Source organism: Sceloporus occidentalis, unplaced genomic scaffold, assembly GCF_023333645.1.
Source record: "Sceloporus occidentalis isolate IW3139 unplaced genomic scaffold, rSceOcc1.0.p SCAF_166, whole genome shotgun sequence".
In the NCBI taxonomy this organism is placed as follows: Eukaryota; Metazoa; Chordata; class Lepidosauria; order Squamata; family Phrynosomatidae; genus Sceloporus; species Sceloporus occidentalis.
The window spans coordinates 1,747,052-1,891,230 of NW_028317146.1; the positions used below are offsets into that span (position 1 = coordinate 1,747,052).

The 144,179-nt window shown below is 38.3% G+C and overlaps 3 protein-coding genes across 6 annotated transcripts; 2 read left to right on the forward strand and 1 right to left on the reverse strand.

The window, feature by feature from the left end:
* Nucleotides 1–17,611: 17,611 nt before the first annotated feature.
* On the reverse strand, nt 17,612–31,214 carry LOC149279447 (cell division cycle 7-related protein kinase-like). The gene is made up of 11 exons (XM_089501218.1): nt 31,145–31,214; nt 29,480–29,554; nt 28,604–28,739; nt 26,956–27,049; nt 26,589–26,731; nt 25,894–26,113; nt 25,282–25,377; nt 22,725–22,897; nt 21,755–21,837; nt 19,695–19,844; nt 17,612–18,012 (listed from the first exon to the last, which is right to left on the reverse strand). The coding sequence occupies exons 1-11, from the start codon at nt 31,212–31,214 to the stop codon at nt 17,612–17,614; spliced, it is 1,641 nt and encodes a 546-aa protein (XP_089357344.1).
* An 8,471-nt stretch (nt 31,215–39,685) lies between these two features.
* On the forward strand, nt 39,686–80,013 carry LOC149279448 (putative ATP-dependent DNA helicase HFM1). Its single transcript, XM_089501219.1, has 36 exons — nt 39,686–39,756; nt 39,929–40,038; nt 41,056–41,317; nt 43,198–43,442; nt 43,898–43,939; nt 45,018–45,088; nt 45,513–45,645; nt 46,395–46,546; nt 47,139–47,216; nt 47,864–48,025; nt 49,071–49,271; nt 49,355–49,443; nt 50,382–50,425; nt 50,512–50,613; nt 50,921–51,066; nt 51,301–51,395; nt 52,699–52,832; nt 54,060–54,107; nt 54,527–54,607; nt 54,706–54,797; nt 56,112–56,218; nt 56,554–56,601; nt 58,741–58,838; nt 61,386–61,517; nt 64,219–64,304; nt 64,569–64,652; nt 65,934–66,091; nt 66,630–66,733; nt 67,150–67,275; nt 70,771–70,860; nt 71,712–71,830; nt 72,532–72,614; nt 73,279–73,382; nt 75,465–75,635; nt 78,751–78,853; nt 79,956–80,013. Exons 1-36 carry the CDS (start codon nt 39,686–39,688, stop codon nt 80,011–80,013), a joined length of 4,029 nt encoding a protein of 1,342 aa, XP_089357345.1.
* Nucleotides 80,014–125,915: 45,902 nt separating this feature from the next.
* Nucleotides 125,916–133,244, forward strand: LOC149279449 (zinc finger protein 644-like). 4 transcript variants are annotated; one of them, XM_089501193.1, is made up of 5 exons: nt 125,916–128,838; nt 129,217–129,818; nt 130,908–131,016; nt 131,791–131,893; nt 133,052–133,244. In XM_089501193.1, exons 1-5 carry the CDS (start codon nt 125,916–125,918, stop codon nt 133,242–133,244), a joined length of 3,930 nt encoding a protein of 1,309 aa, XP_089357319.1. The 4 variants fall into 4 exon arrangements, with proteins under 4 accessions (XP_089357319.1, XP_089357321.1, XP_089357322.1 ...); XM_089501195.1 differs by lacking the exon at nt 130,908–131,016 and having other exon boundaries at nt 125,916–128,090; nt 128,172–128,838; nt 129,217–129,804; XM_089501196.1 differs by lacking the exon at nt 130,908–131,016 and having other exon boundaries at nt 129,217–129,804.
* The last annotated feature ends 10,935 nt before the right edge of the window (nt 133,245–144,179 follow it).

Sequence of the window (144,179 nt, forward strand, 5' to 3'; positions counted from 1 at the left end):
ACCTGAGGTCCCTGGTCGGTCCGTCACAGTAAGAGTGACACATGGGGGGGGCTTTAAAGGGCTTTCTGTAGGCAGAGTAGCATATAGGGTTTAAAAAAAATATCAGGGAGGCCGTGTCATATAAGGGGTTAAAAGGAATATCAGAGAGGTAGAGTGACATATAGGTGGTAAAAAGGAATATCAGGGAGGCAGAGTGGCAAATAGAGGGTTAAGAGGAATATCAGGGAGGCAGAGTGGCATATAGGGGGTTGAAATGAATATCAGGGAGGCAGAGTGGTATATAGGGGGTATAAGGCATTTCTGGGGGGCAGAGTGGCATATAGGAGGGTTAAAAGGCATATCTGGGAGGCAGAGTGCCATATAGGGGTATAAGGCATTTCTGGGGGGACGAGTGGCATATAAGGGGGTATAAGGCATATCTGGGGGCAGATGTGCATAACTGGGGGGCAGGTTGGCAAATAAAAGCAAATGAAAACAGAAAATGCATTTTTCTCAATCATAGTTTTTATTAAATATGAAATAGTTTACATGTGAATTAATATTTACTGGTAAAACTTTTTTCTTATAGGGTAGTCTTATATTCAGGCTTTTTCTTTTTTTCCGAAATTAATATTCAAATTTTGGGGGGTCGTCTTATAATCGAGCAAATATTGTAATCCTGTGTCCTGCAGTCATCTCCCTTCTATTCTTCCTCCACCCTCACAAAGGAAATCAGAACCAATGAACTGCCACCATACAGGTAGATCAATTTAGAAAAGGACAGCAATAATAAAATAGGAATAATTATATAGAATCTGAGAACAAGCAGGATACCTTTCCCTTTCCAAATAGATTATATGAGGAGAGGAGAGAGTGAGAGAGAGTGAGTGAAAGAGCGACAGAGATCATATATAGAGAGAGCATCTAGTCTGATTCAATTTGCTCTTCAATTTATCTCAAGGTACCAAATTTAACAACAGATCATTATGTGCTTTGGGAAATCATCATGGAATTCAACAGCTGTGAAACTTATTCTTGGGAAATCCTGTGATTTTCTGTGAATCTAGATAAAGCATTTTTCCTGTTGCCCTGGCATACAAAATCTGATTCCTTAGCAGAAAAAAAGAGAATGCTGATTTTTTTAATTTTTTTTTTTTTATTGAATAAATGTTGAAACCCTATGAGAGGAGCAGATGAAATGTGAGTTGGAAAACAGCTTAACTGAGAAGCATCTCAAGATTTGGGAGCATCAGAGTTGTTCTTGCTCGTGCCATTATAATCCTCAACATCAATGCTAATAAAGTGCCTTGCCCTATACATTTTTATATACATCACCCATTTAATGGTGATATAGTCCTAGACGAAGAGTTGACCTAATAATAAATGAAACAGGGCGTAGGCGCTAATCATTCTGCTCTGCCAAGACTTTATTCCTAGTCTTTATACAGTTTAGGGAAAAGGCATTTTTGAATCATAGCATGAATACTCCTTCATGTGTTATGTCAAAAGTGGAATCCAGTCACAGTACTATACTGTATGTAATGCAGACAAACTAATAACAAGCACATTATTCATTCTTTATTCAATCAGTGTCTTTGTTTTTATATTCCACACCCAAACCGACACATTGTTCAGATATGATCTTAAAAAGGAAATCACGCATGAAACTAATAAAGCATAACATAAAAATGAAGTTATCTGTAGTGGTAAAAGTGAGGGCCCAGTCCTACGACACTGATTTTTTCGACACATGACATTTTTTATAGAGTACTATCAGATTCTGGAACTATATTACAATAATGGAGAAAGAAAATTAACAATAACATATACAAAAAATTATAAGACAATAACATTATCACACTTAAGTATTACAGAATGAGAAGAGGGCTCTGATCTTGCAAGATTACAATCTATTAAACACGGCTAGAGAGAAAGTGGGTCAACCTGGAAGTTAATCTAAAACTTTATTGCGCTCTAGTTTTATTCTCTATCATGTCGCCTGTTTTCAGAACAACAAGTTTAACTGGATATTTTTTATTTTTCTGTTCTATGTTTTCCAATAATCCTAATTTATATACAGGTAATAGTTTCCAGTTTTACCTAAACCGGTCAACAAATTACTGATTCTCAACTTTTTGATGTGTGTATTTGAGTTTTCACAAAACATACATGACAGTATACAAAAAAAGACTCAGCAAGTTGTATCCACAAGAGGAGGCACACATAAAAGTGTGTGATAAACTGTAGCAGCTGACGTTCATGTGTACATGTTGGTTATTTCCATGAAATATAGAAGTTTTATTTTTGCCCTTCACTTCATAGACTATTGTAAGTATGACTATCGCCTAGCCCGACAAAGGTCCCCAAACCCTCGCAACTGGTACGGGGTAGTGATGCCAAATCCTTTGAACTTGCTCTATGTGAGAGCTCTAAATTCTAATATTAGAAAACAAATAGGAAAAGGAGGAGTAAGAAAGAATAGCAGAAAGATAGAGAAAGGAAAGGACTGTTAAAACAACTGAACTTCTACAGGTTAGTGATAGCTGGATGAGCTTCCTGTTCCTCAAACGCTGTCATCCATGGCTCCCATATGGCTTGAAATGTAAGCATCCTGTCCTTTTTTTTTAATAACAAATAGGTTCCAGATGTTGACATGCACCTCAGCCTTAGATGGTGCAGCCCCTTTCCACCTCCTGGCTATAGCTTGCATGGTAGCTGAACAAAATGTATGAGCTGGCTGATTTTGGGTTTAGCTAAAGTTGGACTAGCAACATTTAATAATAATAATAATGCTACTTTAGGTGAGGGTTCCACTCGAACATTCAGTGCTCTCAAAAGTAATTTGAATGTGTACTGCCACAAGGTAGTAACCTCCCAGAATGTCCACCAGGCATGTACAGTGCCCTCCACTCCAACTTGATCTGTATGCAATAGATTGGGTAACATGGGAATGAGCCTATTTGCCCAAACTTCTGCATACATTTTTATATTGCAATTTAGTAAAGAGAGTGGCCTTAAATTAGGACAGCAATTCGGACTTCAGTAGGGTAATTAAATTTGCCCTAAATTTTCTATCTGTGCCTCACCCTACTGCATTACCATAATTACTTTTTATACATAACTTCCATCATGATCAATTCAGTGACCCATCTAAAATCCAGACTAGTGAAAAGCAAAAAGAAAGAACGCTAAAGGCATACTCACTACTAAGTGATTTAACTCCCACAGCACAGAGAGAACAGTAAATTCAACCTCATTTACATGTTTAGCTCAATTTCATCACAGCCAGTGGAGGATTATGCATTAGGTACACTAGGCATATGCCTAGGAGCTCCCAAGCTCTTAAAAAATATATCAAAAGTCATTTTTAAGCAAAACAGAATGGAAATACACAAGAGAAAAGCACCTCAATGAATTTTCAAGAGCAGTGTCTCTCATGTTACAGTTATTTTAAATGGAAAACCAGACCAACATATCTATGGCAAATGTAGATGTGAACAGGTTTATGACTGAATAATGCATTTTTTAAGTACAACTTTGCCACACACGTATTTTTTTATGGTGTAGATTAAAAAATCTCTTATAGAAGTCATAACCAAAAATAAAAAAAAAATAGAACATTTTGTTCCAATTCTAAATTACGTAATTATTTCTCCTCTGTTCCATAATTTCTCAATTAAATCACTTAATTTAGAATTGCGCAAGTAAATACTGACACACTATAATGCCATGAAACCATTTTTTTTAAAGTAAAAAACACCTTTTTTAATAGATAGTTATAGGCTTATATTTTAGCGATGCATCATGCTACCTCAAAAGCCGTTTAAGCAGCTGTTAATAGTGCTTATTGATTTATGGATCCAAGAGAAGACAAAGGGTAGAGAGCAATGTAAAACTTTTACTATAATGTTAGAATAATAATATATGACCAAACTTTCTTTTATACTCAGCTAAATCTGTTGTGTGCAAAGATACATCCCTTCACCAAATATTTTACCTTTGGTCTCTATAGGCCTAGATAAGTAATTGTCAACATTTTTGTGCCATGAACAGAAAGAGTTTCAGTTATTTTGTAGTCCGCAGGAGAAGTCTGCGTCTTATACAACATGTGTGATGGCATCTAGTCTTGGCCTCCTGAGCTTTGAAGGTAAGTAAAGCCACGATCATTTAAGTCGTCCTCTATGTGAAGATGGAAGGACATCTTTTTTTTTTTTACTTTTCCTAATGCCTTCCACAGATTCACCACAAATGAATTTCTAGACATGAATGATTTATTTCTCTCTTGAGCTAAACCTGTTTTGACAGAATACCGGTTATAAACTGTATTTCTTTTTGGTGCAGTATTTTCTTGGATGGATTTCCTAATAAAAGCCAGAAGATCACAGATGTGCTCTAGAAAGCAAAACGTATCAGAAGCTACTGTGTGTCTTATAAGAAGTGGTTACTTAACGTAACCTAATGCATTTTTCTTTTAAATGGATGCATAAAGACATGGGTATTGGCATTACCTAAATTGCAGCTGGTGTCCTGCTCATGCTAGAATAATTATGTTCTGTTCCTTTGTAAACATTCTAGTGGGTTACTCGGAACATTATATGTGGATCTAGCAAAAGGTATATTTATCTTAAAGCAGTCGTTTTTTATGAGAAAGAGGATCCAATAATCTATAATCTGCAACAGCAACAAATTGTCATTAAACTCCATCTCAATCCTTTTTTATGCCCTAGAGATGGACAGATAAACTCATCAGAGTTAAACGACCTACAGGCTGTTTTATTGAACCTTCTATTTAAGTATTTTAAAATCTTTGCAAGATTTAATTCATTCATAGCATATAATTCATTTACATAACGCTTTTGTTTAGTTACTTTAAATTATTTCACCATACCAAATAAAGCTTAACTCTGAACAGTTAACCCTTCATTGCACATAAGTTCCAGGGGTCTAAGTGATAATAATTAAAATGCTACTGATTGACTGCTTCAAGCTGCTTTGTAGTTGCAATTCTCCTATATGTACTTTATTTTATATTACTTTTATTATAGTAAGATAACAAATCCATATAAAGGGCCTTTCAAAGTACTTTAATATGCATTTCCTTTGGTGGAGCTCTATGGAGAAACTAGGCTGTCCCTTTAAATTTCCCTTGAAATTCCTTTATCATATTTATCACATGAGAGAAATGGCAAAGATCTTATATGAAACTTTTGTGGCAGCTACATTTTTTATATTTTTACTTTTTTTTTTAAAGTGAACTTTGTGGGGGAGCTATATTTTGATTAGGAAGGGGGCCAAAAAATATGCAGCGATGTTAACAGATTTCCTGGTAGCGTCTGTTGATCAAATGTAAAAACAACCCAATACAAGGAAGTATCAGGGCAGCTGGTTTATATTGAAGGCTTGTGACCCTAAAAGCCATTTCCAGGATTGTGCATTGACTCGGATTGCTATAACTCAGAAATGAGTGTGGTCGAACAGCTCACAGTCTATTTGCAATCACTTTAGATTTAATCACAGAACGTTTTCAAATTGCGTACAGAAAATGTATCCTGACATTTAAAAAACTGAACAAACCTCATCAGCATTATTTAAAATTCCTGTGAGAACCAGCCTGCCCCTACATCCCAGGAAATAAAGCCCCTTCCTTATCATTAAACTTTAAGAATGAAAATCCATCAAAATGCTGACAGATGCATGCAATAGAAGCCCATTGCCCATTGCAGATTTTGTGCTGTGTATTATACATAATTCTCAATCAGTTGTTGAATTTTGTTGTTCCTTTGGCATAAATTAATAAACAAACAGGGTTATTTACTTAGATGTTACAAGACTGAATACTGAGTTAAAGTTCCCTGGTATAAAGGGAGAATAGACTTACAAAGAGGGAGGCTGAACGCTAAAAGAACGAAGATATGATAAGGGCTGCCATTATACCCCATCACCCCTGCTGTACATTTATGCACTCCGATAAACCAAGGATTTGCTTGCACTTAAATAAATCATTTGGTCTGAAAATAAAACTTTGGAATTTTAATAATATCAAATATTTTAATGCAGCTTACACAATTTACTGGATTTGTTGGATGAAATGTATATATCATAAAAAATATTGTTTCATATTGTATGATTAATATGTTTTATCTGAGCACCAAGAATTTTCAAACTGCTTTACACAAGGATTAACATTTACAAATTGATAAATACTGATATATTGATATAATGTGAAGAGGAACTTGCTTGTTAGCAGACCCACTGGTAGTACTGAAGGGGAAGGATCATACCTGGATCAAGGTGGCACCGAAGAGCTTCTCGGCTGCTTTAATAAGGGCAAGTTGTCATGAGGCCCGACTGCATTATTAAACCTAATGTTTGATGTGTGTTGGTGTTTTTGTTTTGGGACAATTTTATTTTGGGGGGGGGAGTAATTTTATTTTATTATTATCTTTTATTTATATAGCGCCAACAATCTAATTATGAATTTAGAAATATTTACATTTATCCTTTAACATACATTTTATCCTTTTACATTTATCCTGAAACATCGAATCATGCTTAGGGGTTGGTAGATGTTGAGTTGTATTGTTTTTCCCTTCATTTTTTATTGTTTACATAAAAAAAAAATCTTGTATATTTTAGCAAGTCTGTATTTGCCATCATTATGAATCCTCTGATTCAGAGCTGAATAAATTAAGGTAGGTTTGCAATTTTTGGAAAGTTGATGGAGTAGGCTGTATATTTTATAAAAAAAACAGTTTTTGTGTGTTCTTTTAAGAAGGGGGTACTATTCTAGCCCAGATAGTACGGTGGTATCATTTATCACATATCCTAGACTGTTACTATAATCCACAAATCAACTTTTTTTGAAGGGACAATACCACTTAAGGATACAAATTCCGGTGTCCCTCTTTCCTCCCCTGATGTCCTTGAAAGTCAAGAAATCAGTTGTAACAGCGTGCAGTCTCCAATATAAAAAAATAGAGATTTCTCATAATTAATATGTTTGCCTGACAAGGGATAATAATATTGCCAATCTTTTTTAATCATTACATTGGTGGTAAAATACCAAGCCAGCTCTAGGCAGTATGACTGCAAAAATCTGCCCATTCTCATGGATCCTGACATTGTTGTAAAAACTTAACAGACTTCGGGGAACGTCTTGAAAGTTAATAGGCATGCACATGCTATACAAAGTTATGTGACATTATGGTGAAAGATTCTTTGAACATTTATTGTTTGAGAACTTAATGTAAACCTTTATGTAAAAATGCAAATCCACAAATTAAGATTTGACTTAAAGCTTGTTTGCCAGATAAAATACATGTATTAAAACAATTGAGCTGCTTGTGCTAAGCAATTAACAATCCTCAAAAAAAACCAAAAAACTTGACATGATAGTGGATGTAATATCTGTGCAAAGGTTAATGATCATGTCTGGGGTTTCTCGTCTCAATAGCGACTCAGAGGAGCAACATATGTTATTTATTGGAGAATGGAAAAGTTACGCAACTTGGAATGGAGTGAATCGTTCAGTACATTTTGCCCTAAAGTAAGAGAGATAAGTTAAGCCTGTACAAATGATGGGGTGATAATGGACAGTGAGCACATTTTAGTATTTAGATGAGTAATACAGTAAAAGGAATGAGGTAAAAAAAAAGGTTCATCTCAAGTGAATCCATAACTTTCCTCAGTTTAAAGGATTCAGATCTTAACTCCATGTGAGCATTTTAAGGAGGTGGAACAAATTTTAGCACAGAGCTATTGATTTAGTAACTTGCTTTCCATTTCATCACTCTAGATAAAAAAAATTAAAGAAAGATGTAATAACCAGTTTCCTCCCATTGCTGAAATACATTCTACAAGGCATCATAAGCCTATTTTGCTGTAGTAGGTGTTACTCATCATAGTGATGAAGCATCACGTGTAGAAAATGTATACATTATGATGAACTTATCAGTGCAAATACCTTGTATAGGTAATTTCACCACACTTTTTTTACAGTTTAATTTTTTAAATATATGTATAGTTTATTTTACTTGCAATGTGGTACACAACAGAGGAGATAAACATTACAAAAGTATGAACCATATCGCACACGTAATTATGTTCTGTTAGGCACCAAGCCCTGTTAGATTGTATTTACATAACAGTGTAGCTTAAATCAGCTGTCCCCAACCTTTTTGGCACCAGGGACCGGTTTTGTGGAAGACAATTTTGGGTTTGGTTCAAGTGCATTACATTTATTGTGCATTTTACTTCTATTATTATTACATTTAAAATATAATGAAATATATTTGCAACTTCCCTGGTTGTCTTTCCATCCAAAAAAAGCACATAAAATGGTGCCACTCTGCCCTCCAGATATGCTTTATGCCACCCCCCAGATATGACACTCTGCCTCCTGATATACTTTATGCCCCCCCAGATATGCCACTCTGTCCCCCAGATATGCTTTATGCCCCCCTAATATGCCACTCTGCCACCCTGATATGCCAGTCTGCCTCCCTGATATGCTTTATGCCCCCTAGATATGCCACTCTGCTCCCCTGATATGCTCTATGCCCCACTAGATATGCCACTCTGACCCCCCAACTTACCAATGCACCCCCAGACTCCTCACCCTGCTGTTTGCCCGCATCGGGGCTAAATGAAAAAAAGATAACGCCTGGTGCCCGGAACTGCCATGCGGCCCGGTTGCTTATAGGACACGGACCGGTGTTTGGAGACCCCTGGCTTAAATGATGATGATGTAAACTGTAAACTGATGTAAACAGCATAATAAAAGAAAGGAAAGATAAACAGAAATGGTATAGAGAGAAGCACACACGCTGCACCACCTCCATGGTGCGATGGTTTGACCACACTCTAGAGCTGCAATTAGTTTGAGAATTCTAGAACAACGTGAAATTCCTCTTTATTACTACATGCAATGACACAATTTACAACTGTTGGAGACAAAAAACCTTTATTGAATAAAAATAATAAGTGCAAGCTCCCAGTTCCTAAGGATTCTTGGAAGGGAAGACCCCAGAGAAATGGTTTCACAGACTACATGTGTCCTGGCAATGTTAGCAACAGTTATTTAATGGGAATTTTTGATTAGGGAGCATGTGAATCACAACAGAAACAATACTTTTCTTTTAAGGTCCACAGGGAAAAATCTTAACTGAAATCATAATGTATTTATACACCAAGATAATCTGTCTACAAGTACTTCAGTCGGTGCTAAATACTCTAACAAAGATATAAAGTTCCCAGACAGTGTCAACACTGCTGTACTTGTCTATATAAGCATCTTAATTATCATATGAGTAAAATCTACAAATGTGCTCCCTAGACAGAATTTTTTCAAAAGAACTGCTATAGCTTTTGTTAACTTGATACAAGCACATCAGCTCATTTAATGCCAGCAGATGGCATAAGGAGCAAAGTTATGACTGCAACATTGTGGAGAGAGCATTATAACTTTGTATGTAAATTAAACGCATAGGATGTCCATGACACAATAAGATGTAAACATGTATGGGATAGGCATAAAGATATGCTAAACATACATTAAAACAAAGGACCAAGAAAAGTTTACAGTGTTACACATAGTGCCACATTGTTGCTTATAGCACTAGGTCCAGGCTGGGGGACCATCTGGGCAATTTACGCAGGACCAAATGCCCTATTGGCAATCGGTCTCCTTAATGTTCTGTAGCTCTAATTAAATGGTTGTAGTCTCAATGTGCTGTAGCTCTTATTAGATGGTTGTGGTCTGTGAGTATGCTAATATACGAAGTATATATACGAAATGTAATACATTTAACAGACCTTGTCACCCATAAGTTTGTCTGTGATGTGCATTGCAAAACCCAAACCCTTAGCAAACTAAAAAGAATATATAATAAAACTCATATTTTGAAAACCATACATTTTTTAAAATATATTAATTTAAAATTTTATAATAATCTAAAAATCCCAAACCTGATGCTATCCTCAGGGGCAATATGGACATACCTTTTTTTTGTTTTTTTTGTTGAAGCCCTAATGTCTGTGCTTCGATGTGAAGAAGAAAAGGTGAACCATGCCAACGTGTTCATTTAGGGCTACGAGTCATCTGAGGAAGGGGATTCTCCGCACGGGGGGGTACCATGCCTGCCACACCAAAAATGCAACAGTACTTGTAAAAAATGGCATCATATAATGGTACATTTTTTATGGTATGACCACTCTTTACCTTCAAAACAGCATCAATTCTGTAGGTACACTTGCACAGTTTTTTTGGGAACACGACAGGAACTAACCACAGTTCATCTGTGTATTTAGGCAGCTTCATTTGCTTCTCTTTTTCTTAATGTAATTCCAGACAGACTTGGTTATGTTGAGCTCTGTGGGGGCTATACCATCACTTCCAGGAATCCTTGTTCTTCTTTACGCTGAAAATAGTTCCTAATGACTTTGGCGGAATGTTTGTGTTTATTGGCATGCTGCAGAATAAATTTGGGGCTAATCAGATGCCTGCCTGATGGTATTGCATGATGGATAAGTATCTGCCTGTACTTCTCAGCATTAAGGAGACCATTAATTCTGACCAAATCCCCAACTCCATTTGCAGGAATACAGACCCAAACTTGCAAGGAACCTCCACCATGCTTCACCGTTGCCTGCGAACACTCATCTCTTTTACCGCTTTCCAGCCCTTCAGCGAACAATCTGCCTTCTAGTACAGCAAAATATATCAAATTTTGACTCATCCATTCAGAGCACCTGCTGTACCCCAGTTCTTGTGTTTTGTGAATAGTTGAGTTGCTTGGTCAGATTTCTCCAGATAGTAGATGGGTGCACCTGGGTCCCACTGTTTTCTGTCAAATCTGGACAAATGGCACTGCTGGCCATCTTTCGAATGCAAAGGGAAATAAGCATGATACGTCCTTCTTTTGCTGCAATCTAAGTTTTCTTGGCCGACCACTACGTCTACGTCCTCAACATTTCTCTTTTCTCTGTGCTTCTTCAAAAGATCTATAAGGCCTTCAAAACCGCTGACCTTTTGTAAGTGTACGTAGAAGAATCGATGCTGTTTTGAAGGCAAAGGGTGGTCACATCATATACTGATTTAATTTAGATTTTCTTCTGTTCACACATCTTGCATTTTGTTAAATCATGAAAATAAACTATTTACAATGAATAGAATGCTATTTTTGGAAGCATTCTTACTTTACAGCATTTTTCACACCTACATAAAACTCATATATATATTTTTATTTAATTTGTTATGCGGTTTACTTAGAAGATCAAGGAACAATAAGAGAACCTCAAGCCATTACTAAGAGGACATCAGAATGACTAATCATCGATGCAAAGTTCTTCATACGTTTTAATAGTTGGGCTTTGATACCCCGTGGCCAAACATTGCATACACTCATTTCACTCATTCTGTGAAAGTGACAGTGGTAAAGTCAGTGTAATAATACACTTGCTTATGTGACAACCCTAGATTGCCATTTCAGAAAAAAAAACCACAAAAACAAAACATTAACATATTAATAAAAAGAGAATTAAAAAACTGAAACAGGTAGTAATTCTTGAAAGAGAAAGTGTCGTAAGATGTGATTGAAGTTTTGCAAAACCACAGGCAGCACGAGCGAGTGTAGGAGGACACAATACATCTGCAGGCACTGGCAGATGCTGATGCCTGCCAAATTTGGCCACAGTTCCTTTAGATAAATAACATTTCAGTGACGTGCTGTGCTGAAATTACATAAACAGCAGAAATTACCAAGATCTGGGCCCCAGGGCTTTGTGGGTTTCAACATTTTATGCAATCAATATTCTGACATCTGCAAGCATTTTCCTCTATCATTGCATGCCAGAAAAAGTACACGCTTAACATCATTTAGCAACTTTTGCAAAGAATTCAAGCTGTATAAGTCTGATTATACAAAAATAATCATTCTTTATCCACAGCCTTGATAAAGCCATTTTTTCAATATCACCACCTTATATGGATGGGTTTTAAACCGGGCCCTGTAAACATATTTTATATTGTGAATTTGAATAAACTGTTTACATATGGACTTTGTCTGAACTTGTTTATTAAGAGTTTCCAGTACCTCAGCAGATAACAGAAGAAACATGACTACAGAGTAGAATGCTTGGCTTTCTGTAAGATGATATTGATGTTGGCTTTTCTAATCTCTTCATTAATTTAGTTTTCTTCTTTTTGCAATTATACTTTCGGTGCTGAAGGGCAGCAGAGTCCATCATAGTTATCTATACACATTTTACATATTAAATTCTACATACTAGGGAACACCAGTGTCCACTAGGTAAGGCTATATGAAATTTAATACGCTATATCACATTAAGTAACCCATCTGGCCTACTCGTGCTTATAGTATTGTGAGCTATACTAAGATGTGAGCCCGGTCAGACACTGGTCCAGCTAAAGGAGGTGGCATGTGAGCAAACTCCCTAGTTAAGATACAAGTGACAGTTAATGGTAAAGGAGAGGGTGCTTTAATCTAGTCCGGGCTCAAATTCTTCCCCTTGATGTATTATAGCACACGTATACTATTTCTTTTGAGCTGAAATAATTAATGTGACAAGCACTAAGAGTAAGCTCTGTTAAATTTCAAAGAGTTCTGGCAGAAAAAGAGGTAGTTTCTTAAATCCCTGATCATGTCTCTCTACCTAGTGATCATTCTCGGTGAGTAAGAGGGAAGACGGGTCTCCCCAGATCTGCTTCTTAATCCGTGTGATCAGCTGGCAGGAGCCATCGCTATAGCTTCTTGTCTGGCCCTTACAGAGTAGTGCAGGTTATATAGTTGAAAAAGCGTAAGCTTCACCAGTCGAGTGACTGAAGAATAAACTTTGTATAATTGTGTTGTAGTAATTTCTGGTAGTGCTTGATTCTTTTGTATATCAATTTGGCAACTGGGCACCTGGTAGCCACTGAAGAAATTCATTACGTCTTTAATGTTACTCCGTGCAATGCAAACTAAAAGTTACATTATCATAACAAAAGGTGGCATCATAAATCTAACTCTTTATTGGGAGTCTGGAAATGCTATAAAAAATATCCAGTGGGTCCAAAGAGAACTCCTGTTGAGTCTGGAATATCTGTGTTTTAGGGAAGGTTTTTTTCTGGGTTTCATCCAGCTTTAATATTCCATTTCTGCTCTTTATCTCCCAAACAATTGTATACAACTTTTCGTAGCCCAAGTCTGTTGTCCAGGACACCAGTCCTCACACTCTCCTGTCTGTATAGTTCCTGCAGCCATCTATAAACCTTTGTTTCGAAAATCTGATGTAAATATTCAGAACATCATTTTATCTTTGTATATATGCCTCTTATGATGCTGACTGCAACCTGGAAACAGATACAGAGATAATTCAAGGTTTTCTTGAAGCGGTTGCCTCAGGACTAGTTCAACCATTCACCAACAGGGAATTTAATCACAGGTAAATAGAAACAACAACTTTTTTTCTGGAGTCTATTTGAATTGTACATAGTCTACCCCATGGCTGAAAAGAAAGTCTTTTTTTGTCACTATAGTATTTCCATTAGGTTTGGATGACTCGGATGTTTACAAGTGAAACTCTAGCACCTATGTCCTTTACACAATTCATACTGCCTTGATATACTATAGGTTCATTTCAAGCTCTGTGTACAAAGTAAAACAGCTTTTATCTCTTATGAGAGATGCAGATGAGCTATGGAAAAATCCAGCCATCTGCATGCTGACCACTAACTAGTCCCAAAGGGAAATTGTTAGCAACAGTGAGGTTTAATCAATCTTCCTTTAAGAGAGACAGTAAAGCCTAAAATAAATTTGGTTCGCATAAATAAGAATATTTATAGAAGATTAAGAAGTACACTAACTTGCCTATTTTCAATTAAATATTGTTGCATGTGGTCTGCATTTTAAAGCTAGCTGGAAATGGCAACTTATTCCCATCCATGGAATGGTCAAATTTTAAGACGCTAAATCAGAACAGAGCTGTCAATTTCTCTTTCTGTATCACTCTATGCAGACCAACAAAAGGCAAAACTGGCAAAATGCATAATTTTCACAGATTATTTAGAATGTCCCACCTTGTGCTACTCTGCAAGAATATGATTATTAAGACAACACTGCACTTGTTTTTGAGGGATAAAACACGACATCTGACATTTAGTACTGTATTAGACACTCATTATTATTTACAAAAAACAAACTGCATGGTGGGATTCTGCACAATCCAGTCTGCTCCAGAGCTGCTGAACACCGCTTTGAGGAGTCTGTAAAGACCCCTGTGCATATGTGTCTTCCCATTGATTTCAAGCAGCCAATCAGAGGCAAGAAATGTCAGATGATTGAGGAATAATGGAGGTTTCGCAAGAAGGTTGCAAATTCTGTGTCATGTTCGTTTTTTTATTTTATTCTTAATTTTCATTTTGAAAAAATTCACATTAAGTACCCACAGACAACTATAATATACACTCACTGGCCACTTTATTAGGTACACCTTGCTAGTTTGTACCCACTTTTTGTACCTAATAAAGTGGCCAGTGAGCGTACACATTCTTCTATAGTAGGGGTGTACTTTTAACAATGCTAAACTCATTAACTAATACACCTGTCCCACCTATTGCTTTAAATGTAACTAACAGACAGGTTGTATACACAAAGTAAATAAGCTTTTAAAACATTTGTGTTTTCAAGTAATTATACCTGCAGACAAAAAAAGTCAGATGTGGTAAGGTTTATATCTATGTCTCATTCTTCCCAGGTTTAAGCTTTTCAGTTCAGTACAACAATAATTCTATGTAATTCCGTTACAGATGACTAGAAACCCTTCCGTATCATGGATCTGGGGGTGTTTATGTCCTAGTAACACTGGTATTTCCCTGCTATTGCTTTGTGTACCTTAACTTAATTACACAAAAAAAAATATTACCACACATTACCACAAAGACTGGTGATAGAATGAGTGTATGGAAAGTGTAAAAATTACAGTATTTTAAATACCCTGGGACATCAAGTTTTAAAAAACTTGAATTGGCTGGCTTCAAATAGGACCATGGGCGTTGAGTAAAGAAACCAATCTTTGATTGCTTTCTAAGCTCATTTAACCCCTTCGAGACAAAGGCTGATTTTACTTTTTGTACCCTTTGTGACAATGGCCTTTTTAACATTTCTGCGCTGCTTGTGTTTAGCTGTAATTTTCTTCTTTCCCGTTTACTGAACCCACACACATTAGATATTGTTTTTTTCAGGACAAGAAGGGCTTTCTTTAGATGACATTGTTTTGATTGTATCATATTATTTACTATTAAAAAAATTATAAAATATGGTGAAAAATTTAGAAAAAAATGACTGTTTCTAACTTTTAGTTGAAAAATCTTTTACTCATCTATAAAAGGTAATGAAAAAACCTGCTAAATAGATTCTACTATTTGTCCTGAGTTTAGAAATACCCAATGTTTTTATGTTTTTTTGCTTTTTTCTACCCATTATGGGGCAATAAGTACAGGTAGCGTTTTGCTATTTCAAAGCCATTTTTTCCAAATCTGGTAATTCTTCCCCCCATGGGCCATTTCGGGTATCTTTGAACCCGGCCAATGCAATTTACCCCATCAAATCATATATTTTTGAAAACTAGACAGCCCAGGGTATTCCAAATGCTAGTATTTTAACTCTTTCCATGCACCATATCTACCACCAGTCTTTGTCAAACTTTATGGTAGTCATTTTTTTGCATTTGGTTTTCCACACACATTTTAATTCAGGTATGAATTAAAATGTTCTCGTATATGTCACTATCACAAAACACCCCAATATGTGTTCAGCAACATCTCCTGAGTACAGCGATACCTCACATGAATGATTTTGCCTGGCTGTTTTGGGGCAAAAGGGCCACATTTGGGGCATGCGCTTTTTTCAATGTTGAACTTTGGCATTTGGGATCCACTGCCCATGCCCTATTTGGTACATCTTTGAGCCAGGCCATTTCAGTGTGCCCAACAAAACCATATATTTTTCAAAACTAGACACCACAGGGTATTTTAAATGCTGGTATTTTAACTCTTTGCATGCACATATTTTACCACCAGCATTTTTTCAAAGTTTGCAGTAATATTTTTGTGTGTGTATTTTTCCCACACACACCTACTTTATGTATGAATTTACAGCTCCTGGTATATGCCGCTGTCACACGACACCCCATAATGTGTTCAGCAACATCTCCTGAGTGCAGTGATACCCCACATGCATGGGTGTGTCATTTTTTGGGGGAACTAAAAGGCCACATTTGGTACGTGTGCATTTTTCTAATTGGAAATTAGATGTGTGGCCATCCTTCCCCCCGTGTTAATTGGGACATTGTTGAACCTGGCCCATTCAATTTACCCCATCAAATCATACATTTTTTAAAAGTAGACACCCCACGGGCATTTAATATGCCAGTATTTTAACTCTTTCCATGCGAGAATTGTTTTACGCTAATATGCTAATTTTAGGACTTGCTCACAAAAATATATTTTTTATATATATATATATATATTTTTTTTATTATTTTTTTTTAAAAAAAAATTTAACATTTTTTTTTCAACTTGGAGGTTCCCCTGATAGTGACATCAGTGGGAAATGATTTTTACATTTTACTGTTTTTTTACTATTTTTTTCTAATTATTATTAATTTTATTTTATTTTTTTATTTATTTTTACTAATCACACTGTGATTAGAAAGCTGGGCTCCATTGACTTGCATGGTGAATGCAGTACCTGTATTCAACCTGCAAGTGGAGCCAAAGTTCTCTAGATGGTCTGGACCATCTAGCAAACTTTTAAAATTTGTGGTTCCTGTTACAGGACGGCGGCCATCTTCCTTGATGGCGAAGATTGCCGGCAGCTGCGGCTGTGACCGCTCTCCGGAGCGGTCACAGCCCATCAAAAGGTTAGTGTTTGGTGTCGCTGGATGCCTCCTGATCGAGGCATTCCAGCGACACCATTTAAGTTTAGGAGGCGATCGTCGATCGCCTCCTAAACGCTTTTAAAACGGGCGTCCGCCGCCATACAAAGTATGGCGGATGTTGACGCCCCGTGGAGGGGCCAGAGATGGCCCCTTCGTGCCGATCGCGGCGTTGCTGAATGCCTCGAGGTCGAGGCATTCAGCAACGCTTTTTGGGTGCAGAAAGCGATAGTAGATCGCTTTCTGCACCCGTTTAAAGACGTGCCGGTCCTGGCACGTCAATTGTCGTAAAGCACATGCTTTTCCGTGCCGTGCCAGGACCGGCAATTGTCATTAAGGGGTTAAACACCAGGCATGTCAGTGGTCCTAAACGGTTTGCTTTTAGAGATACTTAGCATGTGAATGGTTGTTAAGGGGTCAAATGTTTCATTTTAACTGCAGTTCAGTTTAGTGAATCATTTTCTAAATTCTGTCTGAAACCCAGTATCTGACATACGGCAGTGGCTGATATTAAAAAGCAAATTAGACGGTAACAAAGTTTCTTTATGCTCTTTACTTTTGAATATCTCAGAATGTAAAAAGTAACATGTAAAAAGAAAATTACAATTAAACATATATCCTTTATTAAAATAATTTAGAAAAATTTACAATACTTATAATGTACAAGAAATGTACAGGGAGTAAATAAGGTGTACACTCAACTATTCTCAGTGGTGTTAAAAAGTGGATGCAACATTGCTTCTGCAGCTGTAATCCTTGTAGATGGATTCATATCAAGGAGTCTATCTAACAGATGATATGCATCATCTGGGACTCTGTCCCAGCCATTCATATTAGATTGTTCAGTGTCCATCTTCTCAGCTAGAGACTCAAGATCATCCCTACTGCCAGTGGGATCTACTAGAGATTCTGTACATGTGTTGTGTACAAACCAGCCATCCTGACTCTCCATCATTTTAATTTGTAAAGCAGATCGTTTCTTTTGCATTTCCGATTGTTCTGCAGACTCAATGAAGACTGTATTCACAGTTCTCAAGCCTTCACACAAACTTCTTAAATTCTTTGCTGGGAGCTCTTTGCTGCATGTAATAGTCTTACCTAAGAAACAAAAAAGAAAAAAAAATTTCAAACAGCACAGAAATTAAAAAAAAGACAAGTTCATATGACAACTAATGTTTGTTGATGATCCCATTAAAGCACTTTGCTACAAGGGGGGGGGGGCATTACTACTCCAAATGTATCACTCACTTGAATTTCTAACTTTAATTCAATGATTTTCTATGATGTACTTTTTGAAAGTTAGTGATTGCAAATGAACTATATTAATTTTCATTTTGGAGTGTTATCACAAAAAACATGCTGCAATATAGGTTAAGGAGATCACTTACAAAACTGTTGATAGGTCTCTAATGCACCCCCTATACAGGTAGTGTTAAGCACCCTATTAAACCATTAAAATAAAAAAGCCTTCTACCAATAAACATACCAAAAGTATACGGACACCTAACCATCACACCTATATGAGCTTGTTGGGACATCCTACTCCAAAACTATAGGCATGAACATGAAGTTGGCCCATTTTGCGACTAACAGCTCTTATGAGAAGGTTTCCACAAGATTTTGGGAAGTTTGTGAGGGAATTTGTGCCAATTCAGCCAAAAGAGTATTTGCGATTTCAGGCACGGATGTTGGATGAGAATACCTGTCTTGCACTCTGTGTTTAAATTCATCCCAACATTGTTTAATGGGGTTAAGACCAGGGCTCTGTGCATGCTACTTTAGTTCCACACAAACCATGTTTATGGACTTTGTTTTGTGCACACGGGCAGCCATGCTGGAACAGGAAACAGCCTTCTTCAAACTTGCGCCTTTTGGAAGTATACGGTTGTCTAAAATGTCTTCCACTAGATAGTGTTCTCCTAGCATCCACCAAATCTAGATTTGTCCATCAGATTTCTAGATAGTGAGGCGTGACTCGTCGCTCAAGACAACGTGTTTCAACTGCCGAGTCCAGTGGCGTTGTTCTGTACATCACTCCAGCAGGTGCTCGGCACTGTGCATAGTGATCTTCAGATTGTGTAGCCGCCCGGCCATGGAAACCCATTTCATGAAGCTCCTGACGCACAGTATCTGTCCCGATATTGCTCCCAGAGGCAGTGTGGAGCTCCGCAGTGAGCGATGCTATAGAGGACAAGCGAGTTTTGTGCTATGCACTTCAGCAGCGCCGCTCTGGATGTGCCTGATCTTCCACCTGATGGCTGAGCTATTACCTGCAGATGCTTCAGCTACACAATAATGCTGCTTATGGTGGATTGGGGCAGAAATCTCACGAACTAACTTGTGGCAAAGAAAGCATCCTATGGCAGTGCCATGTTTAAAGCCATTGATCTCTTTAGTAAGACCCATTCTACTGCCAATGTTGGTCTGGAGATATCTGCCTATATGCTTGATTTTATACACCTGCTGACAATGGATGTGGCTGAAACACCTTAACTCAATAATTAGGAGAGATGTCCACATATTTCTGGTAATATAGTGTATCCCTAATGTGTTAAGGCTATCGTGAATTTAAAGTTTTTGCTAATTAACCCTATTGTAATCATGTTACAGAATCTATTGCTACATTATAAATAAATAAAAAAGTAATGTAAAATATACATTCCAACCCAGAAAAAAAAACATTCTTCAAACATGCCTCCCAAGACATTTACGACTCAGTAAGAGGGCTTCAAGAGAACAGCTAATTTTAAAGTACCAAATAGGGGTCATATTTTACGTACCAAAGGTTTTTGCAGCTTGAATTGTCTCTTTTGAACCTCGAATAGTCATAATTTGCGCCAAAGCATTCATGTCATCTGCTGCATTGAAAAAGTGGTATCTTCCGCTAAGTAAGGAAAGGAAGATGATGCCTGCAGACCACATGTCAATAGCTGGGGGAAAAAAATCTGTTTATAGTTGACAATAATAAGACACAGAGGATGTTTTTAAATACTTGCATTTAACAGTTCATAAAAATAAAAAAATATAAATAAAAGCTATGATCTTATGTAAGTAGCTTGTGGATAAAAGTAGGGTAGATAAATTACTTTATTTTGCTTTGAGTTGCTTGAAATGTGTGGTTTTATATTATTATTCAACCTAGCGACTGAACCCCTCATAACCCTCCTGAATCTATACTCTAGAAGGCATAGAATGCTGGGTAAACAGGAAATGAGCCATCCACCAATAGATTTCCTCCTTTTCAGGCAAAGATGGGTCTCAGAATACAGTTATACATCCTTAAATCTGCAGCAAATTATAAGCTATTATGCTATGTAAACCAAATTTGATTCACTCTACAGCCCTCACATACACACATAGGCACTGGATTTACAAACACACACCTTGGCACTTAAATTACTGAATGTCACAAAAAAGCTTGCAAAGCTCAGGTATCGACACCCAACAAAACAAATAAAAACAAAGCAAAGAGCTCCGACTTTTCTTTTGCATTTCATTGAACCCCATAAATCGGAATAGCCAAGTCAACTCATGCATGCTATCAGATGTATAACATACACAGCAGCACAAGTCCTTTTCTTCCCCCATTAATTATTCTTACAAAAAAAAGTATTTTGGAATAAGATGAACAGTCTAAACATTCACATAAGGTTTCCAAATAGCAAACTGATTTGTTTTATGAATACAAATCTATTCACTGGTGCTGTTCAGCTGCCTCTAGAGTATAAAACGGCACATCTTGAGGTTTTTTAATATTTGTAAATATTTCATCTGTTTCCAACTGTTAGCAAGTGGCAATGCACAGCCACGTCCTTGGTATACTTTTGGAAATAGTTCAGGTCTTAACTACGCAGTGGCCACTGAAATTTCCTGGCAGAGTCATTATGTCTCTATAGGTGCTCTATGAGATTAGTTTTGCCTAGAATAGGTTGGGTAAACGTTGAGTCTGAGTACTTGCGTAGTTGTAGAGGCAAAAAATATGTCTGAAAAAATCATGTTGTAAACAAGGTTTGCTTATGCAAAAGGCTATAAAGAAGCTGCAAGCAGTGGAAGTGATAGCTGCTAACAAAATACTTGATCTATGTAGTGGTTTGTAAAAGGCTTTTCAGCACCGGAGTCTATGAATTCCACTTGGTTTAACCTGCCGAGTTTGCACATTAATAAAGAGGTTTGGTAAAACATAGCTTTCGTGGAATTATCCCTCTCCTAGGGTTTAACTTCTCTCTACCAACCCTATTCCACACTCCACGTAATAAGTGCTATGAACTGTTTAAAAGAAAATGGATGTTCAAAATATTAGTGTATCTTGCCTCACTTGTTATTTACAAGCAACCTAACACTCCAATTAAAGAGTCAGCTAGCTTTTGTTTTTAGTTTGAACTTTGCTTTGTCTAATCTTATAAATTTATGGCAGTCTCGTGCTGTATTTCACTTTGTGTTTAAAACAAAACAAAAAAACATAAAATATATCAATAGTGACATACTGAACAGTTATCTGGCAACACTATCTACAGTTTCAAGATATTCCAGAAATTACTTCAACCTCTCTAAATGGAAATATCTAAACATGGATAATATATGTGAAAGGTACTGTTTTACCCATATAAAAGATGGTAGAACATTCTGTTTAAGGTTAATCTCAATCAAATAAACTACTCACCAACATCATTTAGATTTTATAATTTAAAAAATACTTTTCTTTGGTTTGTAATGTGACCTACTTGTGCAATAAAAATCAGTTTTCCTTAGGTGGAGGACAACAAAAGTACAATATATTCAAATGCTACTTTTCCAACCAAAACATATTTACAGGTCATTTAGTTTGTTATATATTAGTTACCCGTAGTTTGGTTGGGACACTTTGTCAAGACTTCGGGAGCTCTGAATCCAGGTGTGCCGGCTCTTGGGGCAACTTGTCTGCTCCTGTTGAAAAAAATAAATTACAAAACCTTTTTGTATATTGATATTGACTACAGGAGCTGTATATTGCTAGGTTAAATGTATAGGAGGTAAAATAATCGGACTACTCAAAACAAGCTCAAAACAATGACATTTACAACTTGATATAATAATCACTGCTTGTTTTGTTGTTTATATAAAGGCAAAAAAAACCCAAAGCATCCAGATTTACTAAAAAATAGAAATATTCTTCATAACTGTTCATATAGATCGTGAAGATTTGTGGCTGCTAACACAGAAAACACATATTTACCAAGTTTGGTGACAAACATAACATACCCCTTTAGCCTAAACCATTTGTAGTCAAGGGTATTGTGTATCTTAAAGACCTGTTTTTGCTATTTTGTCTAGGACTTGACCCACAGGATTAGTGACACTGCAAAAAATAAATACACTTATATTCAGCAACGTTTCCTAGGTAGGTTTTTATGAGGCCAAAAAGGTACAAACATCACTATTTTCTTTGTGATACTTTTGAAATGCTGGGCATGAAAATAATGGCTATTTCATATTTCTAATGAGAGGGGTAAAAGGTGTAAGGGGGCTTGGTTTTCTCTCTTTTTCTACTTTTTTGCACTTCTGGGAGCATCTGCTACACTGATTAATTCTACGGTGCCTGTAAAGGACATAGCGGTCACAAGGAATTTGTCAGCTCAGATACAATCTTATCCCACATGTATCTCTGTCAACATGAACAATGCAGGATGTACTTTTATGTCTTATTTTGACCTTTTTTTCTCAAGAGCATAAGACTCATCTCATAAAGGAGTCAAATGGGTTAACCAACTGTGTGAAACAGACATCTAATTCCAATACAATTGTTGTAAATGTGCAGTACTCAAAATAGTTACCGTGCAAGGCAAATTGTGCAGACTTGATCCCGTGCATAACAATCACAGGTCACGCTCGCTGGGCCTGTGCTGGCAGTCTTTCTTGCCACACTGCCACTTGTATTTTTTGTAGGAACCGTCTTTTTTGCTGCCAATTTTCTAGATGAAACATCTATCTTGGGTTGTTTTACTACCTGCAATATACTTTATTAGTATGATCTTTCAGTATGTAGTAACAATCTGATTATTTGAAGAATAATAATAAGAAATTGTTTTGATTGCAAACAGTCCTTGATTCTGTATTTAGAGGGTAATGAACATTTCCATGAGTTCCCCATAACACAAGACCAATAAAATCTTTAAAAAGCATTCCAGAAAACATAGCTGGGACCTTCATAAAGTTTTCAAACATTCTGGTTTAAAATTAAATAAGGAGGGGGAAGGAAAAAAAAAAAGACAAGTGATGGCTTTATAATTGTTAACCTTTTTGTTACCATAGAGGTCAGCTAATGTCAGCTTCATGCTATGTTGGAAAAACTGTGTATTAGCCTCAGCTTGAAGGGTAGTAACAACTGATGTTTGTGACAGATATGATTAAGCCTCTTCAGGCAAAACATGTAAGATGAATACCTTCTGTTTGGTCTAATGAAATATTTCATTACATTTTTTATTGAGATTGACTCAAGATTGGATTTTTATGCATTACATACAATAATTTAATAATTACTGCATACAAATAAGTGTGGTCATCCAGCCATCACATACAGTTTCATGCATATGACAGGTGCGCGGTCTTCTCAAATTTCCACGTGTCTCTTTAGTAAATACCGTATTTGCTCGATTATAAGACGAGGTTTTTTTTCAGAGCAAATGCTCTGAAAAATACCCCTCGTCTTATAATCGGGGTCGTCTTATAATCAGACCTCAAATAGGTCCGACTATGAGACGACTAAGATCCAGATCCCCCGCAGCTGCAGGGGACCTGGATCCTCCTGTCCCCCCCCCACTTACCGGTACTTCTGAGTCCCCGGTGTGTAGCTGGGGCAGCGTGTAGATGTCTACGCGATTTGTGTAGACAACTTCCGCTGCAGCAGGAAGGTGGTGTGGCTAGCAGCGGGGGTTGTCTGCGTCCATCGCGCAGACCTTCCCCGGCTGTCAGAGATCAGAGTTCCCCGCACCGGTGCCGCGTAAGTGCGTGGGATCTACACGCTGCCCCGGCTACATGACAGGGAAGTCAGAAGCACCGGTAAGTTGGGGGGGGGGCGGGGGAGTGTTAAATGGGGGGCATAAGGCATTTCTGGAGGCAGAGTGCTCTGTGAAATGCCTTTTAACCCCATTAATGCCACTCTGCCTCCAGAAATGCCTTTGTAACCCTCTATACGCCAGTGGCATATAGGGGTATAAGGCATATCATGGGGCACAGTGGCATATAGGGTTAAAAGGCATATCATGTGGCACAGTGGCATATAGGGTTAAAAGGCATATCATGGGGCACAGTGGCATATAGGGGGTATAAGGCATTTCTGGGGCAGATGTGCATAACTGGGGGGCAGGTTGGAAAATAGAAGGAAATAAAACCAAAATATTTTTCTCAATCATAGCTTTTATTACAAAAAAATAGTTTAGATGAATTAACATTTACTGGTAAAACTTTTTCCTATAGGGTCGTCTTATATTCAGGCTTTCTTTTTTTTCCTAAATTAATATTCAGATTTGGGGGGTCGTCTTATAATCAGGGTCCTCTTATAATCGGGCAAATACGGTACATAGGGTGATTGTGAGGTGTTTTAATATGCATTCTTCTATAGTAGGGGTGTCAGGGAAATATGTCTCATGTAACATCTCCCCTGTCAGGGCTTTAGTGAAACTTCGGTATGCTTGCTGGTTTCAATAGATGCAACCAAGAGAGGATTTAATAGAGAAAGAAGAATAATTTTTTTTTAATTAACTTCACCAACTAAAGTATGTCTGCACCAACTTGTATGCAGCAAAATTGACTCCATTATACATTTAACATGACAGTGCGGCTGATGCGGTCCTTTAAAGGGAATTGCCAGCCATTATATGCACTTTACTGCATATGAGAGCTGAATGGTCACTTTAAATGATCATGGCATTGCTTTTTGCAAATTCGTCCCTGTTCTACATAATGCATATTTAAAAAATGATTGTTTCCCACACAGATGTTGCATTGATTTTATTAAGGTGTGAAAATTGCATAATAAAGTCCTAACTTATAAGGTTTTTAATGAATATAGAGTTTCACATTTTAAGTTTTTTTTCTTAAGGCTGTCCACCCCCTACATTTTGTTGTTAACAAAAAGCTAAAAATGTATACATTAATGATTAAAAAACAACCTTTTGTGTTTTAACTGTTGATTATTTGGTAGGTGACAAGTACAAACACACTCAACAGGTGTGGTTTGATGTATTGCTAGAGTACAGGGGTTCATCAAGAGGGACAGGAGGCCCTGATGATTTAGCTTATTGCCATCAGTACGCAGGTCACCTCTTCAGGCCCTTTTATTCTTTAACACATTAAACTGGTAAGGAAGCCATGCATGTGCATTTTACTTACTTTTAGAGTTGAATTCTCATTTGAAACAGTACTATGGACATTAAAATTTCTCTCTCCAAATACACACCGTTGAGTAGGCCCGCCTAGCAATCCTTCCTAAATAACCAAACCAAAAAGAGTACCATAAGAATTATGTCTGTGGCACATTACAAGTAAATTGCATATTTAAAGAGTGAAATAAAAACGAGAACAGCTGCGTGCATCTTTTTAGGCACATTAATCCCTTCCATGTGGGAGAAAGAACACAGTCTAGACACAGCAATAAACATTACAATAAGCATCACAACACAAATACTTTTTGGAACACACAGTGCTATGACAAAACCAGGCAGTCCAACCAAGCCCAACAACCAAGTGAGGGGGAAAAATCCTAATTACTAGGAACATGCAACATTTGTTTCCAGAGTAACAAAAAAGGGTTTGATCTTGCAAGTCAGATAATATATGACACGATTCTGCCAAGTTTGTATGTCTTGTTAACGTAACTGCTAAATTAGTATAATAATCAGAGAAGCCGTATCTGTTAGGGAGGAAGGAATGTAAATGTTATTCCAAAAGCCATGCTGAAGTTATGAAGCTTTGTTAGGAAACACAAGTAAAAAGACTCAGAACCTTTCCTCTGTTTCCTTTGTTTATCTGTGTTTCTGAATGTAACCAGTGTCTTTTAACAGACTGTTTTGTTGATGAGGGTTGAACTAGTTCTCTAGGTACTGGTATATTTTGAGGATTACTTTGAGAGCAACTCCCCTGTTTTTTCACTTGAAGAACTTTAAGCTGTTCTATTTTTGTGTCTGGTGTTCCTTGTGCCAATCCAAAATCTACTAAGGCAAACCTAAAAGATACAGAAAGAAAAAAACGTAAGAAAAAGGAATATAGATTTTGTATTTGCTTGGCAAATGGCATGGATTCCCACAGTACGGGTATGAAAAAAAATGAGCAGCAAAAAAATAAAAAAAAACCCAGCTTTGCTCATGTCCATACATTTCATTTAGAAAATTATTTGCATTTAATTCTAAATGCATTTTAATTCTAAGTGTTAGTATTTAATTAGATAAAACTCACATCTTGCAACACTGGCTAGACATAAAGCCATCCTAATCTAAGACAAGGACTATGTCTTGAGTCTTTACATCACGGAAAATTGGGAAAGCTACATGGACCGAATTGTTTTACCTCAAGATAAATACTACGCTTCTATATTAAACTGTGACATTTCTTAGTATTTAGTTAATCATTATTATAAGAACAAGTTTGAGCAAAAAATGAATATTGATCTTTTGCAAAGATTTTAAAATTAACAAACTTACTGTTTAAGATGCCTGTTGTATAGGAAGTTACTTGGTTTAACATCTCTGTGGACAATGCCAAATTGGTGAATACGTTTCAGTGCTTTAAAGAGATTATACATATAATCTTTTGCTTCATCAAAACTGAGAGAATGTAAAATATCCTACACCAATCAGAGAGAAAATTAAGTTAAGAAATATATAAAATTAGCATTTGCAGTATTTTTGGAGAAAAACAAACAGAAAAAAAACACAAATATGGAATTTGTGTCGTTAGAAGCATAAATCATTATTTTCTATGCGGTGGGAGCTGTATTCATGGCCATCAATGATCCAACAATATGAATCAAATAGAATATAGCGGTTGTCTTGGTGTTGGGAATCTTACCGCAAAGCATTCGTGTTCCAAATAAGGCATAACAATGACCACATGGTCATTATTTCTAAAACAATACTTGACTCCCATAACATTGTCTTCACCACTGGAAAAAAAAAAGAAACAAATATCTGATAAGACAAAAAATAAAGACAGACTTATGCGCGTTGATATATACTATAATAGCACGTTTAAAATGAGTGTGTGAGCTGCACAGGAGTAGTTTGCAATGAAGGCGAGAGCCAATATATACATAATTATGGCCACAGATAATATAGTTCATCTATTGTAATGATACCAGTTGTGTGACCAACAGCCAAGCAAGTAACTTCCTTCTCTGCCTCAGGTCAATACTTAAACATTTAAATGAGAATTACTCTACATGACCAATTTTTGTGGACACCAGACCATCACACATGTATGGGATCGTTGGGCATCCCATTTCAAAACCATGGGTATTAATATGCAGTTCTGCCCCCCCACATATTTTTTGGCTAGAACAGCCTCCACTCTTCCGAGAAGGTTTTCCACAAGTTTTTGTAGCGTGTCTGTGGGAATGCGTGCCCATTCATCCAGTAGAGCATTTGTGGTGTCAGACACTGATGTTGGATGAGAAAGCCTGGCTCAAAAATAAGCATCTCAAAGGTGTTTGATGGGGTTAAGGTCAGGGTTCTGTGCAGGCCACTTGGATTCCTTCACACATAACTTGTCAAACCACGTCTTTATAGACCTTGCTTTGTGCACAGGGACATTGTCATGTTGGAACAGGAAAGGGACATCCCCAAACTTATCCCACAGAGTTGGAAGCATAAAATTGTCTAAAATGTATTCGTATTCTGTAGCATTAACACTACCCCTCACTGGAAGCAAAGGAACCAAACCCTGAAAAACAGCCCCAGACAATTATCCCTCTTCCATCGCACTATACAGTAGACACTATGCATTTCAGTAGGTAGCTTTCTCCTGGTATCTGCCAAAGTCAGGTACGTCCATCAGACTTTTAGATAGAGAAGCGCAACTCATCATTTCAGAGAACACATTTCCACTGCACGTTGCGATATTTAGCTTGTGTGGCAGCTGCTTGGCCATGAAAACCCTGAAGCTCCTGATGCACACTTGTGCTGATCTTGCTTCCAAAGGGAGTTTGGAACGCTGTAGTGAGTGATGCTGCAGAGGACGGGCGATTTTTACACGGTACACACTTCAGCAGCCCTGCACTGTAAGTATGCGTAGCCTACTGGTTTATGGCTGAGCTGTTACTCCTAGATGCTTCCACTTCACAATTACAGCACTTACAATGGACCAGGCAAATCTAGCTGGGCAGAAATTTCATAAACTGACATGTCTTATGACAGTACCACGTTTAAAGTCACTGAGCTCTTTAGCATGACCCGTTCCACCACCAGTCTGTCTATGGAGATGGCATGCCTGTGGCTTGGTTTTATACACCTATAAGCCAAGGGTGTAGTTGAAACACCTAAACTCAATAATTAGGGGAGGGTGCACATACATCTGGTCATAAAGTGTATATTATTGATTTTTTTATCCAACATCAGTCAACATCAAACTAAAAGAAGCTCAACTCCCTCAGTGGCCCTAATCTGTTGGCAGGAGGTTGAGCAATTCACATAGCCTCAATCAATCAGATTTAAATATTTACCCAGCTAGCGTAAGGCATTGTAGCTCAGCTGCAATCCGTGCTGGATGACTTGTTGGGATTAAATGCTTCAAAGCAAACTTCTTGTCTTCTCCTGACTTTAATCTAGCAATGGCCAAGTACACTGAACTAAATGTACCTATAAAAAAAAAAAAAAAAAAAAAAATACAAAAAAAAGGTAAAAATTACACAAAAATAGAATGATTAGACAACAAAACATATAATAAATCTTAATACGTTGATCCATATTAAGAGAACACCACATATTATTCTATTACAATTCTGCAGATGGATTTTGGCCCTGGATAGAGGTAACTCTGCTACCAAAAATCCCATGCCCGTTTGTCTAAAGTTTTAAGTATTTTGCACATCTTGGTATGTTCATATGAGAATGTTTTGTATTCGGATATGTTGCTAAAGACAGGACAGGAAGGTTCGACAAATTTACGTGAAAGTCTGTTTTCTTTTTTAAACTCAAAACAGGGTAGTGATATACAATAAATGAGAGCAGCATTCAAATTATATTTTTTACAGAAGTTTAATAGCATATAGGATGATAATGAATCGCCTTAAACACCTGAAATGCTGAGCTGGAAACAGGAGACCATGGAGAAGCATGAACACCAAGTGTAAAAGACCAGTTTTTAAGTGGACCTGTAGTTAACAAATGTTTAGCTGTTATCTATATGTCCTCAGGTACAGATGACACATTGATAAAAACTATAGACAAGGCTATGTGCATGCCAACCCAAACCTACTACATGATGCCCAGGTATCCTAAGCATATGCTTATCACATTTAGACACAGTTATGTCTGAATCTATCTCAAGCTAACATTTTACATTCCAATTCAGAAATAAAATAAAAAATACTGGTTACCCTCTCCAATCTTGCTCATAACATAGAATATATTACGAAGCTGAGGCACAGCAGCATACAATTTTTCGATCTCCCCTGTAATAAAAAACACAACACACACGGTATCAACTTACAAAATAAACAATGCAGATATCTTATGGGGGGCACAAAAAAAAATAACTCCATTGAAATAATAAATACGCAAGAGTTGGAAACACTTAGGAATCTCAGGGCTGTCCACCAGTGATTGTAACGCTATTATCTATACACAACAATCAACCATAACATTATGACCACCCGTCTCATATTGTGTAGGTCCCTCTTTTACCACCAAACCAGCCCTGATCCATCAAGGCATGGACTCCACTAGCCCTCTGAAGGTGTGCTGTGGTATCTGGCACGTTAGCAGCAGATCCTTTAATCTGGTAGGTGGCGCCTCCATGAGTCGGACTTGTTTGTCTAGCACATCCCACCGATTCTTGACTGGACTGAGATCTGGGTAATTTGGAGGCCAAGTCAACACCTTGAACTCGTGTTCCTCAAACCATTTTTGCTTTGGGGCAGGGTGCTTTATCCTGCTGAAAGTGGCCAATGCAGTAAGGGAATACATTGTCCATGAAAGGGTGTCTATGGTCTGCAACAATGCTTAAGTAGGTGGTACATATCAAAAGGAACATCCACATGAATGCCAGGACTTTAGGTTTCCCAGCAGAACATTGCCCAAGTATAACACTGCCTCGGCCGGCTTGCCTTCTTCCCATAGTGCATCCTGGTGCCATGTGTTCTTCCAGGTAAGCGGCGCACCCGTCCACGTGCCCATTGTAGGCGCTTTTGGCATGTGGCAGCATGGGCACCCTTACTGGTCTGTGGCTACACAGCTCCATACACAACAAACTGCGATGCACTGCGTGTTCTGACTCCTTTCTATCAGAACCAGCATTAGCTTTTTCAGCAATCTGAGCTACAGCAGCTCTTCTATTCCTTCCTTCGACCACTTTTGATCAGTACTGACCACCGCAGATCGGGTGGAAAGATCGTGGGAACGGGGTCTGTGTTAGGCCTGGAGGGTAAGATCTGGGGAGATTGTTTAGTTAAATGGCAGTTGTGTGTCATGCATGGTTTACCTGTCTTGTAACCTGTGAATAAATACCCTCAAACATGGAAATGTATGGAATAAAACATACTTCTCAACTGTTTAGCACGCTGAAATAGCGCAGAGACATACCTTAACATACGTTCAATTGCACACTCTCAATTTTAGCATTGTTGTTAAGTGACACTGCCTTGCTATTGTAACAGCGCTATGGAACCCGACAGCGCTATAAACATGTGATTGAATGAATGGAATAGTGCGACTGATGGCATCAAATACTCAGGCAAAAAATTATATATTTTTTAAATAAATTATAAAATGATGGCGCCATGCAAACCTATTAATGATGATAATAATTAATACGGCGATCATTGAACTACCTAGAAGAGATTCAGAGGACCAGAGAATTATGCGAGTTGTAGAACAGCTGGGGATTTACAGCTCGGTTACCCCTAAGGGGAAAGGTCACTTTCGCGAGGGTATTAGGATACCGTAAACCGTGCACGCAGTCACTGCCGTAAATCTTTACTCTGTGACACGACTTCATACTTTATGTGAGAAACAGGATCTGTCTACACTTGGGTTGCAGTTACTGAGTTCTTTAAACCGGCTGCCATTTATTCCTACAACAGCTCGAGCACATTTCATAAAACAATGCTTCATCTAGCAACTAAAAAGTAGATTCGAACGACCGCTTGATCATTGAAATAATAAAGCTCACATGAGCTCCTCATACCCCCGCTACCCATTCAATTAACTACCTGAAACGCTCTCGACGCTCATTCTTCCTGTCAGCAAGAAACCTGTCCCTAGCGAGTGGCGCCAAAACCAGCCCAGGGACACACTGACAAACTTACACGACAGAAACGTCCCGCTCTGAGGGAAGGGGCGGGGTATAGAGCCTCATCGCGGCTCTGATTGAATGCTTGTTAACTGACAGGCAAACAACCCAATAAGAAACGGAAGCGGGATATTGTTTTTGGAGACGATTGGTCTATCTGCAAGAGAGGGCGTAGAAAACGGAGCCGTATCGGGGCACGGTTTTGTTTGAGAAGAGTTTGTAATTATTTATCACGGACTCTGACAGGGTCGACGTTTGCTTTACGCCGTTTCTCTAGCTTTGTGTGAGGTAGTTTTCTATAGTAGCGTTGTTATAAAAGTTATACTAGTTTAAATGATTTATATGCATTCATACATGTACTATTGAGTCCTTTTTAACGTATATACGTATATGCATATTTTTTCTATTTTGTATAATTGTACAATGCTCTTTCGACAAATGTAGATGCGATAACGAAACGGGTAAAAAAAAAAATTCTGTTTCACATGTTTTTATGTTTAAGCCGACCTTGTGTGGTCACCTAACAAATTTAACAAAATGATTGATTTTACTTATAGGGTCAATAAAAATCCTTGGTGAGATAAATGGATGTAGCTGGGATGGTCCAAGAGAAGATTGAGCCTTTAGTAGAAGTTGATAGATTTTATTGAGCCTCCACAAAAAGGATGTAGAAGCTCATTAGCTTCTGAGGCCTCAAGAGTTCATTTTCTTCATATAACAGACCCACAGCTTTGCCCCAGATTACCTTTCCGTTTTCTGATAATTAGTTGTCTTGACGTGACTTGAGGAAAGTGGAAGGGCGAGCCAGAGCTAGGTCAAAGCAGAATGCAGCCAAAAAAATCTATTTTTTACTAAATGTTTTCGTGTGTATGTGTCGGAGGAGTACCAATGTGAATGGACTTTCTTCCCCCGCAGATGTATAAATGTAGTATATTATCCAGCTTTGTGATAAACCAATGAAATGGCTCAGTTCTAGTTACCCAGGCAGACCCCCTGACTAATTAAAGTCTATGGAGGAAAGAGTTTCTTTGGACCAAGAGGCTATCATTAATATTGCCATAAAGTGCTCAGTGGTGGGTTTGAGAAGTGAAAGTGAGTGTAAGATATGGAACAACATTAAATAAAACAGAGTTTTCCCAATGCTCAGCTGTATTACTGTGTACAGTTGAACTGTTTTTATGATATGTTCACCCACCATTCCTCTTTATATGAAATCATACATTTTTTAAAAGTAGACACCCAACGGGCATTTAACATGCCAATATTTTAACGCTTTCCATGTGAGAATTGTTTGAAGATTGATCGCCTCCTAATCGCTTCTAAAACGGGCATCTGCCGACACACACTATATGGCGGATGTTGATGCCCCCCCCGAGGAGGGGCCAGACATAGCCCCTGATGCTGATCTTGGTGTTGCTGAATGCCTCCACATTGCAGCAACACCATTTAAAGTCACGGCAATCGTCATTAACTATTTTTACGTGACGTGTCTGGACCGTCAATTGACGTGAAGGGGTCAAGTGTTTTGGATGTGTATAACTGGATAGAATTGGCAATGCCTAGTTGCAGTGAGTTGATACAATGTTAGCCAACACAACATAATCTCGCTGCTCTGGGCTTTGAACATGCGTTGCGTTATATCTTAAATGCAGGTTTCCATTTAACTTCAGGTTAAAACAAATTCTTTAAACAAAAAAATGTGCTGCAGAATACTAGAATTAACATGAAAACCCCATCATGTACATTAGCAGTCTATCATGCAGCAGTATTTTAATTGCATTATACTTCAAATAAAATGCTAAAACTTAACATTTACCTCATAGCAAATAAAATTGGTACAGTCAAGTGCATGACAGAAAGCAGGTTTTTCATTTTGTCTTTTTTTGTGTATGCTTGTAAAAAATTCCCATTCCGAATCAAGTTGCCTATGGCAATTTTACTCTGCATGGAACATCTGTTTTAAAATAAAGAGGCTTTTAAATTTAAGGTGACAATGCTAATAGAAATATTTTTTCAGGCAATTGCGCCTTCATATTTCTGGCCTCTTCTGACTCACACACCAAAAACACATTAAATATACAACACCACATTAAATATACAGCACACAGACTCTTAACAGCTCCAAGACAGTTTAATTTTTGATTTCCCCCAAGTCCAACACCTGATCTACCATATGCTTTGATTTTTGTAGCTTCAAAAGATTATATGCCAGTCCCTGAGAACGAATAGTTTGGAATGAGGTGACTGATGATTTGCATTACTGGGTTTTAGTTTATAATGCACTATACAACTAGATACTAAATTATATGTGAGCATAGAAAATACGAATACTTCAACAAAACAGATATACTCACTATAATTAAGTGAATGTTACGGTTCTTTCCAAAAAACCCCCCATAGTTTTCTGCTAAAAATAACACAATAATCCTGTGGTATACTAATTTAGATCATGGTAACTAATATACATGTATTAGAAAATCTCTGCCATTTAGATCAACCTTCTGAATTATATATCACAGGATTTGTGGAACTACTGTCACTTCCTTAAGGTATGCCTGATATTTTGTAGAAGCAGGAATCATAAAAAGGAGCAGTAATAAGGATGAGATTGGAAAGTGCTCTATATTGAAGTCACACTCATATGTAGTTTAATGCATATGATACCTACATGGTCCCTTTTAATTTTCAGTTTTCCAAATGCATGGAGGGATTCTACAGAACTCTACAGAAGAGTACTTTAATATGCATTCTTCTTCAGAAGGGCTGTCATGACACTAAACTGTGCCTTTAAGAGATTACAGTTAAAGAGCAATCAATATACTCTAGCAAATATATGGAGTTCCTACGCTCATTTACGAGGGCCCCTCTGTAATTTAACAGAAATAACCACAAGCTACCTAAGTTTATAGTAGGAACATAGAGGATTATTAAAAGTGATTGAAAAGGGGGATACATTTAATATAAGCATAAAACAATTAACTGTCTGAATACTGGGTGGTACTAGAAATAATGCCGTTAGATAATTTGTAAAATAGCGATGGGGACATGGTTTGTCTCAAGGAAGTCAGTTGAAAATCTTATTGTATTCTGAAAATATTAGGAAATCCTTAGTAAATATGTACTTCAGACGAGAAACAAGCAGAAATTGGTTTGTTACTGGACTGTGGTGGACATAACATTTTTTGGCTTTTTAGGTGAAATGGGTTGAATTGGGAGGCATTTGATGGCTAAATGTTTGTCCAATTAATTGCTGCTGTTTGCATCCAAGATCAAAACAGTTTTCAGAGAGTTAATTGTTAATAAAAGAAGATGGAGCATGTACTATACACATAGGATAACAGTATGTAACTAAAAGCATATTTTAATTGTAAACACAATTTGCAGTTCCAGTTTCTGAATTGGTCATCTTATAAACGGTAAGTCGAAAACTCTTTATTACTATGTGTTGAACGTACCACTAGGTGGCCTTCTAATCCAGTGTATTCCTAACTTGGTGTAAACATCCATGCAAAGCAGTGAGTAAAACTACTGAAGGGAACAGTGCAAAGTCCTTTTTTCTAAAAAAACCAAATCTTTATTTTTACATTTTTTATATGTCAAAAAGAGAGAACAATGTTAGTGTTCTAAATGTACAGATACATAAACATATCTCCGTCTGCTGCCATGCTACTATTTTAGTAATAATAGTAAGAACAATAATAAAAATCAAAATAATAACAACTGCTTCCAATATACTGACATGTAGAAAGTACAAGACCACCAATCCCATATGTTTCCTACCAGATTTGTGTGGGTGCATTAGTCAACCAGGGGACCCAAACAGTTTGAAAGGCTTTAGTGGTGGAATGGACCACCTCTGTCACCAAGCCTACATGCAAGTCACCAGACAACAATAAAATTAAATATGATAGAGGTAAATTATGGAACACCAATGTACCCAAACTCCCTCCTGGAATCAAATCTGCTACCATTTCAACCACTGGTCCCAAATTTTATGAAAGGATTGCTAAGTATCATGAACCTGGGCAGTCAGTCTATCCATTTCTATTACCTCCAATATCTTTCTCCTAATTACCGGGATCGAAGGGACATCCGGTGTTTTCTATTTCTCAGCTATTGCTCTCCCGGCTGCTAAAGCAATTCGGGAAACCAGTTTGTTCTCATGGTTCATGAGAGGGGGGGTCGGTCTAGATAAAAGGTATAGCCATGGATCTAATGGGATTCGCTTCTTCAGAACTCTCATGATCAGAGAATTTAACTCTACACACAGATCAAACACTTTTGGACATGACCACCAGACATGTTTATAGGAGCCAGTTTGATTACATTGGTTCCAACACATATCATTAGTCTTTAGCGCCATATGGTATATGGTACAGCCGTACTGGTGGCAAATACCATCTGCGAAGGGTTTTAGATGAAGGTTGCCCGTGGTTGATGCAGATGGAAACACCGGCTGTGGCACACCAGATCTCCTACCACTCCTCTAATTCTAGAGTATCTCCAAGATCCCATTCCCACTTAGACATATAAGGAAGGCGTGAGCCACCCAAGAGGGCTAATTCATTATATAAAATAGAAATTTGTGATTTACCCCCAGGCGGGAATAAGCACGAGCGCTCGATAAGGGTAAGCGGGGCAGTTCCTAATCTAACCTCCCTTTTTGCAAAGTCCTTTCTAAACACCGACTACGTAGAACATTTCTCTACAATAGCCATTGCAAGATGAAGCCTATCTTACCTGGCTTAATTTTGATGATGGCAGTCAGTGTGGTTTCATACAGCATTTTCTTTACAATTTAATATTTAGTACTTTAGTCAAATCCAGCTTTTATTCATGTCTTTCATTTTTTAATATAACATTCTCTATCAACCTACATTAAAACCTACCTGATAATGCATAGGCCCATTGCAGTCACAACATATTTTTCTAAAGTAATGAGATATTTAATAACACGAAATAGATTATTATGGTATTCACTAAAGGGACACATACCAACAATGAACTTTAATTATTTTCTTCCTTCACCTGCAAGTTTGTGGATGGATTCAACAGAACCCTCCTATGCATTTACCGCTTTCCCTGAGCCTCAGCCCATAGGCTAAGAGGGACTGCGTTTGGCTGAGGGGTTAGCCACCGCACATGCAAGCAATGCTCACTGCCAACCAGGCTGTTTAACCCCACATACATACACAGAAAGCGCTTTCATAGATTTCAGTGGAATCCCTTTTCTGTCACTTGCTGTTTAAAGCAGTCAAAAGTGTTGCAAATGGCAGTCCTTGGAGTGGTTGAAGCTGCAGCTTTAGAGCGTGGACATTGATGAGCTCCAGTTTCAGTTCACTTGCTTTGAAAAGCAACGACCATGAAAGACGAACCAGTATTTAAACATAAAAGTGCTGGGGAAAAAACTCAGGGACTGGTTCAAGTGTTGCTGCAATGATCCGCACACGTCTTTTTCACACTGCAAAATCATCTCTTTCACATTGTAAAATATGGAAATGGCTAAAAATTACATATAGAAACTTGGTGCCCTCATATTGTGAAGTCAAGGACATTAAAAAGCAATAAGATACTGAAACTACTAGTTTATAGAAGCCTGAGTGATATCAAGGTGTGTTTACCTTGATATCAGGTGGAAACAAAATATATTTCATGAATACAGTGCGTGTATTAATTGTAGACCCTGCTTAACTTTGTTGAACAATACTAACTATACATATAAACCTAAATAGTGGTGGGAGAAGAGAAATAGCCCACAAATAACACTTATGATTATTATTAGGTTTTATATATATTAAAAAATTGGGGAGATACTAAGTTTAAAGGGACCGTCCAGCGATAATACATATCATAGTGGATTGATCCATTTGAATTTTTGTGATGTCCCCTTTGGGGCTCTGCAGAATCCCCCCATATACATTTGCCCCTTCCTCTGTTATTGATATGCTTATACAACTAACTTTTATGTATCAAAGTAATGATTTATTCCAAATGTATGTTGTCTTAATGACTTTAAGGTGTTACACCATCTGAAAATTAAACGTGTGACAACTTTCTGTAAATTTCAGTTACTTAAAATTTCTGTTGAACTAATAACTGGCATATGATGTGAACGTGATAACCGTGAACACAACAGCCTCCTATTGTGAGCGAGTTTCTGAATGTGTCAAAAAACTTGGAAGAGAGAGATTTTCTGTGAAAGAAAATGACGCATGGTGTGTAGTGAAATTGAAAAAGTATAAAACTTGCCTGAAAACTTGTTTCAAAATTATAATAATGCTTATTTTTTCATGATTGTATTATGCTTAATTAAATGTTGCTTGGTGACATAGTTTGTTGCTCGTTAAAGCTTAATGCTGGAAGCCTTTTTCTCACTGGTTCCCCCTCAATCTGTAATATCTGCAGGCTCTAAGTGAGCCTTCTGTTAATTTCAATTGGAATATCCTGTTCATAAACACTTGGTGTGTAGTAAGAGATGGATCCAAATTCAGTATGCAATAAAAGCTAGCAAGTATCCCTTTTAAATCACATCTGGATTTTATTTACATTGTATAAGAATCTGTAGAATTAAAACCATAATATCATATGGACTAAACACATACGTGTCGAATCACACTGTAGGTATGCATTCTGAAATGGTACCAAGCCTCGGGTTCAAGCAATACAATTTTGGGAGTCAAAAATACCAGGATGTTGAAATTTGTTCACCTGTAATTTAACAGTAATAGGTTTTAGGTGTCACAGAATTCATGCATTACCGACACCTTTCACCTAAACAGAATAAACAAAATGAAGACATTAGGTTGTATATATTTATATAATATATATGTGTCTAAACATGTATTTTGTATGTTTCTGTGGGTTATTAAAGGAATTAAAACAATGTTAAAAACTGTACATTTGGGCTCTTTGTGGCTGGGGCAAAAGGTAAAGACTGGATATAAAACAATTTGGTTACAATACTGGGCTCTTTTTGTTAAAAGTGAGGGTTTGATAAAGTGTATGAACCTGTGTACTCTGCTGTAGCTAGGACTTGTATATAACTGTCCAGATATAGTCCAGGCATGGTACACATTGGGACTACAAGGTATAATGGGATAGACTGGTTGTTATTCACTACTTGGACAACTATATTTGTACTGTCGGCATTTAGCTTTTCACATATATACGAAGGACGTTCAAAATGTTTCCGCACTTTTATATTTTCATTGGAAACGGTGAAGGCGGGAGGAGTAGTAATTGGTCGTGTCTTAGCATGTCATGTGACTAGTTTTGTATGGCAAGCCGGCGGCCCTTGCAGTTTAGTATAAGAGTTTTCACCCTGGGGTGAAGATGGCTGTAAAACTTTTAAATTGCACTATAGAGGAACAGTGTTCTGTCATACGTCTTTTGTGGGCAGAAGGTGTGCCGGGAGCGCACATTCATCTTCGCATGTGTGCTCGGTGTAGGTATAAAGTTCTCTCTCGTAGAGTTATCTATGAGTGGAGTTAAAAGTTGGAAAATGGCCGTACTGGTGTGAAGTATACAGAGCGCTCCAGAGGTCCAGCTACAGCCACAACCACAAGGAATGAAGAAAGAACCCTGGAACTGATTCACAAAAATGACAGTTGAAGAGGTTGCAGGAAAGCTGAGTGTGAGGGTTGGATCTGCCCTGATTCAAGTGGGCGCCTGAGCAGCTGACAGAGGAGCATAAGCGCAAGCGCTTAGACTTTGTAAAGTTGATGTTGACCGTCTTCTGGGAAAATGTTGGTATGACGTTGGGAAAATTGCATCGCATAGGAAGGTGATGTAGGAAAATGATGTCATTTGTTTTGTTTTGAAACTTTTTGAATGTCCCTTGTATAATACAAAAATAAAATAAAACCTTTATAACCAACATAATAAGATGAACACAGGGCTGCTACATAAAGTATGTGATATGAATCACAGTTTAGAAAAGTGAGTCCAACTGAACTAATCACTATGAAGTACGAATGCAAACATGCATAGAACATGCTTAAGCGTTAATATCATATATGGAAATATGATAACAAAGACCTCCCGGTTTAAGCATCATGTTGACACCCTCCTTTGGTGTTGGGATGAATTAAATGTAAGAAGTATTTCACAATCCATGTCATGTACAGTTGTGATACATAGTACCGATGTTATTTTGTCTGAAGCCTAGATTCCCACTCACACATAACACCCACCATGGTAAAAAGCATTTTTAGCAGCAAGTGTTACATGGTACAGCGTACGGTGGTGTCAATAACTCTAATTTCCGTTTTCTTTATATAGTGATTTACTAAATATGGAGGAATCTGATGAATGTGGATTTTCGCTCACGGGTTTGTTCTTTGAAGGACCAACTGCAGATAAAGTGTAAGATAACAGTCTTTACTATTGAATAGACTATGTGATATATATTGTATTATGTTTTTACACACAATACTGGAAATGAATATAAGCTATTTTTAGGCTTCCTGATTATGTAAATATGACAAAGTATGTGTTTTTATCATTTGTAATGCAATATGCTTCGTTTCAATAATAGATCAGGAGATCAGACACTTAAAGGTTGGCTTCATGCGCAAGCTCCTTGCATTGCAGAAATTCCACCTACTCAAGATCTTCAAGATGAACTAAAAAGTGCAAAATCAACAGGTAACTTAAAAATGTGTTTTCAAGAATGTGTTAAGCAATGTATTGTACCTTGGAGGGAGAAAACAGAATTACGAGACGAGCTTGAGTTGAGTTTCCATTATGCATTTTATATCATTTTGTTAATATTTATTTGTAAATAAAAAAAAATAAACATAATTAAACATAAATCTGCTAACGGTATTTGTAGTTCTGCTCATGTGGCGTTTGCTAGAGTTGGGATTCTAATGCTAAATAAGTGAAAGAGCCATTGGTTTTGAGACTTACTAGTTAAATCCAAGGGGAAAAAGTTGTGGTTGTCAAAAGCCCAATCAAGGTGATATCCTAGTCATTTAATTGTCTTTACCCTTCCCCTATACCCAGGCGTGGTCTCCCACCCCTACTATGATCCCCACCTATAACCGCCATCCCCTCATCTCTAATACCGCAGACATAAGCACTATTTCCCTCAAACACAACTCTCCTTTCATCTTCTCCATCACAGACTCAGAAATCCCTTTATTCAGCCCTACTCAAGTGGACGGATCATTATTGCATCATTGTACGTTAAGAGGGTTATTCTTTCATGTGTTCTTCTCTCACCCTTTGTAGAAAAAGGGAAAGCGATATAGGGAGAAACTTTAATGAAAAGACCATACCATCTGTGCTATGCCACTTATTTATCAATAGGATGTCATTGGTCATGCGACAGCTTACATAGATAAAGCTGCTGTCATCATTATGGTATATATGCACAGGCCAGGGATGCTACAGACATATCTTGCATAGCTAAAAATATTTGTATGTTAAATTGCTGTTCGTAATTTCATTGTTTAGAGTGAAACACGGAAATAACATGCTTTAGAGTAATTGTTGATTCTGTGAGATTTTCACCTTCCAGGCAGATGGCACACAAGCCTGCAAATAAAATATGTAGCACTATTCTGATAAACCTGACACCCCACATTTTATTTTGGATACTTTTGTAATTGATTTGAATGTAAGTTAATATTATTTCTTGTTTATCTTTGTTATTTGAAGCAATGCTAATGAAACCAAAAAAGTTTATCCCTCCATTTAAGAAAACAAATGCTGAAAACCAGTCTCCAGTGACATATGCCTCCCAATGTGAAATTAATTTGAGCACAGACACAGGAAATACAAGTTCAGGGAAAGTGTCATTAGCATTTCCCTTGTGTTCACATGTTGATGATGAGGTTCAAAATACGGATTCTCAACAGATTTCGTTACAAAGCAAATTACAGGCAACCAAAAATGACAATACAAGCAAGTTCAGAAAAAGGTAATAGAGCTGTTATAGGATTGATATTATATTTTACTGTTTACTCATATTTACAAACTATATGTTGAAATAAATATCTTGTAAGTTCTTTTTAGTTGTCTAGAATTCAGGTTTCACTCTTTATTGCATATTCATCATAAAATAATGTATGTAATAATCCATTTTGTTATGAAAAATTTGCCAATTAGATATAGTGTCAGGCATACTTATGTTGCAAAAAGCTTACATGCCCCTGCTGTGTTACACTGAACCACTCACATGACAATGGGGGTGCATCTTTGCTAAACAGGAGCAGGGAAATCTGAGCATGCGCTCTCTCTTCCACTCATTGTCGTTTCCTATTCCAATCGTGGATCCACTCAAAGGGCAGAGGCACAGCTCTTATAATTCCACTAGGTCATTATGAATTTTGAATTTCCCCTAGTGCCCCATGTGTAGCCATTTACAGAATATACAGCCAACGCTAATTTGCAGGTCACTGGCTGATTTAAGAACTGGGAAACTTGGAGCATTTATTGTAGCAGGCAAAGGTATTTCTCCAAACATCATGAGCATGTTCTATATTGTTTTTAAAACCTATTATTGCCCACTTGCTATGGTAATTGCAGTTCATATAAAGCACAACATTCCAATATACTCGGAATGTCAATTTCAAAAGAGGAATGAGAACTTCAAATAATTGTACATAGTTAATTCTGTTGAAAAAGACTGAAATCTACCACAACCAATGTTCCATCTAATTTTTCTTAGTTGCCGTGCGCAGAACATTTCTCTTGTGCAAACATTTTCACAGAGCAAAAATTTTGTGCGCACAATATCCGCGCTGCATAAAGTTTAAAAAAAAATAATTTTTTTCTTTTTTGGGGAAAAACTGTTGTGCGCACAATTTTTGGACGTGTGCGCCCTCTTAAAAAGGTGTGTGCGTGCGCACAAGCGCACAGCTTAGAGGGAACACTGACCACAACCCATATTAGTTGATCCAGAATAAGACAAAAAACCCACTGAGACAGTAATGTCATCTCAAAGGAAAAAAAGTCGTTCTTCACTCCAAGGCAGTCAAGCCTGGATCAACATTACTTAATCTACTTTTAATCATGTAACCTAGTATGCGTTTAATGCCTACAAAAACATCCAAAGATTTTTTAATCTATTGATTGAATTGGCAAAAACGACTTCTGATGGCAGTCTATTCTTCCAATCTAAAGGGATGCCCGCATGTTGTCTTCTAAGGTACAATTTATAAAGGGATCCCCAAAAAGATCTTTGTATTGAGTGGCGAATTTATGTTCTGATCTCTGAAACCTTTTCCCCTTTTAAAACATGAAAATATAATTTGCATTTTTATTTTTCTCACCCAAGTGCATAACTTTAACCTTTATCTATTTTAAAACACTTCTCTCAGTTAACTGCCCATTCTCCCATTTTGTCTAAATCCCCTTGCAGAGAAATGACATCCTGCTTAGAGTTTATTACTTAACATCATTTTGTGTCATCTTTAACAATTGCGACGTTGCTTCCAGTGCCTTCTTAGAAGTCATTGGTAAATTAAAAAGAATAGGCCCAAGAACAGAACCCTGAGGCACTCCATTTAAGACCTCTGTCCAGCTGGAAAACACGCCATTAACAATCACCCTCCAATATGCCTTTAATTTACTTTGTAACCTATAGTGTTTGGTATCCAAAGCCTTTGAAAAATCTAGGTACGTTACATTCACTGAATTACCTTTGTCTACGTTTTTTGTAACATTTAGATTGATCTTGGCAGATAAAAGTGGCTTATTCTAAACTGTGAACTTTTTAATGAAACTCAAACAGATGTTCAAAAAAGCTTAAAGTCACAATACAACTATAATACCAATATTAACATATTCTCTTTTTAGCTTGTTTAAAAAATACAATTACGCAAATGAAGATGGACTTGTAGCAACAGAAAACACTATTTCTTCTGTCCCTGGGAAGCACATAGAAACAGATGGAAACTTACTGCAAATAAACCACGACGTGAACTATTCTCAAACTTCTGAGCTCTATATTCAAAAGGATGGTGGTGGTTCTCTTCAGTTTGGTGCTGCAGATAAAGAAACATTTCCCTTTCCCACATCTTTAACAGTTCTTAGTACAAAAGGTGTTTTTTTTAAATAATTGTTTGATGTTGTGATTTACTTAAAATATGTTACTTTGAACCTGATATAGAGATACTCTGAAACTCTATTACCATCATAGTTAAAGGTCAGTCCTAGTGATTAAGAAGCTGTGGTACAGAGATACTGAGCTGCTCACTGGCTTTGTAATGTTCCAGCCGTCAGAAGATGCTGTAAGAGGCCACATTCAAGATTATATGTTTGGAGTTTTTACTGGAGGCCGTAGTTAAAGCTAAACAGTGAACTTTTTGGCTTAGTGGCCCTTGGTGTGGTGAGGAAGAGCTGGAGCTATGTTGATTAGGTAGTCTGTAATACTGTGAAAACTTTCTTTACCTGTATTTGATGTCAGGTATCAACATGACCATTTCGGTATCTGAGTGTGTATACTTTATCATTCCGAACATGAGAAAACATTGAAATATTTTTCTTTTGTCTACAGATGAGCCAAAATATGGAATTTTAAGGCCCGTCACAGAAATTCGTATCCTTTTCTTCCACCCCAATGCAATGGGAATCCTGGCATATTTTTTTTTTTAATACATTCAATGTTTAGTATATTTCAGTATCAAGAATGGACGTCACCTTTAAAAATTAATACCTACCCAAAATTGAGTAAAGTATTTTAAAGAGCAAAACAGCTAATACATATGACAATGTCAATCTGGAAACAGTGTTCTTTCCTGTTTTTTTGCACCCTACATTTTAGCAAATCTAAGGTATTTCAGCTACGCTATCCTATATCTCACATTACAGTTCAGTATATTTAATAAACCTATTTAGTTTAGAGATTAAGCCATTTTATGTGTACAGTGTGAAAGCAGCCATCTTAGTTTCCTGCTTGCGTTTTCCGCATCATTTTCCTCCCCATTAAGTTATCTTAACGGTCTATTGGCCAGTCTATTGGCCAGTCTATTGGCCAGTCTATTGGCCCTATACATGAACCCAATTATCAAAAATAATGGTCCGACTAGAATTCGTCTGGCCCTGGGGCCTTGTCTACCTAATCAGCCAGCGGGGTCTCAGCCATCACAAACGAATAAAAACATTTTTATCTGCATTCTCTCTGTCCTCAGTGACCAAATTTCCCAAAGGACCAACCTTTTCTGCCTTATGAATATGACTAAAAAGCATTTTTAGTCATATGTTACTCGGTTTATTCCTTTGGCTTTCCATTCATGTGTAATCTTGTGCTGCCAGCCCGACCTCTGGATTGTGTTTGAATTTGCATCTTGATACCCTTTTTGATGCCGCACCTTGGACTAGCTCCTGCGTTATGACTGCAGATGTAAATGGCATATGGCATAGGTGGGAATTACCTTTGCATCTAGACTCTAGCCCATTCAGGTAACCTTTTTCTGAGGATGGCATTTATTTGATATGCTATTAGTTTTGCCACGGATCTCGGCTTCCTTGAGTTAACCTTTCAAATTAAGTATCTCCAAAAGTGTTACATTTGACATTAGACACAGTAGCCAACAGTGCACAATATTGGTATGTAAAAACGTCCCTGGTGTTTTTAATGACATTTCATGAGTGATTTCCTTAAATTAAGAAACAAGCTAAACAATTTAGGAATATCTTCAAAGAATTTCCTTATTTTAATTATATACAATCTAAAGCCATAGATGATGTAAGTAATTTCCCACTTGGTAATTTGCGTAACAGATGATGGACATATTGTTTAAATTGCAAATATAGTTTAATTAGGGAGAAGAACGGCCGTGATACATTATAATGATTTTTTTTATAATTGTTCCCTGAATGTATGAGTTTCAAGAATTTAATTATTGCCATAGTCAAAGAGGATAGTTAGGATAACTGCAATGTAAAATTAACACTTGTGTGTACTTGCAGGTAGAGATATAAATCCTGTGTACTTTTTTTTTTTAAATTTCTACTAAAATCTTAAAATTAATGCCAAAACCGTGTAAAGATAGGGAAACTTCATATTTTAGAGACTCACGGATGTGTCAGTCTGTTGAGAAACATCACCAGGTACAAATATTGTTGTAAATATCATCTTGATAACAAATGATTTGAAAAATATGTTATAGCTTCTTTACACAGATAAAAACTTCGTAATTTGTGCTCCAACCGGATCTGGGAAGACAGTGATATTTGAACTAGCAATTACTAGATTATTAATGGAAGCACCAATGCCTTGGATGAATATAAAAATTGTATACAGTAAGTTGCAACGGGGACATGCATATTATGAAAAAGTTATACATGACTATATTACATTAACAACAATTTCTACAAAGTACCTGCGACTCAAGTTCTTTGTCATTCAGTTTGCTATTCCACAGTTTATTTTTACTCCTCCTCTCTCAATGGATACATTTTTAATACACATACTTTTTGTTTATTCGTTGCTACTTGAAGAATTTAGTCTTCCTATGATAAGTCAATATATTTGCAAGGTTATGGAAATGTCGGTCTTTTCTCACTGATTTTGTGAACTTTTACATACCACATCATCATGCTAGCTGTTTAAAGTTTCCTTTGCACTTAGAGTCCAATAGCTTTCAAATGCATCAATCTTCTGCTTGGATATGATAGTTCTTGCATTCTAAAATTCAAACAAAAGCACACACAGGACTTCACCATTTTCATAGCCTTTATGATTTAATTGGAATATTATAGCAAATGTTACTTACTTGCCAAGATTTGTCAAAGTTAGGACACGCCAAGACACTCTGGCTTTTCCTACCTGTTTCAGTGGAAAAGTGCAAAGTTTATATTGACGTTTAACAGGCACTGTACATGCACAGTTTTCCACAACACACAGAATCAGGACATTTCATAGGATAGACAGAAATATCGGTTTGCTTGGGGTGGGGGGCTATTTCTGTTTCTAAACGGAAAATATGACAATATTTGATTGCTTGATAGAAAGAAGTAACAGAAATATGTTTGTCATCCTTATGGCTTAGTGGCACCCATCAAAGCTTTATGCAGTCAACGATTTGATGAATGGAAAGAAAAATTTGGACCTATTGGGCTTACTTGCAAAGAGCTCACTGGAGACACTCAAATGGATGATCTTTTTGAGATTCAGCATGCCCAGATTATCGTAACAACACCTGTAAGTTGGTCACACCACTACAGTAACATACAGAATATTTAACTACATTCTGTAGTTTTAGTATACTGGTATGCAAGGTCCTCTCATCTGAATAAAACTGCTAAATTATGAGTATTACACTTAAGATGTTGACTTTACCAAAATCAAGGAGATCATAGGTCAAATATGAACAACCCACAAAGCAGATAAACATTTGCCAGCCACCTTGCAATATTTATAATTATTACTCAAACTCATTTATGTTTTCTTCCCTGCTGGTTCTGTCAGTTTTTGTGGGATACATAGAAGGGATGTACCTTCAGAACAGCTAATGAATGGCTTATGCTAGTGTTGCCTCCTTTGGCTTCTTATATTAGTTTAATTAAAGTAAATTGTCTCCTTCTTTTAACCCAAGTATCCCCAAAGCAACATTTATGGGGAACAAACAAACAACATATACATTAATGGTTAAATGATACATGAAGACTAAAAGAATTACATTTTCACATTTATAATACCGGTAATTTTAACTGTTGCACATTACTGTGAAAAGTCTGCAAATATGTGTCTGCATTGGACCAATGAATCAATAAAACCCTGGTGTCTTCTCTAGGAAAAATGGGATAGCATGACTAGAAAATGGAGAGATAATTCTTTGGTTCAGCTTGTCCGCCTCTTTCTTATTGATGAGGTAATACAATTATTATTATTATTATTATTTATTGTTTTATATAGCGCCATCAAATTCCGTAGCGCTGTGCAATGGGTAGACAAGACATAACAAGTAGTATGTAACAATTTGACTTACAGAGACAACAGGTGAGGAGGGCCCTGCTACAATGGATATTCAAATGTGTTTCATTTGCATTCTATGTGTTTGTGCGCTTCAAAAGCAGACAGAATAGGGATAGCCAATAAGTAGCTCTTTGGAAATGAGCTAGGTATTGGCAAGCTGTGTGCCAGATTTAATAGCAACGGCTAAAATTTAAATGAAGGTCCATTCTTTCTTATAATACAAAACGCATTTGGACTCCCATCCCGTGGTATATAACTGGTTGTTGAGAAAGTATGGTTCCCCTAGTATGTGGTTGTATAGTGAGTAGTTTCCCTTTCTTCTCCATCAGCTGTTTTAATGGGCTATATTAAATATGTTGGACTTCAGTTGTATTGCAGTCGCAGTTAAAAAAATATGTGGGTACTATTGCATCTGTTTTTTTCAGGTTTTGAAACACTAAAATATAGGAAATAGGATTGAAACTGATGCTGCAAGCTTAGCAGAAATGGAGTATTACATACATCTTAGTGTGTGTTTTACAATATATGTCTGTATGTTCACAGGTGCACACATTAAAGGATGAAAGCAGAGGAGCCACACTTGAAGTTGTAGTCAGTAGAATGAAAACAATGCAGTCTACACTTTCACGCATTACCAGAGAATCAGACATACCAGTGCCTATGCGATTTGTGTCGGTTTCAGCAACAATTCCCAATGCTGAAGATGTATGTGTGTTGTCTATCATAGTTATAATAGATATTGCAATATTTTTCTCACAGCTTAAACCTTTCTACCATTGTTTAGAAATAAAGGGTATAGGGAAGGGGTGTCCAGGTTTTTTCTGCAGTGGGCCACTTTATCAGAAATGTATGCGTGCGTGGGCCGCACTCATTTTTCACTGAGAGAAAATATGGCCATTTAGCTTTATAATGCATATGCATACAGTGTTAATTTGGCGATAATGAAAAAAGCAGTGGACAAACAATTTTTTGATAAACTTTTATATGTCATTCTATCAATACTAAATTACTTAAAAAGTAAAATAAAGTCAGTCCACAAACCATTTAAAACAAGTTTAGCCAAATAAAACTGCACAAGGCTGGATTTAAGATGGCTGACGCATACTGAGTTGATCAGGGCCCGGATTAAGAGCATCATGGGCATGGCACTGAGGATTTTGGTGGCCATTTTATGGAAATAAATAAAATAGACAGAGTCTTAACTCCTCCGCATCCATGTGTACTGGATAAAGATGACATCAGAGCTCGGCAGATAATATAAGATGGAATCTTATTTGATGGGTTTGGGAGTAATCACATAAATCATCACACACATGACTTATTCCTACAGTAAGTGCCTAGAAACAGATGACCAAATACACACCAGGATAGTCTCTGCCACATCGACACACACACACACACACACCAGGACAGGCTCTGCCACCCAGACACACACACCAGGACACACACACACACACACCAGGACAGGCTCTGCCACACCGATACCCGAATCAGGATGGGTTAATCTACACAAATCTTAAAAAATGCTTTCCACACCGCTTTGTTGTTTGTGTGTTAGCCCCCTTGTGTATTGATGCACCAGAAGTGTTCTTCTATGTTGGTTTTAGTACTGAAAACGCACTTTAATTTGCTATGATGCTCTGCAACATGTAAATATGAAAAACAAACAAAAAATGTATTTTATACAATACAGATTGAAAGACTCCTATTAGTGTGGTAGAAATATACTTATATATATGTATTCCCTTAGATTGCAGAATGGCTGTCAGATGGAAAACATCCTGCTGTTTGTATGAAAATGGATGAAACTCACAGACCTGTCAAACTTCGCAAAGTAGTACTGGGCTTTCCTTGTAGCAGTAACCAAACGGAATTCAAATTTGACCTGACTCTTAACTACAAAGTGGCTGGGGTTATACAGACTTACTCAGAACAGAAGCCAACTCTTGTAGTAAATATTTTATTGCCTACTATAGAATTTTAATAATGTAGGTAATTTTAGGTTTTGGAAATAAAATAATTTTTGGTTTTTAGTTCTGTGCCACAAGGAAAGGAGTGCAACAGGGAGCCACTGTCCTTGCAAAAGATGCTAAATTTATCATGAACATCGAACATAAGCAGAGGTTTGTATCATTATCATTATTATTAATGTATTTATTTGAAAAACCTTTTCAGTGCTTTCTTCACTTAACCCTTTTAGAAAATAGCATCTTCCTTCTAAACATCTAAGCCCCAGGTACTTCATTGGTTGATGGCAGACAAGCCCCTTCTGGCGACCAATAAAGTGGCTCGTACAGACTTTTAAAATCCTGGTCCAACAACCTGGCCGGGTGACAGCTGGCCTCCCTGCTCCAACAGTTAAAGGTCCGTACAAGCGACGTACGGACTTTTAACTGTTGTAGCAGGGAGACCAGTAGTCTCTGCCGGCCACGTTGCACCAAGTTAACCCCTGACAATGAACTTACGGATTTCCGCTCCCGTTATCCACACAGCATCGCAGGGTTTAACAGGAGCAGAAATCCGTAGGTTCGCCGTCAGGAGTTAAAAAGGCCATGCGAGTGAGCCTATTGGTCGCCTGCAGGGTCCTCCTCTGGCATCGACCAATAGAGTCGTTCTCACGGCCCCTTAACCCCAGACGGCGAGCCTACAGAGTTCCACTTCTGTCAACCCCTGCAATGCTGCGTAGATAAGGTAGGCTAAATGGGGAAGGGACCAGGTAGATTAGTAGACAAAGACGAACACGAAGATTTTTCGTCTACATTTTGCCGCCGCCACTATTGTTTCTTCGTTTTCGGTTTGAACAACAAAAATGCACTATTCGTGTTCATTTTCATGTTTGCCCGAAAACAAATGCACAAGTCTAATAAACAGTACATGTAGGTTGGTACCAGCAGCGTAGGTCCAGGAGCGGTACACATAGCAGAGATACAAGGCAGGAGAAAATCAGCAATTATTTATGCAGAATTTAGTGGCATTTACTTTAATCAATTCTTGGAATCCGTAGTACCTTTGTTAAGAAAACAAATGATAATCAATGCAATCTTCTTTGTTATTCTTCCAGGCTTCAGAAGTCTGCTAATGCAATAAAAGATGCAAAGCTCAGAGGTATGTATGTTATTTCTAATTTTTCATTCAATACTATGTACTGAATAACGGATACATAGCATGAATGGCTACTGTTTCCATCACAGATCTTATGTTATATGGGATTGGATACCACCATGCTGGAGTTGATGTATCTGACAGAAAAATAATTGAAGCAGCATTCAGAGAAGGAGATCTACCTGTACTTTGTAAGAATAATATTTGTTAGAATATGTTTTAATGCAAATTTCAAAAGTTTTAAATAAAATAAAATAAGTTATTCATTATAATTTGAGCATTCAAATTGCACAGTCTTTGTTAAATAAAACTCAAGTTAGAGTGATTAATCTTAAATATCACTAAACTCGAATCTAGAAAAGCAGATTATCTACAACTTTGTTTTACTTATTACAGCCAAGGGGAATAAGGGAAATTTCCACCAGTGTATGTTTAGTGTTTGATAACAGCCTTATGAAACTATATATACTAAGATTTAAAATTCTTGCTTTTATATAGTCACTACCAGTACTTTGGCTATGGGAGTAAACCTACCAGCTCACTTAGTTGTCATAAAGTCAACAATGCATTATGCTTCAGGAATGTTCCAGGAATATAATGAGACAGATATTCTGCAAATGATAGGGAGAGCAGGAAGACCTCAGGTAAGCATATGCCTTGTAGAAGCATAGTGATATAATTTGACAAACATGTTTTTAAACATTGTTTTCATCTATTGATCTATCAACCTTAGAATTTTTGGATATCTTTTTACGTTTTGACATTTGAGAATTGCACTAGTAAAGGCAAAATAAAACAGTTTTGTTGTTTCTCTCGTTAAATGAGCAAGTGTTTGCCATTCATGTATACCTTACATTTTAATAAATACTTGTTCTTAGTTTGACACCACAGCTACAGCAGTTATCATGACAAGGCTAAACACAAGGGAAAAGTATGTTCACATGCTAGATGGAGCAGACACAATAGAAAGCAGGTCAGCTTTTTTTTTCTATTGCAGATGACTGTGCATGTAATGTAGGAATAAAGCTATAATTACTCAATTATTCTTAGTATATATTTAATATTTTTGTATACAGTAATACTAAAGAAATTATCCATAGAGAAGCAAAAAGTTTCAAGTTTTATCATGTCTACTTAATACAGAGTTAAAAACTGTTATGTATTAACCTCTTAAGGACCAGGCTGCTTTTTATTTTTTGTACCAGGCTGTTTTAACATTTTTGCGGTAGGTCCAGGCAAATGCTAATAACTCTTTCCATGCCACTTGCTCATAAAAATAAACTTTTTTTATATATTGTTGGGACATTTTTTTGAAGCATAGGAGGCTATCATTGTAAAGTTTGGTAGAGGAGGGATAATGGTCTGGGGCTGTTTTTCAGGATTGGGCCACTTAGTTCCAGTGAAGTTCCAGTAAAGGGTAATGTGAATGCTACAGCAAGATATATTAAACAATTGTGTGCTTCCAATTTTGTAACACCATGTTGGGGAAGCCCCTTTCCTGTTGTAGCATGACTGTGTCCCTGTATACAAAGCAAGGTCAATAAAGAAGTGGTTTTCCGTTTAGTGTGGGGGAACTCAAGTGGCCAACACAGAGCCCTGGCCTTAACCCCACTGAACAGCTTTGGGATGAATTGGAACAGTGATTGCAAACAACTCTGTCTCATCCAACATCAGTGCCTGACCACACAAATTCTCTTTTGGTCAAATGGGAACAAATTCCAACAGACAAAATCTTAGAAACCCTTCCCAGGAGAATGGAGGCTGTTATAGCTGCAAAAGGGGGTGTCAACTCCATATAAATGTCCATGGTTTTGGAATGAGATGCCCAACAAGCGCAAAAACATATCATGTCAGATATCCACATACTTTTGGTCATATAGTGTAATTTATCATTGACCCTCTGTTTTCTTTTCTTTTTTTTTTGTTTAATTAGCACACAATTCAAAGTTATTCACTGATTGATATCACCCTGCTTATCTAAGGAAATTCTAAAAAGATCATTCATGATTCTTAAGGGGGTTTATAAACTGTAGATTACCACCCTTTATACTGCAAATTACTCACATTTTGTACTCTTTCTTCTTTCAAGCTGTCCTAGTATTCATTGTAAACAAAAACATTTTTGAAACTACTTTTGAGCACCCTTTTTGAGCTTCACTCTTGTCATGTGGTTTAATTATAGTGATAATAAAATTATCGTATGTGTATTTCTGTGTTGTATCTATACAAGTGTTTATTTTGGTGCAGTTTCTCATATATCATCATTCTATCACCAGTCTGCATAGACATCTAGTGGAGCATCTGAATGCAGAAATAACACTGCATACTGTCACAGATGTTAATATTGCATTGGAGTGGATCCGATCTACTTTTCTGTACATCAGGGCTCTAAAAAACACCACTCATTATGGTATGTTTTTACATCTATGACACTTAAACAGAGAGAATACAAAAACAGCCCAATTTTTCTAAGGAAATAAAACTGTATTCTTAGAGGGACACTCCAGCTATCACAGGCACTTCAATGCATATGATACATGGCCACTTTAATTTTTTTTATTTAATCTTTTGCAAATGTTTGGGGGATTCTGCAGAATTCCCTCTATATGTATTTACGCCTTCCCCTAACCCCAAGCTATTATGCAGAGATCTCCTGACAAGTCATACACTTATCTCTAGTCAGTTCCAGTGTTGGCATGGCAAACGCTGTGCACTCACATTCCAGTCTTCCTTTTGTAATGGTGTCAGGGACGGTACGCTATCCCTTTCATTTTAGTTTTTCGCTCTTTTGTGTTCTGCAATAATTTGTGTACGGGCCCTTTTTAAAGATTTTATTTCCTTATTTTAAAAAATATCATTTATGGGGATAAAAATGCAATACATTAATTGTTGCTTAGTTTATTCACCATATAGAGGGAGAAATCCTCACTTTTAGCTGCTGAGGACTAATAAGATTTTCTATGAGTATCCATTCTTTCCAAATGCAAGAAAAAAAGCACTCTGACCTAGAACTAGCAGCATTTCTTCAGGTTGTGGTCCAACATTTATTGCCCATGATTGGAACCAGTCAGTGGAAGGAACACATTCCCATTAAAATCAGTAGGATCGCTTGCTGTACATACGCATGGTGCCCTAAGTGCATATGATGAGTGGTGTGCCCCTTTAATCCCTGGAAAGTATGTAGAGAAATGCAATCACTACAGTTTTATTGCAGAGTAAAACATTTAGTGCTAATTTTGGTTCAGTTATTGCAAATATTGTATTTGGTTTTTGAAAACTGCCTGTGAACATTCAAAATTGTATCTTACTGCATGCAAATGTATGCATTCTTTAAGTAATGAAACTTGAAAATGAGACTTCCATCTCATTTGAAGGGACGGTTTACTGCACCATGCAGCCTCATCAATGAAGATTGCATATTGAAGTACTTTGTATGTAGTTTTTATATACATTATTTCAAGTGAATGTAAAAGCCTTACCCTTAGGAGACTCTCCAGAGCTGCATCACACTGCCCCCTGCCCGATCCATTTTATGTGAAGCAGCACCATATCACATGTATTCCAGCATAGCATTATCATTCATACATTTATGCTAATGCATCTATAAATTGCTAAAATATTTTCTGTTATTTCTTAGGTTTTCCAGAAGGATTAGATAAAATGGGAATTGAAGCAAAGTTGCAAGGTTTGTAGACAGTTTGCTTCTAATCAGGGGTCTAATATATTTCAACAAAAGCTAACTTCCAAGAAGTTTTTTACTTACATTACTACATATGGCATTATTTTTGGTTAACAGCACAACAAGGAACAACTTACTAAATTCCATCTTCAAAGTAGAATATTAATGGAGTGATAGATTTCTTTTAAATATATGATTTAAATTGAATTTACAACATATGTTGGATACAAATCTGCTATATGAGAAAATCCTGGAAAATCTTATTTAGGGGATTTTAAAAGATTCCTGATTAACAGCTTAAAAACGTTGAATGAATGGTCAATTCTGTTTTCTACGATTTTTCAGTAATAAAAATAAGAATGGGATATATTGCTTGTATTTGTGCTTCCAAATTAACCGGAAAATATATTTTTTATTTGAAACAGAGCTTTGTTTAAAAAATCTAAATGATTTATCTTCCGTGGGTCTGATTAAAATGGATGAAGAAGTCAATTTTAAGCCAACAGGTATTACTTTGGCAATACAGCAGTTATGAAGTTTACCACATTTGATTTGAAATAAAAGGAATTATCAATGTTCTGATGCTCATACTTTCATTTTATAGAAACAGGGAAGCTGATGGCATCATACTACATTGCCTTTGACACAGCAAAATTATTTCATACAATTAGTGGAACTGAGACACTCTCAGAAATGGTGAGGATGTTTATAATGAAATAAAGATTTACCACTTCTTAATAAAATTTTGTCAGTCAATTACTTATGTACATGATAATAACTGCAAGCTGTTCCCTGGACATAGCATAGCCTTGAAATCTACTTAGTGCATCCTGCACCCAGTATGCCATCAGATAATTAATTAGATGAAATGCTCAATGATCAATTGATTAAAAAGTATTATTATAGTATCATTATTTGTTACTGCAAATAAAGAAAGCATAGAGCTATTATTTCAAGAAAAAATTATAATATGATAATATTGCAGGCTGACAGGAAAGGGAGTTTAATGAAAAGTAATTAGGTGTTTAGGAAAAGCTCTCTTCTTGATTCACCTGTGACACTGAACCTGAGCACAATAAGTATGCAATTCAATAAAACATTTCCAGCAGTATTTAACCCCTTAACAACCAGTTATGCATGAGGATACATCACAAAAACCGTGTCCCTGAGTACCAAGGATGTATCCCCGTACATTATGGGGTTTAGGCACCAGCAGAAGTAAATTCTCATTGGTCGCCATTACCTTCTATGGGGATTTACATTCTCAAACAGACATTGGGCATCTCCTGCTAGCAATGTCATCACTGACATCGCCAGGGAATATCCTTGATGCCGCAGGTCTCCTGCCACAGTAATTCACTGACTGATCACACAATGTATGCTGCAGCACTATGGCAGAGATGTCACTGGGCTGCACACCGCGATCAGAGGGCTCCACATTGGACTCCGCTGATTGCTGTAGGGGGGAACCCCACAGGGAATTCAATTGTTGTGCAGGGGGATTAGCCTGTGTCAAAGTGGCGCTAGTAAAATACAATTTACACCTACACCTAGTAAAAAGGTGTCAGTTATATATAGTTTTAAGTGGTGGTTTTAATTTTTGAAAAATGTGATGCACAAATTGTGATATTTGCCCTATAATGGCCAAGATATATGAAAATCTGGGACATACAAAATGCGTTAAAAATATATTCATATATTTTGGGTATTTTTTCAAATTGGCTCTAGCTGTGTACAATTTTTATACATGTAAAACTGTTAAAATGCAAAATAATGTCTTATATATACGATTATGATTTCAAAAGAAAGCCCTATTTTCTGAAAAAATATAATTTGTGCAGGTACACTAATTGAGAAAGACATAGTAAAAACATCAAAATTGCTCCTGTCCTTTAGTTAAAAACACTCTTCCTTAAGGGATTAATAAAGTTAACTTTGTTGTTATTATTGTTGTTATTATACATTTTTTTTTTAAATATTACGTACTTACTATATACAAATTCATTACAGGTTGCAATGTTATCAGCGTGCAAAGAGTTTGCAGATGTACAGCTGAGAACCAATGAAAAAAAAATATTGAACACTTTGAATAAAGACAAAAACAGAGTAACCATTAGGTAAGAAGGGACTTCAAGTGAAAGTCTAAGGGCAGAAATATAAATCATCAATCAGTGTTGGAGGTGTCTTATATATTCACAGAACTTACATGTGCAATAATAGTAAGAATAAAGGGTATGTTTCTGTAATGTCCAAGTGTCCCTGCTTTTGTAGAACAGCCCCTCTAAAGCTCACCTTTTAGTAGGATCACACTACAAGTAACTTTTTAGTAGTAAATGTACTGTTAGTCTGCATAAGTAAGCAGTGATCAACATGTTTCTTTTAATATTGATATAGTTGCATTGTGACAAAAAAAACCAATATTATTTCAATTTTATACATATATAACATTTAGGTACCCGATGGAAGGGAAAATAAAATCAAGAGAAATGAAAGTGAATTGGTAAGTATAATCTACAAATATATTATTAGTTTTATGTGGAGCTCAATCATTAAAAAAACGTTTTTCTCTATTGTCAAGAGGCCATTTGATCACCACATAAATCTTTTTATGGCTGCATTCAAGTATCCGGAATACAATTTGGTAGTTTTTTTTCTTGTAGTCTGAATTGCGGTTATGGGAATATTTCTATTCTTTTACCAGGGATTAGAGTAGTACAAGTATGCAAATCAAGCCATACTGTCAAACTATTTTGAATATGTAGTTAAATGGGAATTTAATTTTGATTTCTAGTATCAGAATAAAAAAAGTTTTAAACATTATTTTGCATAATATAATAACGCTGCATATTAGCCATTTGTATGTGTTCCAGCGCTATTTTCTTTGCTGAATCTACTGGATAAACACCCTGATTATCATACTGTCTTGGAGTAAACAATATAATGGTTCAGACACCAGCCTGATATTTTAACTAATGAAAGTCTATAGAGAAAAGGATTTCATTGTGCAAACATTAGTATTGCCCTAAAGAATCAGCTCAGTGCAGTGATCTACAATGTCACAAGACTGGCAACAATGACAATAAATGTAATAAATTACATTTATTGGGGAAAAATAAATAAAACCAGGTTTTTTCAATGTTAACTTGTTTTACTGTTTGCAGCACTGTAGTTTATGTTCATGGGGATTTTCTTTTCCGTGGAGCTACCCTTTTAAGCAAAATGTAGTTCTTTGAATATGTGACAATCATCCAGGTTTGGCCCGGAGAACTCCAGGAGAAGCGTGCTACTCCGGTTCTCCAGGTAACCCCCCCCCCCCCGAGTCCTCCTAGATCCTTACACTACCCAATCCCTACCCGTTTCCCCTTTAAATGGGGGTGTTTCCACTGACACTGCCAGGAACGCCCACTGACGTGGGCAGTCTTGGCCGCATCTCGCAAGGGTACCCCCCAACTTCCCAGGTATGGTTACTATTACAAGAGACTTACCATGAAAGCAACTTTATTTTTGTATATATTATTTATTATTGTATATAAGACTGTATTTGAAATTGTAGGTTTGGTAAATTCTCCTGTTATTGTCTCATGGGGCCCTTGAACTATTTTAGTAACACACATTAAAATAAATATGTGTTATCGTGGGGTGAAAAGACCTTGAAATATAAGACTTATTAACCCCAAAACGTTTAGGTGTTTGTGTAATGATATTATCGAAGCTTAGTAATCAACATACCTGGGAACTTTACAAAAATTTAGCATGGTTTTAAAAATGTATGAATTGATGGGGTAAATCGAAATGGCTGAGTTCAAATATATCCCAAAAATAGGACATGGGCACAGACTGACCAGATTCCAAGAAAATGCACACCTCGCAAGGTGGCCTTTTACCTCCCAAATAACCCGACAAACCCATGCATGGGGCGGATCACTGTACTCATATTGGGGGGTGTTTAACAGTGACATATACCAGGAGCAGTAAATTCATACCCAAAGTAAAATGTGTGTGAAAAAAGGCTGGGGTAAACTGAATAAGCCAGCTTCAAACATACCCCAAATAACACATGGGGCAGGATGACTAAATGTAAAAATTCCGATTTGAAAAACACACACTTCCCAAATGTGGCCTTTTAGCCCCCAAACAACCCAACAAACCCATGCATGGAGGGTATTGCTGTACTTAGGAGATGTTGTTGAACACATATTGTGGTGTTGTTTTGCTGTGGCATATACCAGGTGCTGTGAATTCATACCTAATGTAGAATGTGTGTAAAAAAAAAATACACAGAAAAAACTACTGCAAAGGTTGATAAAGGCTGTTGGTAAAATGTGTGCATGGAAAGAGTTAAAATACCAGCATTTGAAATACCCTGGGGTATCAAGTTTTCAAAAATATACGGTTCGATGGGGTAAATTGCATTGGCCAGCTTCAAAGATGTCCTAAAAACAACAGCATCTAAAGAAAGCTCTTCTTTGTGTGGGTTCAGTAAATAAGAAAGAAAATTACAGCTAAACACGAGCGCCACAGAAATGTTAAAAAAAAAACAATGTCACAAAGGGTACAAAAAATTTAAAGACATTGTCACAAAGTGGTTAAATAATGTATATGCATACAAAAAGTGTAATCATACGATTGATTCTTATAGCCTCATCCAAGCGCAACTTGGGTGTATTCCTGTTCAAGACTTTTCACTGACGCAAGATATGGCAAAGATTTTCAGGCATGGTGTAAGAGTGACAAAATGTATGTATTTTGGATTTGATCTTTCCTTCTCTTTTTAAAAATGAGCACAATGTGTTTATTCTGTGAATGTTAGCAGCTAGGAAAAAAGGTAATAATTACCCACTGACATGTGGGAGAAAGGGCATTTTGTCATTATCTGCCAAATGTCTTAAACAGATCACAGGCTAGTGGAGAAAAATTTGTATGTTAAATACCACATGGTTCAAAATAAGACTCAGCTAATAAGATCAAAGCTAAATACCGTATTTGCTCGATTATAAGACGACCCTGATTATAAGACGACCCCCCAAATCTGAATATTAATTTAGGAAAAATAGAAAAAGCCTGAATATAAGATGACCCTTTAGGAAAAAAGTTTTACCAGTAAATGTTAATTCATCTAAAACTTTTTTAATAAAAGCTATGATTGAGAAAAATATTTTGGTTTTATTTCCTTCTATTTTCCAACCTGCCCCCCAGTTATGCACATCTTCCCCAGAAACGCCTTATACCCCCTATATGCCACTGTGCCCCATGATATGCCTTTTAACCCTATATGCCACTGTGCCCCATGATATGCCTTTTGACCCCCTATGTGCCACTCTGCCTCCAGAAATGCCTTATACCCCTATATGCCACTCTGGCATTTAGAGGGTTAAAAGGCATATTATGGGGAAGAGTGGCATATGGGGAGGTTTAAGGCATTCAGGAGGCAGAGTGGCGTATAGAGGGTTACAAAGGCATTTCTGGAGGCAGAGTGGCATTAAGGGGGTTAAAAGGCATTTCACAGAGCACTCTGCCTCCAGAAATGCCTTATGCCCCCCATTTAACACTCCCCCGCCCCCCCCAACTTACCGGTGCTTCTGACTTACCTGTCATGTAGCCGGGGCAGCGTGTAGATCCCACGCACTTCCGCTGCAGCCGGAAGAAGGCGTGGCTAGCAGCGGGGGTTGTCTGCGTCCATCGCACAGACCTTCCCCAACTGTCAGAGATCAGAGTTCCCGGAACCCTGATCTCTGACAGCCGGGGAAGGTCTGCACGATGGACGCAGACAACCCCCGCTGCTAGCCACACCTCCTTCCTGCTGCAGCGGAAGTTGTCTACACGCTGCACCAGCTATACACCGGGGACTCAGAAGTACTGGTAAGTGGGGCAGGGGGGGGATCCAGGTCCCCTGCAGCTGCGGGGGATCTGGATCTTAGTTGTCTCATAGTCAGACCTATTTGAGGTCTGATTATAAGAGGACCCCGATTATAAGGGCATTTGCTCTGGAAAAAACCTTGTCTTATAATCGAGCAAATACGGTAACTAATTGCTATTTGCCTATGCCATTTCCCTTGCAAATGCACATTCAGTGTAGTCAGAGCTCTATTTCATGTATGTCTAAAAACAAAATAAAAACCTGCACAGCCATTATACTGTGTATGGACCTTTTTAATATGATGAAACATAGGGGTCAGGGGCAGGAGACAGGGATAACTTAACCCCTCCATCCCATGGGACAGGGATGGCGTGGGGGAACGGTACAGGATCTGTGACCCTCCAAAGGGGATTATTTTTTCACATTTAGCCCTTCTCATCCCAAAGGGAAAGGACAGGAGGCAAGGATGGCCTCCTAAGGGGCATTTTTGAAACTTTAACTCTCCCATCCCACTGGGAACCGGATGAGGGTGAGAGAAAGGCATGGCTTTTAGCAAGGATAAGCGGCAGGGGATTTCAAGGGGTAAATACCCCCAGTGTTATTTAAATTCCATCCTTGGTTAAAACAAGGTCCTACTGACCTCCTTTTATTTGTTTTAATTATTGTTTGTTTCCTTTTTTCTTCTTTCTATAATGTAGCCGGGTGGGGATATTTTGAGAGTTATAGGCAAGAAGATGCAAGTTCAATAGACTTCCTAGCGAATATAAATTTCAGAAGGATACCTGTGCATGTGAACTAACTTTTCCATACATGTAACACTAAAACCACATTATTTCTATCTATACCACACTGAAAATGTAAGATTTTATTTACAGGGAACCAGCATATTCTATAGGGGTATTTTAATGACATTAAAAATTAGGATATACAAAATTTACATTAATACGTGTTAAGATTTACTGGTACAAAAGGACAAGAGGGCCTTGTTCTTGCAAGCTTACAATATATTAAGAAGTTGAACAAGAATAAGACAGTTTAGGTGAGAATGATTTGATTGTAGCAAGGCTCATGCAGAGAAATCAGTGACCTGGTGAAGTTGAAGATGGAGAGAACAGATGGCTTCTGTCAGGATGCAGGTTGTAGGTATTAGAAGATTGTATGTTTCTCTTGACTGGGTTTTTAAGTAGTGTTTAAAGTATAGTGGAAACATGAGTATAATCCTGGAGAAAGTAACAGTTGAAGAGAGATGCAAATTGAGGGCAGAGCAAACGGTGTGATTAGGAGAGTACTAATATATCTAATGTAACCCTCTGCTATTCAAATTGTACATACACACATTTTCTAAATTGCAGCCCAGTGTTTCAAATAAGTTTGTGCATTTTGTGTGATGTAGTTTGATTTTTGCATTCTTCTGATTGCTTTTGCAGGTTTATCTGAGTTTTTAGCATTACAAGAAGGGAAGTTTGTCGCATTTTTGAATGCAACAATCCTTGGAAAGTGCTTCAGATGCAAACTATGGGAAAACTCATCATATGTATCCAAGCAACTTGAAAAAATTGGTGTGTGACATAAACATGATACATTTAAACAACAAGAGGTATAATCGATAGAAACTATAGATGGAGCAGATCAATATACACACATATATATACACATATATTGCAGTAAAAATACTGTAAAATAATCATGCTTTCAACAATAAGTATGCTAATTTATGTTTATTTTATCATTTAACAAAATGCAAAATGTGTGAACAGAAGAAAAATCTAAATCAAATCAATATTTGGTGTGACCACCCTTTGCCTTCAAAACACCAATTCTATGTACACTTACAGTTTTTTATGAACTCAGCAGTTAGGTTTTTATAAACATCTTTTAGAACTAACCACAGATCTGTGAATTTAGGCAGCCTCAGTTGCTTCTCTCTTTCTTTATGAAATCCCAGACAGACGCGGTGATGTTGAGTTCAGGCCTCTGAGTGGGCACTGAAGGTAGTTCTTAAAGACTTTGGTTGTATGTTTAAGGATGCAGAATAATTTGGAGCCAATCAAATGCCTCCCTGATGGTACTGCATGATGGATACATATCTGCCTGTACTTCTCATCATTGAGGAGACAATTAACGCTGACCAAATCCCCAACTCCATTTGCAGAAATGCAGCCCCAGACTTGCAAGAAACCTCCACCATGCTTCACTGTTGCCTGCAAACACTCGTTTTTGTACTGTTTTCCAGCCCTTTGGCAAGCAAACTGCCTTGAGTGAATAACAGCTGCTTGGCCTTGTTTAAAGCCATTCATAAAGACCACTTCTGACAAGACTTCTCCAAACGGATGGGTGTACCAGGTTCCCACTGTTTTCTGGCAATGCTGAGCTGATGGCACTGCTGGACATAGTCCGATTGTGAAGGCAAGTAGGCAAGGGAACCTTGCTGATGCAGTATAACTACCTTGTGTCTTGTTGCTGTGCTCAGTCTTTCTATAGTGTAAAACTTTTGACATTAATCTGTATTCAGCAACCTTACCTTCTTTGGCTGTTCCTCACTGAATTGTAATCCCTTCTACACAGTTTTTGCTTTAGGTAATGATTGTATTTCAACCTACATATCAAATTGGAGATCATTAGCACCTGATTGATATAATTGTTTAGTCTTACACCTAATTATAAGCCTACAAAATGCATGACTTTGTGCAAGTGTACTTTGAAGAATTGATGTTTTGAAGGCAGTCACACCAAATACTGATTTGATTTAGATTTTTCTTCTGTATAACTCACTTTGTATTTTGTTAAATGTTAAAAAATGAACTACTAAAGGTGCTGTTCCACATAACTGTTTTTCCCAGCTTTGTCACATTTTTATATTTATATGAAACAACTATGGTATGCATCTTAAATAAGCCTGTTCCTTTTTTTAAAAAAAAAAACCATACCGTTCTGTTGTATTTTCTTGTTGAAAAGATTTTAGCAGGGCCTCCTGTCTCTATTCATTGCTCAGCCTGCCATTTCTGACATCACATTAGGAGCAGTACCTTTAAGGCCTTCTTATTTAAAGGGATATCATTCCCATTACACCTATCACACAAACACCCCATTCAAATACACTAACTCCCCATTACTGGTTAATGTGGCCTTTACTGTGAATAAGAATCTGTAAAGCTTTGCTGTTTCACATACATGAGCATGATATGGCAGTAGGTGGTCAGACTGCTGTGATCTAATACATAGAAGAGGGCTTTGGATGAATGACGAGACTCTGTTTCTAGGCAACTGTAGTATTTCAAAAAAACTTTTAAACACTGGTTTTAAGTCACATGAAGCAGTAAAGAGAAAAACAAATTGATACCTCTCTGTATGATGCTGAACAGGCATCAGGGGATATTTGTCAGAGGACTCCTAGGTGGAAGCACCTTTAACATGTCTATTTTTTATGGCATTCTTGCTTTACAGCGTTTTTTTCACAACTGCTTAAAACTTTTGCACAGTGCTAAGAAAACTACAATTCTTCTGTACAATTCTGGTACTTTTTTCATTTACCCATAGATACTTACAACATAATTAACCCTGGTTCCAGAAAGTGTCATGCCCATAAATCATATGTAAGGGACAAGAAGGGAGCCACAGGCAATGACAGTGACCATCATACAAAGCAAGTTTTGGTTCCCACAAAAAAGACAACTAAAGGAATGCCCTCACATAACCAAGTACTCATCAAATAATTTACTTTTGTCATGGAAGGTGTTTCTGTGACATAATGCACATGTATGAACATACTCATACGCATCTATGCTTAATAAGCTCAACCAAATGCATTCAGCAATATTCCCACATAAATACAAATACAGCTGCATTTATATACACAGATCCAGGCTTCTACCTATAGAGTAGGATGCTTGCCTTTTGCTTCCAAGCAGAGAGACATGCAGGTTCCAGTCTTACTGAATGTAACATGTTTCTGGTTATGCCTGCACCTGCTCAGTAACCATATAAAGAAAAATTCACCACCTGCTGTGAAGGAACAGACATTTTAGATGTACATGATCAGGTGTTGGTAGAGGTTTTAAAATGTTTGCTTTTGGAAAAAACGTAACTACAAATGTTAGACTTGTAGCCTTGAGAACGCCACAAAGCATCAAGGACGTCTTTAAATTAAAAGCTGGAAATATAATTTCATATAACAAACATGCCATAGTTAACCGTCTGTATGTTACTGTTATTTTGGTGTAAGCTGTTGTGTGACAACTAAAATCTCACTACTACTCACAGGTGTTACATTGTCAAATGCTATGGTAAATGCTGGACTCACAACATTTAAGAAGATTGAAGATACCAATGGAAGAGAACTTGAACTGGTATGTAAAATTGTTTAAAAATATGAAGAAACTCATTACAATTAAATAAAAGACCCAGTACCTTTAACTGTCCAGATTACAGTTTATGTCATTGACCTTATAAGGCGTACAGACACCCAAACAAATTACTAAGATATGTTATATATTTTAATACTTGAGTGGGCAATATTTATTGTTCGTCTCTATCATATTTACATCTTCATTCCACATCATGTTTCTTTATTTTTCCTCATAATTTTAATAGTAATATGCTTTTCTATATAGATTGTTAATAGGCACCCTCCATTTGGAAATCAAATAAAAGAGTCAGTAATGTATCTCCCAAAGTATGAACTTGGATTTGAACAGGTAAAAATAATAATTTTGTGCAGTGCGATTTGTATAAAAGTGTTGTTATACAAAAGTCTGATGGTTTGTTATACTTTACTGGACATTCCTGCACCTGCAATGTGAAGTGTTACAAATGGGTGTATTCACTAAGAAGTTGAGTGGTCAGTCAAGTTAAGGGCTAACTTGATCAGACTTTACTCCAGTTGCATGTCCTTGCACGCTAACACTTGCAAAACAACTGATAGATTCACTAAACTGTTGTTTGTGAGGACATGCGAGGATATTTAAGTTCAAGGTCCTGACCTGTAACTTGCAAAATCAACCCCCCCCAACTACAGTAGTTATATATATATATATATATATATATATATATATATATATATACTGTTGTCTTGTCCATGTATGATGTAGAGGTACCATGACAAGCCAAGACCCTGCATGGGATGTACAAATAGGTGAGGTGGCAGCACAAGAGCAGGCACTAAGCCCCAGATGCATAGAGGCAGGGATCTACCAAAGTGTGGACTATGTAGAGGGGCCTTTGAAATGGCTAAACACATAGTGGCAAGATGCTTACAGGAATATCATACACTGAATGGCACAACCAAGCCTGGCATTGTGTACAGGAACATCTGTACAATGTATGAGCTAAACCCTCCCAAGTCCAATTGTCAGATTACACAGAAGGTTGTGGGGAATAGCAGGGCTAAAATCCCGTGGGAGTTTCAGATCCAGACAGACAAGCAGGTAAGACCAGTCAACAATGTGGTAGTAGACAAGGACCAGAAGACAGCAGTGGTGATAGATGTAGCGGTGCCAAGTGACAGCAACATCAGGAAGCAGTATGAGTTGGAGAATTACCAGGGCCTGAAAGAGGAAAGTAAAGGCTAAAATAGTCCCAGGGGTTATAGAAGCACCCAGGTCTGTGACTTCTAAGCTGGGAGAGTGGTGCCATCAGACTCCAGGAACAACATCAGAAAAGTCTGTCAAGAAGAGTGCAGTGCTAGGAACAGCTAATATACTGTGCAGAACCCCCAGGCTTCTATAGAGAAGGACCTGAGGTTCAGGAAGACAACATTTGTTTTTATACGGTACTATGGGCAAAATACTGTAAAGTAAGAATACTTTCAATTTATTTTTTATTTTTATGATTTAACATAATGCCAACAAAGTACAAAAAAAATCATTTTGGACAAAATTTTCTTACATTTTCGGGCAATGCACTTTTTTTGACTGTTCAGTTGAATTTTGGTTATATGTATTTGTCCTAAATTTGTCAACTTTGCCTTTTGTCTTTAGTTGGCACGGTATGGTCCAACTATGGCAGAAATTGTTATCACCGTTCTATTAAAGAACTTTGAGCAATTACAGAGGAAAAGAACTGCCCCGGATTCACACCATGTAACACTTATTATTGGAGATGCAGATAACAAGGTCATTTTTAAGCAGAAGATTAAGTAAGTCATCTCTCTGTATGATTGTGGACAGTTGTTTAAATTGAACACCCTATAAATATTTTTTTTACTGCTTACTGGTCTAAAAAAATATAAATGAATGACCCTTACACACTTTCAAGTCTGTTGTCAACTTTTCTAGTTTCTGGCAGATTTTAAATCAGTTATTATAAACAGGTCTATATGTTAACATGCAAGCCTCCAAGTTAAATTCTTACATTAGCAAATACATTTCAAACATACATTTATTTCAGTTTTTATATAGTGGCAAATGGAGTTATGGTAGCTAAGCAGGTTTTATGCTGTTGGTGCCTACTCGTAGGCATAACATTATGCCTATTAAACACCACTAATAATGTATTAGGCTGGTGCTACTTTGGTTCACTAATGCAATCTACCACTGATCAACTTTATATCTAGAGAATGAACCTCCGGGACTCTTTTTGTAATCCTTCCTATTTTTTCTACAGCAGTACAGAGAACAGAAAAATGCTGTTTGACATTTCAGTTTAAATTATTAAAGCTATGCTATTTATTGCAGTGATTCTGCTCTTTTAAAAACTGGAACCTGGACAAGAAAAATTGAAATCAAAAGAGCTTCCAAATCAGAGGACCTTAGTGTAAACCTAATCAGCTCAGATTATGGTAAATACATGTTTTATACAAAAATAAAAATATTTTACAAAAATTTCATGAAGAGCATCAAAAAATAATTTTAGTATCCACATAGTTCTGTAGTGTACGTATGGAAAACTATATTATATTTCTTTGTTATTTACTAGCAAGATAGAATTTAAAACACTATGTTTTCACAATATAACACATGAAATTAGAAGATATTGGTAAATTGTATGAAAAATAGATACAGTCATAGAAAAAAACAATAGCAGCTGCAGCAAAGTGAAATATAGTTAAATACTGATTTATTATATTAAGAAGAATATTAAAAACTGTTGCAAAAGCACTTATGCTTTTGTGATTAACATACCTCAGTATTTCTTTAAAAATAGCATACATACTAATAATAATTGTAATGCAGAGTGTGGTTTTGATTCCCAAAGTTGGGCTTGATATTCAACAAAACTTCAACGTTTTTTACCTTGGACCAAGATTTGCTACAGAGATGGAAGATCAACACAAATCTAGAAGTGCACTTTCTGATGCAAGCAGCCAAAACGCTAGAACTGGTAATTCATTAAATGATGTACTTTTTGGGGGTTAAATGGGATTGAATGACAAGCAGTTATGTTATGGCATCAAATTTAAATATTTGGGGGGTTAACATATACATAACAAAGATACACTTACCTATATAGATACAGTGGGAGTTCAATACCCAAAGTTTTTGGTTTTATAAGTGCCACACTCTTGAGCTTACATTTTAAAATAAATTCTATGGGTAATGGGTAACTGAGAAGAAAATAGGGTAAAAAGATATATATATAGGTTATAGGCCCTCATAGCGAAGAGCTGATACATATTTAAAGTAGCTGTGAAGCCTACTTTTTATTCTGAACTTGTCAGGAGTCAGGCTTACCTTGCCGGAGGGTGGCAATGCACTCGCTAGTTCAAGATCTGTAATGCATAGGGCATGCGCATGTAGAACCATCCCCTAAACTGGGTCATATGCAATTTGTATGTCTGCAGAGAATTGTCAGCCTCTTTACCCATGAATTATATTGTTTGGTACCTACAACTGCCCGATAGAACCACTTAAGGATACAGTGAAGACTTTGTAAAGCCCATACACTTAGCACCATTTTTGTAGAACCACTTGCCATATCATACAAATAGACAGCTAATAATTATGTGTGTAAAACTTAGTAAGACCTGCACAAAAGACTTAACACTCTATATCCAACCTGGATAGGTGTACACTGGTTTGCCAACAGTTCTGACGCTTGGCCACACTGTAGCAAACCACACAATATTACCGTATTTGCTCGATTATAAGACGACCCTGATTATAAGACGACCCCCCAAAATCTGAATATTAATTAATGAAAAAAAGAAAAAGCCTGAATATAAGACGACCCTATAGGAAAAAAGTTTTACCAGTAAATGTTAATTCATGTAAACTATGTGAACAATTGTTTGTTAATAAAAGCTATGATTGAGAAAAATATGTTGTTTTTGTTTTTATTTCCTTTTTTTCAACCTGCCCCCCCAGTTATGCACATCTGCCCCCAGGCTTGACACTCTGCCCCAGAAATGCCTTATACCCTCTATATGCCACTGTGCCCCATGATACGCCTTTTAACCCTCTATATGCCACTGTGTCCCATGATATGCCTTTTGACCCCCCATGTGCCACTCTGCCTCCAGAATTGCCTTATACCCCTCTGGCATTTAGGGGGTTAAAAGGCATATTATGGGGCAGAGTGGCATATAGGGAGGTATAAGGCATTTCAGGAGGCAGAGTGGCGCATAGAGGGTTAAAAGGCATTTCTGGAGGCAGAAATGCCTTATGCCCCCCCCATTTAACACTCCCTCCCCCTCCCTCCTCCAAACTTACCGGTGCTTCTGAGTCCCCGGTGCTTAGTCCGGGCAGCATGTAGAGCTCTACGCGCTTGAGCGGAAGTTGTCTACTTGAATCGCGTAGAGCTCTACGCGCTGCCCGGACTAAGCACCGGGGACTCAGAAGCACCGGTAAGTTGGTGGGGGGATAACACAGGAGGATCCAGGTCCCCTGCATCTGGGTCCCCGGTGCTTAGTCCGGGCAGCGTGTAGAGCTCTACGCAATTCGCGTAGAGCTCTACACGCTGCCCGGACTAAGCACCGAGGACTCAGAAGCACCGGTAAGTTGGGGGGGGGCCATAACACAGGAGGAAGATCCAGGTCCCCTGCATCGCTGCGGGGGATCTGGATCTTAGTTTCATAGTCAGACCTATTTCAGGTCTGATTATAAGATATTTCAGGTCTGATTATAAGACGAGGGGTATTTTTCAGAGCATTTGCTCTGGAAAAAACCTCGTCTTATAATCGGGCAAATACGGTAATTCTAGAGCATCATTAATGCATGGCTGTAAATTAAATATATCAATATCTTCAACTCTATGAGACATGGCTTAAAATAAGATTGTGACACACTATGAACTTTTGTAACTACATACTGTTCACACACTTAACCTATATAAGAGTCCACATTTCTCAAAGCTTATCACTTAATGCTAACCCCCTCAACCACTGTCCCATTCTACTCATCTATTTAAGTGCCCTGTTTCTTAGTCTGCTATTCAATCAGAAAATGAGACCTCTGAGGTCCCAAAAGTATGTGACATTTTTTCTGTGTTTGGCCAATTAAAGGAATCAATGGTTACTAAAGACACTTGGACTAATACAGTTATATCACTTTTGCATATTCTGGGGTACTGTATGTGCACAATAGTGCAACCCAACAGATTATATAAGGGTACAAATGTAAAAAACACATAAAAGATTTAAATGTTGCTTTTTTTATGGTCGGGGGAAGAGAGTCTCACGTTTAAGTGTAAACCCAAGGCATCCGTCTGGGATTACAAAAGAATGGTGGTTGGCAACAGATAGGCAGCCGCACTACACTGCAGAAAATATGGTATTACTATTACTATATAGACTCCGCAATATAGCAATAATGAACCAGTTTGTTAAGGACAATAAATCTATAAGAAAAAAAAATATTGATGTTGTTCAGGTGGTGACACTACCATATAATACCAATTCAAAACACATAAGTATTTCTCACTGTAAAAGACTTAACTAATTATGAACCATAAGTGACTCAAAGAGTGAGTGTTCCAACTGTACATTTTCACATTTGACCATTACAAACACCATTAATTGAAAAATCAAGCTTAGTTGCATACCATTAGCATTTTCACTTAATTAGTGCACAGTGTTCTTTAGGACCTACTAGCAGTAGTTATGGTCAGTATAAACAAGTATAATAAAATATACACAGACTAGTCAGTAGGTCCTTCTGTCAGAGGATAATTATTTTAATCTGTCCAACTCATTCATGCTGGTTAAACTAGACTTCAGTTTAGCTCTTGTAATGGTATGGTGAGGTAGGACCCCAGATGGCGGAGGGGGTCAGGCCAAACAGGAACCAGAAAGTCAGAGAACCAACCGGGTCAGACAGGTAATCAGGATAAGCCAAATCAGAATCCAGAGACGAGGTCAACAAGCCGAATCAATACCAGACGAGCAGGAATCAGGAGCCGAATCAGGAGACAGGAACGAGGTCAACAAGCCAAGTCAAACCGGAGCAGTCAGTCACAATCAAATGCACAAGCAAATAGCAAAATACACCAACCAAGGGTGATCCAGAAGAGGAACTCCGGGTTTAAATAGGGAGAGGAGGAGGCGTGTCCTGCATGAAGAGGTCACCCGAGGTTATAAAGGCATGTTACAAATGTAACGTGCAATATTACGGTACCTGTTTGCCGCGTGGTCGGCCATGCGGTGAAGACGCCGACCGGGTGGCGGTGGTACTTGCTGCCCGGGAAGCTGCCTGAGGAGGAAGCGTCGCGGGAGCAGCGATGGAGCGGGACCGGAGAGGCAGGTAAGTCCTTACAGTTCTCTAGTAAAAAAAAAAGTTTGTACAACCAAATAACATAATATAATTAACTTTCATTTCATGAATTTAAATTAGCGACATTTGAAATTCATGCTTTATTTTTTATTTTTTACTAAAAATGTAGGCTCTTGTGGCACCCAAGCAGCAATAAAAAACAGGATGAGAGAATGCAATCATCATTGTCGAAACAAAGATGCCTGTGGACACGATTGCTGTAAGTTGGAAAATCTTAATGCAGCAATAAATATAAAAGCAAAAATGACATTTTGAGCTGAGACTAGAAACATAATTCACGTTATAAATTATGGTTTTCAGAGCAGAAATATGTAGATATGGATATAACAACTTTAATTAGATTGCAGAATATTCTATAGTTTTATTGCAGATGTTGCAATGTATAAATCTGTTGTGATATTTATGACATCCTAGGATACTATTATACAAATGGAGTTTCCTACATACGGTTAAAGATGAGATGACTTATTTGCTTATTGCAGATATTGATCAATGCATTGTAATAGACATTTTCTAGCACTGTATAAATCAAAAAGTTATTAAAATCTAAAATTGTCTCCTGCACCAGTAGCTTGATAGTGATACTTGTTGTTATCCAGTCATCCAATAATGTATGAATACACAGCCCATGAACACCCACGTCCTCTCATCTTTAAAGGTTTAGACCTCTTTCAGATATATATATATATATAATTTGCACGTACACTTCTTGTACAACCTCTGTAGCTCTCCTGTTCTAGTCAATGGGCATTGAGCTCAATCAATTGGATTATTAGCAATCAATCACTTCTGAGCTATCTGAGCACTGGTACTTGCTAGTATATATATAGTTGGCTGCAGTCCATCCAAGAAATGTCCTATGGAGAATGCTCTTTATTTTGTATTGACGAATATGGCCCACACACTAATTATATGGTCCATAAGAACTTTAATGTCTTATTTAGTACTATGGGGTTCTTCAATGTAACTGCATCCTGCTTCAATACCGTAGCATGTATTGAATACTCACATGTATGCATTATAATATAATTTGTTATTTACAAATTATAGGTAAAACTGGAGTCACTCAAAAGGCTGACATTAAGACAAATTCAAACTTTGCTTCATACCTCACTGATCTGAGGATTCGAAATTCAGTTTCATCAGCTCCACCAGTAAAGAGACTAAAGGTAACATGATCAAAAAAGCCAGGATGGCGAAATTCAAAGGGTATCTCGTTATATAAAATGCCTTTTGCAAAATCAGCATATGGATTACATAATGAATCTTACATTAGCCCACATAGTTAAACCAACCTCATGCAGCGAAAGACCAGTTGAAGTAATATGCAAAAGAGCAACCCCCCCACTGTGACATCCACTACATTGCTGCTCAGGTATCTGATGTTTAGGAAACGGGGCATTTGTAAAATTATTTTACCATGTTTGTTATAATTCAGTGCTGTAATAATTAGCTTTAAAGTATTTTTTATATCCAAATGCTTAGTAAACTTTTGTTGTCTTTGGCTAAACATCTAATCAATACAGTAATGAAATGTGATTAAATTTGACAATATTTTAGACTTTTGCTTTATCTAGTTGAAATAGGTCAAATGAATTCCAACTGTTTTTTCGTTACCGTCTAGAAAGATCATTTTTGACAGTGCAGTCTGAAAATTCTTTATTTTACATTACTTATAATTCAGCATTAATTCTTGTTGTGATCTTTATAATGTAAAGAAAATTATCTCAATATGCAGATTTAGAATATATTATTAACCTTTGTGTATATTATTATTTGATTGATTTATATAATGATTTATGTGAATTTGAGAATTTGTTAAAAGCATTGTTTCTTGACATTTAACAAAAAAAATTGATTTTCTAAACAGATGCAAATGGAGAGTGAGAACAATATAATGAATCTACAGACATTTGTCTTCACACCAAAAGCTTCAATCGCAACATCATTATGGTAAATATAAGAATATGTTAATAAATATAATAAAATGTTTTGTTATACCTATGGAAAAGAAAGAACTTTTTGACAATAAATATACTTGTGGATGTCTACCACGGCTGGACAGGTAATTAAACAACAGTGGCCAATATGTGACACATATGCAGGCGCTAGCTGTATATACACAGCCCCACACATTCATGCAGCCGCAAGAAAGTAAGAGTGTGTGGCTGCAGATGTACTGCACTGGGGACATTGAAAGGTCGGATTTGATGGCAGATAAGAACCATTCAGCCCATCTAGTCTGCCCATTTTTCCTGATATAGAGACCTTAATCAGTCCTTGGTTTTGTTTTAGATTCAAGATAGCTTTATGTCTATACCATGCATATTAAAACTGCGCGAGTCTCTATCACTTCTGCTGAGAAGCTGTTCCATTTATCTACCACCTTAAACCCATTAATGCATTGTGAGCCTGTACATGTTCAGGCTTTGCTGTGAAGAGGTTAAACAAGTACCAGTTTTAACTTCCCAGTTAAATCCGCAAAGTCAGATCAAAACCAGTAGTGTGAAGTTGCAGTTTGGATGAATGTTAACATTCTAAACGGTCTTTAAGCTTTTATTCTCTATAGAAAATGTTGTTGTGCAGTGTAAATATTATCCATTTGTTTTTTGTTAAGGTCTCCAGAAGTGAAAAACCTTGCACAATCTTCATTGCACCCAGACAATACTAACAATGTTAATACCATCAACAGTTATCCACATCCACCACAAGATGGTGCAAGTAGGTTGAACGATAACATATACTTCCTTTATTTTAATTAGCCAAATGTTCTTGCATATATTTAACAAAGAGCTAAAATATAACCAAAACATCAGCCCAACAGAAAAACATAAATCTGATTAAACCAATCAACTGAAAAAGATGTTAACCTTTATAGCAGTTAATTAATATTTTTGTTATTGAATATGAACCTGAACAGAGTAAACAGTGGCAAGTCAAAGTAAGTGAACCCTTTGGAAATACCAGTATTTAAAAAAGTATAAACTTGTCTTAAAATATGATATGATCTTCATCTAAGTTACAATAATGAACAAACACAATCTTTTTAACTAACACACAAATTATTGTTTTGTGTCCATTTTGAATAAATCATTCAAACATTTACAGTGTGGATTAGAAAAATGCTAATAACTTCAACAAAAGCTAATTGGAGTCAAGAGTCCAATCAATGAAACAGAATTGGAGCTGTGTTTTTGACGTAAAAAAGCACTCAAACATTTTGAGTTTGCTATTCTCAAGTAGCATCTGCTGTTGTGAACCATGCTTTACAAAAAGGAAAACTCAGAAAACCTACAATCAACAATCATTGCACAAAGAGGAGAGCTACACAGTTATCTCAGTCCACAGTTAGACAAATTGTTTATAAATGGAGACAATTTGGTACTGTGGCTACCCTCCCTAGAATTGGGTGTCCAGCCAAGATGACTCCGAAGACACAACATAGAATGCTCAATGAGGTAAAAAAGAACCCTAGAGTAACAGCTAAAGGCTTAGAGGAATCATTGGAACTGGTTAACATCTCTGTTCATGTGTCTTTTATACGTCAAACATTGAACAGACATGGAGTCCATGGCAGAACACCATGGAGGAAGCCACTGCTCTCAAAAAAAACATTCCTGCTGTCACCTACCCGCTGGCCTGCTGCCAGGATAGGCCTCCAGCCAGCGCTGTGAGGTCTGCTTCTCCACCACCTTTCATGACTAGGGCTTGTCTTAACTATCCTGTGTGTGCATCCTTAAAGTTTGTAACTAGTCTTGGAGGATCATTTTACGAACAATTAATGTACCTTGTACCTTGAAACAGTTACCACAAAATTGGAAGCATAGCATCTATTGCTGGAAGTAAGGGCCCCAAACCCTTAAAAACAGTCCCAGACCATTATCCCTCCTCCACCACTTTACAGGCAGGTAACTTTCTCCTGGCATCTGCCAAACCCAGACTCGCCCATCAGACTCCCAGAGAAGCGTGATTTCTCACACCACACCACAGAGCACGTTTCATCTGTTCTAGCGTCCAGTACCAGCGTGCTTTACACCACTCGATTTGTTGATTGGGATTGTACTTGGTGATACGAGGCTTGCACACAGCTCCTACTGCACAGTTTTTTTGCAGAGATTGATGCCAGTGGATGTTTGGAACTCTTCAGCTGTGGAATCAGCAGAGCTTTGGTGACTTTTATGCGCCATGCGCCTCAGCACTGGTGACCCCACTCTGTGACTTTACGCGGTCTTCCACTTCGTGGCTCAGTTGCTGATGTTCCTAAACGCTTCCACTTTCCAATAATACCACTTACAGCTCACTGTGGAATATCTAGCAGGGCTGAAATTTCACGAACTGACTTATTGCAAAGGTGGCATCCTATCACAGTATAACACGTGAATTCACTGAGCTCTTCAGAACATTCTATTTTTTTTTGCAAATGTTTGTATATGCAGACTGCGGGGCTAGGTGCTTGATTTTATACACCTGTGGCAATGAGTCCGATTGAAACACTTGAATTCAATACTTAAGTGGTGTGTCCCAATACTTTTGTCCGTATAGTGTATATATTTATGGCCCAACTGGTGAACCTGAGCCAATAGATATTATAAAATTTAAACAACATGCTCAGTTTAATTGAGTTAAGGGCCGAAATTAATAGTTTTTACTTTTAATTTTTTTTTAAAGTAATATTTAGTAGTATGTGACATAAACGAATGTTTGAACGTATTATATGTACTTTGTAGTTAAATGTTTAGTTATGCAGGTTGCAGATACTCTAAAATGCAAGATATGAGTAACATCAGATATTACAATTGTCAGGAACTACAATAAACTCTACGATGAGTAACCTCACTGATGCAGACAAAAGGAGCTCTTGGTCTGAAAAGAATTTGAGTGTGACATTTGATTTAGGAAATGAGGTCTGGGATGATTTTGATGATGACAACTTGCTAGATGCTAGCAATGTTTCAAATGAGGCAACTGCTATAGGTAAAATTACAAACTATACTTTATATGTGTATATATGTATGTAACTAGTGGTGCCGATTTCCCAGATTGTATGACGCTATAAAAGATGCTATTGTAAAATTGTTTTCATGAAGCCATTCAAAATGGGTTTACTGTTCCATTAAATAATGGGATGCTTTTATTCATTTGGGTGAACAAATAGTTAATAGTGCCAACAGGATTCATAAATAACTGTTAGGGTCGGTGTTCTACTGAAGGTCTGTGTATCTCCTACATCTTGCAAGAAAATTCCAGTACAAAAATGGTGAAAGGGAAGGGAGATTTTCTACCACTAGAATATTCATAAGGACACCCAGAAAATGAGGCTAAAGTCTTTAAGATCATGATAATAATTTCCAAAGAAGACTATATATATGGCCTCACATAAAATCAAATTGTTATAAGGAAACAGGGAGGTGTGCATGTCCAGAACATTAATTTAGAACCAATGTGTCTTAGAACCCCTAGTTGGGATTTTAAGTATAAAAAGATAGACGCTCTATTTCAAACGCATATCTGTCAAACGATAGATATATATCAAGTGCCTCTGGCAGTATAAAATGAAGATCAGGATTATGTATATGTGGTGATACAGAGATAGGTTAGAATGACAAGACACACTGTTTAGCTAAGAAAGTCTTAAATAATACATTAAAACATTAAAGAGGGTCATCACGTCTAACAACTGATGAAACAGTGAAAGCTTTTCTTTGAAATACAAGCTGAAATGCTTCAATTTGGACAACTAAAATTCATTTGCTTGCCTTTAATAACTGTCATTTATTTTAAAGCATTTCTGTTATATGAAAGACATTGTTACTGTTAATCTGATATTTCTTTTGAGGTTCACTTTGAAAGAAGTGGTAGATAGAAGACAGTATAATTGTGGAAGGTTATTGAAGTCCAATTAAGATGCAAAAAAATGGATGAAGGCTGTGCCACTTTACCCCTCTATAATTACCAAACATCTGTATGTGTTAATCTTGTGAAAGTATGCTGACAGGTTGAGTCTTTTCATCTGTTGGCCTGCTGAGTGTCCATGCATGAATTGCCTGTTATTTATACTTGATGCAGCTAAATACATGTTTAAGATATAAAGCATAACTACCTCTTAGTAGCGGTAGTTGTTAGAGTTTTCATAATATGGTAGCTATGGTAAGTATGACTACATATACAAAGTAAATAATTATTAGGTGTGATAATGTCCCTCAAAACATCCATACAAGATGAGCAAATAACTATTGCTGGACAGCAAGGGGTATGGTGCCCAGGTGCCAACAAAGAACTTGAGGGCTTACCTTGTCTAGTATATAGGGAATTGTGGAATGGAAGATAATACTCCCTCGGAATCTTTATTTGCATACAGTATATTTGCTAAAATCAACTAAAGCAGGGGTGTCCAAGTTTTTTCTGCAGTGGGCCACTTCATCAGAATTGTATACGTGCGCGGGCCGCACTCTTTTTTCACTGTGAGAAAATATGGCCTTTAAAAAAATATGCAGATTAAAATAAAGTAAATGACAGAAAACCTTTACTTTTCCTCTCACTGATTTCTGGGCCTAGAAAGTTTTCTGACTACAAATTCAGGATAATTAAAAACAAAATAGTTCTATTTATTCTAGGGATGCACCAAAATGAAACTTCTGGACCAAAACATTCACTTAGCCAAAACTGAAAATGACCCCCCACCTTTAAAAATAATAATAAAAACTCACATTTTTAATAAAAGTAGGTAACACACCACAATTGGACAAAAAAAATTAGCAAATGACTTGGCATGATAGGAGTGTGATTGTCAACAGCAATCACACTCCTATCATACACAGGCAACGAGTAAATGCTGGTACCTAGGCATAATGGGACTGTGCTTGCTGTGATTGCTGTTAGCAATCACACTCCTATCATGCCAAGTCAGCCAGTACATGCTGGTACAGGGGGGCTGTAAGTGATGTGCAGACTCCATACTGCTGGCAGCAGCAATACACAAGTGGGCAGATAGCTAGGTTTCAGCATGTACTGGCTCACTTGGCATGATAAGAGTGTGATTGCTAACAGCAATCACAGTCCCATCATGCCTAGGTTCCAGCACTTACACATCCAACCAGTAAATGCTAGAACCTAGGCATGATGGGACTGTGATTGCTGTTAGCAATCACACTCCTATCATGCCAAGTCAGCCAGTACATGCTGGTACAGGGTGGCTGTAAGTGATGTGCAGACCCCATATTGCTGGCAGCATCAATACACAAGGGGGGCAGCTAGCTAGGTTTCAGCATGTACTGGCTGACTTGGCATGATAGGAGTGTGATTGCTAACAGCAATCACAGTCCCATCATGCCTAGGTTCCAGCACTTACACATCCATGCTATCACACACACACTCATTTATTCATATACTCATTCATTCACAAATTAATTCCCTCAATACTCATTCAAACACCCTCCCCACCCCCTTACCTGCACTGCAGCTCCTCGATGCCGCTCACAGACTTCGGCAGGGGGCGCGGCCTCTCTCTGCGTTCTCTGGTACTGCACAGAGGAAGCAGGGCTGGAGCAGACTCATGTTATGTCGCGTGAACTCTGCTGGGTTCCACTTCCTCTTTGCAGTACAAAAGACCCTCCCACTGGTAAGTAGCAGGGCTCTTGTTGTAACAGGGGTCGAGGTACGGCCCGCGTAAGAACGGTTGTTTCGCGGGCCGCATGTTGGACGCCCCTGAACTATAGCTATGAAATTCGTTGTCCCACAAAACCTTTTGGTCTATGTGTACAATTGCAGTCTAGACTATTTGAAAGAAACAATATATATGAGTGTGTCATAAGTGATTTAAGGAATTCTTGACACCATCTGGCTTTATCATGTTACTACGTTGGCCCAGGCTTGGCTTGTAGAACTTACTATGGAATAAAACTGAAAAATTTTAACTTTATAAATTTTTAAAGAGCTGTAGATGTATCATCTTGACACAGTTTAAAACAATACATTTGTAGACACCGAGGTTAGAGATAACGAACATTTGAGAACTGTTAGTAAAAATATAACATACCTGTTATTTTCCCTTAAGAAAATCCACAGCAATGCATTTTTGTGCTTTTTGCAGATCCCCAAAATGGTCAATTTAACCAACACATTTCATTACGAAAGGACTCACCATCAACCAAGGAACAAAAAGACTCCAGTATCACTGCCGTCCTTGCAAGCAAGTGAGTATTTACTGAGTTATTAGATAAATAAATGGATCATCTTAGGTAACAATTGACAACACTATTTTTTCCAACTTGTCATGCAGAGCAGATGCATGGCTGATCTGACTGACTCATTTAGCATTGGATACCCTGTAATAGGAGACAGTAAATGGAAAATAAAGCCTCTCCCAATATTTAATAATGTCTCAGATTGTGGTGACATATGTCCTGAACCACAGGACTTAAACCAGCAACCCTGAGTATGGCAGACTATCCACTTACTTGTCTCACCACCAGGAAGCTCTGTAGTCACTGGCATTCCTGTCTCCCATCTGTCCCAGTCCAGTTTGTCACTGGTTCATGACACACCCGAGGCCCGTGAGGCAATTAAGGGCCTTTATATACCAGGGATGCTCCCAGACGTCTTTGCTAGAGAATTGAGCTTTCTGGTCCTGAAGTATTGTTAGTTTTTGCATGATCCGTGTATTCTAGATTTTGACCTCTGGTTCCGGACTCTGTTTACGTTCTTGCCTCCTGATTTAGCACCTTGTTGAGCTTGATGATCATCTGGTTATTGACCTTGGACTGTTCTTAGTATACGCCTATGTCTGATCCTAGTGTACCATGATTATTGACCTTACCATGTATGATCTTGGCTTGCATGACCTCATCTGCCAGTCCTTTTATCAATTTCCTTTTTAGATATTCAGGCTTTAAATCAAATAGAGGACTTTGCACTCAGACAGGCATGAATTCAATGGATGTACAATCATCAAACTTCCAGTACAATAAGAAAAATAGTTTGGTAAATATATAAATCTAATTATCGTGGTGTTTTTTAAAACCGTAACCCTAAGATGTGTGTATATTGTCTATATTCCATGTCACAATAATTCCCTGTTCCCCATACTTTGCTAGGATAGGGCTGATCGGCTTACTTCAAAAGGGCATACAGGGAGCTCCATGTTTCCAAATCCTTACAGGTCTAATATCTCCAGTGATCTATTTTTTAAGACTCCAGAAGAAAATAATGTTGATGGAAGGTAATTTGTCTAACATCAAATTAGATTGAGTCACAAATCCTAAATTTTATAACAATCTGTAATTTATTTTTTTCCAGTGACCAACAGGATGAAGAAACAAATGCTTTCATAGGGATATTTGATGGCATATTTTAAAATAGACCCTTGCGATAAGAAGAGATGCACATTCCACTTTCTGCTCTACTGGATTCGAGTCAAAGAGTAGGTCTTAGGAACTAAGCAAGATCAATTCTGTTCCCCTCTAATAACACAGTTGTCCGAAAATAAAACGAGTGCATTGAGGCTCATTAAAATGTTTTTTTTTCTTTCTTTTATCTAATGTGTGGTGTTTCATCTTACAATAAGGGGGAAAATGCAGTGCTCCATATGTAAATAGAGGATTTGTTGATAAGTAATCCTTGAATTGTGATGCTGGGTATCCTGATTTATGACTAAGATTTTAAGCAAAAACCCAGCAATCTTGTCAAATTCTCAAATATCAATGTGTGATTACTTCTATGCTTTAAATGCATTAATGAGATGGTGTGCACCACTGGGAGTTATGTGAGAAAAAAAGTTATTCTAGAGCAATGTTTGAAAATTAGTCCATAGAAACTAATGGAATGATCCAGATGAGCAGGAACAGTTCCTTGTTTACTGTGGCATTCCACCACACAATGGAAAGAATACACTGTTCTCAGTCCCAGCACCCAGGGTCTTCTCAAAATTAACTTGGGACCCCAAATTATAATTGAAGGAGACATCTTCTTTAACCCCTTAATGACAATTGCCGGTCCTGGCACGGCACGGAAAAGCATGTGCTTTACGACAATTGACGTGCCAGGACCGGCACGTCTTTAAACGGGTGCAGAAAGCGATCTACTATCGCTTTCTGCACCCAAAAAGCGTTGCTGAATGCCTCGACCTCGAGGCATTCAGCAACGCCGCGATCGGCACGAAGGGGCCATCTCTGGCCCCTCCACAGGGCGTCAACATCCGCCATACTTTGTATGGCGGCGGACGCCCGTTTTAAAAGCGTGTCGCTGGAATGCCTCGATCAGGAGGCATCCAGCGACACCAAACACTAACCTTTTGATGGGCTGTGACCGCTCCGGAGAGCGGTCACAGCCGCAGCTGCCGGCAATCTTCGCCATCAAGGAAGATGGCCGCCGTCCTGTAACAGGAACCACAAATTTTAAAAGTTCGCTAGATAGTCCAGACCATCTAGAGAACTTTGGCTCCACTTGCAGGTTGAATACAGGTACTGCATTCACCATGCAAGTCAATGGAGCCCAGCTTTCTAATCACAGTGTGATTAGTAAAAATAAATTAAAAAATAAAATAAAATTAATAATAATTAGAAAAAAATAGTAAAAAAACAGTAAAATGTAAAAATCATTTCCCACTGATGTCACTATCAGGGGAACCTCCAAGTTGAAAAAAAATGTTAATTTAAAAAAAAAAAAAAAAAAAAAAAAAATATATATATATATATAAAAAATATATTTTTGTGAGCAAGTCCTAAAATTAGCATATTAGCTTAAAACAATTCTCGCATGGAAAGAGTTAAAATACTGGCATATTAAATGCCCGTGGGGTGTCTACTTTTAAAAAATGTATGATTTGATGGGGTAAATTGAATGGGCCAGGTTCAACAACGTCCCAATTAACACGGGGGGAAGGATGGCCACACATCTAATTTCCAATTAGAAAAATGCACACGTACCAAATGTGGCCTTTTAGTTCCCCCAAAAAATGACACACCCATGCATGTGGGGTATCACTGCACTCAGGAGATGTTGCTGAACACATTATGGGGTGTCGTGTGACAGCGGCATATACCAGGAGCTGTAAATTCATACATAAAGTAGGTGTGTGTGGGAAAAATACACACACAAAAATATTACTGCAAACTTTGAAAAAATGCTGGTGGTAAAATATGTGCATGCAAAGAGTTAAAATACCAGCATTTAAAATACCCTGTGGTGTCTAGTTTTGAAAAATATATGGTTTTGTTGGGCACACTGAAATGGCCTGGCTCAAAGATGTACCAAATAGGGCATGGGCAGTGGATCCCAAATGCCAAAGTTCAACATTGAAAAAAGCGCATGCCCCAAATGTGGCCCTTTTGCCCCAAAACAGCCAGGCAAAATCATTCATGTGAGGTATCGCTGTACTCAGGAGATGTTTCTGAACACATATTGGGGTGTTTTGTGATAGTGACATATACGAGAACATTTTAATTCATACCTGAATTAAAATGTGAGTGGAAAACCAAATGCAAAAAAATGACTACCACAAAGTTTGACAAAGACTGGTGGTAGATATGGTGCATGGAAAGAGTTAAAATACTAGCATTTGAAATACCCTGGGGTGTCTAGTTTTCAAAAATATATGGGTTTATTGGGCACACTGAAATGGCCCGGCTCAAAGATGTACCAAATAGGGCATGGGCAGTGGATCCCCAAATGCCAAAGTTCAACATTGAAAAATGCGCATGCCCCAAATGTGGCCCTTTTGCCCCCAAACAGCCAGGCAAAATCATTCATGTGGGGTATCGCTGCGCTCAGGAGATGTTGCTGAACACATATTGGGGTGTTTTGTGATAGTGACATAAACTAGAACATTTTAATTCATACCTGAAGTAAAATGTGTATGACAAAACAAATGCAAAAAAATGACTACCATAAAGTTTGACAAAGACTGGTGGTAGATATGGTGCATGGAAAGAGTTAAAATACTAGCATTTGGAATACCCTGGGCTGTCTAGTTTTCAAAAATATATGACTTGATGGGGTAAATTGCATTGGCCGGGTTCAAAGATACCCGAAATGGCACATGGGGGGAAGAATTACCAGATTTGGAAAAAATGGCTTTGAAATAGCAAAACGCTACCTGTACTTATTGCCCCATAATGGGTAGAAAAAAGCAAAAAAACATAAAAACATTGGGTATTTCTAAACTCAGGACAAATAGTAGAATCTATTTAGCAGGTTTTTTCATTACCTTTTATAGATGAGTAAAAGATTTTTCAACTAAAAGTTAGAAACAGTCATTTTTTTCTAAATTTTTCACCATATTTTATAATTTTTTTAATAGTAAATAATATGATACAATCAAAACAATGTCATCTAAAGAAAGCCCTTCTTGTCCTGAAAAAAACAATATCTAATGTGTGTGGGTTCAGTAAACGGGAAAGAAGAAAATTACAGCTAAACACGAGCAGCGCAGAAATGTTAAAAAGGCCATTGTCACAAAGGGTACAAAAAGTAAAATCAGCCTTTGTCTCGAAGGGGTTAAAGCTGTTGCTCCATTCAGTAGTGAATAACAGATACATCCAATACATGCTTTTCTAAGTTCAATTCCCCTTGACATATAAATTCATTTATATCAAGAAATGGAGCTTCTGTTGAGTCACTCCTCCATATTGCTCATCAAGGTACTTAGTAACAAAGATATTCTGTTAATGTCACATTGAGTGATGTATCCACATGTATGTATGTCCCAAATAGATGTCAACATATGGTGATGGTAACATAATGTAAGCCATATTACAGAAAAAAACATGTTTGCAATAATCTAATGTTACAGCTTTAAAACCGCTACATACTTGCATTACCAATATTACTTTGCTTTAAAAGATAACTAAAAACTCAGCTGTAGCCTTGTTGGAACAGACATTTGTCTTTTATGTCTCTTATTAGTGAAATGCACAAACATAAAAGGAAAAAGATTGTGAACAAGTTGCCGACAGTGTAAAATAAACAACATTTTTCTGGGGTTTTTTTTAATTGGCAGCTTTATGAAAATTACCATATAAAAATATAAAACAGCAAAGGAAATCTATTTATTCATGTTTAACTTTCATTACAAACATATATTCTTTTAAATAGTATTTGTAAGGTTTTTATTTTTATTACTAACATTAGCATAGAAACTATTTTCTTCATTTGAGTTTTCAACAGTGCTGAAATAAATTCATGTAGTCTATGTATACAATAAATTATGTTTAAATGTTAATATGTTCCTGTATTTCATTTGAAATGAGTGCATGGAGGGGTGGGGTTTGGAATACTTGAGAACTTACGCAATAAATAAATCCAAATGTTTAATCCACTTAAAAATACTCTAAGGACTAACAGAGACGTGCTTTAAGAAAATATTGTTAATGGGTATATTTAAGGTTGTCTTACAGAACAGCACTGTGTTTTGAATTATGATACATTCTTATCCAATTGGACTCAATGCAATTTTATTTATTTATTTATTACCTAGTAATGTGACATTACCAGAATAGTGCTCCATTTTGCACTGTAAAGTAAACTTTTGCACATGGAGCAAAAACAATTTGGACACAGTTTCATTTTTGGTCCATTTGTTTTTGGACAACAGAATTTTATTTCCTACCCTTTTGGTTCCGACGAAATTCAGAGGGCTTTTTCCTTTCAGAAACAAATTTGGTTGTCACTCACTTTTTCATGCTCTTTCACACTCTTATTCACTCTCTCTAACACTTTAATTCACTCTCATCTCTCTCTCTCAATGTCTCCTTAGCTTCTGTGTCTGTTTTTCCGCGACTTGACTTCTTCTCTTGCCTAGTCTTGCCTAGTCTCTATTTTCTTTTCAGAATTTCCATAAATAATGCTGCCAGGGCACTTACCTCCAGACCCCTACTTTTTGGGATTTAGAATTAATATATTCAGTTTGAACAGCATTACATGCATGCATGATCTTCAAACATGTCACATTCACTCTCAATGTATTCCTCTGTTGGTTGTGTTTCGGATTCAGCCTGTCCAAGGGACAAACCAAGACCCAGTGCCACACATGCCCTGTGTGTCCCTGGAAAGTTGCTTCAAGGACATACAGCAGGAAGAGCAAGGGATAATGCTCTCTCTTTTTTTGCTGTTCTCCATGTCATACGCCTCGGTTCAGACCAAGCTAGACATTCACCTCAATGGCTTACCAACGTGCTCAGTCCTACTTAGATCCCTGTACACAACACTTGAATGTATGGACATGGAAGAAGCCAGTGATCAAATAGCATTTTCTGTGTATATATATATATATATATATATATATATATATATATATATATATATCCTAATCATAAGTAGCAAAATCTTATTTCATATAAGCCTACAATAAATAAATTACATTGCTAAGAAGCTAGAAAAAATGTTTAGAATATTAAGCTTTGTGTGCCATCTGAATCAATTAGTAATGGCTTGGCAAGGGTAAAAATGTTATATATTCCCATGAATAATTCAGTAATTTTTATAAAATGTTATTTTAAAAATATGATTACGAATGAAGATATGATTATACAAAATGCTGAAGTTATTACCTTCTTCTAAAAAATAGACAGTGATTAGTTTATGATTGACTAGTCCTGAAATTGTGCACGTATAATAGGGAAGTTATTTTAATATTTTGCCGCATTGCAATGTTATAGTCAGGAGATGCTTTAAGTTCCTTTTGTGACACCTCTAGGAAGAAATGGATTAGAAATTATTATTGCATCTTTTATTACCCCTGAAAATGTAACACTTTTAATATGAGATTGTTTCCAACAGATTTTGCAAGTGGCATGCCTTAGTTTTAATTTTCAGAATATTAAGATATGATCTCCTACTCCTTTGGGAAGTTAACTTCTTTCTGCGAAAATTGTTGCAGTTTTTTGTTTGGACAGTATTTCCTTTATTTCATTTTATTTCAGTCATTTTACATTCAGTAGCTTTAATTCAAAGTAACCCAGTAAACAGCTATTATATGCATGGTGCTGAAATGGTCATTAAAACTTCTCCAACTGTTACTTGTTTTTAACTGGCATCCTATTGTATCCAGTGCTCTTGAGACTATTTTTGGCTTCTTTTCTATGTTTATTCATCCAACATGAATATTTGGAGCATTGTTTTTATTAAACTCTTCCCTGTATTAATGATGAGGATGGAAATAAACAATGGATTTATTTCCTTTACAGGTTTGCATGCCAAGGGATAAAAAAGTATTTAAAAAATTCTGCCCCTTTGGTCACTAAAGGATTATTGTTCCTAGAACGGCTGAACATCTTTATTATATTGCTCTTTTTATTAGTGGGACAGAGTAAGTTAGCTATATTTATTTAGATGTTTGGGATTTAAAAACACCTGACCCTGTGTGTATGTAAGAGTCCACAGTCCTGTAGTAAGATAGTTTTCTCTGCAGTAAATTGATATGATACCTTTTTGCACATTATGTGTGCAGAATCTGGACCTTTTCAAAAGAACAGAAGTAGTGGTATCTAATAATGCTGAGATGCTGCCTCAGACTACCTGTTTATAGCTGTCCCTATCATCCATCTATAAATGTATGTGATTCTTTTTAGAGACACCAAATGTAAAGTTTATATTTTATTAAATAGTATTGTATCCCTTCTGAGTATATGTTCCCTGAACTATTGTATCATATGTGTCTTCATGTAAGCAGATCCCTTGCCCCTTGTTTATTTTATTGCAGCTCACCATCTGTCTTCTATTTCATTCCTCTCCACCATCAATTCATTTCCTCACTCTCCCTACCTCAAGTTAACGTCTTCTTTTCCCTCTGTTCCAGATATGTTTAAATTTTATGCACCACTTACTATTGCACGACAACCCAAATATCTACTTCTCTTAATACTCATTAAACATATATGGGTATTTTTGCTAGGGAGCAGGGATATTGTTAGCAACTGGTAGTATGCATGCTCTTAGCAGTGCATTGGATTTATTTTGACAAATAAAAGCATTCATGGGCACGTGTTTTCATTTAAATTCTAATTAGTCCACAGATTCATCTGATTACAGAAAGGAGGTGCCCCCCATCATCATTCCCAGAGTCCCTTTGTGCCCTCCTTCATTGTGCCTTACCTCTCTTTTCCTCCCCTATGTAGTTCAAAATAACTAAACAAGAAAACACCGCATTGCATATATAGGTCAATAGGACTTGCCCCAGTATCCAGATTGCATCCATAGGACTTGCCCCAGCACCCTGATTGCATCCACACAAAACACAACCATACTCCCCCTCCCTCTTTTTTCTCATAATTTCTCCCTGTCTCATCTCTTTCTGCCATCTCCTTCCACATTATCTCTCCATGTACTCTTTTTCTCTCTTCCCCTTTATCATTCTCTTCCTTTTCTCCCTGCCTCTCTCTTTTCTCTTTTATCTTTTCTTCATCTTTTCATTTCCTCATAAGCCACCAAAAACATGGCTCCATAAGCACATGGTTTATAGGTAATCGAAGCCATTGTATATTTAATCAAAACCTAATTTGATGAACAGTTAATTTGCAGCAATCACCCTCAAACCAAACATTTCAACAACAAAAAATAGGTAGAAGACTTAAATAAAATTTAGGGCTATATGCTTAAAAATGTTGGTTTGTTTGTGAGACAAAAGTATTTAGGATGACATCTCTTAGACACAGTATGTGTCTGGAGAAAGAAAATATATTTTCTCTCCCTCAGCAATATTGGAGACAAGTTCAGTTTATAGAGTTTTATTACTAACTGCAAATAATTCCCATAGTTGTAACAAACAAGAAAAAGGTGCAGAGTGGCTTCTGATTTGCATTTAAATGAAATCATTTCAGCATAGGACAGAATATTAGAAAATATACATTTCCATGCGGAAACTCCTGATAGAGTCACAAATATTAAGGTTATACATCGCAATTTTGAAAAGCATGTTGCATATCAATGACAATGCCATATAACGGAAATCTAATTATATTTAGTCAGTTTCAGTGTTATCCACTGCAAGATGATACATTTTAATAAAAAAAACACAAGATGAAATATGACTGCTAAATAATTGCATTCACTGAGGTCAACAAGATATATCAAGGTTGACTGATATTTTTTAGACATTTAAAATTAAACTTGCAGAACAATACAATATTATTACTTTTGTTTGAAAGATGCTAAGACAGAGCTGAATATTGTATAATTAGTGAACTAATCTTGCATGATAGGACAGATGACACTTAAATACCTGATTGATGTGCATACTAATAAAAAATGATTTTGAGAGAACTGATTTATTATAAAATGAAAAGCAAAATTCAGACTCCATAAAACCTTTGCCTTACACAAAGTATAGCTTTTCAGCACTTGAGTGTAAACTGCAGTGAAAAATGCCACTTACCCAGTTGAATGCAGTTAGAAAGGCAGGTTCAGGTGTCCATAGAGAGTGATAAATACAAGATCTCAACTGCTAACACTTTATCAATAATAATCTATAGCTTTAAACGCCCACCGAACAGCTGATTGACATTAAACCAACAGGATATATTAAAACCATGTAAGTATTTTTTGTGCCTCATCACCAGATTTCTTGTAGAAACTCTGCATTGCTAGCTAATTGCAGGGTCATTTCACAATAATGGTATAAATGACATCAAGTTCTGTTTTTTTTTTCTTTTATAATAATAATTCCATAATATTTTTCAAGAATTTGCTTAAAATACACATATATATTCACAAAAGATTAATAACAGGGTCTTTTTAAGATGATAACTTAGTAGTTCTGCTATTTTTGGAGATTCTACCTTTGTATCCTGGGTAGTGTAAGATTTAAAATTAGAATGCTAGTAGCCACAAATAATACTTATTTCTCACCTACTTAACAGACAGTCAAAGGCCAAGGGAAGATGTTACCCTTATCAGTGTTGAGACATGACACTTAATAAATGTTTTTTTGTTGGTTCCCTATAAAACATGTTTTTTTAGCTCCAGGACTCAGATTCGTTTATCAGAAGTTCACCTGTCTGGCTCTATACCATTATACATTTGATCTTTTCAACAGCTCTCAAACACAGAATTCTTGCTATTCTGCCAACATTAAGAAGTAATGGAAAATAAGGATTTATTGCAAATGAAAATATTCAACTAGATTATTATGTGGAATACTATGCATTATGATGAGACATGTACATACTCATATAAAATGGAAGTCCATAATATTTTGGCGTTACGTTGCTGAATAAATAAGGCATTTGATATTTTCGGACGTTGTTTTTAAAGACACAAGCAATTAGAAGTGGGCAAATATCTCTGAATGTTTCTTTTTGCAATGCACATTAGTATGATTTCCATGCTTAAGTCCAGCTGGACAGTTTCATTTCCAAAATATGCTTAATAAGTCCTACTATAGCCCAAGGCAGGTTTTTGAAGTGCCCAATTGCCCATCTGTCTTTGTAAATGTTTGTCTCAGACAGGTGTCATGGATCTGACTTCTGCAGAGATTATGCAGACACATCACTGCTCTGATTTTTTGGAAGAAAATTAATGAGTTGGAAAATATGGTACACCAAAAAGAAACATCTAAAGCATAAAAAAAAGGATTTATACACATGGAATAAAAATGTTTCAATTCACAGGGTATTCTTATATTAAATCTGCTATTTTTCTGTTTATTTTAGTCAAATGCATTGTATTGAATATGTTAGTATTACTTTGGTTTGAGGTGTACATGTTTATTAAATGTATTGAAGGTAATTTAAAAAAAATATTTATATAGAATCCAATGCATTGAAACAAATAACATTTCCTTTAAATCGTAAACAAGATTGGGGTTTGGGAAAATCTAATTAGTAGTTCTGTATCATGCAAATTAATGGATTTATATGTATTAAAATTCAACAGTTATGCCTTTAAACATTTTGTGATTCGCTGATTGAATTTCTGTTTGTGGTCATCTTTTTATTTTATATTTAATATATAAAATAAATTATATAGAGTTTTCAAAGGATTCGGGACTTAAATAAGACAGCTTTAACACACCTAAAATGAGTAAAGAATCTGATATTTGAGTCGTTTCTTTTTGAAGTTAAAAAAAAAATAGCATCACATTTTTATGGTACTAACTTAATATTGATACTTTATAAAGTACTAACTTTTCATCATCATCATCCACTCACTGTGCAAAGCATTTTTCATTATGTTACAGTTAGATCTCTTTTTTTTTTTCTGTCTGCACCCTGGCAATATTTCATAAATTGATCTAAACCAAACCATTGATCTAAACCTACAGCTCTATGGTAGGTTCAAAGTGACCAAATGCCTCCTCAGTAAATACATTTATGCCAATACAGACATGTCTAAAAAAAAACAAAACATGTCCACTAAAGGACAACCATGGAAAGGGAATACAATGTTGACGTGCCTTGTGTTTTTATGTGCGTTTCTTGTTCCTAGACATGTTCATATTGACATAAGTATATTTTATTTTGCATAAATTCCTCTAATTAACTGTCTATAAATACCACTAGGGCAATCTTTGGCCTGAAAACATGGCCTCAAAGACTGACCCCATGCATACCTGGAAAGGAGAATACATAACTCTAAAACATTTGGTTCTTATTTTAATTAAAATGGCATTAATGTGGAAAAGGTTACGCTGTCCTTATGTTCTTATATATTCTGTGAGAATATGCCCCTCATCCTTAATAAGACCCCCAAAGACTAATAACTTATGAAGGGCTGACCCGTTAAGGAAATAGAACTGTATAAAGTACATTTTAGACATTTCTATTTTGTTGAATGTTATATTTGTGTAAGCATAAGTATAAAATGAAAATTATAACATTCAGAATAAAACACAAACACTGCATTTATGTACAGCAATCAGAGTTATTTCCCCATAAAACTGATTTATCAAGGGCAGTAAGGCTATTCAAATAATGTGAATGTTTATGCAGACACAAGATTTCTGTCATCTTACAAATAAGCATCTTAATTAGTTGTGTGTCTCTATAAAATGTTCCCTCAGCACATATATAAATATATTAATAGCCACGTGATGCACAGAATTTAATGTATCCTTCTTTAACTTGAACCAGCCACCCCCATAAAAAATAATGATTTTCTTTGTCTAAAAACAGTGTCCTTTATCAATGGTTTCACCCTTGGTAAGTATGAGAAAAGAAGCCTGTGAAAATTGTCTTTATTGTTTAACCTTTCAATATTTTCTTAAAAACATACACAAAAATACTCTGCTCTTATGAAAATGCCTATTTCCACCATCAGGGCAATACATAATTTTCAAGTCAACTGGAAATGTTATGAATCAACCTGGAAGAGGATGAGTGTCTATATTGTCTCAATTCACTGTAAAAGGGATGGTTTGAGTGGGCAAAAAATCTCCAAGGATCACAGCTGGAGAATTGCAGTTGTTTGGAAGCATTTCAAGGAAAAAGCCTCTACTCTCATCCAAAAACAAACTCAACCATCGCCAGTCACTACTGGAACTTCAAATGGGACCGGGTTCTATGATCAGATGAAACCAAAATACAACTTTTTGGCAATAAACACCAGAGGTGGGTTTGGGTACAGAAGGCTAAGAAGCATGACATGCCAGTTGGCTTATAGATAGTGGGCGAGGGTACTTACGAAAAAGATATGGTACGTTTTCCGCTAGGTAAAAGAGCCACTAGACGCCTTTTACTGCCACTCATATGTGGAACAAATTGCATTATAGAACTACCTGTCTGGTATGTTTTATTTTAATTCATACTCACTAACACACACTTACCCCACTTATACATACATGCACACACACACACACACACATTTTCATACACATACACACACATTACAGATCCATGCTCAGACACACAAGTACACATTCATTCTCACACACAATTACACAGCCATACTCACACACACACACACAGGTACACATCCATGTTCACACGAACAATTACACATCCATGCTTATATACACACATATCCAAAAATACATCCACATACATGTGTGTGCTGGTGCCAAGAAAATAGAGGAGCCTTTTTTTTTTTTTTTTTTTTTATATAACTGCCTCGGTCCTCAATAATAATAAATACCACCCTATCCCCTATGACTGCACCTTAAAAGTGTCCCTTTTGGAGGGAGAGTCTATCTTTTGATTCAAATATCTCCATCCTTATTTGGTCTCCTAACATTCCTCTTGTCTTGTAGTTCAGAATATTTGTTACTGTAAATATATGTGTATCACAGTGTTATACAGGTTTGAAGTTGTAATAATATGTAGAGAAACAACATAAAAAATAGTTTAAATAAGTAATTATTTAAATGCATTATTTATGTTTTGATGGCCTTATGTGTTGGTTAGGTATGTGATGAACCAATATAATGATTCCTTACAACTTTCTAGGACTGCCTCTGGGGCCAAGGCCGCACCGAGGCGGGTGCACGGCACCTAGGCAGCAGGGAGCTGAGGAGAGAGAGGGGCCCTGAGTGGTTGCTCATGAAAATGTTTTCAGCAACCGCTCGGTGCCCCTCTGTCTCCTCCACTGTCTGTACCACTCCCCTCGGCGCTGCCCTCATTGTGGTGGTGGGAATGCAAGACCTCCGTCTCCGTCGTAGTGCCAGCGCTTCATGCTGAGCACCTGAATATGCTGCACGCACTGTGCAGGCCTTGTGCTCCCACCACAGGACTTCAGCAAGGTAAGTGAAATACAAATAGTGGGAAGGGAGAGAGAGAGAGATAGATAGTGAGAAAGGTGGGGTAGTAAGAATATTGGAATAAATAAAGAGAAACATATGGGAGAGATAATGAGGAGGAGAAAGAAAGGTAGCAGTTCCTATGTGCTGGGGCATGTCTTCTGAGTGCAACCTGGGTGCTAGGTTAACACTATAAAAATGTGTTGATCCGTGATGAATCAATGTTCATATTCTCAATTGTGCATCCTGATGGGCCAACCTTTCACATTTTTCTTCTAGCTGGTATAATTATTGGAGACGTGTCTACCTACAGCTTATTGGTGTAAAAACCAGGAAAGCTTGCACCAATGGCCCAGCACATATAATTAAAAAGTATAGTTAATATACTGATGTTATATTGGGAGTTATGCTGTACCATTGTCATTGTCTGGCTTGGTATTTAGTGATCAGAGTTAGGGTATATCACTGTCAATATCTGACACAGTATATAGTGTTGGGAGATATGCCATACCACCGTATGTGTCTATCTTGCTGTAATGATAAGAGATACAGTGTACCACCCTCAGTGTTGGGATAACTATATAATGATAGGAGTTATACGGTTGTGTTGATGGAAGTTGGCACTTTCAGGCTCAGTGTATATATTGATGGGAGTTATACTGTACCACTGTCAGGCTCAGTATGTATTAATATGCTGTACCACCCTCAGTGTCAAAATGTAAATAAATCACTGGGTTTAGGGAAATTTGTTTTACTATTATTTTTTTTAACTCTCTGAATTTCTAATATGAATTTCTGTGTTATTTATTTATCTACTTTCCCCAAAATAACCTCTGTATCAATATAATGGGGGCAAAATTTTCTGTTCTTGCCTCAGGCACAAAAAGAGCTAGCTACAGCTTTGTCCCTCTCGCTCAGCTGCTTCTTTAAGGTCAGATGGATGGATATCACTGACACATTTAGTGTAATGATGTTTGGGGGGGCAAAAGTATCACTGACAACCAAAATGGCACTGACAAGCTGTTTGGGGACAAAGCTGGTACTGTGGGAACGGAGTGACATTTTAAGTCTTGGTTTTGAATAGCATAAATGTTAGAGAACCATTTTAACAAAAGTACTCTGCTCATTGGAATATAACCAGGAAACAGAGTTGCCCTTTAAATTATATTGGTTGCAATACCACCTGCATTACCACTTGTAATCCCAAAGCCTGACAGTAAGAAATGAGATCTGAGATCATTCCCTTTAGATTTTCTATAATTTCTACCACACCCCATTAAAATGAATTTTAAAGCAGAGTTGGTTTGACAGAGCTGCTATCTACTGGCTAAGTATGATGACCAAAAAAAACCCAAGCATCTTGTACACTATATGAACAAAACTATTGGGACACCTGACCATTACACCAACAGGGACTTTGATGTAATTTCATTCTAAATATGTAGTTGTTCCCCCATTTTCAGCTATAACAGCTTCCACTGGTCTTGGGAGGCATTCCATGAGATTTTGGAGTGTTTCTGTTGGACTTTTTGCCCATCCATCAAGAAGAGCATTGGTGGGGTCAAACAGTGATGTTGGACGAGAAGGCCTGGCTCACAATTCCCATTCCAGTTCATCCCAAAAGTGTTAGATGGGGATGAGGTCAGGGTTCTGTGTGGGCCAGTCAAGTTCTTCCACACCAAACCCATCCAACCATATCTTCATGGTCCTTGCTTTGTGCACTTTGTGCAATGCTGGAATAGAAAAGGGTCTTTCCCAAACTGTTCCTACAACGTTGGAAGCATTGCATTGTCCAAAGTGTTCTTGGTATGCTGAAGCATTATGATCTCCCTTCACTGGAAGTAAGGGGCCTAGCCCAACCCCTGAAAAACAGCCCCATACTACTATTCCTCCTCCATCAAAGTTTACAGTTGTAACAATGCAGTCAGGCAGGTAACGCTCTCCTGCCATCAGCCAAACCCAGACTCGCCCATCATATTGCCAAACAGAGAAGCGTGATATATAACTTCACAGAACACATTTCCACTGCTCCAGAGTCCAGTGGCAGCGTGCTTTACACCACTCGTCCCGATGCTTGGCATTTTACTAGGTGACGTGAGGCTTGCATGTAGCTGTTCAGTCATGAAAATGCATTCCATGAAGCCCCTGCTGCACAAATGTTATGCTGATATTAATGCCCATGGAAGTTTGGAACTCTTTAGCTATGGAATCAGCAGAGCAGACTGGATTACCTAAAAACATGCAACACTTAATAACTTGTCCTACAGTGCAATTGTACATATTTGCCTAACCTCACTCATAAGGGCAACATAGATCCAAAATGTAATGACACTTTTTCCCATCAACCCCAGTTGTCTGTTTTGTTGTTCACAAGGATGGTCAGTGTGAAATCGTTACCTTCTTACTTAGTAGTGTTGCTTGGATAGTAGGGGACTGGGTGACCCAATAATGTGGGACATGCATCCATCTTTTCACTAAAATGCATGCCCCTAAACAAAACACCACGGGGGATCTGGGGACCTTTACTGGACATGGTTTTTGGCACCAACTAATTTGTTTTTCTTTAAAGTGGAGCACTTGAACCTCAGGGCTTAAATAATACATCTGATAACTGAGTGGTCCCTTTCCATGTGCATGGTGTCCCTCTTACTAACACATGAAAATTCTGCTGAATCACATACAACAAGTATAAAAGCACAAAGAAGTCCCAAGTCATACACATCTCAACTTTTAGCTCTCTATTACCGAGAAATACAAATCTCAACATACTATAATGGCACAAGTGGGCTAAAACATAAGAAACTCTTAAGCAGGGGTACACCATAGGGCTGGCTGTTAAGTTGCTCTCATACCTCTTTCAATGCAATTCTGCAAGATCCCCCCTCATATACATTTTCCCCACCCCCAGCTATTTGTTGTGAAGTAAAGGTGTTTGGCCAAAAATTGCATACTTACTGACAGTCAGCTCTAGGGTTGGCTTGGCAAGCTTTGCGGGCTGCTCCACCAGCCAATCAGTGATGTAAACGGCCGTATCATGTATCAGTTACATAACCATAAATAAAGTTTATTTTTTGGGGTTTTTTTTACATTTTAAGGAATGTATGTAAACCTCTTAAGGACCACTTAACACTATTGCGCTGCTCATGTTTAGCTCTAATTTTCTTCTCACCCATTTAGTGTACCCACACAAGTTATATATTTTTTTTTTCAGGACAAGAAGGCCTTTCTTCAGATACGTTTTTGATCATATCATCTAATTTCCAATAAAATAAAATAAAATATGATGAAAAATCTTTTACTTATCCAAAAGCACTAATACCCAATGTTTTTATGTTTTTGTTTTTTTTCTGCAAGTTATTGAGCAATAAGTAAAAGTAGCGTTTTGATATTTCAAAACCAATTTTTCCAAATCTGGTCATTCTGCCCCATGTGCTATTTCGCGTATCTTTAAAGCCAGCCAATGCAATTTACCCCATCAAAACATATATTTTTGAAAACTAGGCATGTCTTCAACCACTCTCTGCCTTTTTTGTATCTTTGTCTCCAGATCTGTGTACTGTAACTGGCTTGTCTGACTACCTGCTCCGTGTGCTGACCATAGCTTGACTGACTCGCGCTTAGTATACTGAACTCGGCTCTGGATCTGACTTACTCCATGCACCTCTCCTGGTATTTACCCACTGCTTTACATGTACAGGTATCCGTCTATGTACAGGTCCCTTTGTCCCTCGTTCACTAAGCCACACCTCTGTTTTACTTACTCCCTGTAGTTCAGGTATAGATCAAATAAACAACACATGTAAACAGCACGTGCATGTATAGATCAACTGAAACAGAAATACAAACCCTGTATTTGCAGGTATACATAAATAATGTGTGGAAACATAGCATAGTAGATACAGATCAACAGAATAAACACACAAACCCAGCTTTGCAAGTACAGATCAACTGGAAATCACATAACAACTAAGCATTAAAGGTATAGAAAAAAACCCCTAAATTACAGGCATAGATCACAGGATGCACACCCCCAAAGCCAGCCTTGGTGTCCACACTGCCCACATAGAACCCGACCAGCACCAAGATAACATTAACAAATTACAGTCCAGAGTGAGCTAACTTTGTCCCCAAACAGACCAGCGTGAGCCAATTTTGTCCCCAAACAGCCCGCCCTGACACCAGTACAAGCTCTGCCACACCGACACCCAAACAGACACGCCAGGACAGGCTCTGCCACACAGATACCAGGAACAGCTCTGCCACACTGACACCCAAACACACACACCAGGACAGGCTCTGCCACACCAACACCCAAACACACACATACCAGGACAGGCTCTGGCACACTGACACCCAGACACACACACCAGGACAGGCTCTGCCACACCGACACCCAAACACACACACCAGGACAGGCCCTGCCACACAGACAGCCAAACACACACACACCAGAACAGGCCCTCCCACACAGCCAGCCAAACACACAGACACCAGGACAGGCTCTGCCACATCAACACCCAAACACACACCAGAACAGGCTCTGCCACACCGACACACACACACACACACACACACCAGGACAGGCTCTGCCACACCGATATCCAAACACACACACAAAACAGGACAGGCTCTGCCACACCTACACTCAAACACACACATACCAGGACAGGCTCTGCGACACTGACACCCACATCCAAAATGCTTTCCACAATGGTTTGCTGTTTGTTTTTCACCCTTGTGTATTGATGCCCCAGCCAGCCCCCCCTTTGGTTTTAATGTATTGCCCCATATGGATTTGTGCCCCCAGCCAGACCCTTTGTACATTATGCCCCAACACCCTTGTGTATTGATTTATTTGATGTCCCCAGCCAGCCCCCCTCCCTTGTGTATTGATGCCCCCCTTTGCATTGTTAATGGCCCATGTATATTGAACCCAGCCACCCACCCTTGTGTATTGATTTATATGGTGCCCCAACCCCCCTGTTGTGTACTTATACCCCCTAGCCACCCCCATTTTGCATTTAATTGTTGTCCCAATGCAGCCCCCACCTTTGAATATGGCACCCCTTCCGTTTTTGCTGCCATCCTTCACTGCTGCTGTCCTCCAACGTGCTCTTCTAGCTGTCACGAGGAACTGTTCCGTGTGACTCCGCTCCCTTGAGTGGCCCACCACATTGATTGACGTGACGTGCCGCTCAAGGGGGTGGAGTCACACGGAACAGGACACTGGGTGGCACTGTGCAGACACGCTGACCGCTTAATTATTTTTTAGCGCTGCCGGCGTGTCTTACCGCCGCTTTAAGAGTCACAGCCACATCGGCTGCAATGGCATCTCCATGTGCCGGCCACTTCTGCCGGCCCACCGCGGATGCTGCAGCCATTTAATGTAGATCCAGGGCGGCCTGGGGGGCAATTGCCCCCAAGCCCAGCCCGCCCCAGACGCTCAGAGAATATATATCCACCTATACATGAGCCTCCTTTCTGTTGGAATTGTCCAAGTCCCTGTCCGCTTATCTTAAGGCTCAACCCTTTTCTAGTTGTTTCAGAGTGAAGAACTCATGTGGTGAGCACTCCTGGGTCATGGCAGTTGTGAACCTTGATGTTCTATGCGCCAGCTCTGCCACTGGATGTTGTGGGACTGCCAGATGCCAGGTCCAAGGCTCTGGGCTTTGCTGCCTCCCTGCACCCAGCAATAGGGGACATAGGGAACAGTGGGGCCTCAGGGGCTCTGTGGCCTCTAGGTCACTGGAAAATGGTCCTAAAACTGAAGGAGGTAAATGACCGCACCTCAGACCTGGACATAAATACCTTCAGTAAGAAGGTTGTGAAGAGGAAGAAGCCTTCTCTCCTGCAGAGCTCCTGAGCACCCAATCCTTGAAGAGGAGTGCCCTGTCTGTGGATTTGTAAACAGCTGTGTTCCAGAGAGCAGGCCCTGCTGGTCCAGCTACAGCGTCCTAGTACTTGTGCCCGACTGTACATCTGCCTTTGCCCTGTTTGGTCGTGTCTACAGCCTGTACTTACCTGTCTTGCCAGCTTCTTCAATACAGACCATCTCATATTAAGATTCAGCCTGCTTTGTGTTTCATTTTGCCTGTCTGTACCTTCCTTCTGGTAATGATGCATTGTAGGCTGTAATTATATATATATATATATATATATATATATATATAATGATTCAAATACTGTATATACATAGTCACATACAAATAAAATGCCTTTTCTTAAAGTTATTGTAACAAAGCCTTGGGAACCATGTTTATTTCAGATTTAATATATTTATATTATACTATACATACAATCATGAGCAGTTTCAGATAATTAACCCCTTTATAACCAGATATCAGCAGAGTCACAGAATTAACCCTCTATTACCAGACAATCACACAAACACAGTCACATAAACAGGCAGTCACACACACTTACCTGGTGCTGACTGCAGCTTACACAGAGCTTAGTGTGAAGGAGGAACTCAGCCTATAAGGAGAGGCTTCTAAACTCTCAGCCAATCAAGAGAGTTGAAAAGTCTCTCCTGATTGGCTGAGACCTCCTTCACTCAGAATTATTTTTCTGGGACAATGCATTGTCCCAGATTGAGCATGCCCGCAAATTAAAGTCCCATTGCGGGACTGCCCCGGGAAATGGTCGTCAACCTATGTTCGTGACAGCTGATGTGTCTGGCTCGTCATGGGGTTAAACAAGCTTAGAAAGCAATTAATGATCACTTTCTTCATTCAAACAGTGTTGCTGCCTCGACATTGAGGCATTTAGCAAGATGAAAAAAATGTACGGGCCTCGTGTGATCACTCTCAGGAGCAATCACATTCACCCCATGTGTTCAGGAACACACAGCAAAGGCTGGTGATAGAATTAGTGTATGAAAAGTGTTAAAAATCCACCATTCGAAATACCCTGGGGTGTCTAGTTTACAAAAATATATGTTTTGACGGGGTAAATTGAATTGGCTGGCTGGACGCATATTGGGATGTTGTATGGCCGTCTTCAAATATGTCCCAAACAGAACACAGGATGACAAGATGTAAAAACTGAAATGTGCACATGCCAAATGTGGCCTTTTAGTCCTCAAGCAATCCAACAAACCTATGCATGCATGGTATCACTGTATGCAGGAGATATTGCTATATTAGGGTGTTGTTTCTAAGGAACCTCTTACATTTTCAGTAAATATATGTCTGAATTGCAATCTGTGTGAAAAAAAAATCACCAAAAATGTTTACTACTTTGGCAAAGATATGTGGTAAAATGACTGCAATAAAAGAGTCAAAATACCCTTAGTTGAATACCCTGTGTTATCTACCTTTAAAAAAATATGTACAATAACTTGCCAAAGTTACAATGTACAATGTTTGCCAAAAAACATACAAACATTTGGATATTTTTAAACTCAGGACAAAAATATTAGAATATAGCATTTTTTTTTTCATTTCAGCTTTTGTAGATGAGTAAAAGATTTTCTCAAAAAAGTCAGAAATTATTTTTTACCATATATATTTTTTGTAAAATTAAATTAGATGATATGATCAAAATAAAGCACTCCTTTCCTGAAAAAAACAATATATAAATTTGTGTACAGTAAATGAGAAAGAAGAAAATTACAGCCATATACAGATACCGCAGAAATGTTAATACAGCCATTGTCACGAGGGGTACAAAAAATACAAAACAGTCCTGTCACAAACTGGTTTAAGGTGGCACTCACCAATCCTATGCAAGAAGGTGCCACCCCGCCCAATATTTTTTTTAAATAAAGCATTATGTATGTAACTAATTTATACTTATTACACACACTCATACTCGGGCATTTTTTCATGTACCTGCGGGTCCCGGTAATCCTGCGCACTCCAGCAAGGCTGCCTTTGCTTTGCTCTCACACAGCGTCTCTTCTCTTGTTTGGCCCAGGAACCCAGTGGAGTCATGTGAATTTACATCACATGACCCTGCTCTGTTCCTGCTTCCCCTGGGCGTGTCAAGAGACGAGACGCTGTGTGTGAGCAACGCGAAGGCAGCCTTGCAGGAGTGCGCGGGAAATCTGCAGTTCAGGTAAGGGGGTGGAGGAGTTTGTATGAACGAGTATTACATTACATTTATTTATAAAGCGCCGGCAGATTCCGCAGCCAGAAGAACAATTTAGAAACACATACAATAACAAAGTGGTGCAAAGGAGAAGAGGGCCCTTCTCTTGTGAGCTTACAATCTAGTTGGTGGTTGAGGGGGAAGTGAGACAATAGCAAAGGACTGCTTGGATGGGGATGAGTTGATTTGGTTCCGATGATGTGTTGAAGCTGTTGATTATTCAGATGGCTTGATTATGATGCTGGTTGGGAGTACTGGCTACGGTAGTGAAAAGAGGTAACAACAGTAGAAGATAGCCGTAGGCTGTGAGAGGAGCGAAATGGGCGGGTAGGAGTGTATTTGGATAGGAGGATAGAGATGTAAGGTGGCGCAGAGTTGTTGAGGGCTCTATAGGTCAGAAGTTTAAATTTGATTCTGGATGGTATGGGGAGCCAATGAAGTGATTGTCATAGTGGGGCAGTGGATGAGGAACGGCGGCAGAGAAAAATTTATCTGGCTGCACTGTTGAGGATGGATTGAAGCGGTGAAAGGCAGGAGAGGAGGAGACCGGTTAGTAGGGAGCTGCAATAATCCAGGCGGTATATCACAAGGGAGTGGATTAGTAATTTGGTGGTTTCTTGTGTGAGGAAAGGGCGGAGTTGGGAGATGTGTCTCAGGTGGAGGCGGCAGGATTTGGTGAGGGACTGAATGTGAGGGATGAAGGAGAGAGCAGAGTCAAGGGTGACACCAAGGCAGCGAACCTGGTCTGTTTGTTGGATAGTGGAGTTGTCAACAGTAATAGAGATATCTTAGAGATGTTGAGCTTTAGGTAACGGGACGCCATCCATGATGCAATTCCTGATAGACAGTCAGTAAGGCGAGTTAGAAGAGAGGGGGAAAGGTCAGGAGCAGAAATATAGATTAGGGTGTCATCTGCATATAGGTGGTACTGGAAACCAAAGGAAGAAATAAGTTGTCCGAGGGAAGAAGTGTAGACGGAGAATAGCAGAGGCCCAAGAACTGAGCCTTGAGGAGCACCAATAGGTAGCGGTAGGGGAGAGGAGCAAGTTCCAGTAAATGAGACACTAAAAGTACAGTTAGAAAGGTAGGATTTAAGCCATGAAAGAGCAGTGTCATGGATACCATGAGCATGGAGGGTTTGTAGGAGGAGGGGGTGGTCGAATGTGTCAAAGGCTGCTGAGAGGTCTAAGATAATAACCAGTGAGAATTGGCCTTTCGTTTTAGCTGCGAGTATGCGTGATTGAGGGAATGAATGAGTATCTGTGAATGATTAGTATCTATGAATGAGGGAATAAAATTCTTCACTATTTCTAAGAGCTGTGACAGAATGTTTGTGGGAGCGGGCGGGATTGGACACATATGTTGCGGGAGTGGAACACACACGTTGCGGGAACGGGCGGTAATGGTCAGAAATTCAGCAGGACCAGGATTAAAAAAACCAGTCCCGTGCAGGGATCTACACACAAAAGTACAAATCCAGGAGAGAGGCATGGGCCCTGTCACAGCTGCGACCACTGTAATAATGCCAGTGACTTGAAGATTTATATCAAACCCCTATTATTTTTTAATGGGACAGCAAGTCTAGAGTCCCAAACAGCTGCTTCAAGAAATTCATATCAAAGTACTTTATTATGAAGAGATACTGTAGAATCTATCTATACATTTGCAAGGGGGATCAATGTCCATTTAATTATACTTACCTTTAGATTTGACTCAAGTACCGTACTCACACATAAACCTCTTGAACAATGTGATCGTCATGTTGGGTTATGGAACGCGATACATTGCAGCAATTGTGTTTTACACAACATAGACTGCAGCATAACTGTGTAAAACTGGGCACAAGTTACATTCTACGCATGAAACTGTGTATTTCTAAAAAGGGCACAAAATGCTGCTTTTATTTTGTCGGGAATCCGACATCTGCGAGGATGGTACTAGCACTTTGGTAGGTCGTCTGGCTGGGAGTGTTGACACTGGAGAGCTGTGTAAGAGGAAGATACAGCAGTCTGTGCACATGGAGGGGAACCAAGACACCACCACCCATGGAAAACTCCAGAAATGTTTTCCAACACACTGCTTCACCTAACACTCATGGGCAAAGCACACATTACTAGGTATCCTACTGACCACATAACAAAAAAAACCATACATGTGGAAGTTCCCTTTCAAAGTGCATATGATGGCTGGTACTTCCTGTTGTGTTTGTTGAGCACAATAATTTTAAGTTTCCAAATTTATATGAATAACACTATTTACCTACCTATGGAATACAAATAGGTACCTGTCAAATAGTTTGCAATTTCAACCTTGTGTTCACCCAATAATGGCGATAATAAAATGAAAATGCTGTCAAGTATGCAGTGTCAAGTCACCTTCCAACATAACCGAACTGTTTGTGAATTGGACTGGTAAGAACAAAGAATAATAACTGTTCATACCGGCCGTTATGCTCCCATGAACAATGGTATAAGCAGTACTTGCAGAGGCCTGTGTCATTTTTCCTCATTATAAATTATTACTCAATTGTGCTGCTCTATCTATAATATTCACCCTTTATTTACACGAACAACGTACCAGTGCTTTTGCATTTCAAAAGGTTCTGAAAAAAAGACAATGCCTTATACTCTGTCCAGTCCAGTGCCTCTAAAGCAATCTCTCATTGGGGGAATCGTTCCATCCCAAACCTCTGATCACCACCATGCACACATATATTTTCACAAAAAAATGGGTGTCACCCACCCAGGTTTAGCCCCTGACACGTCACTGCATTGAGAGAGGACAATGTGGCCCTGGGAGGGATCGGCTCTCCCACCTTACATTTGAGGTTTGGCCTCAGCGCGCCCCCGTAATCCCCCCTCCCAGCTCACTCCCAGAGCAGCGCGCGCTCCGCATTCTGGCGCCACGGGGAAGACAGGAGGAGGGAGAGAGCGGTAAGTGACTGACTGGGAGTAGTAGCGGGAGGGGTGGGGGGTAAGAACTGAGAAGGTCACGTGAGGGTAACGTCTGACTCCACGTCTCGTCCTCAGTTTTGAACTGAAAAAAGTGCAGCCAGCGGTTGGGCCCTTGCGGAAGCGGGTGGGCAGGTGAGTGAGTCTGGTGGGGAAATAAAATGCGATAATGTAATAAACAGTAGTTTAGAAAGTTAACGCGTTGAATCGCGGCGTCCCAGGTAACGTATGCAGCGTCGCCGGCTTCGCGGTCACTCCGCCGCGAGAACGAGGTGTTAACTCTTTGGTTACGGGGGTAGTCTCAATGCCGGGCGCCATTTTCCAGCATAGTGTAGTCAGCGGTGAGCGGCTGACGCATTCTGCCGCACGGACAAACATGGCGGACAGGAGCTCTTGCACCATAATGGATGATGTGGACCAGGAGTAAGTGCGCTGGGAACCACCTAGTCTTGGCTGCTTCCCGGTATTGAAGGATGCGTATTGCCTACCTCGGGGATGTTGGCCGTAGCCCTGGTGAGCAGTACATTATTATTCTAGTGCTGACTGGAAAATCTACATTGACAGTAGACAAAGGGTTCATTTTAGGTTTGCCGTGACGGTTTTGTTTAGTCACATGACTCGCCGCAGCCAATCCCTGGGCACACAGGGTGAAGAAGGGTATAAATTCCAAGCGGACGGTGAGCCAGGCGGCCGCCATTGCTAAAATATTTGGGGGACGTCTGGGCAAGGAAAGTGAGTGATGCATGTTATGTTTACCTGTATTGTTCACCGTCTTCCATCGTTGTGGTTAAGACCTGCATGCATAGTCAAAAATACAACGCCCCCAGCAGCTTGAGGCCTTGTTGTGCTCTTGTGCCAAATAACTATACAGCATATTGGGTGGTTAATGTGTCTGATTGCAAAATATTTCAGTGAAGGCTAAGCTTGTTTTTAATGTACTTATCCATCTACTCGATGGTATGAAAGATGTTTTTATTCTGTGTGTCTTTCTGATCTACATGGGCCATGGTTTTACCATAATTTTTTTACTTCCCCAAACCTTTCTTGGTACAGTCCAGTCAGCCTCATTGTCTAGACAAACTGGTTTTCTTTGTTTTCTAGAGAACTTCCATCATTCTCCTTTTTTTTTTTTATGCTCCCTTCTAGCCCATGTCAGGTTTCTGTTTTGTCTTGTTAGTGATGCTTACTGTACTGATGTCAACAACTGTTTTTTTTGTTTGTTAATGGTGCCATTTGTGCATCACAGTTTTCACTTGATTGGGGTAACACATCAGTAAAGGGGGCATTTAAAGAAAATTCAAACAATGGTTTTAGCAAACTTACAGACAAAATACTATTACCTTTCCCATTTTGGTGTAGGCCTTGGATCTTCTGTATGCTAAGGGTTATCATGCAGGTATGGTTTAAAGGATAATACAGCCTGAAATTTCCAGCACCCACTTCTGATTACAGTTATTATCTTTTTGTTAATAGATCAGAGGTGGCTGTAGACAACTCAGATTTTTACACCTCCAGGTACCATGCCAACTTACACTACACTAGAAATAGAAATGAATGTCCGTAAAGCGTCTGTCTGCTCCTAGGAACTACAGGGTTATATCTCTTTAAATGTTAACCTATTGCTCCTTACTACTGAATATATTTTGCATGGCTGTCTAGTGACCTCTTAATCCTACAAAAAATACGTCTGGTGGCTTCCAAATCAGTTTATAACATAGTAAGTCCATCCAGTTCAACATCCGCAACTCTTATAGTAACAGTGACATCACGGTTAAGACTTTGCGTCTCCCTTTGTTTTGCGGAATCTGGAGACTTTACCTTTTGGATCAATGTCATGCAGAGGTAGCACTGGGTTTTGGGGTGCTCTAAGCCAAACATTCACCTGGCTCCATAGTTTAAAACAAATAAAACCATGCATAAACAGAGGAACTTTATATTCATTACCACAAACATATTTAAGGAAATATAACTTTGCAAAGAAATGATGTCGAACTTCTGTACATGTCTTCCATTCAATGGAAGAGGCCCCTTACAACATAGAAATAGGGATCCAGACTGTATATCCAAAGTAGTGGAAATAATCAAATGTCACACTCGCCATGCAGGTGCTCAGAGGCAAGAAGAAGGGTCCTCACCCTGGTATACACCTCCAAAACAGACCAGCAACACAACAGGTAGTTGGAGATAACGTTTATTCAGAAATTGGAATGCAAACTTCTGAATGAAGCAATGATCATTGGTAATGCCAACATAAAGGGGGTGATTGGCTGTTTAGAAGTCTATGGTAGAGTTGAATCCCGAATTGTGTACCCTAGGTGACGCTTTATGCCAGTGGTCGGGAGATGCTGGAAGTGATTAAATGGCATTGCAGTGAAACATGGCACATTTACACCAAAGGCATTAGTGAAACACATGTTTGCTCTCCTGACCCTGGGTTAAATTATGGGCATTACATTTGCCTTTCCAGATAACCTTGTACTCTAGTATTTTCTGCCTTGTTTGGGTACACACAGTCTCACCAAATATTTGAACTGTTTTTTATGCTTTTATCTTGTATCTAGTCAATAAACTCATTAATATACAAAAAAAAAATTGACAAATTTTAACACTGGTCAGTTGATGTTTCTGATATTAACAGTATCTGTTTGTGGGTCCCTTTTTAGAGCTTAAAAATTAGATTTCTGACTAACCGCAATTTGCTTTGAGTGACAGATGGCTTGTATTGTTGCCTACCAGTCCTTTAAAATTTTCTGAAGATGTACTAAAAACATCGCCACACAGTCTTGCTCTGGCTCTTTGGATTGTAAACTTTTTGAGGCAGGACTCCCCACTCAAATATGCCACGTGCAATCAAAGCATTCCCTTAAATGGCAGCACTGCTTTAATGGGAAGCACCCTGGACATTTTTTCTCCCTGAACTTAAAGTACATTGCTATATGCAATAATGTTGTAGGGTGGCATTGACAATAACCCAGTTTTATCTTCTTTTGAGCCGATAAGCTTTCTTTATCTGCAGACTTGGTGGCTACCATTGTCAGCTGTGATATTTTGGGTGACTTTCTGCACAAACACCACGCTGAGCAGATTCTTTGACAGTGCTAACAAAACCGTTCCACCATATACTTAGTCAGAGCGTCCTTCTGGATGATCAAGACTGAGCTATTCTTTACCACAAGGCTGAATAAGAAGTCGGGGTGTTTCCTTAGCAGATTACACTAATGTGACTGAGCAAGAGCACAAAAACAGCAAATATGTAGCTACCTGAAAACATAATGCAAAAACTACAAAAGGCAAGGGTTTAGTATTTTTTTTAAAAAAACCTTATTTTTTATCTGTGCCAGTGTTAACAAAAAATAGTGCCCCTTAAAAAAACAAAAAAAACCCCAAAACCTGACACTTTAGAATAATTCTTGGTCCTTTACAGCTTTTTAGAGATTCTTTGTATTTTTAGGGTTCTGGCTTCTGTGTTTGCTAGCTCACAGCCAGCTTCAGGCAGTGTCTCACCAGGTGGATGAACGGCGATCTGGCACAGTTTTAATGCGCTTACAGGAGCAGGCCCTTCTTTTTAACCAGTCAATAATGAAATCTAGTTTAGTACAATTGTTCATTGAGATATAAGAGCATCCCATTGAAGACACACTCAGTCTGTAGCCAATCATATCTATCCCTTGTCTCCTTTCACTTTTTGGCTGAGGGAGCTTTCTAAGGTGTAAAAATGTGTCTATTAAAGAAGAAATTTATAGCTAAAGTTTACTGGTGTAGGTGCGCTATATTCGCATATTTAATTTTAAAGAGTGATTTGGTAAGCTTTTACTCATTCAGTGTAATAGTTAATGACTTTGTATAATAAAGGGAAACTGCAGCCATCGTATGCATTTCAATCCGTATGGTGGCTTCATGACACACTTCCATTTTCGTGAGGGCATGTAAGCATTCTGCAGAATTTTCCATATGTATTTGCCTCTTTCCCCACCACCATGTTACTTATATTCATAACATTGATTCTGTGTGTGTGTGTATGCATGTATGTGTATATGCCGTATTTGCTCGATTATATATTAAAGGCATATCATGGGGCAGAGTGGCATATAGGGGGGTATAAGCTATTTCTGGAGGCAGAGTGGCATAAAGGGGGTTAAAAGGCATATCATGGGGCACTCTGCCTCCAGAAAAACCTTATTCCCCCCATATACCCCCCCCCCCGACTTACCAGTGCTTCTGACCACTTGGTGTCTAGTGGGGGCAACCGGTGGAGGCTGGCATTAGTTACGCTGGGGCTTCTATGACTGAGCACCAGAAGGTCATGTGACACACCGGTGCTCCATCATAGAAGCCCCGGCGGAAGTGCCAGCTATAGCAGGGGTTGTCTGCATCCATCGAGCGGACGTTCGCCGGCTGCCAGAGAAGGAAATTCCCAGCAGCGCTGCAGGGAATTCCCCTGTCTGGCAGCCAGGGAAGGTATGCGCATAGACAACCTTGGCTGCTGCCCGCGCTTTTGTCGGCGCTCGGTGATAGAAGACCCGGTGGAAGTGCAGACAGCAGTGGAGGTTACCAGAAAGGAGGATCCAGGTCTCCTGCAGCGCTGCGGGGGATCTGGATCTTAGTCTTGTAGTCAGACCTCTATTTGAGGTCTGATTAGAAGACGACCTTGATTATAAGACGAGCATTTGCTCTGAGAAACCTTGTCTTATAATCGAGCAAATACGGTATCTTGAGTTTACTTTTTTCCTTCAAAAAAAAAACCAAAACAAAAAACACTTGAAACAGCCTCCCAGCAGAAGTGATGGTTGTTAATACAGGTACGGAATTAAAACATGCTTGGTATAGGACTGATTAAAGATTGAGCCGGTAGGGGATATAGACAGACTTCTATGTTCTGTTTCTTTAATGTGAAAATTTGTAATGTAGACCTAGTATTGTAAAAAAAAAAAAAACCTGACGTTTGTGTGTGTCTACAATATACCATATTGTTAATTCAATATGATGCTACTGGCAGCTTTGCTGCTTATTACTCTTCCGCTATCTATGACTTATTAAATCCACATCCTATTGACTTTGTGGGCTATTGCACTTGTGAATGGTATAAAAGCTATCAAGATCAGTGGCACCCTGTGCACCCTGTGCTTTCCTACTGATGCGTGTGGTGTATTGGGTGCTGTGAGGCTCTTAGCGGGAAGACATAATGCACGTAACTTGACCCTGCTAGGTGCCTCACAACACTCAGCGCGCCCCCCAAGAAAAGCATAGGGTGCTGGATGACAGGATATAGGTAGCGGAGTGGCCGGTCTCCATGAGATGAGGAGGGGTAGTGTGTGATTGTGTGTATAGTGTAGTATCAGAGTTGATGTGTTTAAAGGTATAGTGCTGGAGTCAGTCTGTGAGTGTGTGTATACTGTGGTGTCAGACTCAGTGTCTATTGTAATGCCAGAGTCCGTATGTATGTGTCCATACTGTTAGCGTGTATCATTTTCTATATAGTGTTAGCCAGAGTGTGGTGCTTGCGTTTGTTATAGCGTGGCACTGGCATGAGTTTGTATGTCAGCATGTAGTGTTAGAGTGTGTGTATGTTAGTATGTGGTGCTAGTGTGTAGATGTATGTTAGTGTATTGCAAGGCTTGGGGAACCCCAGATGCCAGGAAAATAACATGATTAAGGAAAGGAAAAAGCTTGACTTTGTTGACCCCCTGCTCTAAAATGCATTCTTCCAAAATGCAGACCCCCCCCAATAAATAAATAATAACACCCCCCCCCAAAAAAAAACCTGACACAGAATTCGTGGCTGTGCTGCAATTCTTTGCCACTGATAGGCTGCTTAAGCTGTCACCGACAGCTTGAGCAGCCAATCAGTGGCAAGAAAAACGGGAAGACCGTACACATGCCCACCGGTGTATAAACGCTGCAGCGCATAGCGTTCTGTTGGCTCGGGATCTGACGGGAGATTCTGCAGAATGTGAAACTAAGCACCCACCTATCATGCACAAGTGCATCTGATGGCAGGAGAGAAAAATAGCCAGGACATTTCTTGCCAATTCCCCTGGGATTCCTCTGTGTAACCAGAGCAGGCAGGATGTTGTAACATACTTTTACACTGCGTTTCTTTGGCAGGTTACACGTGTAGCTTCTAGCACTAGTATGTCTGCAAAGCTAATAGCACACATTTCAGAGTAAGGTAGCAATATATACCGTATTGGCTCAATTATAGGACACACCCTTAAAGTTTGGTGCTATTTTAAAGAAAAAAAGTACACATGAGTGGAATGGTAACACAGTATTTTAAAGAAAAAAAAGTACACATGAGTGGAATGGTAAAACAGTATTTTATCTAATGAACAGGAATACATGTATTAACATTTTTGGTATCTATTATACAGTTAGTCATCATATGTTATATGCAAACAGAAAACCAATAGCCAATTTAAGCCCCCCCCCCCCCTTAATTCACAATGCACCTTACTTATAGATGTGCTCCCACCACCTCAATTTACCAATCCACCCCCAGACTCCCTGGTGTCTTGCAGGGGGCAGCCGGTGGACGTCTGCACGATGTGCGCAGACAAACTCTGCTGCTGGTTGCCACTTCTGCCCGGGGGTTCAATGCTTTAGCAGCAGAAGCTGTCTGCGTGCTTTGCACAGATGTTCACCAGCTGCCAGAGAGAAGGGTCCAGGTCTCCTGCGCCACTGCGGGGGATCCTCCACTCTGGCTGCCAGTGAACGTCTGCGCAATGCCCTCGGACAACCTCCGCTACTGCTGGCTGGTGCTTTCGCTGGGGCTTCTACGGTGGAGCACCGGAAGGTCATGTAACGTCCATGCTCCGTCATAGAAGCCCTGGCGGAAGTGCCTGATAAGAATTGCGCATCTCCACGTTAATCCCTGATTATAGGCCGCATCCCCACTTTAAAGACTTTAAGGGGGGGGGGTTGCTGCCTATAATTGATCAAATAAATACATACCCAAGCAGCAAGATGGCAGCTGCAGCACATACCATAACGGACATTTATGTTACTGAGTGAAGGTGACTTGTATAATCAATAACTTTAAATCTGTAAAAAGCTTAAAAAAAAAATATTCTGTTGTAGCAGTAACATGGATTTATTTGTCTGTGTGTGGTGTTTGCTTTACCTGTTCTATATCCATTGACTGTTTATATATAGTCTTAAAGGATTTTAAATACCTATAGCAATTAAGTTTTTATTTTATTTTATTGAAGAAGTTACACCCAAATGTCATGTAAGAAAACTGATACACAATGTAACTACGCTTTTACTGGCTTGATTGAAATTGCTCATTCCATTTTTGGAATTTGCCTGTAGTAAATCCAGCTGAGGGTCACTTTTCCTAGCTGGACACTAAGGGGTGGCACTAGTGAGAAGTGCTGTGTTATTAACAATACGTGGCTTGCATAAGGACGTTTTGGTGCATTTTGTGCATTATGATGTGTAGCTGCTCTCGCAAGTCGAACGCGTTGCTGATTCAAAGTGTATGGTGGGAGTTCCCTTTTTAAGCACCCATTGAGACTCTTAGAGTAAAAGCTGCAACCTGTAGCATTTACGATACATTAGTTATGAGTTTTTGGCGAGTGGTGTTGTAAATCATACTTAAATCTTGAATGTGGCCGTTGACCAGATCTTACTACCAGTGGTTTTCTCCTTTTCTGTGTCAGAATTTGTCACGCGCAACCTTTTCTATCTGCTCAGATACCATACAGTTACTAAAAAACAGATCAAAAACATGGTTTTCAGAAAATTGTAGGAACAGCTGATCGGAAAAACATGTACGTAGCATCTGTTTTGCTATATTGCAAAAATAGCATTTTTACACCGAAAAGGGTATTTTAATTAAGATATAATTTTTTTTAAACCTTGATAGCCTTAGCTGAATATAGAGACTCATTAATGAATGTTTCTATTTATAGACATTAACAAATAAGTGGTTATTATTAGCTTGTAATGTAATATTTAAAGACCCATAAAGTATATACTCAGCGCTTAACCCTTAGAAAAGATGATCGTGCTTAGTGAAACCCACAAAAATGACTAAGCAGTGACATGAAATGGCTTCATATGCATGGGGTATCAAGGAAGCTCCAATATCTACGTGGTAGAGCCCTGCGCGGGACCGCTTTTTTTTTTTTTAATCCCGCAGATGTTTGTCCAATCCCGCAATGTGTGTGTTCCTCTCCCGCAACATGTGTCTGATCCTGCCTGCTCCCACCGCATATGTGGTCAAGCCCGCCCACTTCCTTACCTGAACTGCAGATTTCCCGCACCGTCCCGCAAGGCTGCCTTTGCACTGCTCCCTCGCAACGTCTCTTCTATTGTTCTGCTGTGTTCCTGGGCTGAGTAAGAGGGAGCAGCGCGAAGGCAGCCTTGCGGGACTGTGCCGGATTACCGGGACAAGTTTTTTGGCATCCCAATGCAGTCCTCTACTATGCAATTCTAGGTACATAAAAAATGCTCTTCAAAAACAGCAGCATAAATCTTCTGTTTGTGTGGTAACAATATACTCCCAACAGAAGGAAACGACAAAACACAAATATAGTGTAGAAGTTCACATAGATAAAAATACTAAAGGCTTATCAAACCATCTTGTTCCTGATCCTCTTTCTTTGTTCAGTCAGGAAATATAAATTGTATGGTTTATGGATACATTGTTTGGAGGGATAAGTATTAAAAAAACCAAAAAAAAACGCTACTTTAAAAGTTAACAAAAACTGATTGTAAGAGGACATGGAGAAACAAAGTCAAACACAGTCAAAGCACGCCCACAGACGGACAAAATCCTATTGATACTTTGATACCACTACTCCTTAAGATACATAAGGTTTTATTCACTGAAAAGAGTTGTCAGGGCTTTTAACTTTCTAATTCACTTTTTTTTTTTTTTTTTTTATAAGGGGTCAACACTGGAAGTTTCTCCAGCAAAAGGTTTATCTGACCCTGTGTAACATGTCAAAATGTGAAGAAATCTAGCTTTATACAGGGCCTGTCAAGCTTCTCCTGCAGCAGAAACTCCCTGATGTTTGGACCTTCAAAATGAATAGTGAAGTCAAGAAGCAGGAACAACTCTCTGGCAAACTCTCCTGATAAGGCTACCATAGTGCAGGCCCAGGCTTGACAAATCCCGGCCGCCTGGTTAACATGACTACTTGAAATCACTTCCTGGCGCCCAGGGTTTTGTGCTACAAGAGGGGGGTAAAGACTGTGTCCCGGGCTGCCATTGTGAATTTGGCACCCTACCCTTTACCGTAGGGACATGGCAAAGCCGGAGGTGTCCAGCGGGATCACTTAATGTGCATAGAACCTGCGCCTCCACAGGAAAGCGTAGTGTGACAGGTTGATGATGGCAGGAGATAGGCAGTGGCATGGCAGGTCTTACGAAGTGAGAAGGGGAGTAGTGTATTCTGAAGTGTCTCTAGTATGTATAATGCCGGAGTCAGTGTGTATGTTGGGTAGTGTGAGCATGTATAGCGTTGTGTATGTCACAGTATGGCAATGGTCAACAACTTAGTTTATGGCTCCTAGATCCAAACCAAACATATCCACATTCCAACACTATATGCTGACATACATGCTATTGTCTTACTGTAACATAAACTGTACACGCTAGCATCCCGCATGCGCATGCACACACATACACACACAAATTTACAATGGACACATAAACACATGGAATCTGGTACTCCCAATAAACTAGACATACTGAATCTGCCACTATACATATACACACAAAAACGCACAGGCTAAAAAAAAAATATTGTGGAAGAAAGGAGGGTTGGCTCCTATATTTTTTGCCTAGCTCCTATATCCAAACCAAATATGTTGACCCCTGCTGTATGCTTTAGTCATTACAGTGCTGCCAAAATATATTTTATTGAACCTTCTAGTCCCTTTTCCCTTGTTTTTTTTTGTTAAATGTAGGTTTGAGGTGTGCAATAACAATGGTAGCTAAAAGCATACAAACACAAGCATGTATTTGTTTTGGGTTTTTGGAACTTGAAAGTGTTCTCTTCCTGTCCCTGTACACGCATGTGAAGTGGTTCTAAACTGTATGTGCACTGGCACTTAGATCAGCTTGCAAGTTAAGCTTCTCATTTTATCCTTGAATGTTTGGTTACCATTTCATTCATGTGTTTTAGAAAAAAAAATTGATTTGTGTCTTTGCTTTAAATTTTATGTGAAGTGTGCCAACTGTTGATGCTGAGCACTGGGATATGATGTCATGTCCATGTGCTCGGCACTGAAGCTGTGCGCACTGTGGCAGGCCTCTGGAGGAGTATGGAAGCGGACCTCTCACTCCCAACACAGGAATTAAGAAAGGGGAGAGGTAGTTACCGTATATTCCGGCGTATAAGACGACCCCCAACTTTTCCAGTTCAAATATAGAGTTTGGGCTATACTCGCCGTATAACTACCCCTCTACCCAGCATACAACAACCAGCCAATCACGGCAAGCGATGTACCTTACCGGTGATTGGCTGGTTGTTATACAGACATATACATACATACACTGCCCTTACACATATATATATATATATATATATATCTACACATACGCCTGTCCATACATACACATTTATACACTGCCCTCAACACACACACACACACACACACACACACACACACACACACACACACACACACACACACATATATATATATACGCACACCTGACCATACATATACACTGACCATCTCACACCAACATACATACACTGCACTCACACCCCTTTCTCCCCATCTCTTGCCTTTCTCATCTTCTTTCTTCCGTCCAGTTGTAGAAGTGTGAGGTCTGCTTTACTGCTCCCTCATCACTACACGCCGGCAATTGCCGAGCGCCGGGACATGACGTCATCCCCGCGCCCGGCATCAATAGCCGGCGTTTAGTGATTAGGGAGCAGGGAAGCCGAGGTCTGAAGTCCCAGACCTCGAGCTCCCTAATGCTGGACTAGTTAGAGGGAGTTCGTGATCTCTCCAACCAGCCCTGCTCATCAGGCGCCCGCTGATCAGGGCTAGTTGGGGAGATCACGATCTTGCACCTACCTCAGCGCGGCCCTGAAGACCGGCCCAGGGGAGGCGGTTTCTCTGCTCGCCCCTCCCCTAGAGATTTGTGGCTTCGTGGGAATCTCCGATACTCGGTTAGTACCCGGCGTATAAGACGACCCCCGACTTTTGAGAAGATTTTCTGGGGTTAAAAAGTCGTCTTATACGCCGGAATATACGGTAGTTAGAAAAGTTAATTCACATTTTAAATTTATACTATGCTTTTTTAACTATATTCAATGAAAGTTAGGTTTTAAAATTATATTTGCAATATTAAGACTTTTACCCCACTAGGGTTGCATATATAATAAAATATAATTTCATTGTGATCTGTTGATCATATGTAAATATATGATCTTTTGTGTCCTGCAGAGTAAAATCAAATAGTAGGTAGACCCACATATAATGTAATTTATTTGTGTAAAAAAGTGTGAATTTTATGATGAGAACTTATGTCATCTGTTTGGTTTAATTTTTTTTATATAGCGCTGCCATATGCCACAACTCTGTACAATGGGTAAACAGGAGATAACAATATATAACCTAACAATGTCACTTATGGAGAGGAGGGCATGACTTTGAGGTGGCCATATTTACTGTATTTGCTCAATTATAAGAAGTTTTTTTTTCAGAGCAAAAACATCTTATATTCAAGGTCCCCTTATAATCAGACCTCAAATAGAGGTCCGACTACAAGACTAAGATCCAGATCCCCCGCAGCGCTGCAGGGGACCTGGATCCTCCTCTCCTTTCGCTTCTGCCGGGGCTTCTATGACAGAGCACCGACGTGACCTTCGGGTGCTCAGTCATAGAAGCCCTGGCGGAGGTCCCTGGTAGCAGCGGAGGTTGTTCGTACGCATTTCACAAATGTCACCAGCTGCCCCCACTTGACACTAGGGAGTCTGGGGCAGGGGAGACAAGTCTAGGGATGCATCAGTAAATCAGGGGGAATAAGGCAAATCAGGGTGGGCAGAGTGGCAAATAGGTAGGGGTATAAGGCATATCTGGGACAGAATAGAAAGCAGTGGGGCAGGTTGGCAAATACTTAAATATTAAATATGAAAAAATAGTTTACATTATTTCCTATAGGGTAGTCTTTTTTTTTTTTTTATCTAAATCAATATTCAAATTTTGGGGGGTTGTCCTCTAATCGAGCAAATACGGTACTTACGTAATATTTTATGAAAAATAATTGTGGTAGGGGAGCAGCACTTCATTCTTGAACAGCTCTCTAACTTCCTTTAAGTCAAAGAGTACCTGTAAGCACTTGTAGGTTCATTGCACAGGAGTGTGTATATTTATATATGTTTATTCTAAAATGAATGAGAATAAGCTGCAATTATGTTCAATGTTTTTTCATATCTTAAGGAAAGCAGCAGCACATGGGTTCCATCTGAGAAGCCACCAAAACACCTTGCACAAATTAGGCATTTGGGTGGAAAAACGTTCGCCATTACTGTATATCCCTTCATAATGCAGTACAGATGAAAAGCAGGGGAAATAAAAAGGCAAATGCACTTTTAAAGTGTTGATTTTTAATTTTTCAATTGTTTAGTAGTGTCGCTTTAATCTTCACAAGAAAGTAGTTGCGCTGTGTAATGCAAATTTTAGAGTAGAGAATAAAAAAATATTAGAATTCTGTTTTATTGCCATGTTGGTAAAAGTACATTTCTTTGTTTTCATTTAGGGTACTATCACCTGGACTGCAGAAGACTAAACCATTGTAAGTAAACCCTTATTTGAAACTTTCCACCGACTGTTATACCTGGATAGAATGTAAACTTAAATACCCATTGCACGTTACATAAGCATCCCATCTACATTTTTTGTTAAAGGTATAGTCTAATGTTCCAAGAAAATGCATTTTCCTAACCTAAAAGTTACAGCCCCGCTGCAGAAGCTGCTCTCCTCCTCCGAGGTCAGACACTTGTTGCCACTGACTGGCTGCTTGAGGGGAAATCAATGGAAATGGTGGCTGCATATGCGTAGTGGGGTCTGGACATATGCACACTTTCAGTGCTTGCTGAGCCAGCACTAAAGCTGATTGCCGATGAGTATATCATGGGCAGGGAAATGTGTTCAGATCTAATGCACTGCAAGTAGCTGGGGGAAGGGACAAAGGCACACAAGGAGATTCCTTAGAGCCCCCACCCCCATGTCTTCTCAAAATGAACACCACAGTGGGTGGGGGGAGAGTGTATGAACGAGTATGCGTGATTAGGGGAAAGAGTATCTGTGAATGAACAAGTGTGTAATATCATAGATGTGTAAGTGTGTCTTGGGGGGCTATAGCATGTCATAGGGAGGATGTAATCACACTCCTATCATGCCCAGGTTCCAGCATGTCCTGGCTGCCTGGGCATGATAGGAGTGTGATTGCTATTAATCATATATATTTTAGTAAAGGTGGAGTTTCTTTTTCGGTTTCGGCCAAGTGAATGCTGAATTTTTGGTTTTGGTCCAGAATTTTAATTTCGGTGCAGCCCTACACTTAACCCCTTCATGACCACAGACGTACCAGCATCATCATGTGTAAGTGTCCCCAGCAGACCAGACGTACCTGGTACATCATTGCTAAATCTCGCTCTTGCATCCCAATGCAGGTCTGGATTGCATGGTGACCAGTGCCAGTTTATGTAGTTCGCCCATGCTACTTTATGGAGTTTTTCATGGGTGAGGAAATATGGCAGTGGCATGGACTCCCACTGGTGTGTGCAAATTAAAATAAAAAAAAAAAAGAAATAAAAGAAAATAAATTGGCTTCCACACTTCCATATGTGCTGCGTAAGAAATCCAAAGCAACATTCCAATGTGTGTGTACACGCAGAAAATAAAGCTTCTGCAAATTTTGATGATGAAATGGCTGCCTTAAAGAGTCAAAATGGTCCTAGTGAAATACCTTGGGATGTGTACCTTTTTAGCAACATGTGGTTTTGAAAAAATGTGATATTTGTAATATTTGCCCTATAACGACCAAAGTAGATGGAAATCCTGGATATATAGGGCGATATAAAAAGTAGTATGTACAATGTCTACAATGCATGAAGGTACTGCTTAGGTGCCATCCTCTGATAAGGCAGCATATTTATACAAAGTACTGGCTTGGCAAACACTGGCTACACACTTTTGTTTGTAGGACTTCCACAGTGATATAATACATAATTATGTCAGGGCAATGAAATATTAAAGCCTCCAACAATTTGTTTATTCTACTGGGTACCCTATAAGGTAACTTACTCATTTAACTCAACAAAACATTATCTGTGATGTGCATGTTTTACCCTTTAAGTCTTTTTAGGACTTACCCGTATGTCCTTTAACCCCTTGATGACAATTGCTGGTCCGGGCACGTCACGGAAAAACATGTCGTTAACGACAAATGACGTGCCAGGACTGTCATTTGTTAAAACGGGTGTCTAGTTTTCAAAAATATATAGTTTTGTTGGGCACACTGAAATGGCCCGGCTCAAAGATGTACCGAATAGGGCATGGGCAGTGCATCCCCAAATGCCAAAGTTCAACGTTGAAAAATGCGCATGCCCCAAATGTGGCCCTTTTGCCCCCAAACAGCCAGGCAAAATCATTCATGTGAGGTATCGCTGTACTCAGGAGATGTTGCTAAACACATATTGGGGTATTTTATGATAGTGACATATACCAGAAGCTGTTTATTCATACCTAAAGTAAAATGTGTGTGAAAAAAACATGCAAAAAAATTTACTACCATAAAGTTTGACAAAGGCTGATGGTAGAATTAGTGCTTGGAAAGGGTTAAAATACTAGCATTTGGAATACCCTGGGCTGTCTAGTTTTCAAAAATATGACTTGATGGGGTAAATTGCATTGGCCGGCTTCAAAGATACCCGAAATGGCACATGGGGGGAAGAATTACCAGATTTTGAAAAAATGGCTTTGAAATAGCAAAACGCTACCTGTACTTATTGCCCCATAATGTGTAGAAAAAAGCAAAAAAACATTGGGTATTTCTAAACTCAGGACAAATAGTAGAATCTATTTAGCAGGTTTTTTCATTACCTTTTATAGATGAGTAAAAGATTTTTCAACTAAAGTTAGAAACAGTCATTTTTTTTTCTAAATTTTTCACCATATTTTATACTTTTTTTAACAGTAAATAATATGATACAATCAAAACAATGTCATCTAAAGAAAGCCCTTCTTGTCCTGAAAAAAACAATATCTAATGTGTGTGGGTTCAGTAAACGGGAAAGAAGAAAATTACAACTAAACACGAGCAGCGCAGAAATGTTAATACGGCCATTGTCACGAAGGGTACAAAAAGTAAAATCAGCCACGAAGGGGTTAAAACGTGGTAAGAAGCCCAGTAGGACGTACGGATACGTCCTGGCTTTGCTGTTGCGGCAGGGACTTCTCCCTTCTGCTATGCAGCAGATCAGACAGTCTTATCAACAGCCCGGACTCTCCTCTATCGATGCTGGCTTCGTGATGTCTAACTTCCACTGGAGGACAGGAGAGCATTACTGCAATTTTAATATAGTACAGATTTTTATCTATTATCATTAATTATATTTTGTGTAGGTTTTAATTTTTTTTTTAAGGCCCTACATGTCCTGAGCAAAAAGATGTATAATTTGTGCGAGTTCATCAAAGATGGAAAAAGGGGTCATGATTTAAACATATGGTAAAAATGACAAATATTTTTGTTATAAAAACCCCTGTGACTGAGGGATTTAACCATTCTGTGTTCTGTTTGATTTGGGGGGGAAAAGTCACTAGATGCAATCTTTGCAGATTCTTTTCCTGCATAACGCAGGGATTTTTTATGAAAACTGAAGGGTAATCTCTTTAGAATCTGATTTCACCACAACTTTATCTTGTTCACCTGCTACTTATTGGAGATGTCAGGTAAACACAATTAAGATAAGTTACTCTGCTTGCAAAATATACTTTTCTTAGGCAAAGTTTGACATCTTTGTCCACTTGGTGGCACTATAACCCCACATAGTAATGTCTGCGCAAAAAAAGGCTGGTGTAGCTTACCTCTGGTGCAAAATTCAGCAGTCCATTTGGCCGTGAATACTCATTGGATCTTAAATAAATTCACTAGATTAGGGCAAATTGCAAACAACCCATTTTAGGGTTATATAAACTATTTGCGTGAGTGGTAATTTTCCCTCCCACTTTAATTGCACTCATGTTACAACACGTGTGTATGTGCGTTTATTGACCACCCTGCTGTAAAAAGAATACCGGTTTGCATTTGTAAATAAATATTTGATGTATGTTTTACAAACTGAGTTGGTCATGTTGGTGACATTGATCACACTAGTTTGTTACAGGAGCTCCATAGGTCCTGTTCCCATGAATGACCCCCAATATACACCATTCATCTAAGTAAATTATATTATCTCTAAACCATGTTTCTAAACCATGAGTGATTCTTGTCTGGAGTCTGTTTTCTAATACATCAGACTAGCTGAAGTTGATACTCACACAGGTATCCCTCTTCAAAATACGCTGGTGTGATTCAGACCCGCAGTTATTGGTAAATTGGTGTGTTTATTTTATATACACCCATAAAGTTTGTTACAGTAAATATTTAGCCTTAATAATTTGAATGTTACATGTAACGTGCAAGAGTGCTGTAGGTATAGGAAGCTAGCAAGCACTTTTAGGTGTTAGTTTTTGGACAGTGCAGCATATTGAAAAATAAAAAACTTGTGCAGTAATGAATAAATAGTTAATAATGTAATGAAAGAACAGCAGCAGATTAAAGGGACTGGTCAGTATCCCATAAAGCCTCACCTATGGAGAATCCATATTTAAGTAATTTATAAGTACTTTAATATGCATTCTTAAACCTGTAGGAAAAGTGACTTCCCTTAGGAGAAGCTGCAGCATATTGACCCTTCCGTGGTCCCCTTTTCCCCACCACTGTTCGTTTAAGCAGGCGATCGGTGGCAGGATTGAAATCATGTTCTGCAGCCAGGTAACTGGTATATGGGAAAAGACAGAGGCGAATGCATTTGGAGAGATTTTGCATTTGGAAGGAGTACCACGAGACACGTATATATTTTACACATTTCTCTCGCGTGGCTAGACTCTGGAAATGTAGTCTTTTGTGGCCATTGTGACAGGATTTCTAACGTATGAACGTGTGACTTGATAATTATTGAAATGTATACTAAACGGATGTCTCTGCACCAGTAAATGTAACTTTAAAATTGAGCCTGTAATAAGCAAAAACTTGTTAGCAGCTTTAATGAGTGTTGAATCACAGCTAGAGGAAACCGCTGGTTATTTGCAACTGCAAAAATGTATTCATTTGGTAAGGGGGTTGTGATTTTATATATATATATATTTTTTTTTTTATGCATGCTAAAGTTTCAGTTCCATTTTTTTTTTTTACCATTTCCCAAACTAGTATGTGTTTATTCTTTGGGATGGTATTTTAAGTGTTGTTCAGTGTCAGATTAGTGATAACCTACCTTTTCTTCTTTTACTAATTATAAATGTGACACATGACATAGTGTTTTTAATTTTATTTTTTTGTGATGTAAACACATAGTATGTGGCGTTCTAAAAAGGTATCACATTGGCTTTCAAAATAATGCCATCTTTAATATAATATGTGAACTGGCCTCCACAGTGTTTGTGTATTTATTTTTAGATTTTTTTAAATTAAATCTTTAATGCTGTTTTAAGCCTTCTGTGTAAATTGCACAGCAATTGCTAATTATGTTATAATCTGGAATTAATGTTCCAATGGACTTTTTGTTTGTATGAAGTGACTCCTGCCATACTAGTACTTACACAATATATTATATCTATTTATTTGGGAACGCTATAGAATGGACATATTGAAAGTTGTCAGTCTTGACTAGCTGAAATCAGTGCGCAACATTATAAATGGTTTTTAGGACTAATATATTGATATTTTTTTAACTTCATCATGGTGAGTTACACATCAAAGCTGCTTTTCGTATATACGGCTGTTATTTCTTGTAACGTATATTCGAGTAAAACGAAACCTAGCCGGAAGAGCCAAGCATATGAACCTGAAACTTCCAGTTCACAAACGTTTGTACACTTTTAGTATGCAAGGGAAATAAATGTCAAATGTAAAGATGCTGGCGCACTACAGCGGTTAAGATTAATCCTTCAACAAATTGAATAATTAACAAAGTGGATAGCATATGTTATCTGGCTAGATGTAAGCTGGATTGTAGTGACCCAGCCACTTTCCATAGAAGGAATACCGAATAATTATGTTAATATGCAATTATCACCTCATTTCTTCTGTAGTAACCTCAAGATGTAGTGTAGCAAGGGTGTTATAGCAAGTGCTGATAGTTTGCAAAAATACTGATGTTGAAAATTTGTAGACGATAAGAATAGCCTCGAGCATTTAAGTTTGTGTCGTTTTTGAAGAAAGCTCTGACCTTTGTTGCTTTCTTTCTAAATGCTTAGTTTGTCAGCTTTTACTGTGAATTAGAGTACTGTCTGTACTTTGTCAGGTGGGAATTATACCTTTTTTGTTTGCACTCTGCTTTTAAAATGCAATCATTATGCCCTAAATTGATACTGATAGTTTGAAGAAACCAAATGCAATATGAGTGTAATTCTGTATGCCCTCAGACAGGAGCAGTGATGCTATGAATGCTTACCTGTAAATTATACACATACAGGTAAACTTAAAATAATTACTCCACTGATGAGGTTTCTTTACCTGGCTCCCCAGAATGCCATGGTTTGGGTTAAAATGAAATGTCGGTTTGAATACATATATACACACAGCATATTTTGACATGTGCTATAATTACCTAGGTCTCCTAAAAAAGAGAAGAGGTAATCCGTTATATTTTAGGAGATAGCGAAAGTGTGGAGGTTCACATGCATCGCTAAGCAGTTTTCTGTTTAGCATGTCACATATTGGCAAAATTGATAACTTTCACCCCCTTTTTTTTAAAAACAAAACAGATTTAGGTATATGTGCCTCTGTTAATAGTTGATATATTTTGTACCTTGATGTTTTTCTATATTAATAGTGGTGTGACCTTTAGTTTTAGTGCGTATCTGGGTAGAAGTGTGTTTTTTGTTTTTTTTTAATTATAATAGTAATTCATATGTTTTATAGTTTGCTACCCTGCTGTTAAGGGGCAACAGTAAACTAGTTTAAATGGGAAGCGTCTGTTCTTTCTGTAAAGCCCTAACACTAGAACAGATGGATGGAGCATGTAAGGTTTTACCTCTGAGGTGGTAACAGTGAAGCCACTCATTAACACTGAATTTACCACTTCGTTAGCAACATTTCTTCCTGTTGAGAAACGCTAATATGTAATCTCAAATTGAGTGAGCATGAATTTGTCTACCTCTGATTTATAATAAGTTATAAGACATTGTATATACTTATTTTCAGAGGTTACCACAAATGTTTTATATAAGCAATAAAACCTTAAGGTATTTTGTTCCCTGATTATTCTTAAAATCAGTTTGTTTGTTTTTTTTTTTTTTTTTTTTTTTTTTACATCTTCTGCAAAGTAATGCCAGAATCCTGCTGGGTTCTGCTTTAGCACCATTTTTTAGTGCTAAAATGGACTATGATCTAATTTTCAGTCACTGTGGTAACAAATGATCACTTGACATGTTGTAATACACAGGTATATAAGATAATACAAATTTGATTTTGTGTAGTCGAACCCGTTCAGTCCGCTTAGGGCATACTGATACGTCCTTGAAGCCTGTGCCACAAAGCCCATTAGGACGTACTGGTACATCCTAACTGTTGCAGGGACATAATGATTTTAAAAGACCCTACGTCTCCTGAACAAAGTCTGTGTGGGTTCATTAAATATGGAAAAGGGAAACATGGCATATGGTGAAAATTATAAAAAGTAAGTCTGGTCCTTGGGTCATGAAAACTCCTTGGCCTGAATGGGTTAAAACCAATTCTCAGAGAAAACAATTTCTAATTAAATGACTTTCTCTTATATTGGATTAAATGTGCCTTTCAGAAAGGATCTCCCGTATTACACGTATCCTTGGGACGAAAACGTTATCTTCCTTTTTGTAAGTATAGTGTTTGGCAGCACATTTTCCCAGATGCTGACATTGTTAATAAAGGATAAGGAATATAAAATGTACGTTATATGTTAGTGCAGGGCTTGACAAATTTGTTGTGAATCTAGGCGCCAGGTAAAAAAGTTAGGAGCCAGGATTTTTTTAAACTAACAGTTGGTCAGGAGTGATCGGATCATCATCAGCCCACTTACTAAACTCACAGCGTTTGACCTGGAAGCACCCTGGACTTTCAGGTCAGTGCTGTTTTTTGTTTTTTTTTATATATTTTTTTTAACTCTTTCGATGCTGATGTTCCATTGGAGCACAGCATTGACTGATATTTAGTCCCCACAAGCTTGTGGGGAAAAATGTTAACCCCTGCAATGCCACGAATGTGTCATACACAAGTGTGGCATTGAAAGGGTTAACGCTGCACTGTCGCTCTCATGGAGCGATCAGGCAGCAGGGGGGGTGTTGTGTCAGGTCTCCACACTCATGTGGAGACCAAAGAACCTTCTCCCCTGTCCCTGAAGCTGCCTCTGGCAGCTGGGACTCAATTGCTGGTCTATAGACCAGCCATTGCAGGGGGAGTCTCTGATGACTGCTGTAGGCTTCCATGCCTACAGGAATCATCAAAGGGCTTGTGGGGGCTCGTTTTTGCTGTTGCTGGTCTGCCTGGGCGATCGCGGCATTGAAGGGGTTAACGCTGCACTGTCACTCTCATGGAGCGATCAGGCAGCAGGGGGGTGTTGGGTCAGGTCCCCACACTTGCGTGGGGACCCAATCAACACACAACCCCCTTCCCTGAAGCTGCCTGTGAACAGCAACCGTGTTTTCAGCCTACAGGATCACTCCGTGGGAGGGATCTCAGGCTCGGGGGCGGGCTCTGAGTGGCTGTGCTGTCTGCCCAGACTCCTGGGCAGAAAGCAGCAGCAGCGCCCCCGTGTGGCTACTCAGCCTCTTACATCCACAATTTTTTATGGATGTAAAAGGCTGACAAAACCTAGGTGCCAGGACAAAATTCTGTCGCCATGGCGACCTGGCGCCTGGGATTTGTCGAGTCCTGTGTTAGTGTGTGTTCAGTATTTTTAACGTGGCAAATTTACAATATATATTCATCTAGCGGTTATAACAGTTATATATGATTGTGTTTATACTGCTGAATAATTGGATGTTTGGTGCATTAGATGTACTTGTTGCAGCAGTGGTAGGAAAATATTTTATTTATATTCCGGTGCAGACATAAATACAATAGCTGTCAAGCAAAATTAAAAGAAAATACAATTCTAATCACAAGAAGCTATCTATGGTTATTGACCGCCTACACTTTCTGAAATCTGATTTTCAGCAACCTCGCCATTAAGATGTTTGCGATGTTTATAAGACGCTCCCTTGAATAAAACCTTAATTTTGCCCAGATTCCAGGATGAGTGTGATGTTGGCTGTGCTGGAATCTGGAAATGCCTGGGCATAATAGGAGTGTTATTGCCGTTAGCAATCATGTATGCTTAATATAGCAATCACACTCCTATCATGCACAAGACAAATTTGTTAAAACACCAAACCCCCCCCCATTTAAAAAAAAAATCAAAAAAAATCATGTTTTGATTTTTCATATATTACACAACCTGGCGCCCAGGATTAGTCAAGCTTTGCTTCACACTTATATACATTTACACACATTAACGCGATACAATAAGAAACACGCTAATATCTTATGCTCACAAAAACTAATATACTACAGTAACACACGCATTAACATTCTAAGCTATTGTACACACATACTGACACTATACAGTAACACTCACACACTCTAATACCATATGCTTACACACACATATACATATGCAATACTTTAATATACACGGTAGCACCACACACACTGGCTAACATACATGTAAAAATATCTAACACTTTGAACACACACACTAAATCTAGCACTACAATACAGTATACACACTGAATCTGGCACTATATACACTGATGCTACAGTATACACACGCTCTCTGACTTTGGAAGTATATATACATACGCTACTCCCACTCTCACCTGCAGTGCCCATTGTCTGCCATCACAAAACCGAAATCTTTCCTGCATGGTGAATTGAGTGAAGTGAGGCACCTGCTGCTCCCGATCCATGATGGCAGTCCTGCAAAAATCAGGGTTTGTTGAGCCCTGATATAGAGTTGCAGCCATATGTTAGCAAGTAGGTGTACCAAATGAAAGATTTTTATACTACGTTCCGAAAGCCAGTTGTGTGATGGTGGAACATAGATACAAATTCAGTTTTAACGCAGAAATAATTTTTATGACAGTCAATGTTTAGTATTATACAGTTTTTGCTTAATTCATAAACATTAAATGTAATATACTTGTACTTGCTAAAATGGCTATGAAAACTTGTTTATAATGAATACTTTAGCATTTTCTTTTTATTTTTAGAATACATTGTTTAATGGGAAGCTTAACAGTATGGCGGAGTCGCAAATAGATGCTGAAAGTACTGGTGCTAAAGAAGGCCTCAAAGATGACACAAATTTCAACTCTATTGAGGAAAATGATATAGTGTTTAAGAAAATGCAAGAGTCTCAAACCGCTTTTCAGAAAAATAGTCCTTTGACTCTGCCTGAAGAGCTATCAAGGGACGGGTCTGAAAAAGCCTTAAGCAGAGTTCAGCCTTCTCCGCTTTTACCTGCTGGTGTTCCCACTGTAGCTTGTGAAAATTTTGCCTTGTCTAATGGATCGGTTTCACACTCCATAACCAAGACTTCCAGCCTGAATGCAAACAGTGTTTCGTTAACCAGCGACCAACTTGTGGGTCAGCAAACAGATTTATGTTCAACTATGAAGGTGGCATACGATCTCCAGCAGTCTACAAAGAATCCTGTGCAGATGTCAAGTCAGCAAGTTTTATTTTTTTTACCTGATGTAGCACATGCCAAGAAAGAAATACATTCCATTTTACCTCCTACCTCCACCTCTGTTGGCTCTGACACACCTAATGGAAATAGTTTCCAAACCGAGAGCACTTTAGAAGGGCCAGCAGATGTGTGTGAAGATAGGAAGATGGCAGTGAACAAGGTGCATAATGAGACACAGAGTTTCTGTGGTACAGATGACTATATTGCAGGAAGGGATGCTAATATGAATATTCAGACGAACTGTGTAGATGAAAAAACAGATGCCTCTGAAAAAAACTCTGTTGTAAGGGTGGAAAAGAAACGCAAAAGAAAAATGGATGGTAGTAAGATAACCCGTTGCTATTCTGAAGATGCTTATTGTGATGTAAATTATATTTCCAAAAAATCCAAACTATTAAATATAGGTATCATGGAAGACAGTGATGAAGAGCAACTTATAGCACCACACAAGTATGAACTGACAAAGGTCAAGTCTGAAACATCTCTTGATGACACGGAAGATCATCTTCCAAAAGAGAGAATAGAAGCTATCAAACATTTTATTTATAACCCTATTTGTGACTTCCCTGGTGAGACCTCACCTGTTGACGTCAGCTCTTTTTTTTCTAATGATGTACAAAACAGTTGTGAACCTCAGTCACCACCAAGTTGCACTAGAGATCAAGAGCCATCATTTTATCCCTGCACAAAGTGCAATGTGAATTTTAGGGAGAAGAAACATCTACATAGGCACATGATGTATCATTTGGATGGAAATAATCACTTTCGCCATGTTAATGTTCCAAGACCATATGCTTGTAGGGAGTGTGGGAGAACATTTAGAGACCGTAATTCACTTCTTAAACATATGATTATTCACCAGGAACGAAGGCAGAAACTGATGGAGGAGATTCGGGAATTGAAAGAACTTCAGGATGAAGGTCGCAGCGCCCGTCTGCAATGTCCACAGTGTGTGTTTGGAACAAATTGTCCAAAGACCTTTGTGCAGCATGCCAAAACCCACGAAAAAGATAAGAGATACTACTGTTGTGAAGAATGTAACTTTATGGCGGTGACTGAAAATGAACTGGAGTGCCACAGAGGTATTGCCCACGGGGCTGTGGTAAAATGTTCTATACTGGCTTCGGATCTACCACAGAGGAAAGCTCAGAAAAAAACCTCATTGAAAAATTCCTTTTTCCTTTCATCCAAAAAGACTGCAACCTATATTTGTAAGATGTGCCCTTTTACCACTTCTGTCCGAAATATCTTAAAGAAACACATTGAATATGTACATCCGTCATCTTCCATGGATCAGTTTGATGGTCCTGTTTTAGTTAAGAGAGAGAATTTCTCTGATCAGGAACTTTTAGATAATGGCAATGAAACAAAACATTTTGTGAAACAGTCCTCTTCATTTCCAAAGAATTCTGTCTTAAAACAAGATATGAAAAGACCATATGGCTCAATGTCTCAAAATAACTTTGCAAAGTTGCACAGAAAACACAAGATACAGAAAGCTAGGAAAAGTGCTGCTCAGTCTGTAGTCTGTGGTTCTTCTATTTCCCCAAACAAATCCCTCTTATTCACTAGCAATGACCAAAAACATAAGTATTTTCAGCAGATTGCAAAACAAAAACATACTAGGTTCAATCATACCTACCGCTACGGGCAGAAATTGGATGGCTATAAAATAAAGAAATCCAGCGACCTTTACCCACTAAACTTGAAAAAAGGTGAGAATTCTGTCAACCCCTTACACCTGCTTTCTTCACAGACCAATATCCAGAACGATTGCTTGATTATGGACCCTCAGAATCTCAATCAGGGTAAACTTGCTGGTTTTAAAGATCACAGGCGGATAGCTGTCAAAAGGGTGCTTAAATCAGAACTTGAGCACCCGGTCACAGAGGAAGACTTAGACTGTTATCCGGATTTTCTCCAAAAAATGACTTATGTTGTTCTTAAGAAACTTGACTCGTCTGAGAAAAAGGATGACTGTGACTCCTGGGAGAATGGAGAGCTTGGTGATTATAGCACAGAGTCTCCAGATGATACTTACAGTAGTCCAACAAAACAAGTGGTTTATCCAATTTTCAACGAGAAAGTGAAAGAAAACCAAAACGGTGATGACTCCGCTTTGCAGTACAGTAACAATGATGGTTATTTTTTTGAGTATTACGAAGACGGTGATGAAGATACGTTTATGCATGATGTCCACGGTGATAACCATCTAGAAAATTCAGACTCTTCTTTGCAGGGTCACAATTCTATATTCCACTGGAGTGAATTGTCACTTGAAAAGAAATCCTGCCCTTACTGTCCTGCAACCTTTGAAACGGGGGTTGGATTATCTAATCATGTCCGTGGACATCTTCACAGAGCAGGATTAACCTACGAAGCTCGCCATGTGGTGTCACCAGAACAAATCGCGACAAGTGACAAAATGCAGCACTTCAAGAGAACCGGGACTCCAACTAAAAGAGTGAGGAAAGGTAAGATTTTGCTTTTTTGGGGCAGATTTCATGACTTGAAGAAAAAGTAGAGCGGCCAGTTTCTTTGTACAAACAAGTATGTCAATCGTAGTGTAAAATCCATCTATGCTGAGGTCCATACTTTGTGGTTTTATTTAAAGATAGAAAAGGTGTAATTTTTGGGCCTGTATCACATCGCTGAGCTTCCACCTTCTCACAGCTCCTCTACCAAAGCTGCTTGGCACTATAATTTTCTACAAGGTGAAACCTTGATGTATTAAAAATTATGTTGACTAAAATGTGCTTTGATAAAACACTGAAGAAATAAAGTGACATCTTCAGTGTTTTGAATATATCTTGTTGAAATCTAATGACGTTTCTTTTTGTGCTACTTAACAGTGGTAGAGAAATCTGAAAGCCCTTCTGAACATGCATGCACACTTTGCGGAGGCTGGTTTGATACTAAAATTGGATTATCAAATCATGTACGGGGTCATTTGAAAAGACTAGGTAAAACCAAGTGGGATGCGCACAAGTCTCCAATCTGTGTCCTCAATGAAATGTTGGAAAATGAAGAAAAATATGAACAAATCCTGAAAGCTCTGAGCACCAGACGTACTGCTCACAAGCCTTTTGTAGCCCAGAAATCTTCCAGTGATGACTCTGTAACAAGTAATGCTATACCTCCTGAAGCACACCACAATGGCCTAAATTCTGAACCGTTGTCTGATGAAACATTGCATGAAGGACTGAGCATTCAAAGTGAATGTGATGGCAGGGTTGGGCAGGAAAAAGAGCAGCCACTCTCATTAATTGAACTTCTTAAAATGAAAAGATCTAGTGACGAAAGAAATACAGAAACGTCCCCTCAAAAGTTAAGTCAAACGGCAAGGAAACGCTTTATGCAGAAATGCCTTCTTCCAGTACCTGAAGACTGTTCGCTGATGTGCAATCCACATAAATCCATTGATTTCGCTTTGCAGTCAGGTAAGCCAATAGTTGTGTACATGTAACTACAACTGATCGATTATGGGGCATTTATACGTCTCCCAGCATAAAATTGTGTGTGTGTGTGTATATATATGTGTGTGTGTGCGCGTGTTTGTGTAATAGTCTACTTTTACAGGTTATTGAACTTCCTGTGATGAGCAAGAGTTTGTTGATCATTTGCTTAACACAAGATTTTTGCAAGAAACTACATATCATTAACTTTCATTGTTGGTTGCGCATCCTGAGTAATGAACATAAAAGGCACTGAATAAAATGTTTTGTCTAACAGCTGTTTGGTGGTGTGTTTTACCACCTTTTCTCCCAGCCTTTATCAGCAACCTAATTTAGTACTGAGCCTTTTACAGTCTTGTGGGTATAGCACTTTAATTACCACTTTGTCAACCAGGCTTTTAATTCCGTTTCTGAACATGGTAAGCTTTGAAAGTCTGTCTATTTTGCTATATAGTCAAACTATAATCTGGTATGATGTGCTCTATGAAACACAAAAGTGGTTTTCCCCATAAAGTATAATATATACAGTATTTAGGCAGGTGTAAAAAATGCTGTAAAGTAACCTTGCTTTCCACAAAAGTTAATGTTAATAGTTATCTTTTTAACAAAATTCAAAGTGAGTGAACAGAAGAAAAACCTAAATAGTGTAATTTTTTATGAAATATTGGATTGATGAATTTGTTTTTGAAAACCTGCCTAATACTTTTGCACAGTACTGTAAATAATTTGAAAAATTAGCATTTTGAATGTTTCCATAGGTTGCAATTTGTCAATTGCAAAGAGCATGGTTAGTTTGAATTTTTTTTTTTGTCTAAAAAAACAAACAAAAAAAAAACAAACAAGAAAACTTAGGTTTCGCATGCATCTTTTTAGCTATAAAGCTTGTGTACCTGATTTCAGCCTTTTCTGCTTAATTTATTTAAAAACAAGACCAGTTTCTGCCAGTAGATTCTGCTTAATATAGTATAGATTAATAAAGGCCATTAATTATTCACATGTTACCAAGTTTGAGTTAGGTGCGTAAATGTGTATTTTTAGGAGAGACCTGGATTTTAGATTTCTTTTGACTGTTAGGTATATCTGCGAAGCTTAGGACCTGTGTGAATTGCAATACAACGTTTTCAAGTGCTGTTAGCCTGTCTAACCATATGAGAGCCTATTCACGGAAGAAGAGCGCTGGACTTTTGACTGGATCAGGTATGTCTTTGAAAGTAAGGTGTTACACCTCATAGGTACAGCACTTGAACTGCCTGGAAAATAGGCTGTATATAACTTTATACAGAGTGCGCCTATTTTTCTTTTAAAGGGGCAGTCATCCCATTATTAATCTCGCTTATTAGAGCACTAAAATTGCCACAGCCAGCCTGTGCCAAAGGGCGATGTTACTGGGAGGGCTTAACAGGTTTGTCTACCTTTGGCATTGATGGGGCCTGTTCTCCTAGTACCTGTGCAAAGATCGAGTGCTCTTGACAGACAGCTGTCTGAATGCAGCCCCAAAGTGAGTATACAAGCAGTGTTTTTTGTTTTGTCCTAAATGCTTATTAGATTTTACCTGGAGAGGGGCCAAAAATAATAAATCCACTAAATAAATTTCCACTGTTATTTTGTATTGCTGAATATATACAGGTTAACAGGCCACATTTAATTAAAATATAAAAGTTTTGTTAAATTAAAATAGTGAAGCCAATGTAGTGTGCATTGCTGATTACTGACAGAAAAAATGGCATGACTGTCCCTTTTAATTATTGGCAATGCTTCTGGTATGCGTGTGTGTGTATGTGTATAATTAACCAGTCTATCTCTCAATATATATATATATATTTGTGTGTGCGCGCGGGAGAGAGAGTGGCTAGAAAACTTTGTGAATGTTAATTGGAATATATCTGTTTATATGCATTTAACCTGTAATACAGTCAATTTTATGGTATGTAGCAGCATCTTTCACGCTGATGCTGTAACTTTGTGTACTAGTATTGGATTGCAAGCAAAAGAAGTCAAGATCAAGATCTGGAAGTAAGAAGAAGGGACTGCCACTATCTCACAGTGCTGACGAAGTATACATCTTGAGATGCAGGTACATTTTAAAGATTGCAGTCAAACAAAACAAAACTGATTTTACATTCTAACCAGAACATCAGAAGTGCTACTTTCTTTGCAGAGTCAGGGTAGTCCTAACCTCGTCCATGTTAAAAACCGTAACGTACCCCAAACATACTGGGCAGGTGCTCGGTGTCCTTCATGGCAGGCATAAGTCCTTGTGTATAAATCACTTAGATCTGACAACACTGCTTCATGATTTAAATCTTTAAGCTCCCCTTTAAGGTCCCCTTTAATCTAATACTGCAATTATTTACACCAGAAAAAGTGTTAGTGTTGGAGACACCTGTTCTGAGTAGTTGATAATACCAGGTGTACCTTACTTTGCCCATTCAATTTCTTTAAATGGCATTTGGGCAATTTCACATACATTAAAATACTTAATATCAATGTAGTGATAAGAGTAACTGCAATGTATGATTTAACTGCATGGAACATAAGTTGCTTGTAACCCTATGAGTATTACATTTGAATGTTTTGATAGACATTTGTCTTGCAGGTTAATATATTCCCTCTCTATATCTGATGATACCTTATGAGTGCTACGTAGGTCAAATATCACTGTATTTTAATATCTTCTTTAAGAAATGGTATTATCACGTTCTGTACTAAACAGTTATGTATCCTGGATTATATTTGAAGTTTTCATTTGTACAGCAAACATGCCAAACCTGTAAATGCATTATGTACAATACATTGAGCTCAACCTGTTTTGTATCTTTAGTGTTATCTTGTATAGTAAATGGCACTTGTTACTTGAATTATTTTTAATTGGTCACTCTTACGTTGCTGTACTGCCACAGACCTCTCTCAATACCCTATCTTGTTCCTTACGTTACCTTTTGCTGCAAAGTGTAATATCCCTTATGCTCAGTGTAAGATAGTGATAGGATAAAACCAAATGGATGTTAAGTACTAAACCGTTGGTTAATATTCTCTTTGTCAGCTGTGCCATTTTGTTTCTGCTTTGGAAGATATATATACACTCATTGAAGCAGGGCCCTCCTAATACTGTCCTGTTAACCCATTGTACAGCCCTGCGGTATTTGATGGCACTATATAAAACAAATGTCTGTGTCTGTGTGTATGTATATATGTAATAAAGATCTGAGTAAATATTTTGAACATTTAACAGATTTTGTGGGCTTGTCTTTCGTGGACCTTTGTCTGTGCAAGAAGACTGGATAAAGCACTTGCAGCGCCATATCGTGAATGCAAATCTTCCACGGACTGGAGCTGGTATGGTTGAAGTAGAATCTGTGCTAAAAAAGACCCCGTCAATCACGGAGACTTCATTTCCTCTACTAATGGCAGAAGCAGCAACATAAACAAGTTTAAGATGTTAAGCAAGACTAAGCCTAGTTAGTCGGATGTACATTGGAACAGTTTTTGTTTTGTATTTTTTATTGTCATTGCTACACTTGTTTATAATACAAAGGACAAAATAAATACTGATTTGCCATTGTATGAAAATGCTCCCTAATTAGCCATTATGTATTTTGAGTTGGAACATGTTTTATAATGTGTTCCATTTGCTGTTCAGTACAACATGGAATTGCTGAACTTTTAAAATTTGCTATGGAATATTTTACTCTTATTATACAATTGATCATGTCAAATTTTTCCCATATTTAAAAAAAACAAAAAACATTGACTCTTCATATTTGTATGACATTTTATCATACTAAGAACTGGTACACAATGTATCCTTTTAATTTGGGGCATTAAAGTATTACAATACATTGCATAATTCAGAAGACTGTTCCATTCTACCAGGGCAATCAGTACAAATCTGTATAGTTGTGTTTTTTATTATTATTATTATTATTATACAGAGGCTTTTTGTACTAAAAAGTGGAGGGTGATTTTGTTTTCACAGCTATTTCTGAAAGTGTATATAGTACTGGAAATTATTTGTTGTAAGGAAATATCTATTTCAGTTGCATTTCTCACTAACTGGTGCATCCATGCTACCTCCTACTTCGTCAACAAAGATGTATTTACTAAGTTACATTTCCTATGTAGATTTTGAGTAAATGTTTCTTATAGCAAAAATTCACTTTTTCATTTCTCTTTTAATGTTTTGTTTTCTCCTTTTTAGTATGTTTATTAAAACATGTTTCTACATGAGTAGCTTTCTCATCACAGTTTTAAAGTGTTCTAATTTTCAGTTTAGCTCCACACAAGCATTTTAGAGAAAGTTTAATATTTCAACATAATGAGAATGTTTACAGTTGAAATTTTAGAACTCATTTTGGATGTGATTGTGTATGAAAATTGTGTAACACTATGCTCATGCAAAGGGCCTACTTGCAGAAATATTGAAATAAATGTTGTGAGGATGGAATGTTGTTGTTCACCTGTTAATTCGGGGTAAATGTCAGTTATACGTGTACCTTTTTTGTCTGCAATATTTTGCAACCTGTCCGACACACAAGCAATGCAAACATGGTTGGCTTAAGGTCAACATGTTAATGGTGAGCTCAGGACATGTCTGAGTAGAAAATGTGAATGTTATGTGACGAGATTTTCAGTTAGCAACAGTTACATCGGACATATACACTTGCATAAATGAGCTCCAAAATTCAAGTAATAGTAACCATGATAACATCTTGGCACAGCACTTTTTTTTTTCTACTTTGTCTGAGGCCTATAAGTTGTGACAGGGTGAAAGGTAAGTAAATGTCCATTTTATACAGTGCTTTAACCCCTTTTTATGATCTCATTCCTTTTTTCCTATTGTCATTTGTTTGTGTAAAACCATTGTTGCATAGATGGTGCTGGACTTCGGATGGTAGAGAATATTTCGTTACAAGGCGGGATCTTTAATGTTTTATCTATTTCAAATGCCTGATTACGCTAATGCCCCACATACATGCATTTTTGTTTTGTTCTTAGGTCCCCATCCATCCTGAACATTTTTCCCTATAGTCTATTATTTTTAATAGTAAATACTTATTACTTATTTAACATTAAACTTGTTTGCACTGTTTCCAGTGCAATACATATAGAGATCCCTTTGATTTTTTTATATATATATTTTTTTTTATGAATCCCATTAATGTCACATCACTGTGATCAGCAAACATAACTCCAAAGCTTTGTATTGATGATTGCAATGTGATCAGCCAGCGTTGGAGCAATCGCAGATCCCAGCTTGGTCTAGACAAACCCTGCTTGGGTCTCTTCTCAAAAAAACACGCTGAGTGCAGTTACACACGATCTGTAGGAAGAAAGCCTTCGATGCTGGCACCTGCTGCCGGTAGAAACCCTGCTGTCAATAGAAAAAAACTGGTCGTACTGCTACATCCTACAAATCAAGGGTTGGCAGCGTCATTTATAAAACAGATGCTAAAAATTGCAGGACAGCATAGAAAGTGAAAAACTGATGACGAATGACAGCAAGACAAACCATTTTTAAATACTTAACGACAAAAAAATTACCAACGCTGTTGTTCCACTGATACCTGAATTTGGCAAGTTGATAAGTAAAGATCAGGCGGAAGCAGACATTTTTATTTTTTGCCTCTGTGTATACCAATGAAGAAACATTGCCTGCATGTGATTAGCTGACGCAGATGATAAACTAGTACATTTTAAACTATAGCACCAGGTACTAAAGGAACTTTGCCAAGAAATATTGTGACCATTGATTTTGATCCTGAAGGATGTTTTTTCTGGCATGCAGCTGAGAGACTAACCACGCGGAAGTTGTATTAATATTTTAAAAATCACACCATGTAATTATACACCTGTGAGTCTGACATCTGTGAAAGCATGTTAGGGGATAATCAGGATTTGCCCAATATCAATTGAGTAACTTACTGAGCAAAATTATTTCACTGGATGTGAATGATTTGGATTATACAAAAGCGTAGGTTGTTGTACAAATTTCGAAGAGAGTCTTAGGCAATATTGCTTGCACCTGGATTGAAAGTTGGCGTAAAGGTAGTTGAAAGATTCTTCAACTGAACAGAAGTGGTAAGTTGAGTTCCTCATGGTCCTGTACAAGGCCTGCTGTTTACTTTGTTACAATATGTAACTTTACTTTATGATCTTGCAGTGTTTGCAGATGACCCAAAATTGGGTAAGGTAATAGTCTGAACTCCCCCACACACAACTGTTCCTGGTTAGATGGGAAGACTGAGCCTCCAAGTAACGAATGTAAAGTACTTTGAGAAAATGTGTAAATGTTTACCTTAAATGGGGTTGTGTCGGGGAAATACATGTGAAGAACATAATTGTAAGCTAAATTTAACAACTGCCTCCAATGCCAGTCTGCTTCTCCACGGGCCAGTAAGATACTGTCAAGCTTTATATAATAGATATCATATTGGATCGATTATAGGCCGCACCCTAAAAGTTAGGCGCTTTTTATTTTTTTATTTTTTTAAATACACAGTGGAATAGTAAAACCGTATTGTAACTAACACACTATTTTAGCATTTTTGGTATCTATTATCTATTATGTAGTTAGTCAATAGTTAGTCAATATATGTTACATACGAACAGAAAACCAATAGCCATTTTAATGCACTTATAGATATGCCACTCTGCCCCCCCCCCGATATGCTGTCACTCTGCTCCCTAGATATGCCCCCCCCCCCAGACTTACCAATGCAGACTCCCAAGTGTCTATTGGGGGCCAGCGGAGGAAATCTGCACGATACACGTAGACAACTTAAGGTGCCGACACTTCCGCCACGGGAAGTCCCAACAAGGGATATTGTTAAAGCATATCGAGCAGACGTGCCAGCAGCGGAGGTTAACGCACATCACTGCAGCCGGTGAGCGTTTGCGCTATCCGCTTCGACAACCTCCTGTGCTGGCAACCCCCTCATACCCCCCCCCATGGAAAGTGCTAGCAGGGGAGGCTGTCTCGGCGCATCACCTAGACGTCCACGGCTGCCGGAGAGTAGGATCCAGGTCCCCTGCAGCGCAGCAGGGGATCTGGATCCTAACCCTGCTGCCTGCCCGGCACCCGAAACTGTTCCGTGCGTGGGGCGATATGAATTGCGCGTTCCTGTGCTAAACCCAGATTATAGGCCGCACCCCCACTTTAAAGACTTAGTGCGGCCTATATCCGGGCAAATACGGTATATGACTTTGGCTCTGTATAAGTCACTGGTAAGGCCCACCTTGAAAATGCAGCCTATGTACTTCACCAACCCCATTTGAGCTTATCCTCCTAAACTGTTAAGTGAGGCAGCAGCAGTCATATTGCATATGGCCCCTGCTGCTCCGAGGAATGATCGCATGAGGCCCCTGCATCAAGGCATTGCAGCAACACTGTTTAGGAGAAGGAAGCAATCAAAGATAAGCCTGTTCAATCCCGTGACGTGCCAGACATGTCAGTTGTCATTAAGGGAATGCATTTCTGTGATGTGTCTGGTACGTTCATTATCAAGGGGTTACATACGGTCTGGGTGGTCTTTAGAAAAAAAAATAAAATACTGTTTTAACTGGTTATTGGGACATAAGTTATAGCTAGTTGACTCATTAGGAAATTGCACTGCCATTTGGAGTCAAGAAGAAAGGAGATCTCCTCAGTGTGAGGTTTTGCCCTCCGGATCAACGGTGAAGATTTGATGGCGTTTTTAAACCTAAAGTAGCATGTTAATGGAATGAATGAAGAGTGCTGCAAAAGGTGGCGACAAAAGAAAAGCAAAGAGTGAGGGTAAACTTGGTACAAGAAGGGACAAAAATTAAGAAAATGATTACAGTGATCCTGGAACCAACTATCTTTTTGTGATAACCTGCAGTCCTAGATTATTCATCACTTTTGGAATATAAAATTTTCTCTGTCCTTTTCAGAGGCATTCTGATATATTGTCATCTCTCCTTCTCAAAATATTCCCTTTTCTGGACCATGTCAACTCTGTGTTAGCAATAACCGTTTTGGGCACTCTTGGTAATTGTTGAAACTTGTTTTTATAATCATTTATATCACACTGAATTGTCTCCAGTGCTGAGAAAACAGTTTAGTAAGACTTCAATTACCACTGTCAGACCATCTTTTGTTGCTTTATTCATTTTAATTTTATGTATCTGTACTTCAGTGTCACCTTGTAAATTATTTCTGTACTTCATTTTTTCAGCATTATTTGATTCATATAGGATAATTATATTCACCAACATTGAACAATGTAGTAATTTCTATAATCATACAGAGGACAGGATGTTTGGATGGCTGCCCACATGGTATCCATATAAGTGGGGCCTGTAATATATTTTCTTTCCATTCCTGGTGGCACTAGGAGAAATGTTACTGCCTATCAAGTATGACAGTAACAAGATAGAAAGATTACTCTTTCCACTGTTTGGTCCTGCCCTACTCATGTAGGGTTGTCCCTTTTTCTCTATTATCCTTTTTCCCAGCATTCTTGGGTAAGGCCTTGTACCCTTTGCACCCGCTCATGTAGCTAGGTGCAACATGGGTGCTGGAAGGAGGATGGTTAGGGTCCTTGTGGGACCATCCTACCAGCTCCCAGGGGTTTTTCAATGGTCCTTGAGGGGACCTCCATGTTACCCCAGCTTACTTGTGTTTTCCCTGTAGCCCATGGGAAGGCTTCCTGACACAGTGCACCAAAAATCTCACTTTTGGTAGCGATCTTGCCTATGCCTGAGCTGCTAGGAAGGTCCACACTAGATCTTTTGCTACGGCGGGTGTCAGCCCTGCAGTCATATTGCCCTTAGCCTGACTTTCTGGGATGCAGAGCACCACATCCAGTGGCCATGTTGATGTTGCTACAATGAGGAGCATTTACAGTTGTGATCAAAAGTTTGCGCACCCTTGGAGAATTCATTCTAACTGGGCCATTTTTCCTTTATATTACTGGTAGTTTCTACAATTTCTACCGTATGCATTTTTTTTGATAGGAAGTGAGACAAGAGTACTGACCCTCCTGCTGAGGACACCCTTTCTAGGAAAGACTCTTTCAAGGCAAAACCTGGAGCTTGCTCCAGTTGTGCCCCACTGGCACCAGATGATGCAGAAATCTGCGGCAGATTTTAGCAACTGGCTGAAGAAGAAATTAGTCATCTTCTTTAAAACAATGACAACCTCCTCTGCATTTGCTGTTCCTGTACGTGTTACTTCTTATTTCTTATCTTAGGTCTGGCCAAATGAAGAACCAGGCTTTTCATCAGATGCCGATTTCTCGCCTACCATGCACCATCCTCTAAGGAAGGAGGACAATTTAAAGTATGTTTTCTGGTGGAAGAAACTAATAAGTTTATCTCCACTATTAGGTCAACCCTTGATATAGACCTTTTAAAGCTTATTTGGTGCTATGATGAGCCACACACGTCATTGGTCGTTAAGGTTAAACCTCTGGTGGAAGTTTCTCCGAACCTTCTTGCATATAGTTATTGTCGGTGGCAGTTACATCTGCCAGAAGAGTTTGTAAGCTTCAAGCAATCTTTATTCAGGAACCTTTTCTATGATTCAGGGTTGTTATACAGCCACCTCCTGAGTTCCTGCCTAAGATAGTTTCAAACTTTACGCAGAACAGGAGATCCTCGTGCTGGTGTTCTGCCTCAATCCTAGGAATCTCAAGGAAGAACTAATACATTGGCTGGATCTCTAGTTATGTATCATGATCTGTCTCTCTTGTTTGGAATCTTGGTGTGAGCGGAACTCCCTTTTCATCTTCTTGGCATCCTTTGTTGCCTTCATATTTGAGTATGCCCTTTTTAATTACACTGGGGAGGAAGGGGAAGGTTTACCTTTTTATCTTGTTCCAGCCCTACCCTGTATAGACTTTCATGAGTGTGTCTTTGGCTGGATGTTTGATATGGTATTGAGACAGGGTGTTTCTGGGAGACTGGCCCTTGATTGTCACTATCTTGTCTTTTATTTATCTCTTTCCCCTGTTGGCTTGGGATGTTTTAGGAAATCTCTCTGTAAACCCCCCATCTAAAACCAAGCACTAAATAACCCACCTGTATGTTCATTTTATTTATACATCCTAGTTTGCATCCTAAAACCACTACAAGACAGTAACTACTTTATTCTTTTCACCCCTCCTTTTTGTTGCTACCCATACTCATAAGGGCCCACAATTCCTGCCAGGAACTTTCTATTAATGTATCATAAGGCCAAATGGCAGGTTCACAGGTAGGATTCTCAACTTTTGATGTGTTTATGTATTAATGTATATTTGTTATGTATGTGTTAACTACCATAATTACCGTATTTGCTCGATTATAAGACGAGTTTTTTTCCAGAGCAAATGCTCTGAAAAATACCCCTCGTCTTATAATCGAGGTCGTCTTCTAATCAGACCTCATTCTGCTGGGGCCAGGCTGCTTACCGGGCTTTGGTCGCGAGCAGCGTCGCTCCTACTAGCTGCAGGAGAACAGGAAGCTAGCACAGTCCTCACATAACTCTGCCTCCTTCCTCTGAGGGCGGGGCCAGAGAAGTTGCTCGCACAGCCGGGCCCCTGCAGAAGTCTGCAAGTGGGAGATCTGCAGCTCAGGTAAGGGGGTGGGGAGGGTTTTTGTGATTAATGTGTAGTATGTGTGATTAATGGAATGACTGAGTATTTAAATGTTTGTGAATGAGTGTGTGTGTGTGATAGCATGGATGTGTAAGGGGGGTGGTGGTGGTAGCATGGCATAGGGAGGCTGTAATCAGACTACTATCATCCCCAGGTTCCAGCATGTATTGGCTGCCTTGACTTGATAGGAGTGTGATTGTTGTTAGCAGTTATATATATATATATATACATATATATATATATATACCTCCAGAAATGTCTTTTAACCCCCTATATGCCACTGGCATATAGAGGGTTAAAAGGCACATCATGGGGCAGAGTGGCAAATAGGGGGTATAAGGCATTTCTGGGGGCAGAGTGGCAACCCTGGGGGCAGATGTGCATAACTGGGGGGGCAGGTTGGCAAATAAAAGGAAATAAAAAAAAATATATTTTTCTCAATCATAGCTTTTATTAGCTATGAAAAAATTGTTTACATGAATTAATATTTACTAGTAAAACTTTTTTTCCTATAGGGTAGTCTTATATTCAGGCTTTTTGTTTTTTTCCTAAATTAATATTTAGATTTTGGGGGGTCATCTTATAATCGAGCAAATACGGTAGTTTCAAAGTCTTAATCACCTCTGCCACCCCTGTAGCTGTAACTGGTGCTACTGAAATCACTCTGTCGTCCATAAATGAGGGACAATTGATTTTGTGCAGAAACAGCTGGCCATCACCGAGAGAAGGCTAGTGTCTGTAACTGCCTTTAAATTAGTGATTCTTAAAATTTGACAAGGCTTCAACTTTGGTACTAAGAAATGCTATTCTAATGTTTGCAGCATGGTGACTGAGTTGGAAAATAATGAATTTGCTTTGTTCTCTTTAGCATAAAATAGCTGCCTGAGCCTACACATGGCAAATTCGGTCTTAGTTCTATTACATTTTCAGATTTCCTCTCTAAGCTTAGAGATAAGCTTCAAACTGTGTTTAGAATGATTTGTTCTATTCTGTGTTTCCAAATGTATTAATTGTGCCTCAAAGCTAGGATTTTCTCATGTATGGCTTTGTGGCGGCATGTTGCATAAGCAGCCCTCTAGTAACTGCCTTATGCGCTTGCCTTAAAGAATCAGTAGAAACATCAACGGTTGAATTTTCAGGGGGTTTTTTTGTGTCTTTTTTAAAGGTGAGTCTGGAGTAGCTGATGTGTCTACAGTTGGGAAAGTATGTGTTCATTTAAACTACAGAACCCCTGCGTCTAATTTTGCCAGTACTGTAGATGGTTGATCGTTGGACATTTGGGCTAATTTGACATTTCTGCCTTCAAAAATGTAATCTATCTTTGAACAGGTGTTATGGACTAGAGGGCGAGATAAATAGTCCCTTTCTTTTGGATTAAACACACCAACTATTGTAGAACAGTCTATTGACAAAGTTTATTGCCAGTTTCTTAGCATGTAACCTGCCATATTTGCAGTTAGCACATTGAAATCTCTTCGGAAGAGTATCCCTGTTTATCCTGTGTATCTTAGCATTTCTGGCAAAAAATGTTTTAGTATCTGCGAGGAGTGGGGCAGAGTGGGTTTAGCGAGTGCTATATCCAAGTGACTAAATTCATTTTCACCACCAATTCTACAAACCTGGTTTTGGGTATGCTGTCATGTTTATACGATGCTCAATTAGTACTAAGGGGCCCAATGTGTGCCTTTCACCCCCCACACACCATTACACCACCACCAGCCTGAACTGTTGATACATGGCAGGATGGATCCATGCTTTCATGTTGTTTATGCCATATCTGACCCTGCCACCTAAATGTCACAGCTGGAATCGAGACTTATCAGACCAGGCAATGTTTTTCAAGTCTTCCATTGTCCAATTTTGGTGAGCCTGGGCGAATTGTGGCCTCAGTTTCCTGTTCTTAGCTGACAGGAGTGGTACCCGGTGTGGTCTTCTGCAGCTGTAGCCCATCTGTTTAAAGATTCAATGTGTTGTGCGGTCAAAGATTGGTATTCTGCGTACGTTCGTTGTAACAAGTGGTTATTTGAGTTACTGTTGCCTTTCTGTCTGCCCATTCTCCTCTGGCCTCTGACATCAACAAGGCATTTTCGTCCACACAACACAACTGCCGCTCACTGGATATTTTCTCTTTTTTTTTTGGGATCGTTCTCTGTAAACCCTAGAGATGGTTGTGTGTGAAAATCCCAGGAGATCAGTTTCTGAAATACTGAGACCAGCCCGTCTGGCACCAGCAACCATGCCACGTTCAAAGCACTTAAATCCCCTTTTTTCCCCCCATTCTGTTGCTTGGTTTGAACAGACAACCTTTACTGCCGGCACCTCCACCAGGGCTTCCATGGTGGAGCACTGGAAGGTCATGTAATGCCGCCGCTCCGTCATAGAAGCCCCCAGAGGAAGTGCCGACAGCAGCAGAGGCTGCCAGAGAGGAGGATCCAGGTCCCCTGCAGTGCTGCGGAGGATCTGGATCTTAGTCTTGTAATCAGACCTCTATTTGAGGTTTGATTAGAAGACGACCTCAAATATAAGACAAGGTGTATTTTTCAGAGCATTTGCTTTGGGGAAAAAAAACCTTGTCTTATAATCGAGCAAATATGGTGTATATATATATATATGCAAAGAAACATTGTATAAACTTGGTAAGATCCTTTGATGACCCTGACTCAGGATTCCCCTGGAATTTTAAGTATAAGTGGCATAATTCCTGTTTTGAGTTACTTTCTTCATTTTGTTCTCTGCTGCTACAGTGTGTTTGCCTAGATTGGTTGGTAAAAGCTTGATTTCTGCCTGTCTTGATTTTCTCACAGGGATCTTTTAGGAGATCTTTCAAGACTTCCTTTAAGTGATCTGTTTAGAATCTGGAATCTGTGTACTCGTCGAGTATATGCTAATTGAATCCACATGGGCTTGGATCATCCATTGCCTGGAAAGGGGTCATAGGCTGCCCCTTGTTTTCCTCCGACAAGTCCGTTTTCTGCAATTTGAGGTAAAGTAACCTCTCGTTTTACCGGACAGTTTCTTGGACATTTGTGCCACCATGCTATTTTTTTAAAAAGTGCATATAGAGAAGTTGCCGTGTTTAAACTCGTATATCTCGGAGTTCCAGCTCTAAGAAGCCATATTCTTTTAAGATCATGCTCCGCCTCATATATTTACTTTTGAAAGACCATAAACTTGGTAATTTGGTTGTCCTAAAATTTAAGGGAAAATGATAACCTAAGAGGCCCATTAATCTAGCAAACATAGAACATGATTTTAACATTTTTAAAAACTATTTGGTTTTGATTCTTAGAGTACTAGATCTGTGAGCCTCAGGTTGGTTTGTTAAAGACCCTTGTTTTTCCTGTACATTTTGATGGCAAGGACAAAATGCTACTCGGTAACTCCCTCAGAAATAGCAGAAAATTGCGTATATGACATTTAAAAGAATGGGAACAAACTATCACAATTTTGAGGTTTGCAGAGTTTTACATATAATGTGCTATTAGACACACATTTTTATGATTGAAAATAATAGTACTTTAATGTGCAGTGTTGAAAGCTCAGCGTTCCATGATGTACCTATTATTAACTCTTAACTGTTGGAGACCATCTTACTGCACTGAAGGACAGACAGAAGGCCTGCAAAAGGAGGATCAGCACTTAAGTAAATGGTTTTACCTCCCATCCTTTTAAGAGAACAATTGTGCAAACCTTACTTTTTTAAGATATAGAAGGACCTAAATGATTACTGGTTCCAATTCAGTTGTTCACTGTATATTTGTT

What these genes read in the sequence shown, in the direction of transcription:
- LOC149279447 (XM_089501218.1), bottom strand. Translation starts at nt 31,214, where the DNA reads ATGAAGCATTGTTTTATGAAATGTGCTCGAGCTGTTGTAGGAATAAAT. An exon ending in CAATGCCTTACGCTAGCTGG is followed by an intron (nt 27,050 to 28,603) that starts GTAAATATTTAA and finishes TTTTTTTTCCAG; the next exon opens with TGGTGAAGACAATGTTATGG. An exon ending in TCAAGCTGCAAAAACCTTTG is followed by an intron (nt 18,013 to 19,694) that starts GTACGTAAAATA and finishes TTTGTTTCTTAG; the next exon opens with GTAAGACTATTACATGCAGC.
- LOC149279448 (XM_089501219.1), top strand. Translation starts at nt 39,686, where the DNA reads ATGGAGGAATCTGATGAATGTGGATTTTCGCTCACGGGTTTGTTCTTT. An exon ending in AACAGTTCTTAGTACAAAAG is followed by an intron (nt 43,443 to 43,897) that starts GTGTTTTTTTTA and finishes TTTTGTCTACAG; the next exon opens with ATGAGCCAAAATATGGAATT. An exon ending in AGAGAAATGAAAGTGAATTG is followed by an intron (nt 56,602 to 58,740) that starts GTAAGTATAATC and finishes TGATTCTTATAG; the next exon opens with CCTCATCCAAGCGCAACTTG.
- LOC149279449 (XM_089501193.1), top strand. Translation starts at nt 125,916, where the DNA reads ATGGCGGAGTCGCAAATAGATGCTGAAAGTACTGGTGCTAAAGAAGGC. An exon ending in AACTAAAAGAGTGAGGAAAG is followed by an intron (nt 128,839 to 129,216) that starts GTAAGATTTTGC and finishes GCTACTTAACAG; the next exon opens with TGGTAGAGAAATCTGAAAGC. An exon ending in GTATACATCTTGAGATGCAG is followed by an intron (nt 131,894 to 133,051) that starts GTACATTTTAAA and finishes AACATTTAACAG; the next exon opens with ATTTTGTGGGCTTGTCTTTC.